A 144,179-nucleotide genomic window follows, 5' to 3' on the forward strand; every position below is an offset into this window, starting at 1 on the left:
AATCTAGCGCACAAGAACTTACCTAATGATTATGACTCTCATGAGCAACCCCCGAAGGAGTACGGAGGCAGCGGAAGGAGAATATATACGATATCCCCAGAAGCTACAACGGCCAACCCACAGAACCGGTGTGATAAAAGTGTTAAGAGGAAGTAGACGAGGAGAAGAAGGAAGACCAGGCTGGACAAGCTACGCCCCTGGAACAGACCTCAGCTTCGTAGGGCCCTGGACAGGGTATGACGACGCCTCCGACATTCCGGCACGAGTTTAAGATTGTGTTCCTAGAGTGAGACCCCGCGGCAACGCACCGTCGGCGTCTCGGCCCTGCCGAATGGGCTGCCGGGCTGGAATGCTGGAAGGCTGGAAGGCTGGAATGCCGGGCTAGAGGGATAATAGACGCTAACAAACTTACCGCCAGGTCAATGGCAAGGGTGGCTTGTCAAGAGTGGCTTGTCAAGAATGGCAAGGGTGGCTTGTCAAGACATCTACCGAGATACCAAGAATTGTATTATTTGCGAAAGGAAGTGGGTGAGTATGGAATCCCTTTATTTTTAAAAAGAACCCGTCTTTGTATGTGGTCCTAAAGCTGACTAAGAAAGTGATTTGTTATAATTTTTCAGGAAGCAAAACATATGACTACCTTTCCGAAATCTAGCTTGTTCGCGGGATTTGAATGAGAGATTCCATGCCACGCCTAAAACATTCACCGATTTTTCAAGGTTGTCAGACCCTCCTCATTAGTTGTATGAGTGGTGTTTTTTTCTGGCGTTAAAGTTTTCGGAAAGCTTTGTTTGTAATAGCATCATCATCCGGTAAAAACAATGTGTGGAGGTTCTGCAACTGGGACACAAAGTTCAGGGTCATAATGCTTTTTGTAGATAGAGAGTGCCGCCTCTAAGGAAATGTTGAGATATTTGTCTTCTAAGAGCGGTGTTCGCGTGGAAAGAAAGTCCTCGCACCATTTACAGGGCTGCGTTTTCGTTCTCGTTTAGAGTTGTCAAACCGAGATCTTGAGAAGATGCCAGGTTTAATTACACCGCTTTGCTCTGATTGTCAGGTCTCCGAATCTTGAATACATCTTGGGTTAAGCCAAAAGCACAAAATAGAGCTAAGCCTCTATTTTCTCACACGTTTTGCTTCATTCTTCGAGAGAAACGCTTCGGGAGTACTGTTTCTTCTGTCTGGAGAATCTGCCAATTTCGCGGTTGAGAGTAACCTCACTGCGTTAAAACTATCTCTCATTTAGCTATTTCTCTTCCCGCCACGTTTGTAGAATATCGTTATGGGTTTTGACTTTGTCTCCTGTATTTATTATGTCTGGAATGCGTATCTGTACGCCCTGTTCGATTAATATTCTTCATTCATCCGAGCGTTCACTTCTGTACTGAGTTTTCGTTTCTCACAAATCCGTAAACATTTCCAATAAGCTATTTGTTTGCTATGAACGACTCTCGACTAACTTTTATTCTAGCGTCGACTCCAAGAGGAAATGAAACCAACAAAAGCTCCGTCGGCCTGCGTGAGGCTCAAAGAACACTGTTCCCTTGTGCGAGCACTGCTCCATCGTGACCAAAAATATTTCTCGGATTTTACGGAATCTTCGCTTACTTGTTACCCGGGTGACTTCTGGCGGAGCGCAAAAAATACGCACATGCAAGACCCGAGAGCGCAATATCCCGCACGACAGCGACAACATCGCCTCTGACCCAGACAGGATATGCGAAACTTATAAAAATCCATTCTCGTCTGCGTGTTCTTCGTCAAGTGACAGCGGCTGCACACTTGGATTCGCACCTCTAGATGATGTTTAAACACGCCCACAGTAACTGCTGAGGATGTTGCGACCGCTATCCGCAGTTTGCCTTTACAGAAATCTTCCGATCACAATAATAACCCACGCTATATTGTAAATTGTTAATGTGATCTTCAGTCACGGGTGCTCTGCGAGGTGTTTTGTCTTTCGCTTGAAGAGCGGTACTTTCGGACTGGTTAAAGCTGGCGCGGTTTTTTCACTCCATAAGCCCGGAAACGCGTCGGTGCTTCGTAACTATCGACAAATTTCTCTCCTATCGTATTTCTCGGAACTTTCGGAAAGAGCAGCAGACCGTCCTCTCTTGACCAAAATCTGTCCTTTGATTCACTGTAATCAGAACGGGTTTATGCCTGCCTGGTCGGTCAAGTCGACACTTGCATGCTTGCTGATTGATGCCAACAAATGCGTAATTTCACGCCTTCAAATGGGCGTCCTCTACTTCGACTGCAGTAAGAACTTCGAACCCACAACCATGCTATGCTCCTTCGGAAGCTGTCTCCTCATGGTCTGTCTCTTGCTTTCTGCGAGTGGTGCTCTACCTACCTCGAATAGAGAGCAGACTGCCTTGAGTACGCAGGCACTAATTAGGTATTGCAGCTTCACAGTGGCATCCGGGGTTCCCCTTGGCTCAATGCTCGGCTCTTTAGAGTTGTTCTTGTTTGTGAATGATATGCAGTGCCTAATGACGAGCGGAGCATTAGATGGAACTTTTTTGGGTAGATGCTCTTTAATACGCCCACAGCAGTACTCCACTCCAGAAAGAGTAGCAGTAGAAGTAATGTAGCGAGTTGTGCAGTGAGTACCAGTGCACCTTCAAATATGCAGACCTTAAAGAGAAAAAAATGCAGAAAAAGCAGAACGGATGATGGCTGGGCGCATAGGGCAGTTTGAGGCACCGGCCTGCCTTTCTGCGCGTGTCATCTGCTTTAATACTGTTTCTGCTTCAAAGACAAGGTCGAGGGGTGCAGATTCTTGCCCAAGGAATAAGTGCGAATTTTAATAGTTTTTCCAGACATATCTGTTGTTATCTGTATCAGTAAAAAACAGAACTTCCCCACTGTACTGTCCTCAAAAACTGACCAAGGAACTCACTTCCTTCAATTTCATGACATATCTGGTTGTGATAGCATGGCACAAAAAGTATAGAGCAATATTCATGTTTTCGTGCTTTTTTAACTTATTCGGTTTTACATACTTTTTGAGTAATATGTTAAAACAACGCGATTCGCCTTTTATTTTTTGTTGTTTTATGTGTAAAAATTATTTTTGAAAAACTGGCGCATTTGGTGCCCCTGGTGGTCTTCATTTGGTCTTCTCTGGCGCATTTGGTCTTCTCTGAAGCGCAGCTTATGTTGCCGAAAGCAGCTTGTGCTACTTTAACCAGCTGGTGATATTGAAGTGGATCGAAATTTCGATACACGGACGTTCTCCATTTCCGTCTACTTCAGAAAAACGGTCCTGGCGAAGGGAGATCGAGGCCACATGTGGTCAGCAGCAAATGGCTTAGCCACTGAGCAGCTCCTGTGGTCACACTTGTCAAGTATTAACAATTTGCAGGTGTCGGACCTTCTCAACAAACTATAAAATGCAAAAACTGTGCACAAATCGGGTGTGAGCTTCCGCTGTTGCCCAGTGGAGCACTCCTGCAGCCTGCATTGCTTCAAAAAAAGTCGCAGCTAGGCAAGCTTAAAGTTGTTTTATATCCCCTGCAAGCTGCCAAGAATGACATTTTGTTGGGAAAGCTTCCACTACGCTCGCGCTCGATGAAGAGAGCAGGCTGGAAGAGAGCAGGATGGTTGAAGAAATCTTACCCAACAGTGAATCCCATTCACCTCGTTATTCAGTTATAGTAAAATCCGCAGATTGTATTAGCCTGAGTACGTGAGATTTACCAAAAATGAATCGTCCATATAGCGCATAGATTATATTACAGATAGGTCTATTCTACATTCCAAGGACGTTGCTGGCAGGGGCATGTATTCTAAAATCTATGTTTTTTAGAAAATATACTATTGCCGCGAACCATGTATGTGTTTGCTTATTTATTGTTTCTTTACTGCCGGGCCACGCCCGGCTGTGTTATCGCGTTTCAAGCAAAGCGCGTCTTCCATTCTTTATTTTTATGCCGCACGGGCTATCACATTCAGATAAGCAAACTGTTTCGCCCTAACGTCGCTAGCCCTGAATAATCGTCTGTGATCTACAATGTTCTGGATGTCAATCGACGGTTCCAGAAACACTCCTGCCAAAAGATAAAAAGCCTGCAGAGCAGACGCCTCGGCATTCGATTATTCGACGCTCGCCAACTCAACTCACTTTGTTGACCGCTGCTTCGCCGCCTCTGTATTCTTTTGAGTTGTTAGGGGAGCACAAGTTCGCTCCAATAAACTTGTTTCTCCTTCAAGACAACTGCGTCGTCCTTGGCTTCGTGACATCTGGTAGAGGTGTTTGGTACGCGCCCTTTATGCTCTCTACGACATCTGGAAGCCGCCAAGCCAGCCAGCCCAACCAGAGAAAGCCGCCGACTGCAAGGATTGCTACCCGAGTTCGGTCTCATGCCAGAAGGGCCCAAGAGAAGGAACGCTGCAACCAACACCATGGTGCAAGAAACAACGTCGCCAATCGTGCTGCAGCAGCCCCGGGAACCGCCACCCTTCCGGGGAGGCCCCGCTGAAGACCCCGAAGAATGGTTGGAGAAGCTGGAGCGCGTCTGCATCTTCAACAGGTGGGACGACGAAGAAACTTTCCGGCATGTCTTCTTTTACTTAGAAGAAGCTGCTCCAACTTGGTTCGAGAACCATGAGAGTTCTTTGACGGACTGAACTCAATTCAAAAGGGAGTTCCTTAAGACCTTCACTACCGTTGTGAGAAAAGAGCGAGCTGCGCTTTTGCTTGAAACTCGAACGCAGCACCCCAACGAAGGTGCCTTGATCTTCGTTGAGGAGATGAAGCGACTTTTTCGCCGTGCGGACCCCGAAATGACCGAAGAAAAGAAGCTAAGGTTTCTAATGCGAGGAGTAAAGCAAGAGCTCTTTGCTTGTCTAGTCCGTAACCCGCCGAAGACGGTGGCTGAATTCGCGACTGAGGCGGCGGTGATGGAGAAGACGCTAGAAGTTCGAACGAGGCACTACGGCCGCCCTGTCAACGCGCTGTTCTCGGAGAACATCGGTGCCGCAACTGGATGTTCCGATACATTGCGCGAGACCATTCGAGCAGTAGTCAAGGAGGAGCTTCAGAAGCTTTTTCCAACAACGCCGCAACCTCAAGTGGATTCTCTGAGTGACGTCATCCCTGAAGAGGTTCAACAGGCGCTGGGAACTTCTACGCCTTCAGAAGCACCCCGTCAGCCCCAAGCGATGACCCACTCCGCAGCTCTTCGTCAACCCCGCCCTGCTCCAACCCGTCGTCAAGAGGCCCAGCCATACCGCCGTCCAATGCCGCCCGCCCGACGCCCTGTAGACCAATACCAGACGCCAAGGAAGACCGACGTGTGGAGAACGCCCGATAATCGCCCGCTGTGCTACAACTGCGGAGAGGCCGACCACATCTACCGTCGCTGCCCTTACGAGAGGCTCGGTCTGCGAGGATTCTCCGTCGACGCACCACGCCCCGACCCGGCAGCGCCCTACTGAGATCGGCGAATACCTGTCCAACATGAACCGAGGACCTGCCCGCTTCAACCGTTCGCCGTCGCCCTACCGGTACCAGTCGCCAAACCGCCATAACACCGCTGACTTCTCAAGTTGGAGGTCCCCCAGCCCACGCGGGGGAAACTAAAAGCAGCAACTTCTGGAGGTGAAGTTCCAGAACGGCGAAAAACCGAAAACCCTCCAACGACGCATGGCCGCACCGAACACCGTACCTGCAGCCCAACGACTCGATATAACACGGACGTGACTCCCGAACCCGACGACGACACGACGCGACGCGTACCCCAAACGACAGAGCCTGCCGATGAGAAGATGACGAGAATGATGACGCATGGTTCCCGACGGTCAACACGCACAAGCCGAGATACAACGCCCCGACACAGCAGAAACTCGAGGAAAGCGGCGTCCGACGCCCAGTTGTCCATCGACGGCTTTGACGTAGTCGCCCTCATCGACACGGGAGCCGACTACTCGGTAATGAGCGGCTCATTCGCGTCGAAGTTGAAGAAAGTTACGACAACATGGGACGGCCCACATATACGCACAGCAGGAGGCCATCTCGTAACGCCAAGTGGAACGTGCACATCACGCGTCACCATAGGCGGCACCACGTACCATGCATGGTTTGTTATTTTGCCTAACTGCTCCCGCGACCTGATTCTCGGAATGGACTTTTTAACGGACAACCACGCAATAATTGATCTGCAGACCAGGTCGATAACTTTTTCCTCCGATCACTCCACGACGCCGCAGCCGAACCCCGATCACCCTGCTGCTGTCAGGATCGCCGACGATCACATCACCCTGCCACCCCGCGCAAGCTTGATGATCGCCGTCTACTGTGAGGATGCTGCTTCTGACATCGACGCTATCGTAGGGAGTGATCGAAGGTTGCTTCTCGACCACGGTGTCTCCGTCGCAAGAGGCATTGCGCACGTTAACAACGCCAATCTCACGTTTTGGTCACTAATTTCACCGAAGAGTACCAGCATATAAACAAGGGAGCTGGAATTGCGTTCCTCAAAGAAACGCAAGAAGCAAGTGACGTGATCGCGGTCGCCGACTTTGAACGCACACCCGATGACACCTTCAAGCTTCCGCAGCCCTTCGACGTGAATCCGGCGCTACCGCAAGAACAACGGGACAAATTATTGGCTTTGCTGCGTCGCTACAGCGAGTGTTTTTCGGCAAACTCAAAATTACGTCAGACACCCCTAGCGAAGCACCGTATTATAACTGAACATGGAGCCCGACCTACCCTACAGTCACCATACCGCGTCTCTTCCCACGAACGGGAAGCCATACGGACTCAAGTAGACGACATGCTCAGCGACGACATTATACAGCCATCGAAAAGCCCCTGGGCTGCGCCGCTAGTACTCGTAAAGAAAAAAGACGGCACATTAAGGTTCTGCGTTGAATACCGGCGACTAAACAAAATAACAAAAAAGGACGTGTATCCCCTGCCACGAATTCACTACGCCCTTGACCACCTCTGCCATGCCAAGTACTTCTCATCGATGGATTTGAATACCGGCTACTGGCAAATAAAAGAGGACGAGAGAGACCGAAAGAAGACTGCGTTTATAACCCCGGACGGCCTATACGAGTTCAAGGTGATGCCTTTTGGGCGGTGCACGGCGCCAGCAACGTATCAAAGAGTCATGGACACTGTGCTAGCTGGCCTGAAGTGCCACACTTCCCCCGTATACCTCGACGACGTCGTGGTATTCGCCCTGAATTTCGACGAACACCTTGCAAGGTTGGAGTCTGTACTCGAGGCCATTCGTACATCGGGGTTAACGCTGAAGCTTGAAAAGTGTCGATACGCGAATGAGGAGCTGAAGTTCTTTGGCCACGTCGTCAACGCCGCGAGAGTCCTGCCTGACCCGGCAAAAACTTCGGACATTGCGAACTTCCCAAGGCCGAAAGACAAGAAGGGAGTGCGAAGATTTCTCGGACTGTGCGCATACTACGGGCGCTTCGTTGCAAACTTCGCCCGCATTGCAGAGCCGCTTACACGGTTGACGAAAGATAGCACGCCTTTTAAATGGGAAAACGAAAAAGAAAAGGCATTCTGCGAGCTTCAAAAACGCCTGCAAGCCCTCCCGTGCACGCTCATTTCGACGAAAACACCGAAACAGAAATGCACACCGACGCCAGCGATGTAGGCTTGGGTGCCGTTCTCGTCCAAAAGCAAAGCGGTAGCGAAAAAGTAATCGCCTTTGCAGCCGTGGTCTGTCGAAGGAGGAGAAAAATTACTCAGCCTCTGAAAAACAGTGCCTCGCAATTATATAGGCCATTTCAAAATTTCGCCCATACGTATATGGTAGACCATTCAAGGTTGTCACAGACCACCATGCGCTGTGTTGGCTCGCCAATTTGAAGGACCCCTCTGGCCGTCTTGGGCGGTGGATCTTGCGCCTGCAAGAGTTCGACGTTACAATCGTCTACAAATCCGGCAGGAAACACTCCGACACCGACTGCCTGTCCCGCGCCCCCGTCGACCCAACACCACTAGACTCCAATGAAGACAGCTCGTTCTTCGGAATCGCTACGGAGAGCGACCTAGCCGCCCAGCAGCGTGCCGACCCCGACTTGCGCGTCATGATCGACTACCTCGAAGGACGAAATGTCACCGTGCCTAGGGCGTTCAAGCGGAACTTGCCAGCATTCAGCCTCAAAAACTCCGTCCTCGTGAAGATGAATTTCAGCCACGGAACGAGAACGCATTACCTACTTGTCGTCCCTACGGAGCTCTGTGACGAAACTTTGGAAGCGTGCCACGACGACCCGTCTTTCGGACATCTCGGCACAGCTCGCACCATTGTAAAAATCAAGCGGAAGTACTTGTGGCCCCACCTTACTTCCGACGTCACCCACTACGTTTGGAGTTGCCGTGACTGCCAGCAACGAAAAACGCCACCGACAAGACCCGCCGGCTTTCTTCAACCGATCGCCGTCCCGTCGAGGCCCTTTCAACAGATTGGAATGGACCTCCTAGGCCCGTTCCCTATGTCACAATCACAGAACAAGTGGATTGTCGTGGCGACAGACTACATGACGCGCTACGCAGAGACCGCCGCTCTTCCGAGGGGCACTGCACAGGTAGTCGCAAAGTTCTTCATAAGCCAAGTTGTGCTGCGACATGGAGCCCCGGAAGTCCTAATCACGGACCGTGGAACGGCCTTTACTGCGGAGCTGATGCAAGAAATATTACGCCACAGCAACACGGATCACAGAAGAACGACGGCGTACCACCACCAAAGAAACGGACTAAAAGAACGTCTGAACAAGACAATAGCAGATATGCTGTCAATGTTCGTTGATGATGAACATAAGACTTGGGACGAAGTGCTCCCGTATGTCACGTTTGCTTACAACACTGCTATCCAGGAGACGACGCAGCGGACGCCGTTCGAGCTTGTCTACGGAAGACGGCCAACTACGATGCTCGACGCCATGCTTCCGCACGTAGAAGACGACGACCTCAACACCGACGTCCAAGGACACCTTCAGCGTGCGGAGGAGGCCCGCCAGCTGGCTCGAGTTCGTACAACACGCCAGCAGCTCGTGGATGCCGGGCGCTACAACCTCCGACGCAGAGACGCCGAGTACCACCCAAGGGACCGTGTTTGGGTTTGGACTCCCATCCGATGACGGGGACTCAGTGAGAAGCTTCTGCGACGATATTTCAGACCCTACAAATTCTACGACGCGTCGGCCAACTTACCTACGAGGTGATCCCAGATGGTGATTCCGGAACATCACGAAGACGCACGCGGCCCGAAGTCGTCCACGTGGTTCGCTTGAAACCTACTATGCAAGATGACGGACTTTTTTTGTTGTTGTTGTTTGTTTGGACTGTCTTGTATTTTAGCATCGGGTCGATGCACTCTTATAGGGGGCGTGGTAATGCCGCGAACCATGTATGTGTTTGCTTATTTATTGTTTGTTTTACTGCCGGGCCACGCCCGGCTGTGTTATCGCGTTTCAAGCAAAGCGCGTCTTCCCTTCTTTATTTTTATGCCGCACGGGCTATCACATTCAGATAAGCAAACTGTTTCGCCCTAACGTCGCTAGCCCAGAATAATCTTCTGTGATCTACAATGTTCTGGATGTCAATCGACGGTTCCAGAAACACTCGCGCCGAAAGATAAAAAGCCTGCAGACCAGGCGCCTCGGCATTCGATTCTGCGACGCTCGCCGACGAAAGTCACTTTGTTGACCGCTGCTTCGCCGCCTCTGTATTCTTTTGAGTTGTTAGGGGAGCACAAGTTCGCTCCACTAAACTTGTTTCTCCTTCAAGACAACTGCGTCGTCCTTGGCTTCGCGACACTATATTCTCACATTAGGAAGTCTCCCATTTTGATTCCATCGCAACATTTTGAAATCCACACCACGTCAGTTTTAGTGCCAGTGATTTCACAAGGTGACACTGGCAGCAACGTGCTTAAATCAATTTCCAAGTGGTGTGCTGCTGTGTTAAGCTGTAAGCAAGAACCCGGTGGTAAGCAAAAACCCATGCTAGGTTTCTTACCTTTCTCTACTTTCCTTCTCTCTCTTTTTATAACCACCCTTTCACCAAACCATTAAATGATTACTGCTCCTAATCTTCCCTAGCACTTCCAAGTCCTGCACTATGTCTCAGTTCTCACTTATTATAAATGAGTTTCGGTTTTTGTTGTTCCACCGGTGTTTTCACATGTAGAGTTTTAATTTTTTTTTTGTTCGTAAAAAATGTATTCTTGCAGCCTATTTATATTTTTTCCGTCAATGCAACCCGATTATCACCTCAGGACGGCCTATCGTACGACTCCTACTGGCTTTCCACCCTTTAGGCTCGGACATATTATTTGGTTAGTCTTATATAAATGTCACAATATGTTCTTCGCGTCTTCGTTGCTTTTGTAACATTTACGTACAATCTGCTTGCGGCTTCACCTATATTTCTGCCTGTTGGTGCTGAGGCATGTACTATCTGTAACCTGTATCACCTTTGAGCTTTACTACTACTGGGATTATTTCGTAATGCGTAGGATTTTCTGCACGTTCATTGCTATTTCTCTGTGAATTAAGTTGATGTAATGAGAGAAAACTACCGCAGGTTCTTTTCCAGGTAATCAGTGGCGCCTGGGACTAGCCACGATGCAAGTATTCAAATGAGGCGCTTGGACACAAAAAAAATGTATTTTCAAGAAACCAAGGCACACATCAAAATTGAAACGATTACACCCGAAAGCACCTCACAACTCAAAATTAACTGACACATACATAATCCTATGGCATACAAAACCTAAAGAAAGTACAAAGAGAAGCCTCCACCAAAGATTCAACGCGATGAGGCATTGTCCTTTGGGCGTCGCGGGTGCTGGTAACGACGTGAGCTTGGCCTCGCGGGTCTACCATTACGGCATCGCGAACACCGCAACGTCGACGAAAAACACGCTGCATTGCCCTCGTAGACAACGGTACGCTCGGCACCCATGACGCACTCAGGACAACGACTCATCGCATTCAACCTTTGGTGGGGACTTCTCTTTGACTTTTAATAAGTGTTGGTAGTCCGTAGGGCTTTGTATGTGTCAGTAAAGTCTGAGTTTGATGTGCTTTCGCGTGTAATCGTTTGCGTTGTCATGTGGGTCATGTTTTCTTAAGATTTTATGTTTGTTCCGTCTCCAAGCGCCCTCGCCGTGGCCTTCACCCCCAGAAAAGTTTTTTGTTCTAAAAACCTGCACATGGAAGTGTTCACAGTGCACAGCACAGTCACACACGTTGCGCACAATACGCACACTCACGGAACACCATACAGCGTCACGCAGAAGGCGTATCCGTGAGTACCCCCAAAAAAAGCACCGCCCCAGTCACTGAGTCAATGTACAAACACTCAAGGTCAGAAAGTGTGCAAAACACCTGGTCAGTACGCAACACTACACATACACTCACAGTGTGTTTTAATCTGGCAGACTATGGCCAACAAAATACATGAAGACAGCCTGAGCTCCTAACGTTTCAAAACCGCATGGGGCCGTAACACGCAGAGTGTTTCCCGCTTCTACTGTCTCTGAACCTTTCATCTACTTTGAGGCTGGTTATTTCGAACTCCCCAGAGATCTCTGATGGCAGAGATCCGCGCCTTTACCGCCTACTTGGTCGCAGGTTTTTTCGAAAGGTCGCTTTTCGACTTTTCCTTTCGGGTGTGTCATTCCGCAAGTTCGGCACGAACGGACGTACCCACGCACAAGGAGTTGCATTCCCGGCCGGTAAAAAGGTTCCAACACCCGACGCATGGTCTTTTTCACACCTAGGAATCCACTTGTCGGAGTCTCGTGTGCTCGCCCAGTTTTTGATAGCGGAACTTTTGTGCTACGACCTGTTAATACAGGTCTCGAGGCGTTTCGTATTGCATCCAGAGGAGTCCGTTCTTTACAAAGAACATGTGCACGCCAAATCGCTTGCCGACTAGTCCTTTGCCAACTTTCTGCCAATACATCCGCAAACTTTGGTCCTTTTAACTCACGGCGAGGTTCGTGCGGGGTCACCTGGATGATTTTCGAGTTGATTGTTGGACTTGTCCGCGTGTCGTAGGTCATTTAGTTCTTGTGATAACTTGGGCAGTCGGATTGGCAACCAGGCAATGACTTGTTTCGGCCGGCTGCAATAACCTGCTGCATTTTCTCTCCGCTTGACGGGGATCTGCGGCATCTCTTGCTCCGGAAATATTGCCCACGATGATATGATTGATCGCGGGGTCCATGCACATGGCGATTGCCTTCCCCGACAAATGAAATTTTACCAATGCCCGTAGGACCTGGATATCCCGCTCATTAGCGAGAAGCAGCGTAGATCTAGTAGTTCTTTCTGCCGAATCGGCAACCAGAGCAGGACGGACCAACAGAGTGTTACTAGCGGTGCGCCACAATAAAAGCTCTTTCCGAAGAGCTCCCCTTCCAAAGCTGGAAGCTGGGCAGAGTGGAGTTCTCCTTTTGTACCGCACGGGTAGCCCTTTTCCCTCGCCCCCTGTCTGAAGAGGAAGAATCACCAGGCGGCTTTTGGCGCTGTCTTTTGAAGAGACAAATTTGCAGTTCGTCAGTGACATGCAGCAATAAGTGGTTTCCTTGTTAAGCCCGTGTAAAACACAATTTTACGTCGTGATCCACTCGGCAACACCCACAACCGTATGGTTGCTTCGTTCTGAAGCGGAATTCTGGGACTTTTTGCCGTGTTTTGTCACACAGGAAGCAGCGTGATATTCTAACTTTGCTATGTTCCGCTCTTTGCCCACCCCATTTCTAATGTCCTCGAAACCGCAGCAGGTGGTCTTGACGCTAGGTTCCGTGGAAATGACCTGTCGCCTCTGTTACCTCCGAGAGTTAAATCGCTTTCAAGAAAGAACACTGCTAACGTTCTGGGACCATTAGAAAGACATTTCTACTCAGCGGTCGAAAAAACTCCCTATATGCGTAGCAAGTTCCCTCGCCGTTTCACCGTCTTGCGTCTTGCTTGGCGGAACTTGTCCCGGTATCCTTCTGCGGTGAAACGAAAACACTCAGGAAGAGCCAATTTGGCCCTATCATGGTGAGTGGAATCATTGGGAGACAGCCACCAAATAACGTAAGGGCTTCCCTACGAGACGCAAGCTGAGAGCCATGACCTATTTCTCCTTTGGCCAGCGATATACTTCAGGTAAGCATCCATGCCATCACGAGCTTCATCGAAGACCAAGATGAAGTTAGGGGGGATTTAAGTGAAACTCTGCGCTTTTCGTGGATGGTGCGTCAGTAGCCATCGCGCCAGAGTCTCTTTGCTCACCTACTTCCCCAAACCTGAGTCTTAGCAGCACATTCTTTAGTTTTCTTTCCTCTAGCTGGAGTTGCACTCATGCAGCCTTGCGCTCTGAAGCTCTCCCATCTTGCGCCTTCGGGAGAGCATCGTCCACCCATGTGCAACTCATGGTCACTTAAAGGGACACTGAAGTGAATTTGTCAAGCTTCTGTTTTTTCTTGCACTATGTAGACTGGCTCAAATTAGCACACCTTTAATTGTTTATCCGGTTGACAAATCGGAAATTATTTTACAAAGCGCGAAAGAAGAAAAACTACAATGCGCGGTTTGCGGCGGCCGCACCAACTAAGCTGTGACGTTGCGAGGAGGGGGCACCGTGATTGGACGATGCCCAAGGTTAGCAATCAAACAAGTTTTGGTTTTGGTTTCGGTTTTGTAAAACAACATGTTTGACATCCAATGGCGTCGTTTGATGGGAATTCTCAATATCCCAGTAATCGTAGTACCGCGCTTCTGCCATGTGGTCGGCTGTAAAATGCATAAGATAAGCCTCAAAGGACGGCTTGGAATCGTAGCATTCACTAGCCGAGGCCTACGCTTTGCACGAACGCCCTCCGCGTCCCCGTAGACGCGCAAATGCATGCGCTTTTGCCCCATATTTGGAGCTTGCCTCACTCATGCCTGTATCGTAAAAAGCGTGTTCGCACCAGGCCAAGGGCCTCTTGATTCTGGCCTGTGCCCACTGCCCGCAAGCAGTCGGTGCCTATGGCAACAGCACGCCAACGAGAACTCGCTAGCGCGCCAGTGGGACGCTGCGCGAGTTCTGCGGACTAGTTCGTGGAGCAGTGAACGTTGTGGACCAAAAAAAGGTGAGCTCAGAACAGAAAACATCGGCGAAAAACGAAAAAGTTACCTTATATAAAAAAAGCTTGCACCCGCGGGGATTCGAACTTAAGACGGGCAGAACACCTGCTTTGAGACACCTAGCGCTCCAGACCACACGGCTACGGGCGAGACCGCTGTCGACAATAGAAATATAAGGTATATAATGTATAACCAGTTTACACCTTTATTTAGTTTTAGTATTTCAAGCAGCTTAGGTGACCATTTGTTGTATGGCGCTCGTTCAGTAAGCGTCCCCCGAGTTTCCACAATAGCTCACGTCTAGCAATTGCATTTCTTAGACGGAAAAGCGTTCGCAGATGCGTAGTCGTGGTGCTGACCGCTGTGCTTGTTCGCCCAGCGCAAAAACGTGCTTCCCGCACCCTAATTTACGCTGTACGGTAAAAATATCAGTTGATTTAATTTCCTTAGTACATATATTGACTTCGCTGAGTCCTCTACCCCTTCAAGAGGCCTTATATTTTCCTACTGGCGTACCAGTCAGCGAAGCGTCACATGTGCGCTTGTGCAGCGCTTGTGTGAAGCGACCTTGACTTGAAGCTAGATACAGAGTACAAACTAACGAAGTAAAGAAAGGCAGTATCTTGCATTCGCAAACGTGTTGTGGCTTAGTTTCAACTGATCGAGCGAATTACCATGACCCGTCAGCGGCCGGCGGACTGAACGTTGGGCCGACTGACTCGGTCGCGGAAGGTCGGCGAGCCGTGCAGTAGCGCAGCCAATTGCCAGCTCCTCTCCTTCAGACGTAACACGAAAACGCCAAAAAGAAAATTGGCGACAGTACAGAGAGGAGGACAGCATTTTTGAATTGATTTTTCTACTAAATAAATTCGCGTAAACGCGCTCAGAGAGGTCGAAACAGGGCCTAGGGACTCCGGACTACAATTGGCGCTCGTAATCCCGCATTGTTTACAAATAACATCAGTGTCCCTTTAACCCGAGACTCTTCCCGAGGCACTTCCTGGCCACTTAACCCGAGACTCTTCCCGAGACACTTCCTGGCCACTTAACCCGAGACACTCTCCTGCCCACTCATCGTACCCTGAATGCTGTGCCGGTACATTTGAATGTGCAAATGCCCTCGTCCTGCCGGGGACCTTAATATATGAGGCGAAAACCCTGCAAAGGTTCTTCGGGCGATTGGGCCTTGCCACAGTGCCAATAATTACCTGAGAGTGCTTGTCAACGGCAGAACGAAACACCGAGTCCTAAAAAATTACAATACACATCAAACCTCCACGTATTACAGTCGGAAGCAAATCACACCCCAAATTTCCTTCAAATATACATACAAGGGTTAAATAAGAGTTCTCAAGAAAACATCCTAAGAAAGTCCCCACCGAAGGTTCTGGGCGATGGCGCGGTTTCCGCAGGGCATCGTGGGATCTGGTGACGATGCGGAGCGAGGGCTCGCGGGGCCACGATGAAGTGGTCGCGCATGCCGGAACGTCGACCAGCAAGACCCACCGTGGTCCTTGTATACAATGATCAGGTCGACACCCACTTACGATCGGGCGCCCTGTAGCAGCGGGCAGTAGAAAACCGGCCATGGCCGGGCGGCAACGGGCCGCAGACGCTGGGTTGTGCAGGGGCTTAGAACACCAACTTGGCGCCTTCACATGATTCAGGAGCCACGCTTCGGCTGCAGGAGGCCAAAGCGCTAGCGAGACCCCTCTCGAGCTCGGGTCCCGGAAATCTGACGAGCCCCGAATCTTCCACCCGGATTTTGCGCTCCCGAACCAGCTCCGTCCTTTCCTGCCGGTGTTTTCTTACGTTCTAGGCTGGCTTACCAAGCTCTTTGGTTGCCGCCGCCTCTTACTGGACCACTTCAGGCACTCGTGCGGCTTGCCACTTCCTCTTTATAGGTAAGGACGGATGAGGGAATACCCTTCCTGTCATGTTCCCGCTCTTGCGTCACCATAGTCTTCAAAATTAGCGCGTCACTTCACAGGGGACGACCCCACGCTGTTTTGGTTTTTCAGGTGCCAGACGGCCCAGAATATGCACGCTAGTCAGCTCTACGGAGACTCGTCCTATTTTTGTAACTTCGCATACCCTTTTATTAGAAGCCACGCATCTCTTGATCTGAGGCATGTCTCTCCTGCGTCGGCGTCGGCGGCGTCCTCACCTCACCTGCGCATGTGCGACTCTCCGCCGCTCTTCTCTCGGACAGCTGTGCGCAACACTCTCACTCCGTCTCATTATCATAAACAATAGCTGCGTGCGCGCGCTTTGCTCGCTTCGCTCCCCCCACCCCCCGTCGCGCAAGTGCGCGCATTCGCGACTCTCATCCGCTGCCTCCTCTCCTTCAAGCGCTGTGAATATAACGCTGGTAGCGTGCTGCGACGGTTCAGCCAGCGCTCGCTCTCGTTCGACTCCGCGTGACTTCGATTGATGACTTCGTGCTTGGCTTGATTCTTCCGATGAAGACGTGATGGAAGCGACAGTCCCTTCAGCGAGTGGACTGACGCAATCCAATACCAGCGTCAGTCCAAACGCTCCCCGCCGATGCGTCGCATCACATCCGGGTTCCATCGCGAGAAGATGGTCGTAATTTTGTTATCCCCTTTTATGTCCCACAGCTCGTGCAATCGTACTGCTAGCTTCCCCTGGTAGACATGGTTCACGTGCTTAAATTCCTCAAGTTCAAGTTACAAACGGAATTTGCATGAACCAAAAAACGTTGACTGAAATTGGTTTTATATGAATTACCTTGAGGATTAGTCCGGTGCGCCTTCTGCGGTGGCGCCTTACGTTCGATCGCGGAACATATGATTTGCCCACTGACTGTACCCTGGTGAACACCGTATAATGCCTTTATTTGAACTGTAGAGGCTACGATGCCCTTTTTATTTTCACGAGAATGCACGCTTAGAAACAAGCACCTGGGGTCAATTGAATGTGCCGCACCAATGGGCTGTACTCACTAAAGATAGAGGTGTTGCAAGCGCTTTGTGTAGGCCCGTATCAATTAAATACAAAGACGCACCCTGAAATTAGGATCCATCAATGGCTGCGGACAAGCCTAGCAAACTCTATACGGAAACTTATAAGGAGGCTTGACCTTTTAATGATAACGATTGTACGTTAAGAACAACTATAAAAATAGGGCTCCCTTCGCGAGCCCTAGTCACAATAGGAATAATCTAACAAAACTTCGCCAACAGAGCTGTTTCGGCCAACACGAATCCGTCGGGCATATGCAGACAACTTCTAGCACACTTGAGCGCCTACCTTGCGTCGGCCTCCCGGCGTTTCGCGGCCCGAGGCGCCTGGCAGGGACTTCATAAATTGGCTTTAACAGAAAAAAATCCAACTGCACGTGAGCGCGCGCCACACGGCTACCGCTGGGAGTCTTCTAGGCTTGCGTATGGGCTTAGGCGACATGAGGAACGCCTTACGTGGTCCTCGCCATGTACAGACAGGTGCCCCACTGGTTCGCCGCACGAAATATGGCAACAATTCTCTCTAGCGATCCCTTCGGAATGCATGCGTGGAGACAGCCTTTCTTCTGGCTGACAAGGAAATGGATTTCTTCCGAGGAGAGGGCGTGCTTAAAGAAGATTTTCCCTTCGACGCTGTGCTGTCAGGACAGAACGACGAATTGGATGACGAAGATTGCGACCTAATCAAATATTGTGCAGACTTTGTCTTTGCATTACAGCGCCGTCCAAAACGAGTTTGCACAGCTGCGGTCTGGCTGCGGCGTCTCTCATGGGATCCGCTGTCGGTTTAGACATTCGAGGTAGACCGCAGCTCTGCTGGTTCTTTAGCCTTGCACCACTTGTGGAAGCTGGGGCAATTTTTCTGGCTTCACTATTTTTTTGATCAAATTTAATTTCAGTTTCAAAGAGCAATACGTAAAGGATTTTTTTAAGTGTTTAATGAAATGTCGAAAACATAGTGCGAGGATTTCTTCTGTTAGTGTAGACAAACCAAACTAAAGATCATTTTGCGAAAGAAACCTTGAGGCATATATAAAATCCCTGCTGCGAGGTGCTTTAGTAGTATTCGTGGTGACATTGATTGATTCACACCATTGTTCTTGCTCACGTAAATCTGCCAGAGAAGAAACAAATTCGTTACAATTTGTAATATTCACTGTATAATTCAACACATACACGGAGACACTCCTACGTAATATTAAATTCAGGCTAAAGCACAATAGCTTACAATTTTTTGTTCTTAGACAGCGAAAAGTTTGGAAACAAAAGCATTGTGTTATGTATTTATTTACATCATAGTAAACGCTTCTAATTCCAGGTTGAGAACCATCCGGAAGACGAGTTTTCGTCCTTGCGGCACTTCTGACAGATTGTTCATGCAGGAATGACGAATAGCCCCAACATTCAATGTACCAAACTATTCAGCATATATTTATATATATAGATAAAATCAAGGGTCCGACGATAAGAATGCCATAATAACCAAAAGGAAAAAGCGGTTATTCTTTATTCTTTTTGAAGATAGAAGAAAATAGGTAAAGAACATGACCGCTTCGTAAGATCCGAACCCACGACTGTCCGAATATCCATTCATGGGTATTCGGAATCGCACTCCTTTCCCATTTTGAAAGGAATGGCACAAGAGGTCATATCTACCCGAAATTGTTCACAGCACGTCTAGATAGTGTAGTCACAGAGTTAGACATGGAAAACATTTATATGCGGGTAAATAGGAATTATCCAATCATTTGAGGTCCGCATTCTCCCCGTTGCTTTCCCAGACGTTTGTGACTGCAATTCTTTACATCTGGCTTAATTCAACGAGTCCCTCATTTCCCATTCTGATTCGCTACCTGCATAGGGAGGACATCTGTTCTGGCAGTCTTGGCGCCATAGGTACTTATGAGAATCCAACGCTCTTCGACCACGCTCGACATGTCGTAGACAATCGAGTCACGGTCCGGGGATTCGAACGAAGGTTCCCTTAATCCGAGGAAACTCAGTGACGCTGGCTACCACCCGCAAGAGCAGGAAACAAATATTACCTTTATATAAATACCCCAGAAAGGGGAGGAGAAACATCCCAGCCGGTAGAGTAGTGTTCATTGCACCATACGCGTATCATGGAGGTAGTGGGCTCGTAACCCACCCCGTGGGCATTTTTTCTCCGCTTTCTTTCTGTGTTTCCAATTTCCTCATCTGTTTCGATGAGTTACCGCGTCCACCCCTTTGCTTGCCGAGGCATTTCAAGTAACAACCATTATTTCTGTTTTAATTCAACGAGCCCGTCATTTCATATTCTGATTCGCTACATGCATAGGGAGGGCTTCTGTTCTGGCAGTCTTGGGGCCGTAGGAAACTTTACAGGGTTCAACACTGGTCGAAAACTCTTGACAAGTCGTAGACACTGGAATCACGTCCCGGGGAATAAAAAGAAGGTCCCCTTATCCCCGAGTAGTCCGAGCGGTGCTGTCTACCACCCCCCAAATGCAGGAAACAAAATACCTTACGATGAATACCCGAGAAAGGGGAGAGGAAACAACAGCGCCAGTAGCGTAGTGGTAATCGCACCACATGCGTATTCTGGAGGTCGTGGGTTGGGATCCCACCCGGCGGGAATTATTCGTGCTCTTTTTTCGTGTCCAAAAATGTTTCATCAGTTTCAATGACCTATCGCATTCCCCCTTTGCTTACTGGGAATTTCTTGACTGCCAACCATTATTTCTGTCCAAATACAATGAACCCCTCAATTCCCATTCTGATTCAGTATATATATATATATATATATATATACACATATATAATTATATATATATATTTATTTATATATATATATATATATATGTGTGTGTGTGTGTGTGTGTGTGTGTGTGTGTGTGTGTGTGTGTGTGGGCGCGAGAGAGTGGGAGTATTTGTGTGTGTAAAGCAGTGATGGAGGCAAGGCCATTGTAGAAATGGGTGGTCGTTTGAGGGAACTTGAGATACGCTATTAACCCCAACCATGCTCCAGTAGAGGAAAAGTCAATAAAGTTCATGCAGAGAGGAACTTCAGTGACTCGGTGTCCGCGGCGTTTGCTTTCTACGTACTTATCTGTCGTCCTCTCGATAACAAAAACCCTTCAAATAGAAAACTGTATGATTAAAGTGGACTGCGTAGGTTAGTTACATCTAAGCAACACCCTTTCCGCAGCCAATCTGTATTGCGGGTCTAGCATGCCAAATTGGAACGAAAAACTTCTAATCGCTTAAAAACGAATTATTGGAAACGAAGAGGTCACAGTTTGTTTTTTAAAAGCACAAGTAAACAAAGAAAAACAATGTTTGGGGATAGTGCTGCTTCCTTAAGAAGGCACCAAACATAGTCCACATAAAACGCAGAACAAAAGCAGTGGGAAATTTCAAATCCGGTGGAGCAAGGTTTCAGGCAAACTCCGACGACCACTTCCGGCCGCTGCGTCGTCGTCAGGTGCCGCATTCATCGGTGGGGAAAACATGGAAAGATGTTCCGAAGTAGCTTATTCGAGAAGGATCTCTCTAAGGCCGTGCTAACAGACTGAGATTTAACCGAAACGAGATCACCTGGGTGATTCTTGGCGTCTTAGAACCGAAAGTTGTAGCGTATTACATTCACGACCTTCTGTTCTGTTGTACATGCTGTTGAACCTCTCCGGATCATTGGGGGTACCTTTGGGAGTGTTCTGTTAGGTCATCGTCCACTACGAGTGGCTGCAAATGGCCCAACGGCATACACGGTGTATTTTATAAACACGAATGATGGTGCCATCTGCGTGACAGCAGGATAAGTCTCTTGTAATGGAATGTCGCAGAACTAATGATTTCGCCTCATGTTTTACAATCAACATTGACACACCGATACAGCAACCTTTTTATCCTCCTATACAGGCATCAGGAGACGCGTTGAGAGCGGCCAGACGGATCAGGAAAAGTAAAACTGACGAATCGCCTAAACCGGTACCAAAGAGGCGAAAACGCGAAGTGCGTGAACCGGTGGCCAAAACACGTTCTGCTTTCATTGCTGTCGTTTGGCGGTTTATTGCGAGTGCCCCGGAAAAGCAGTCCACTTATGCAAGCTTTTTTTTGAAGATTTTTAAATGATGCTGCTTTCGAACATCTGCAGGCGAAGGGTGCTTTGCCAAAATGGAATAAAGGCAATTGAAATTTGCGAGGGAACTGTGCGCATGATCGTGTCATATTACTTTAAATGGCCTTCCGTACACAGATTTGAAAAAAATTATAAGGACTCGTAATAACGTCGCGTGCAATATGTTTTAATCAGCGTAATCCCCTTTTCGAGGTGTGTACCGGGCTCTGTACTGGGAACAACCTACGAGGAGGGATACATGCCGTGCTCCGAGGTCAGCCGCTTTGTGCGAACACGACGACATAATAGCGTGCCCCGTGCACTGGTGCTGGATTCGGCCAGCGATTTCTCCTGAGATCTGACAAGCTATCTCACCCTGGCGTTGTACACCACGCCTAATAAATCAGTGCAACTAACTATGGCCGATTTTTTCTGTGTTTATCGGGGACGCAAGACTGGAGGAGAAGTCGGGTTCCGACGTTCCTAATCCCCAAAACACAGTCGAGCACAAATGCAGAAATACCTCGGCCCATCGACACCATCGCGCCTCGAAACAGTCACGCATGCTCAGATTGTCCCAAGCACCCTCGGGCCTCCGTGGCAATGCGCCCCGTGTCAACCTCTGGTGTCAACAGCTCAAGCTCATAAACGTACGGTGATGGGTGTGATGGAACGTACCCGCGAAGGGGACTGACGCCGTATTCTACGCGAGAAAGACGAAGTGCAAGGCCAAGCGCCTGCTGAGGAGTTGGAAGAAGAGGTGAACGAGGCACGGGCGCAGAGAGCGAGACGCCAGCCAGGGAACGAGGCGGACTGAACGGGGCACGGCTCTGTGCGACCTCAGGGCGAGACGTCTGCTCTACGTGCCACAGTGAGGCAAGGCCGTCGCCAGTCTCCGCTACGGTTCCGGGCGTCGCCGCAAAGGTCCGGGACACCATCGCCAGCACGGGCCACCGTCGACCGGGCTCCGGCGTTCCGAACGGCGCGTGACCGGGCTCGAGGCGGGAGCAAGGCCGTCAGCGGACCCGGCGGAAAGTCTTCTGGCTACGGAACCTGGGCAGCCAACCTCAACGACGCGGACACCGCTACGAGGGCGACGTCGGCACCCGCGTCCCATACAACCGATGTGAGCGTTTCCTGCCCCGGGACGTTTACGCGGGGACGGTGCGCGGACTTTGTAGTTGCGGGCGCTGGGGCGGGCCGCGTGGGCTGTTTTATTATCTGAGTTTCCCCATAACGCTTTGTGAATTCCCTTTGTCATTGCTTCAACCCTCTGTGCTGTCCAGTCTGTAAATACAATGTCACTTCCTCATCCGCACTAAGAGCGTTCCCTCCGTTTCGTGTGATCCGGCCCATTTCATTACAAAAAGTGGCGAGCCTGCCAGGATCCTATCATTAACATCTGCGGAAATTGGTTGAACGCTGTGTGCGGACGAGTGATCTGACAGTTTGAAGATGGATTTGGAAAAGTTAATGGCAATAGGGTCACAGTTAGGCTTGACGGGACCCGAACTTCGGGAGTGGATTGAAAGCAAGCGTGCGGAGGAGAGGGCTCAGAGGGCAGCTGAGAGAGAAGCCCTTAGAGAAGCAGCGGAAAGGAAAAAGGAAGCTGACGAAAGAGAGTTGGCACTCCTCCAACTTAGGCTGCGCATCCAGGAAGGGGCGCAAAACACTCCAGCAGTTACTGGAGAGAGTAGCGCTGGCCCCAACACGCTTGTTATCAACCCACAGAAGTTGCTACCCTTGTTCGATGAGAGGCGAGACGATTTGCACGCCTATCTGCAAAGGTTCGAGCGCGTAGCAACGGGTCAGGGTTGGCCCCAAGACAAATGGGCTGTTGCCATTAGTATGTGCTTGTCTGGGGAGGCCCTTTCAGTTATCGGCCGGATGACTGCAACAGAGTCGTTGGACTATGCGAAAGTCAAGAACGCTCTGCTGCAACGGTTTAAGTTTACTGCACAAGGCTATCAGGACAAGTTTCGCAAAGCACGAGCTGAGGATGGCGAAACAGGGCGGCAGCTAGCAGCTAGGATATCCGGTTATTTCGATCATTGGATTGAAATGACCGGGATATCAAAAACATTTGAGGGTCTCCGCGATCACGTTATTGCGGAGCAGTTCCTCCGCTGTTGCCATCCGAAGCTCGTAGTCTTTTTAAAAGAGCGCCAGTGCAAAGCTCTGGATAACTTGGCAGATTACACCGACCGGTTTCTGGAGGCGCAAAACCTCCGAAATCTTGGGGAAGGCCCAGATGACGCAGATCAACCGCAGAAGGATGCGCAAGACGCGCAGAAGAAGCAAGCTCCCAAGTGCTTCTTGTGCAACCGGCCGGGCCACCGCGCTTCCGACTGCCGCAGCACCGCAAGGGATCCACCGAAGTGCAGCGCCTGTGTACGTGTCGGACACAAAACAGAGGACTGCCAACCTGGGTCAGACGGTGAAGAGCAGTTTGCTGCTTGCGCACTGACCATGGCCTCTCCAAATCATCCGGTGTGTAGCCAGCGGAGTGCTTCCGGAGCAAAAGGTTATCCTTTCGGCCACGACCGCGGTCAAGTCACTGGAAAGGACGCGTTTTGCGGGAATGGCATGCCTGTCGTGGAAGGCCGTGTTCAAGGGAAGCCTGCTACAGTGCTTCGGGATACTGGAAGCAATACCGCCATCGTTCGGAGAGATTTGGTTGAAGACGGTTGCTTAACCGGAAGAACAACCCGTGTATCACTTATAGACGCCTCCATGAAGCAATTAGCCCAGGCGAGGATCCATGTCGACACTCCGTACTTCGTAGGTGAACTCACCGTATCGTGTATGGAGCGGCCGATCTACGATCTCGTCCTCGGGAACCTTCCAGGTGTCAGAGCGGTGGGCAACCCGGATCCTCACTGGAAAGGTCCAGGCGGGCGTTCACTCAATCTAGTGAAGGGTATCACCAAGGAGCTTGTCTATCCGAGCAAGAACGTTTTGGTGTCGGCCGTCGCACAGGTGACCTCATCAAACATCAAGGCCTGGAAAGCGCTTGTGATTCCGACCACGGACACAGAAAGAGAACAGCTCGCCCGGGAGCAGCAAAGCGATCCTTCGCTCAGAAGCTGCTTCCGCAAGGTAGGACAAACGGTCTCATCAGGGAAAGGCGGGAGCTACCGTTTCGTCAAGACCAGCGACGTCTTACATCGTCACTTCCACCTTTCAACGGGTAGAAGATGCACACAGGTCGTTGTGCCCAAGTCCAAAAGGGAACCTATCCTTCGATTTGCACACGAAGGCTTCGGCGCAATTCATCAGGGCTTACGAAAAACCGTCTACCGCATCTTGGACGAGTTTTACTGGCCGGGTCTGCGCGGAGACGTCAAACGCTTCGTCAGGTCATGCGACGGTTGCATGAAAACATGTACGGACAGGGTGAATGTGTCCAAGCAAGGAAAGTGTGACTTCATAGAAACGAATGGGTCTTCCCTAAACCACGGTATAAAGGGCTCGAACCTACCTCGTCCACAGACCTTAAGGAAGATCGTGAACTTTGAAAGACCTACAACGAAACGGGGCCTCCAGTATTTTCTCAACTTGACTTGGCGCTACCGGAAGTACATTCCGAATTACGCTGCAATCGCCAAACCCCTCACTGACCTGATGGACACAACAGAGAGAAACGGGGTTGCTTGGGACCAGTCTCAGGAGGCGGCGTTCAGCATACTGAAGCAAAAGCTTTCGTCGCACTTTTGCTCTGACGACAATCCTTTGCAACCTGTCTCCCAGACTCTTACCAAAACAAAAGAGCGGGAATAACCTATTTTTGACAATTCCTACAATCGGCTAAGCATGTCCACAGTTTTGCACTGTCGCTTTCCATTGTACGAGAATATTTTGTGTTAATCCTGCCAAGAACTCTTTTACTGTATGAGCTTACCGTTCTATTTGACGTGCCTTAGCAACTTGAATGCTTCCGTAGGACACAATTTTTGTGAGGACAATGTTTTTGTGTATGTTGGACTTTTTGGGACTCTGCTTTGGACTGTAGAATAGTTGTTCCCCGAACAACTTTCTTAAGCGGGGGGTAATGTGATGGAACATACCCGCGAAGGGGACTGACGCCGTATTCTACGCGAGAAAGACGAAGTGCAAGGCCAAGCGCCTGCTGAGGAGTTGGAAGAAGAGGTGAACGAGGCACGGGCGCAGAGAGCGAGACCCCAGCCAGGGAACGAGGCGGACTGAACGGGGCACGGCTCTGTGCGACCTCAGGGCGAGACGTCTGCTCTACGTGCCACAGTGAGGCAAGGCTGTCGCCAGTCTCCGCTACGGTTCCGGGCGTCGCCGCAAAGGTCCGGGACACCATCGCCAGCACGGGCCACTGTCGACCGGGCTCCGGCGTTCCGAACGGCGCGTGACCGGGCTCGAGGCGGGAGCAAGGCCGTCAGCGGACCCGGCGGAAAGTCTTCTGGCTACGGAACCTGGGCAGCCAACCTCAACGACGCGGACACCGCTACGAGGGCGACGTCGGCACCCGCGTCCCATACAACCGATGTGAGCGTTTCCTGCCCCGGGACGTTTACGCGGGGACGGTGCGCGGACTTTGTAGTTGCGGGCGCTGGGGCGGGCCGCGTGGGCTGTTTTATTATCTGAGTTTCCCCATAACGCTTTGTGAATTCCCTTTGTCATTGCTTCAACCCTCTGTGCTGTCCAGTCTGTAAATACAATGTCACTTCCTCATCCGCACTAAGAGCGTTCCCTCCGTTTCGTGTGATCCGGCCCATTTCATTACAATGGGCATATCCTGGGTAATATACTCCCAGACGCGCATCCCGAATAGGTTGCAAGCGGATGTGTTCGAAGATGTTGAAGACTGAATGAGGTACATCAAGGGTGTGGCTGATTTCAATAAATGTTAATTTTGCGAGACCTGTGGGTAGTTTTATTGTCTTTAGACGATGGTGTTCGCACATTGAACAAGAATCACAAGAGTAGCCTCACGAGGTGAAACAACTTCAGCAGGTACAGGAGACCTTTTAGAGCACCGACCAACGAGACCACGAACTGTGTTTGCTGCACTTGCAGGTTGAAAATCGAAGCGAGCCTGTCGCACATTTGATAGAGCATTGCTCGCCTGTACCACCGCACTGATCCAGCAATATCTAAGCCAAAAAAAACCGGCTACGTAATGCATGGAGTCAAGGACTACCTGTTTTCCGGCCTTGTTAAAAACCCACCACGCACGGAGCAGAATTTTATCAAGGAAGCCACGGCTATCGAGCAGGCGGCGTAGTAGTGTAACTGCCAATACTACCGGATCACGACAGGAGGTGCCGGCATTGTTGCTAGTTTGACGAGTGGCAACTGCTCCTTGCTGAACCTAATACTGTCAGTTCTGCTTGAAGGAATAAGTAATCTAGGTACTTCGCTGCAACAGTCGGCTCCTTCTCTGGCCAGGAGGGTCCGCGAGGAGATATACAAAGTATTTTTACTACCCGATTCACCGACGCAACAATGACCTACAAACTACGCCCAGGGTATTTGTCAGCAAGCTCCAACATTGCCGATTGCACCATGCTGTCTGCCACCCCCACCGGGAAATGCTTTGCCCGCAGAGGAACATGGTATACGCCCCCAATTAGAAAGATGGACTTGTCGTGCATGGCGGACGGGTGGCTATTCTGCTACCACTGTGTTGAACATGGCAACCTACACAGAAGGTGCCTCTGCCACTACAATATTCTTCCCAGATTCTCCTACCGCTCCTCACCCCGGGTTCGGAGAAATGCCGGCTGATATCGCGTATTATCTGTAAGCAAAAAACGCCATGTCGCCAAATAGTAGTTGATGACGCTCGCATTCTCGCGCAGCCGACTTCTCACCGAACCTTCGTAACCGTCAGGGGAGCTTTCCAGTAAAGGGTGGGAAAAGTTGGGGGAGGAACTTCCGAAGGCAAGGTGGCCGACGACCGAAACTGCGACCTTTAAGCAACGCAGACTACCACTCAAGATATGGCGACGAAGACCCTACGGAGTACCAACATAATATCACTACAATGTTTCCTGGCGACGACGACGACACTAAATGCCGACACAGTCTTGAATTCCGACCTCCCTATTACTATGCAAGGTCATGGTGACCGCATTTCTGGACACCGGCGCAGATTATTCAATCATCGACCTTGAACTTGCCTACCATTTGCAGGAGGTAATGACTCTGGGAGACGGGCCGCAGTTTCGATCATCGGGGGGGCACCTCATGATGGCAGTCGGGAAGTGTACAGCATTAATTAATTTGAGAAGCGATGAGTTTTTTGATACAATCGACGCTCTTAGGCGGTGCTCGAATGATGTTATCATGGGTATGAATTTTCTGCGCCAGTACAACACCGTCCTGGAAACTGAATTGCGCCTGGTGATATTATCAGCAAACCTGCCTCAGGAACGTCTTTTCGACCAGAAGCAATTGCCACTGTGTATCACCGACGACGACATACGCGTGCTTAAGTGATCCTCCGTATTTGTTAGAATAGTGTGCGAGGATTCCTTCACCGTTAAGAGGTTGACGACAGCATACGGTGCTCCTTTTCGACCACGGCTATGCCATCGCAACCGGCCTCGAGCCCCTCTACGACGGCTCTTTGACACATTTTTCAAACGGGTACCGGCACATCACGACCGAGACTACAGCGGGCTTTCCCGAAGTTATCGACGAAACAGACAGCTGTCCTCTGCATGAAAATGGCCCAATCACAACGGCGAACGTTAAACTAAACTCGCCGTCGACGCGAATTCTAACATGGCCTCGGAATACCACCGAGTGCTTGATTACCTCCCGTGTGTCGCCCACGACCGATGTCTGCCGGACGCATTTGACAAAACATCGAAGTATTACCGAGGAAACGACGACGCCCATCCGTCAGAAACATTACCGTGAGCTCGCATGGTGCATGACGCCATACGGCGGCAAATATCAACTAATGGTTGAAGACGATTGCATCACTCGTCGAATGCCGCCTGGGCATCACAAATAATTTTATCAAAAAGAAAAACGGAAAACTACGGTTTTCTGTGGATTATTGAAGCAGTCCCATGCGACCAAAAGACGTTTACCTGTCGCCTCGGATTAACGACTAGATAGACACATCGCGAGATATTCGCTATTTTTCATCTATGGACCTCCAAACCGGGTATTGCCACATAGAGGTCGACAAAAGGGACAGCGAAACGCGGCTTTGGTGATTCAGGGTGGCCTTTACGTATTCATGTTTTGCTCTTTGCATTGTGCTTAATCCAGGCTTCTTTTCCGAGAAGTACGGACACCGTGCTGTCGCGCCTAAAGGAGCAAATTTATTGGTATACCTGGACGACGTGATCGTATTTTCCACCAAGTTCGAAGAACACCTCGATAATCTCCCGCCGGTCGTTGAGGCATAGAGATATGCGGACTTAAATTGGAACCTGACAAATCCCACTTTAAATACGAGAAACTATTGTTACTTGGGTATCATCACCAGTGCCACAGGTCGGCTCCATTCTAAAAAGATTGCAGCTGCCACCCAGCTCTTCACGACAGTCAAAAAGAAATTCGTCAGGGGACTGTAGGCCTGTAGTCTTACTACTGGTGATTTTTAAGACTTTCGCACGCATTCCAGCCCCTGCGTCTAGTCTTAGGCGAGATGTTATTTCATTCCTGTGTAGTGACAGAGACCGTTCGACGAAGTGTTGTAAGGGCTCCAAAGACCACCGGTCCTGGGCCATTTAACGAAAGCGCCGTAGCACGCACCTGACCAATGCCAGTAACAGTGGCCTCGGGGCTGGCCCGCAATGGCAAGACGGTGCCGAGTTAATTGTAGCGTTTGCAAGCACAACACTGTGACTCACAGACGCCACCTACTCAGTAATTGAAAAGGAGGGCCTGGTTGTCTTCTGGGCGGTGCTTAAATTTCATTCATACCAACATGGTCGCCTCTCAAGAAACGTCAGCCATCGCCCTCTCTTTCTGGTTATTGACCTTAAAAGACCCGTCGGGATGACTGTACCGCTCTTGTATTAGGCTTAAAAAATTCGATGTGAGTGTCTTCTTGAAGTCCAGGCAACAACAAGCCGATGCCGACTTCGTTTTCCAAGCACCAGTTATTCCAGCGCCGGCAAATGACTGCGGTGATAACGACGCGTTTCTTGGCGTGACGGACGCATCGTCTTTGTCAGAACAGCCACACGCAGATAGAGGGGTTTGGCCACTCATTTATTTCTTGGAAAGACGAGCCCCCCTCACCCCTCCCCCCCCACCCCCCACCCCCCCCCTCTCCCCCCCCAGTGCAGAATCAATTTTCAGGAGGATTGTCATCCTTCGGGGTCCGCTATGCCAATCCTAACAGGACATACTTCTCCCAACGTGGCAGAAGCTACCGTCTTGCTGTCCCCGCGGGACTCAGAAACGATGTTCGTAGGCTTGACATGGCGACCCGATAGCGCGTCACCTCTTGTACACCCCTTACGAATCCAGCAATCTATTACTGGCCCAAAGTGGCAGCGACCGCGCGACGTTGCGTACGGGCGTGTCAGGAGTTTGAAAGTAGTGGAGCAACGCAACTCCGAGCTACTGCACCCTGTTCAAATACCTACGAACCATTTCGGGCTTGTCCGGATGGTACGTTTTGCGTTGATAGCAAGTGGAATATAATTGCCACCGAATACACCACTAGGTGCGCGGAAACGGACGACTTCAAGTGGGGTACGGCTCTATAGGTCATCCGGTTTTTTTAAATATGAAGACTGTTCTTCGATGTGGTCCTCCTGCTATCATTATTACCGAACGAGGAAAGGCATAATCCCCTGCCCTCGTCATGGAAATCATGCGCCTAAGCAGTGCCTCTGTGCAAAGTCCACCGGTATCACCCAGGAAAAAACTGCCGTGCTGAACACCTATGCAAGACAAGAGCGTACATGATGAGCATATAATATGACGTGGAGGTACGCCCACGAGACGCTGTGTAGCCAGTCGTGACTTTCGCCTTCTACACTGCTCAGCGAGACCATATCAAGTGCTAAGCATGGTTATAGATGTAACGTACTAGTTCGTTGACGACGAACCCGTCTCTCGACGCCGTCGCAGCCGCTGCCCTGACGTAGTTTATGCAGGGCGCATGAAGCCCTGCATTGATCGTTTACTTACTCAGTTAAGTATTACCGTAAGTGCATCTATTTTCGAGAACTCTGAGTGCATCGGGACGCTACTGTTTTGACTTGGCTGATGGGGGGGGGGTTGAAATGTTGCGTGGAATGGGGCAAGCGTAGTAATCCCGTGTTGATGGTGTGTACCGGTTCAAGGGGCTTGATCCAATCTCTGGAAAAAATTACCTATCGTGTTCCTTCGCACGCCGGGAAGCACGACTACAGCAATACAAACGTGTTCCCTGGACCCATGTACTTGCTCCGCAAGCCATTTTTGCTTAGGTCTAACCTGCAGGCCTCGGCACTCCTTTTTAAGCTCTGCACCTAATAACTGGGAGCAACACCATATGGCGGATGTTGGCTCCGTATACCGGTGTAAAAATATACAGGCGCAACATATATTGTTGCCCGAAGAGTTTGTCTCCTTTGCTTGATCGTGGTTACCGTAAACAGTTAATTTTTAAAGGCGTTCTGTTTTTCGCAGAGGACAGCTTCTAACCTGCGTCGATGGTGTCTTTGTGCCATATTTCTCGCCCTACTCACCGATATTAAAATTCGGCCACTGTATGCAGTTTTCAAGCCCTTAGAAAAAGATCTCATGCACTTTATCAGGCTGCAGCTGATCTCTGTCTGGTTGAGTGCGTGAAGTCATAGCAATTGTGGGAAGTTTTGGAGAGCCGCACGTAGCGTGGGCCGAGGGCGAAACATCTTCACATGGTATTCTTGTTCTTCGGCCTCGGAAGGTTGTCTACTGCGAATGTTTTACTGTCCCATGCATGCACCCTTCGGCCATCGAAAAGCAGCATTGTATAGCCTTCATAGTGAACCCTGATTTTCAGATTGTTTTGAGTTCCGACGTAGGACCTTCGAATGGGGCTTTCTATTTATGGATGACGTTGAAAACATTGCCAAATTACACAAAGCTACGCAACCAAACCCCGGCAAGCAGATCCCCCATGACTTTTTGAACGTTCGTCGTGTCATGGACAGCCGAAAGAGCATACCCTTGGACTGAATTGATGTCAGCAAATGTCATCAAAGTGGGCAGGTTCGTGGATGATTTTTGGTTCTCCTTCGTAGGGGTGCGTCTAGCTTTGAGAATTATGTTCGGTTAACACTGGCAGTGTCCGAAAATTGCTGAAACTACTTCAGATAACTCACAAAGTACCGGAAGGTAACGCTCTGAAGTTCTTGGACATGAGCCTGATGTTTTCGGACAACCAGGTTTGCTAGAGTTACGCACCCCGCAGCCCGAAGCCCCGCTTGCTATTAAGCTCTGCACACACCAAACTGGTGAAACGCTCAGTAGCAGCGATGTTCTTGAGCAATGCTCTCAAGAAATCCACTGTCCATCAAATGCCGAGCACTGTGGAGGCGCAAGTGTCTCGGCTGAGACGTTCAGGGCATCCTCAACACGTTATTGTAGCAGTCTTCGAGGATTTCTGCAGGGGTGAGAAAACGTCAATAAAAGCATCTTAAACAAGTGCGCAAGACTGCAACGAGCGCCGTAAGACGGTAGTTATACCGTATTTGCACGGTATCGCACATCGGCTAAAGAAAATAGGTCACAGGGCTGGCGTTCGCGTTGTAATGTCTGCACCAATCAAGCTCGAGAGGTTCGGCAGAAGTACATGTCCTGTACAAAAAGAATATACTGGTTGTAGCACTGGACCCCAAAACAAGTACGCGAAATGCGATAGAGGGGTTGTGTACAGTGTGGCGTTAGGCTGCGGAAGATATAATGTAGGGCACACGGCATGGTGCGTCAGCTCCAGGTTGCGCGAACATCAAAAGAACGTACTCAAAAGAAAGGATGAGATCCTGTCTACTCACTGTGGTGAATGCCCCAAGTATAAGCCCTACTTCGGAAATTCTGTGATATTGTTTCACGACTTTGATTAGCACACGAGTGACATAGTGGAGGCAGCTGAAGTGTAACTAGGTAATTTCGAGTGTCAGAACGACATCGATAGCCTTGTCCGATAAGTGGGCAGCGTTCTTAAAACACAACTGGTCGTGGTAGTGACTGACACGTGTGGGGCAGTGCCAACCTATTCTGTTATTTTATCTCGTAATAGTCGTAACCTTTTCTGTATCTCTTGTATTTTTTTCTATATATCTCATTATGATTCAATAAAATTCAGTTAGATGTAGCGATTGTCCTCGTCTTCTTTGTTCATGTGTTTTTCCGAGCTTAAGATGAATGTTATAGTGTAACAACTATCCCGAACGCAAACCATTCTTGTAGCACTGCGTTGTGCGCATGTCAAGGGTATTCTTAGTCATGGTATCCCCCTAAAAGAATTTGTGAATGCTTGTCGGTGGGCTGCCGGGGCGGTTATTGAAACTTTGTTATTCTACACAAGTCATTATATCGAAGTTGGTTTTCCTTGGGTTTTTTTATGGATAAGTGTGGCCAAGTGTTTTTGCCTTCAAAACAAGTTGCCACACCTCCATTGAGCTATTCCCTAAAAACGTACAGCCTACATCGGTGTGTTTATTTTGTACAAAGAAAAGTCTGGCACAATTTGTACTAAAAAATCCTGTGTACTAAGGAGCACCTAATGTCGACGTGGAAATTTTGATCAGTACATGCACATGAGAAAACCAATGCTAGGGTTTCCACGTCGTCGAAGTTGTTTCAAGTCCAGATGTCGTCCAGCTTCTCCAACATTTCTTCCGGGTCTTTACTAAGCTCCCTGGAACAATGGTTGGTCTAAGAAATACTGCTGAAGAACAGGCGAAACTGCTGGCTGCATCTTGGCGTTGCTGGTAGAAGTATTCGTGCTCTTTTTTTGCGGCAGTAGGAAAACTGTTGTGCTAAAGTTGGAAGTCTACGGAATATTTACCCTGGGCTGGCCAAACGACATCCTGAATGCTTAGGTCACATCAAAAGTACTTCCCGTGCACTTGTTCGAGATGTAAAGCAGTAAAAAAAAGTGAGGCTCTAGTAGAATAAAAGCCTATTGGGGGAAATTTGTCCATCGCATTCACCTTTGACAATATGCTAAAGGATACTAAGCTATAAACAAAGCGGAGTCCACGAACGAACGTAGCCAATTCATCTGCGCCGCAGTATTTACGTGTTGTGGTGGGGTAGGTGAAAACGTTAACTTAGGTCTAGGATATTTTTCACTGAACCTAAACAGTCCAGGATAGCGACAGTTTAGGCACAAATATGTCCTATCACAACAACATTATCGTTGAAGCAATTACAAGCCAAGCATGGCAACGTGCATGAAACCAAAGCAAGTAGACAACTTCAAATAATGAGAGCATTCTACTACGATGGTTGCTACCTTACTTCTTGTAAAACACTGCGCTAAATTTAAAATAACCAAGGCAAAAGATGGCAGAACTCATACTTTTGTAAGTGTGCATCTTGTGGTCCATCGTCTCTCGTATTTCATAGGTTCAATTTAGCGCAGTGTTTTACAAGAACTTCAAACGAGCTTTGTGGCACAAGACATATAAATATATATATATATATATATATATATATATATATATGGAATCTGAACCTGGCAACGTTTAACGTGCGAACCTTATCTAGCGAAGCGAGTCTAGAGGTGTTGTTTGAGGAATTAGAAGGCATTAAATGGAATGTAATAGGGCTTAGCGAGGTTAGGAGGGCAGGCGAAGCCTTTACGGTGCTGAAAAATGGACACGTCCTATGTTACCCTGGTCTAGAGGAGAGAAGAGAACTGGGAGTGGGATTTCTAGTCAATAAAAGCATAGCTGGCAACATAGACGAATACTACAGCATTAACGAAAGGGCAGCAGGTCTTGTAATTAGGCTCAACGAGAGGTACAAGCTCAAGGTGGTGCAGGGCTACGCGCCCACATCCAGCCACGACGACCAAGTAGTGGAACGCTTCTATGAAGATGTGGAATCGGCAATGGCTAATGTGAAAACGCAGTATACTGTAGTTATGGGGGACTTCAATGCTAAAGTAGGCAAGAATCAGGCTGGAGACAAGGCAGTTGAGAACTATGGTCTGGGCTGTAGAAATAGCAGGGGGGACCTACTAGTCGAGTTTGCAGAACGGAATAACCAATGAATACCTTCTTCTGTAAACGGGAGAGTCGGAAGTGGACCTGGAGGAGCCCGAATGGGGAGCACAAAAATGAAATAGACTTCATAATATGCGATAACCCTGGCGTCGTGCAGGATGTGGAAGTGCTCGGAAGGGTAAGGTGTAGTGACCACCGTATGGTAAGATCTCGAATTAGGCTAGAGTTGAGGAGGGACCGCAACAAGGTAGTACGAAATAAGCCGATAAATGAGCAAACAGTAAGACGTAAAGTAGAAGAATTCAGGATCGCGCTGCAGAACTGATATTCCGCCCTTAACGAGGAAGCCGAGCTTACGACACAGGAAGCCAGCGACAACCTTACACGCATTCTCACGGAGTGTGCAGTAGACGTCGGGGGCACTATGGCTAGACAGGATACTGGTAAACTTTCACAGGAGACGAAAGATCTAATCAGGAAACGGCAAACCATGAGAATCTCTACCGCAGCTGACAGAATAGAACTAGCAGAACTCTCGAAGTTAATCAATAAGCGCAAGACAGCTGACATACGGAAGTATATTATGGAGAGGATCGAATACGCCGTAAAGAATGGAGGTAGCCTTAAAGCAGTAAAGAGACGTCTTGGCGTGGGGAAAAATCAGATGTATGCACTTAAGGATAAGCAAGGCAATGTCATCACAAATAGGGATAAATAGTCACAGTGGCCAAGGAGTTCTATAGGGATCTGTACAGTAGCCGGGACATACAGGATAATGCCGAACGAGACAGTAGTTCAGAGGAGATAGACATCCCACCAGTAAAGACCGAAGAAGTAAGGAAGGCTTTGAAAGAAATGAAAGGGGGCAAAGCACCTGGTGAGGATCAGATAACAGCAGACCTCTTGAAGGATGGCGGAGAAATTGTACTTGAAAAACTGGCAAACCTGTATACGCAATGCCTAATGACCGCAATGGTACCGGAATCTTGGAAGCACGTGAACATCATCCTAATCCATAAGAAAGGCGACATGAAGGACTTGAAAAATTACAGGCCGATCAGCTTACTGTCAGTCGTCTACAAGGTATTTACAAAGGTAATCGCTAACCGAATCTCTGCAACCTTAGATTTCAGTCAACCTAAAGAACAAGCAGGGTTCCGTAAAGGTTATTCAACAATGGACCATATTCACACAATCAATCAGGTGATAGAGAAGTGCGCTGAGTATACTGAACCCCTATATATAGCCTTCAAAGACTTTGAGAATGCATTTGACTCGGTCGAAACCCTAGCAGTCATTCAGCCATTACGGAACCACGGGGTAGATGAGCATTATGTAAGAATACTAGAGGATATCTATAATGGGTCTACAGCTATCATCATCCTTCATAAGGAGAGCAGTAAAATACCTATAAGGAAAGGTGCCAGACAAGGAGACACAATATCTCCAATGTTATTCACAGCATGCTTACAAGAAGTATTCAGAACGTTGTATTGGGAACAGGTGGGAGTAAGGGTTAATGGAGAATACCTCAGTAACCTCAGATTTGCTGATGACGTTGCCTTGCTAAGTAACTCGGGGGACGAATTGCAGAGCATGATTTCCGTACTGGGCGAACCGAGTAAAACCGTGGGCCTGAAAATTAATATGCTGAAAACTAAAGTAACGATCAATAACCTCGGGACAGCACAGCAGTTTGAGATAGATGGCGAGGCAGTGGAAGTGGTAAGCGAATATATATACTTAGGCCAAGTTGTGACCCCAGATCCCAACCATGAGGCAGAGATAATTAGAAGGATCAGAATGGGGTGGGTTGCATATCGCAGACATTCTCAGATAATGAAGAGCAGCCTACCGTTGTCGTTGAAGAAGAAAGTGTATGACAGCTGCATCTTACCGGTACTCACCTAAGGGGCAGAAACTTGGAGGCTCTCTAAGAGGGTTCAACTTAAATTGAGAACGACTCATCGGGCAATGGAGCGGAAAATGATAGGTGTGACATTAAGGGACAAGAAGAGAGCGGAGTGGGTCAGGGAGCAAACTGCTGTTAAAGACATATTAGTAGAAATTAAGAAGAAATGGACGTGGGCAGGGCATGTAATGCGAAGGCGAGATAACCGCTGGTCATTAAGGGTAACAGAGTGGATCCCTAGAGAAGGCAGGCGCTGCAGGGGGCGGCAGAAAGTTAGATGGGCAGATGAGATCAAGAAGTTTGCGGGGATAAATTGGTCACAGTCGGCACAGGACCGAGGTAATTGGAGAATAATGGGAGAGGCCTTTGCCCTGCAGTGGGCGTAGACAGGCTGGTCATGATCATGATATATATATATATATATATATATATATATATATATATATATATATATATATATATATATATATATATATATATATATATGACAGAAATAAGAATTAGCACTCAAGAAAACCTCGGAAAGCAAAGGGGAGGATGTAGTTGGTCAACATAAAGAATTTGGAAAATAAGCAAGTGGTGAAAAAATGCCCGCCATGTGGGATCCGAACCTAGATGTGATGTGATGTTTTGATGTGACCTAGACGCCTCGGATCGGAGCATAATGACGACACGGCATTTCTTGTTGCCATCGCCGCCACAACTTTGTCCGATTTGTCCGGTCAGCTAAGGGAAGACGTTGAGCTGGAACCACTTCTACATTTTCTAAAACACCAAACTACGCACAGGCCAAAGCTGTTCATACGTGGACTCCAGCTTTTCTTTATTTAAAACAACGTCCTCTACAAGCGAAAGTTCGCCCCGAATGGAAGAGGCTTTCTTCTCTTTGTTCTCACAAGTCTTAGACAGTGAATACCACTTGAAACTCACGATGACCCAACCTATGTTCATCTCCTTTATGCACGCACGATGACCCGAAATAAACAGAACTACTACTGCCGCCAACTTCATTCGAAGTGAAGCAATACATGCGAACCTGCCGTGACTGCCAGTGGCGTAAAACACCGCCGGGACACGCAGCCGGTTTTTTTTTTAACCTGTCCAAATACCCGAAACCCCGTTTGAACAATCGGCATGCACTTCTTGGGCCCCTTTCCCACGTCTCATGCCAGCAACAAGTGAATACTTGTCACCACCGACTATCTTACACGATACGCCGAAATAAAGGCCTGCCGCATTGCACAGCCTCCTACCTGGCCCACTTTTTCATTCAAAACATTGTTTTGTGCCACGGCGCTCCGTCAATTGTAATTACGGACAGGGGTACCGCATTTACGTACAATTAAGTGCGCGCCATCATTAACCTCACCGGTCTTCCCACCCAAAATCGACAACTTACCATCGGCGGATTAACGAACTCTTTCTCCTCCTTTCATTCAAAACCTCAAAAGAAGAAAGAAGACTGAACGAAAGGTTCAACAAAACACTTGCAGACATGCTAAGCATGTACGTCGACGAGCAACACGAGTTGGGAGCAAATTCTACCATACTTGACTTTTGCTTACGATACAGCCAGGCAAGAAAGCACGCGTATGACCCCATTCGCTGTGGTTTACAGTGGCAAGGCAACCTTAATGTTTGATGTCATGCTCTCACGATGGGGGGGGGGGTGACGACACGACTGCGAAGGAGTTCGTCAGCGCGCGGAAAAGGCGCGTCAGCTCACAAGATATCGAATGAGGCACCAACAGCTGCATGGTACTGCTGCTTACAATGATCGCCATTGGCACTCCGCTTTCCAGCCTGGTGACAACGTGTGGGTATGGAGCCCTATGAGACAAAGAGGGCCATGCGAGAAGCTCATGAAGCACCACTTCGGGCACTACAGAGTAACAAATCAACTTTGCGATCTCACGTATGGAGTTACTCCGGCGGTCAGTGTTTTCACAATGCGCCATCATTGCGGGCTCGAGGTGATTACATAGTCCACATGAAACTATTCTTCGCGCGGACGTGACGGGTTGAACACGAAGTTTCGCTCCTTTCCCCCTCAGCATCGGGACAATGCTTCCTTTGCAGAAGGGGCTAACTGTCACTTATGCAAAAGCATGTGAACGAACTTTTAATTTGTGACATCGCAGCCAAGACGGCGACGATGAAGAACGAGTGCTATTCCGAACGCCTCATCGTCAATCTTTTTCTCTGGCAGCACGAGTGCTTCTCTATTAAGACCGTTCTTCTAAGCCACTTCTTCTAAGGGAAGCTCACCAACACCCCCACACGCGCATTTGCTGTACGCGTCTATATATATATATACAGTTTCAAGTAAACAGTCGGATACACAGCAAGAACAATAACAAAGAACGTTTACTTACTTAGCGGCAAAGGGACTTGCCTTCATCAGAGTTCAGTTACATGATTTTGCTGTCACAAACATTTGGAGCGCATTTCTTGTATAGAGTTGCAGAAAACTGTGAGAGGGATCGGAAGATGTTTCGAAAACGGAGAGTATGCATGCAGTCGGGCTAAGTGTATGTTACAGCAACAACAACAAAAAAGAGAGTAAGGAGAGAGGAAGTGAGGTAGGAAGGGGTCGTATTTACAAGGCAGCGGTCAAGTATGCTCCACGATGGGGCAACGTACCTGGCATGGGCTGCAAGTGCGGAAGACTAGGCAGTCGCGGTTTCAAAAGGAAGGGACAAGTATACAATAATGTATTCAGTGGGTTGGGAGACTGGTTCGGGTGGATCCATACAGGAATGAACGAAGAATGTGTTTTGCGTGTGCTCCCAGCGGAAGAACCGAATAGACACAGTACACAAAAGAGCATTGCACAAGAGATAGCAACTGAACAGGAAATAGGTAGGGTCCATAGATCGCGAAGGGTTGAACGTTTCTAAGTGGTGGGGGGAAGGGGCCTTCTTCCCAAGGACAAATCACATTGTTGAGTCGCATTAGTTTAAAAATGCCGCTGTATTTGGGGAGTTTCTGCGAATTCTGATGGGAAACTCAAGGGTAGGGTTAATGAAGAATGCAATAAAAATTACGAAGTCGCCAATTTTATTCGAGGGATAAGCACGTCAGTTTTCCGTAACTTTAATTAATACTAAGCGTCGCTGACCCAACGTTATAAGCGAGATAAGATCAGATAAGATTCCCGAACCTCGCGGTCGCGGTGGGTTTCCGAACCACGACCACGAGCCAGCCTCATAAGGGCTGGCCCTTCGGTGTCCGATTATGATGATAGGGGCGCGAGTGCTAGCGCGCCATCTACTTGGTACAGGGAACCCTCCTGTGCAGGAGGGTAAAATCTTGGGGCTTATGCGCAAGCCGCCAACGCGCAAGCCAACCACCACGGTTTTGCAAACGTTGCCACCACGTTAATGCGATGTGGTCTGTCCGAGTCGCGAAAGAGGCACAGTATAGACACACGTACATTTTTTCAGCGCCAACACGATTGCTAGGGAATCACGTTCTGTGGAGTGATTGCGTTCTGCCACGGTAAGTGTATGGCTAATAAATGCGAGCGGACGGACACTGCCATCCAAATCGTGCTTCTGCCTTTCGTCCAGTCTATCACACTAGCATGGGTCCTCAAGACAACGGGCCCGTCATGGTCTGGTATCCTTAACGCCGCTGTTTCCACTTGCGCCCAACAGTGCTTCGAAAGCTTGCTGTGCAGCCACTTGCCATCGCCACTTCACGCCTGTACCAACAAGTCGGTTAAGCTGACATGAGAGCTTGCGCGCAATAAGGAATAAAGCTACGGTAGAAGGCTATCATGCCCAAGAAACGCTGCAAGTTCTTATTAAGGGGGCTACGGATACTCTATGATCCAACGTGGCGTGCTTCTTTATGTTTTCTCCAGCTAGTGTTGTGGTTGTTGTCGGACGTGGATTTTTGTTTCTGTCACATCCAGCAAACATTTAGGCATTCGCTGCGGCTGCGCCCACATTCACCGCCCCACCGCTCGAGCACTCTCACGACTGCCATATCGACGCGCATGTGAAGAGAGACCTGGTGATTTACAGGGCTTGAGGACCCCTTGGCTTGAGGACCTATTTCCGGCATCCGGCACCACGTGCCTACTCCAGCCCTCCGCTCTTCTTTTCCCTCGAATGTGTTCCCTTGGCAGGCGTTATGTATGCCTTGAACCGGAGTTTTCGGTGGTGCTTTCGGCAACCCTCCGGCGTGCTTCTGTCTGGCCTGGTGGCCGTACCTCTTCACACCAAGGACACGGCCTCATCTGCTAAAGGAGTTTCTCTAGCAACTCCTGCCATCCAGAGGCGTCTAGGGCTGTAGCTGGGCCTTGCACACCCACAGACGAGAACATATTAAAGTTTCTACATGGGTTATTACAGCGGTAAGACGGGGCAAGATGAGACCATACAGGACTTGCGCTAGCCTCTTCGAACCTGCTCGAACGAACTATTCCACAGTTATGCGTCCTCAAGTTTCCACATTCCTGTAAGACAGCTATTCTGTTGAGTACGGAATCGTCTTGGGGCCCTGGTGAGAATGCCTTGGAGTTCCTCTTGGTACATTCTCAGTTAACTCAAATACTGCCGTGCAACTGTTTTTTCGGAGGGGGTAGGAGAGCGGGGTAATCAGGCAATGCGAAGTGGTCACTCTCACGGTATGGGTACGTGCAGGTGAAGATGTGGCGCGGGACACGCGGAAGATTAAAACTTGGCGGACAGTGGTGGACGATTTGTGGGCGGTACCATTTCTGCTAAGGAGCAGACCTTGGAGGAACGGGACTTACAGTAAAGGTGTAATTTTCCCGATACTCAGAGTGTTTCGTGCGAACAGCGGTTGGGTGCAAGACCCTGTTACTACAAAGAATAAATAGTGACTGCCTAAACGTGTTTAAATTTTAGTTGCGGTCGCCTGGCAGACGTGCATATGACTTACGTCACAATGTTTTTTTGAACTGGCCCTGTTTGATAATAACTTGGAGTTTACCTAAATTATAACTTTGTAACAACACGTAAGAAATGCAACCTCATGTTAATACCAAAAATATGTTTAAAAATTATTTAAAAATACAATCAAGAAAGGTTTTTTTGAACTTACACTTGTTGCAGCACGTCATGCACATCTTACAGCTGCTAAACGCGTTCTTTATTGTGCCATTTCGAAGGTCCTTACAGTTTGTGGTATGATTGTAATATACAAAACACAATGAGGCCGACCTCTCGCAGTACCATGTTTCTGGTTGGCAAATCTGGAGTATTTCTTTAAGCTCTCGACCTAAACGAAAAGAGTATTTGATAAATCTCACAAATATTATCCAGCCCAGTCTTATTGCGAAAGCCCTCGAGGCACTACGATATTTGGTGTGTGTTACCACCCCCCTAAGCCAGATTACGATTTCTCCACCCATCTTAACGATGCCCTTGACCTCCTACAGAAAAAATTTCCAAAAGGTAGCTTCATTCTCGTAGGGGATGCAAACATTAATTGGCGAGATAACTGCACCACCTATCCACATTCAGAACGTAATGAATTTCTAAACTGCTTTTAAAACTATCAGTTAACTCAAGTGATCACACAGGCTACGAGAGAAACAGCAACCACATCCGACATTCTGGACCTAATACTGTTGTCGGACCCAAGCAGCCTGCAATCGGTCTTATACCTGCAGGAATTAATTGACCACAAAGGTATTCTAGCAACATTTACAACGGACCTTATAGTTGAGAAATCCCGAAACAAACGAATCTAACTCTACGATCGGAGGAACTATGAAGCTATTAACACGGCACTGGAAGAGTTCTACCACTCTTTCAAAGAAGGATTCGATGACCGATATGTACAGGAGAACTGGCATCGTCTTTCATCTAAAATAACCGAACTCAGTGAAACATTCATACCAACAATAACAATGAAAGAAAAACCGTCAGCCCCTTGGTTCACTAAGACAATTAAAAAATCATAGGCAAGAAAAAACGCCTGTTTAAAACTGCAAGGAAGAAAAACCAGAAGTCAGCATGGGAATCCTACCACAAGGCGGAAATAGAACTAAAAAAAGCCATTAGCACTGCCAAATATCAGTTTTTTCGCGTCAGCTTACCTAACATGCTCAAGACTAATCCCAAGCAGTTTTGGCGAACCATGATTCCGTCCACTTATTCAATAATTTTATCCGGCAACTCAGACGAAACGCTAGGCGATAAAGATTGCGCCAACGTACTTAATGACGTATTCTGTTCCGTGTTTACGAAAGAGCGCACCACTACCTTCCCAGCAGACCACACTATCATTCTGAATAATATGCCCCCCCTTACAATTGACACCAACGGAATCACCTACCTAGTCAAAAGCTTGAAGAATTCTTCAGCTGCGGGACCCGATAACACCGTATCAAAAATACTTAAAAACACAATGGATGTGACAAGCGCATTATTGACAATGATATTCTCCCAATCACTATCATCTGGCCATATACTTTGGGAATGGAAACTCGAAAAAATTGTCCCAATCTTTAAAAGTGGTAACAAATCATCGCCACGTAACTATCGTCCAATATCGCTAACCAGCATTCCCTCAAAGATTATGGAACATATCATTTTTACAAATGTGATAAATCACCTTGAAAACAATAATTTAATACATCAGTCACAGCACGGCTTCCAGAAAGGATTGTCGTGTGAAACACAGCTCGCTACATTCCTTCATGATTTGCATACAAAATCGTCGTTTGATGCATAAATTAAAACTGCTGAACATTGATTCATTTGTATTAGCCTGGATATGTAACTTTCTTACTAATAGAAAAGAATATGTAGTCGTAAACAACAATGCTTCCAATACTACCAAAGTGCACTCTGGAGTGCCATAAGGCACTGTACTCGGGCCACTTCTGTTGCTTATATATATCAATGACCTTCCTTCCCGAGTAACTAATACAATTCGGCTTCTTGCGGACGACTGTGTGATATATACCAGAATGAATAGCCGCGACGATCAATTAACCTTACAAGGAGACATTTTAGCTATTGAAAATTGGTTTAGGGAGTGGCAAATGTCGCTAAATGTTCTGAAACGCGAAACCATATCTTTCCATAGACGCGCAAACCCACTTAATTACAATTACTCCCTCCACGGTTCGGTACTCCAACCTACTAACTCGTACAAATAGCTAGGTGTACATCTAACAACTGATCTGACCTGGTACGTTCATGCTGAATATGTCGTTTCTGCAGCATCCAAAACACTCGGTATTCTGCAACGCAATTTAAAACTGGCCCCTCCAGAACTAAAAATACTAGCCTACAGAACCCTAGTACGCCCAAAATTAGAATATGCAGCCGCTATCTGGGATCCCCACCAAAAGTACCTTGTTCAGGCATTGGAAGCAGTGCAAAATCGTACCGTCATGTTTGCAGTTTCAGATTATTCATCTTTTACGTGCGTTACCGAGCTAAAACAGCGTGCTTCTCTTCCACTTCTAAGTCACCGCCGAAAGCTTACCCGACTAGCAGTCTTTCATAAATATTATTACACACTGTCACCTAACGAAAACGTCATACGTCGCGCATGTTTTTCTAGCCGAAGCAAAAACACTTTCCAAGTATCGTATACGCGGCCAAAAACCGTTACATTTGCACACTCTGTTTTCATTCGCACAGCAAAAGACTGGAACGATCTCCCGCAGGAACTGGCGCAGATTAGAGATACAGTACAGTTCAGGCAATCGCTGTTAAAAATGCCAGCCGATTGACTTCGCTTAGTTTGCGTGCATTTCTTTCTCCCCGATAGCACGTTTTCGATTATCTGCATGCCCTTAAAAATTGCTTTGATCCTTCTTATGGAATCTTCAACTTCTTCTTAATTGCTTTTGCTCTTTATTTTTCCACTTGTGACCCGCCTCCCTGGTGTATTTTCTATGTAACCGCGCCCTGTTCCGCCGCCTGGCTTTTAGCCGTTGTCATTCCAGCCTCCGTGACCACTAACTCGCGGCCCCTCTTCCTTGTCATAGTCGCTATCATTCTCGCTGGATCGGTTGCGCGGTCAATCTTTCAAGTGGCCATCCATCAGATCACCCTACGTTAAGAAAGGTGTTAGGAGAACAACTATTCTACCAAGCACTAGTTAGGAATCAAAAAAGGTCGCGGGTCACAGGTCAGCTACTGACAGAATGAGCGGTTAAAAATACCATACGTTGAACTCGTTGACCGACGCTTTGGTGCCGTTGAGGGACACACGCGCACGCACAACATGACACTGCTGGACGCCTGTTCAATTGCTTGCATCCTTCTACAGTCGGCTCTGTGGGTAGGAGCGGGGGCGGGGGGGGGGGGGGGGGGTTGATGTATGCCCGCAAAAGGATGGTTGTGTGTCCAGATGTGGAAGTCCGGCTCGGGTATCATGTCTTCATGCATCACCCCCTTGGGCCTCGGGAAGCTGATTACGTTTCTGTCGTGGTACCCGGGTGCTGCAAGCATGTCGGGGTACAATAAGCGTTGAGCAAAAATGCCGCATTACCTTACGCTTCATGCGTTGTCAGTTTGCAGACGTTGCATGAATACACGAAACACGTCACATCTCTTCCCAAATCGGGCCAGTACCATTATTCTCAACTTCTATAAGCCGTCTACCAGATGCACGCATGTCGAGGCATGACGCGCTCGTGTGATTCTCGGAAGACTGTCTGACTGAGAGTGTCGAGCCTCACTATGCGCTTGAACGTGTTTTCTATTGAAAGGTGACATACCCGATACAAGATGTGCTTACTTTCGAGGAAACTGTAGTTATAGAAACTGTTATAGAGCGAGAGTCCCTCCCAGCTTTTTTGTAAATACACCTCAAAGTGTGGTCTTCTCTCTGTTTGTGAACTAGATTTGCCCGGGTAAGGTTACAGTGCATGCGCAGTGGCGCCTTTGCGTGAATGCCTTGCGGAGCTTGAGTACTTTCCCCTGCGGAAATCATGCTGCGAGATTCCAAAGGCAACGTTCCTACTATGGTGCTGATACTCGTTTCAGGTGCGCCGACGCCCTCATATGTCCAGTAATGGTCGCAGCCCTCAATGCCCACATGAAAACAACTAGATGTGTGGTATTATCAGATGTAAAAAAGAGATTACGCTCACAGCATCAATAACATGTTCTGGGGCATCGTCAATGTTAATAATGTCGATAAAATATGGCGCACTCAAAGTTGGATTGCCTAAGAAGACGACCAATCTTATCGCACCGCTATCTAACCTAACCCCGAATAACACCAAGTATCAAATGCGCCTTAAAGAATCCTTGAAAGCACCCCGTGCGTGTACAAATTACAGAATTCAAATGCTCGCGCGCACGTTTCAATCTCAACTGAATTCATAAGTTGTGTAACTTCAGCTCCTGCTTCATTTTTTTCTTTGTACTTGTGTTCGTGTGTCTGCCTTTCACCTCAATACACTTTTTTCACGGTTAATGTGCAACAACATGCAAGACCGTAAAAAGGACTAAAGGTTCTCAATTACTTTGTTGTATACATTTTGGCTGCTCTTTGGAATTGCTGTTTTAAGTTGATTTTCTTTCTTTGGTACTCTTTTCTCTGTCCTTTATTATTACCACTGTATGATGATGTACCACTGTACCCGCTGCTGCATGGTGAACTTTGGTGACTATATAGGATTGTAAGTTTCCTGAGAGGGTGAGCACCCTGTCAAGTCGAACATGTGAAGACTTTTTGTCCGTTCTCCAAAGATCGCAGAGAACGATATTGAATAAACATGATTAGATTTCATTTGATACTTTGGGTCATGTTGTCGCGTGGATACTGTTGGTGAGACCTAAACATGCACTCTCCTGCATCAAACCGCCGTTGCTAAGCTGTTAGCGCATGGGCTGATCCTACTCTAAATATCTTCTTTCTAACTCCACCTAACAACAAATTACCGTACGTTCCCATGATTTTTACGCGGAATGTATTCGTAGGTTTCGCGTTAGATGCGTATCTATTCGCAAGTCTCTTTCCTTCAGCGAATTGATGGAAATTGTCGTGGCGACATTTTATACAAAGACAAGGATGCGTTGCAACTAAATAAGAAATGTTGACAGCATTGCTCTCCGTCATATGTTTACAATGTAAAACCAGAAGTTGGCGTCATATTTGATGTACCAACGGCGACGGGGTAAGAAACGACGCATACTATACCAAGCGCTACAACTGTTCGTAACAACAATCGCGCGGTATGTTACAGACGGATTCGCTAGGTGTGTTCGCAAGTACCTCAGCGGTGCATTTTCTGTTTTCGGGTAACTTGATCAGCCGTGGTAACCAACGAGTGACCCAACGGTGCGTCGCAAGTAAGTCACGGTATCCCCCTGAGCCTTATCGAATAGTACAACGTGTCCAACAATTTGCTATGTGTAACCATGAAGACACTCTTAGTATGCCCCGTACGTACCGTGTATGAGAGTATTGGCGAACATTGTGGCGTGATCGGCAAGTTGCTCACAGAATAGCTACGAGTGAGACACCATCCGCTACTGGGCTACAAATGGCTCAGAAGCCCTTACTCATAAGTCGCAACTGGACCAGTTGCCTAACCGGTGACTGAGCAGATAGAAGAAGAGACCTGTACAAATATGATTTCCAAGTGAAATATATATAATAGGGGAAATTGGGTACAAACAGACGCATAAGGATTAGGAATAAAAATTGTGAACAAACAGACGAGCAAGGATTAGGAATAAAGAAAGATACTCGGGGAGGGATAACCCGACAGCGCAGAATGGGAAAGAAATTTTTACGAGATAGTGGAGGAGGGGTAAGAATGAGGAATGGGAGAAACAGAAATACACGAATTCAACTGACGAAGTCAGAAAATGGCATATGCACAGGTGGAGAAAGTATGAAAAATGAAGACAAGGCAGTGGGTAAGGACTATGGGAAACAGCCAAATAGGAACAGCATTTGCTATCAACGGTTACAGAAACATTTGATCTTAGGTGTTGGTTCTAGTGAACCGCACATTTACGTCAGCACATTTTCCCCCGACATCTGGTATATTTTGTTGTTCTGAAAGTTTGCTGCATAAACTTTCTGCACGGCATCGAAAAACTATTTTTTTTAATTTCTTAACTGGACTTAGCACAGAGATCAGCGCGGTAACACGCCAGAGAGTGCACACATCAACTTATTGAAGTAACATATCTTCAGAAATGGTGCATTCAAAAGTTATAAGAATTTAACTATGGAATCATAAAGCTTTCAACACGAATGGAGGAAAAATCTATTATTTCAAACCAATTTTAATAGCAAACCATAAAGTTTCACAACTTACAAGAACATCTCGTACCTTACGCAGATTAAATTTTTAATTGGTGTTTGCTCTTACCTTCACTCAAACGTTTCCCAGAACCTAGTAGAAATATAGAAGGTAGTCTTGTATACAGATAGATAATTTGTAATTTCCAAACAAGTGTATTTCGGTGAATGATCGTTTAAAACGATAATACATAAAACTGTCTTGTGTGGTATATCAGCAGCGGTAACAAACGCACGCAGACGCACAGTACGCACTGCATCAACTGCACACACACACACACACACACACACAAACGCACGCACGCACGCACGCACACACACACACACACACACACACACACACACACACACACACACACACGCACACACACCTAGCGCCTTGTGTCATGTTTTTACGGTATGGACCGGAATTTGGTTTCTGGTGCTATTGCCAAGACTTTCTTTGTTGAGGTGAAATTTTTCTAGCTTCACTTATGCAATTTTCGTATTCATGTGTGTCAATGGTGGCCATGCTGCGTTTTGATATGATTGTCTACGTGGTTTAGTGTGTTCCGATATTACATGCAGCGGGGGAAACATTTACGTGAATCAGACGATTAACTACAAGTGGCGCTTGCATAAGCAACTACTTTAGGAAAAGGAAACCTCTCTTGAAAATTACACCCGTCTACCTTGATACAGAACGCGCTGCCCTAGTGGCTGAGCGTTGTGTATTGGAATTTCTGCATTTTTACTGCAAATGCTTCTCTACTTGATTTTGGTTAAAATATTACTGTTCGCTCCTATTGATTCTCGTTTGCAAACTTTCAGTATAAATATCATGCGCATGGTCGCAAGGGTAAATCTGCCTAATATTCCGAACAATTCTCCCTGAAATTCGCAATCTCACTGAACCAATTTTTCAGAATTGCACACAAATGGGTAGTAATATAACTTCTAAAAACCTTTTTACGAAGCGTCTTTTTGAATTTGTTGAGTACATTTTCTTTGCATACTCAATATAGAAAACCTTATGAGGTGAGTGTTACTGTCGTTTTATTTCATGTGGAATAAAATGTCTTAGCACAGTCTTCAATTTTACTGCATTGACTTCTCACTTTCCGGCTTCTTTCTTCCGCAATACTACTTTAGGCTCGTAATCGAAAACTTTCGCTACATTCATGTGGGATTCATTGTTGTACAGAAATTCTGGGGCTTTCTAGAGTTACAAACTTTAGAACACGACGGTACGAATAACTATTATAACAAAAGGATGGCCCTAAGCAGCAATGGGAGTGGGGATACTCTAATAATGCTCAGGCGGAAGACACGCTCGGCCATTGAGGCCGCCAAGATGAAGGTCCACAGTGCTGTCCTGCAACCCCCAGGCGGCAAGTTGAGCGAAATAAGAAAAATGAAGGACCAAAACTAGAATATGCGATCGTAAGTATGTACAATAACTGCCGACGCAAACCATACGATCACAAGGATACGAAATTTCCGGGAAACGTAACTCCATTTCTTCTGTGCAGACTACTATGCCAATACATGTAACTTGAGATATGAACCCACGACCGAATACCTTCACTCAGTAGTGAGGGTCAAGATGATTTTAACTGACATTTTTCAATATCATCTCTGAACAACGACTGCCTGTTGTGACACCACGTTCGTTTCTTAGTTCCTTTAACCTCTGCCTTCTAACTATGCATGATTTTATTCTTTGCCTGAAATAGCGGGTATGTTACCGTTTATTCAGCTAATATTCTTCACAAATGTTCAGTAGAGCAATCGCTCCCCCCTTGAAAACTACATGCACATGGTTACCACTTCTGCTTGCAACCCAACTATAATGCATTTCTTGCAAACGTAAGGGTGATATCACCCACCCAAGATTTGTACCTTATCAAAGACACTTGTTTACACCCCAGATATTTTTATATCTTCGGTTGGTATGTGGCATGTTGGACAGACATTATGTTTCTTTATTGTTTTTATAAAAGCTATTTTAGGCTGCATACGCAGACACTTGGCGGCCGTCATTAACTTATATCGGTAAAGTAATTAAGGATTTCATACGTTTCCCACTGACCGAACAACCACTACATTTTTCTGCAGAGTTATACTTGGGGCGGGGCGGCCAAAAGCAAAGGCATGAGACCAATCATACACTTCTTTGTGTTGGTCACTGTACACGCTTTACGGTGCGCTTTCAGCAGTTCTATTTAGGATTACCCGAATGGTAATAATTTGTATTGTTACCGTAGTACCAAGCTTCACTTTTGAATGTCCTGAGCCCTCCGCTAGGTTCATTGTTGTCAAAGATACTCTGAAATCCTTTCACAGAGTACACCAGAGGAAAAAAAGTAACTAAAACATCCGGAATAATGTTTGTGCGTGCATCAAAAACTCAAAAATACACCAGGGAGCAGGCCGGATGTCCCAGTAGTGTTAAGGGGTTCGACAAGCTCGTAAGGCTTCCGAAGGATGAGCATCCACCGCTACAGCTTTGTAAGCTGCAAAAATGCATACGAATGATCACATGACATGTAGCCTATGTGGCGTGGGCGAACTCCAGCTTTGGTGCGACAGGCCGCCGCGGGTACTAAAGACGGTCAGTTTCGTGATGAGCTGTGACACGAACGCGCCATGCTTAGAAGACGTCCCATGGGGCACTGTCGGCAGCCATGAGCCCAACTGTGGCTGGCCGCAAGCCATTTACGCTGCATAAGTTGCAAGCAGGCACTTGTATCAGCAGGAACATTCGGGGACGGTAACCTGTCGCATACTATTTTAATAGATCAGATACTGAGAAGTCTACTCAGTTAAAGTGGTACTGAAGTGAGTTGTAAACATTGCGGGATATTAGCGGAAAGGGTAATGTAGAGTGTACAGGTCATGCTTCCACCAGTACCCCTGCCGTTACGTGGCTTTATTAAGTATTATAATCAGCGAAAATGCTTTGCTCCTGTCTAAACCCTCCTGGGCGATTCCCTATGGTATTTCGTATTACGTCAAAACCAGGTGACTTGACTTGACTACCTACTGCACGGTTCATCGATCCCCGACTGAAATCGTCGGCTCAGCGTTGAGTAGGCTGGGATCTGGCTGGTCGTCGCGATTCGTTCACTTAACCATGACACGTTTGGGCCTTAAAAATGTGCCATTGGTTTGTTACTTTGTAGACTGTATCAAGCCCGAAGTCCAGGTCGCTTCCCGCAAGCGCAAAAGCGACGCTTCGCTGACTGATACGCTACTAGAAAAAATTTAAGGCCAAGTGAATGCCTGACAAGATACTGCGAGGTTAATATTTTTTTTTTATTTATTGGTACTGCAGGCCAATATTTAGGCCCAGGCAGGAGTGGCAACAATACAAAAATACTAAGCAAAACAGCTCTAGCATCGTCACAGACAATGTAGGAGGTACATAAAATACATAAAAAAACTTCATACAATACAAGAACAGACAGCAATCACTTCATAACTCAGTGCAGCCCTAAGCAAACAAGAAAAGACGCTCCAGTTCTTCTAAAAATTTGCCGGATTCAAACACACCTGGCGGCAATGAGTTCCACTCTGACACTGTGCGCGGGAAAAAGCTGTTTTTAAAAGCAGTTGTGCGAGCGAAAATTGGTGTTAGAGCGCCCTTATGACTGTGTCTTGTGGTCCTGGTAGTCAGGGGTTTCACAATTTGGGGGAGAGCTATTTTCAATTTGCCAGTAATACAATTATGTAAGAATGATAGTCGACTAATTTTCCTGCGTGCTTCTAATGTTGGAATGTTGTTAAGTTTCATCAAATATATGTTCTTAGGAAATAAAATCACTTGCAACATTTACCGTACATGGTAAAACCATGGTGTCGGAAGAAGCTTTTGCGCAGGGCAAACCAGAAATATGGTCTGCACCATGACCACACATCGGCGAATGCTATACCCCCTTATTAATGCAGTCGCTGCAGATGAGGTATATGTGGAACATTGGGTGACGCTTCCTGGACGACAGCTATTCTACAAATAGTCATCTAAGCTGCTTGAAGCGCTTAAAATAAATGAAATTGTAAATCTGCTATATATAATCAATGCCCCATATTTCCATTCGCAGTAGCGCTTGCGTATGGCCAAGTTGTCTGGAGCTCTAGGCATAGTTATGCAATTTGTAAGTTCAAGCCCTCATAGCACATGTTCTTTAAGTACATTTATTTGTCCTTGGACAATACTTTCTGTACAGAATTCACCATTTCTGCTCGTACATTTGTTGCTTTATGAGCGAGTTAACGGAACGCGTGCAGACTGACACTGGCGCCCTCACGAGTTGCCGTAGGCGGGGAGTGTCCATACGCCCCTACGGCTTAAGGCACAGTTCTGAACCAGCTGACCCTGGGTCTGGTGTGAACACGCCTGATACGGTACAGGCCGAAGCCAGTGAATCTCTAAATGTCGGGGAAATCTCGTCGCACTTTAGGATCTCCGGTCGCGTGAACGGCGTTCATCAACTGTGTACGCCTGGGCCAGTGACTGTTAATATTCACAGTCGTGTTGGTAGGCCTATCTCAGGCACTTTAAAGCTGACAAAATGGCAGAAGCGCTGTATGCGGATTACTCAGATTTCGACAATGCCCAGCCAACAGTATCGTCGGAAGCCAAGCATGTTGGTCCACAGAATCAAAACCGAAAATGACTTGAATCGTAATCTTAAACCTGATACAGTCACCTAGCACCGTGCATTGACGCCAAAGCTAGTGGTGCTGCCGCCGCAGACCGGGCGCAGTTGTTTTTCTTCTTTCGGGCTTTATAACAATTAACCGTTTAGAGAAGGGATAAGCAATGAACGTGTGTTTACTTGAGCTAGTCTACGGTGTGGAAACAAAAACAGGAGCTTGACAAATCCAAATCAAAGACCGAATGTAGTGGTTAAATACGACCATTTGACTGCACACAATAGCGTCGGAAGGCCCGCGGCCCCAGGGAGTCGAGACAACATCGTGAAAACTTTCATCTTCAGAGGGCAATTACAGACAGGAGCATGGGATGACCCTGACTCTGATTATCTAGTCCAGGGCAGCTCCAAAATGTGCATACTCTCCTCTTTTACAAAAAGAGAGGCTCGTATTGCAGTATTCTGAACACATGCAGTATTTGAACTCCACTAGTTTTGCCGGTGATACTCATTTTTCTCTCCGTATTCCTGGTATAGGGTATTTTTCAAAACATTTGCTATCTAGAATATATTCTGCAAGCATTTATTTTTATTCTTCGCGTATTTTTAAATAAAAACCAAAAAAACGTTCTTGTCTGCCTGCACAGTCGCTCTTCTTTTCGTAATTATTCCGTCTCGAGGATAGCAGTGCTTGATAGCAGAAATCTCTTCGTAGTCGCCTGACCTCGCCCGCTGTTTTACCTGACAGAAGTGTTAAAATTGTAGTCATCACAGCTCGTAGTTGCTTTACGGCAAGCAAGGACGTAATCATTTTATATTCATTGCCCTGATAGGAATGGCTTTGCTCACTTTGCCAACACCGATTTCTTCCACTTTGCTTTATGTCTAAACCTAAAACCATTTGCCCTCCCACATCCATATACTTCATAGAACAAACAATGGCCTTATTGGAAACACAAAAAACCTTTTCGTTTTGACGTCGCTAAATGTGTGACACCCTAATTAACGCACTGTAGGAGTCATTATAACGAACACCCCTTAGCTACCATTTCCACGCATAATGACGCTAAAAAAATTCCCGGGGCGACCTATCAGAAGCGCATTTGCAACGTCTTCAGATGCATCGCTGCTCTGATAGTTTGATTGGTCAGGTGCTGCGCAGCTGGTGGGAAGTGATGCCTCGATTTACTTGACCATTCCATAAGAGTTCCGGAATAATGATAGAGCCAAAGATTCAATTTTATGTAAGGGTGAAGAAGTGCCTACACCTTAAACCATCGTTTTATGATGTTCCTCTCCAGAGTGAGCTCCGTAGCCCTCTAGACCACGTATGAAGCAGTAAACAGTTTCTCGTATCCACAAAATTCTAGTAATGCTGAGTACGTAATGGGTGTGAGTCAGTCTTAGACAAAATATACCGAGAAAACGTCGAACATTTCATTTGTTGCAATGGCGAAGAAAATTTAAAGAGCCCTTTTGATCTTTCGCATTGATCCTTGTAAAAAGAAGGTAAGTGTTATGCGGCGTGCATAATGGGATGAACAAAATTTAAGACATAGACAACGTTTGTTGCATTTCAGCATTGAGCGAAAACCCCGGCTAAAAACGCGAGCGCCTATTACCGCATAAATAGCATTCAGTGGAGTCCCGCTGCATGGGCACTGTAGTTGATAAGTCATGTTCAGTACTCCTGTTAAGGTGGTCATATTTATCTGCAATGAATTCAGATGGGAAGGCATGGCTGCCGCTCCGTTATAAGATCAACCCGTGTACTATAAGTATTCCGTAATTATGCGGTTTTCTGTGAATCAGGCGTCCGCGAACCTGCAAGTTCCAAATAAAAAAATTAAAATATGCGACCAAGAAAGCTCGAACGTAACGTGAATGGCTGTGAGAGGCGGCATGACCATGCCTGTTACGTACCATGGTATTAAGTGGCTGAATAGCTCAAATTGCAAGAAAGATGATCTGAAGAGAGCGCCTACGGTGCGGGCGAGCCAAATGTCGTTTTGTTTCTTGGCGCTTGTGATATGGGTAGGCTTCTTTGGCTAGTCAGCGCAGCAGCCTGTCGCGTCCTTATGCATTTGGTGCCTATCGCCCTTGAGAATTCTAGTGCCGCCAACTGAGACCGTTTCTCGGCTACACCGATCAAAATTCCCTGGATCATGACGTCACTTACTGTGTATGGAACATCGGTACCGTCCTTAATATCATACAATCAGTTGCGTACAGGATCCGGACTGTCATCGTTAATTTTATTGGGCAGGCAAGAACGTCTACAACATAATTGGCATAAATCTTCCGTTGCTTCATGATGCAGGCGACTAACAGACCTGCTGTCTATTGTAAGCTGTTTGCCAATATGAATTTGCTGCACTTGCCTTCTGCTATCACTACGTTTAGAATTGCTGGTGGCTGTGTTTGCCATGAAGCTTTTGTAGTTTGGGGGAATGTGTAAATGAATACCAGGCCTTCGAAGAACGACCGTACTAAGGGTTCCAACAAAAAACTATATTTTATAAATACCCCTGCTTTTAAAAATAAACAAAAATCATGCAGATGCGCTCTCTAACGTAATTCTGTAAAGAAAATTCATGTAAATCTGCAAAAGCAACAGACGTATACCAATGACAAATTGGGAACGGTTGAGAAAAATTGGCGTCATATGATAAATGTGCAGTGGTCAAAGTCGCACGAGGGGTAATTGCAGTTGAAAGTAAGAAAACTCCCTGCATACGTAGTCGTTCTTCGAAAATTGATGATTTAGCAAGGCGGGATAACTCCATTTCTTTATAATTTTACTAATGACCACACGGAGACGTGGGCTAACACTCTGAAAACATGGGCGCAGCTTCCACGAGTGTTGCAAGGATAGCAGAGCTGGTGGCCTTCTCACTTCGTCCGAGACCCGGCTGTACCACCTAACATTTATTTCCGGACTTCCCGCTAGTACTTGTCCTATACTGGGCGACCCGTATGGTTTCGTCCGCGAGCCTTCGTGTCCCGCACAAACTGGACTGAGTCATCACGCGTTAGAAGCCGCACCGAAGTCCAAAGCTTACTCCACGCTACGAACGAAACGGGTACACTTACCCGACAAATTTTTTCGGACTGCATTTACCAAGCGCCGGTAATGGGATGGTAGCTCAATAGGATAGCCGCCGGTCATGACACGAGGGACCTAGGCTCGATTCTGACCACGAGACGTGCGTTGGTTTTCAATTGGCGGCACATGTGGTTGTTCCCCGCCGCTGATAGCCCCATGTTCCTAGGGCCTTTGGGGCTGCCCAGTGAGTAGGTTGCCGGTGCACGGCAAAGAGGTATCTGGTTACATATTCAGGAACTGCTTTGCCGCAATGTTTTCTTCAGGACCGCAGTCACAACGCCTCTTCGTGGGCTCCTGGCCTCCCAGCCACTTTCCCTCACACTGATGTTTTTTGATGGAATGGAAGGACATCACTCGACCTGAAAAGCTTCAGTGTTAAAAAGTGTAGAGGACCTAATTTCTCAGCGGTGAAGACTAGGATCCAGCCATATCCGCTGCCTGCGGACTACGGAATGTTTGACGAATAACTAGGTCTGAGAAGAACAAATTTATATAACTGTAAAACGAGCAGCAAGATTTGTTTTTTTAAAATTTCGACTGAAAGCGGCAGGTATCACTGCTAGCAAAGACTTGTCAGTATCACCACAATCTGCGCACAAGTACCATGTAGGAATACAAAAAGCGATCGGCGAACAGTTTCCTGTGCTCTTTAAAAAACTCATAGTCAAAAAGAATGCCTCGAATGCACCACCGCCAGTACTAACAGTGTTTGTAATATTGAGTCTGGAAATGACGCTAATATAGAATAGACCCACGACTTCAAGGTTTTGTGGACACCTATATGGATCATTTTCCTCTGAAAGCGTATGATAGCCCAGGGCTTGTCTTTAACTATAATTGAACAATTGAAAAAAATGCATATGTTTCTCAGTGGTTCGTTGTAAAAAACAAGGGGTTGGCGTTTTCAATGCTTGAAGCGTACTTCTGAGTGAAAAACGCGTCTATTTCGGCACAATAAAAAACAGATTATATTTCATAAACGAAGCGTATATTAGCGGGCTGCCTCACTGCTTAAAAATGAGTTAAAGAAGCTCGGCGCATTTATTCGCAAAGTTCTCACACATCTTTTAATTGGAAAAAGTTATAAAAATTAAACAGTTGTCAGGGTCTTGACTTTAACATCATATCATTAGCAGATATATAATTTTCTTTTTGCGCGTGAAGACTGGTGTTTCATCTTTAGTGTTTCGTTTGTAAATCATGTTCAAATACACTGTTCTACGGAATATTTTACCCTAAACGTTAGAATGAGTTCCTCAGAGACGGAACCCATTCTTATTAAAATTATGGTGTCGGGAGACTCAATTGTTAATATCAAAAATTTGTCTTCAAGAGGAAAGGGTAGAGTTTATACAATGTTTTTGAATGATACTGAAGTGCACTTCTGTGATTATATCAACCTTTTTTCTCAGACTCTTTTTCCTTGTTCTTCACGCCAAAAAAATTGAAAGCCCTCGACGTGGTTTCGATTTTTCCGTGAATCTATATTTTACGTAAGAACATAACGGGTTCGAGAAAGGCCAATCAAATTGTGTTAGCACTACTATTAAACTGATTACCACAAGTAAAACTAGCGACATTCCTACACACAATGCCGCAAATAGTACGGTGTATAAGAGCAACAAAAGGAAGCTAGCTGGCGGCAAAAAGGGTATGAACGGCCTCAGAGACGAGCAGAGAAACATTACACACAGTACGGTAGAGAGAATTATTGTATACTAGCTATTCTGCACAAGAATTTACTCCAGCGACGTTAGACTGTGCAAAAGTATTCAGGTTAGATTGTGATAGCTCACTAGGAAGCAAAGAGAAGTTAAAAAATTTCTGGAGTGCTTGAAATGAGAAAAAACTACAAATGAGGATTTCCTAACCATATATTTGTCCTACAAAGTAGGAAATGTAATAATGAAAGATTCTGATGCTTTACTTTCAGAATGCCTCAGGACACTAAAGCTGCCAAGATCCTATGAAAATGCACAGCCTAATTCTGAATCAAGAAATGTACACATAAACCTTAAAAATTACCGAACCATCAAGTGTATCCGAACTGTCTAAGAAAGAAATAGTTGCGCTAGTCTGAGCCTATATTTACCTCAATGCGGAGATCCGTGTCGGTGTAGGGAACGATACCCACCAGTGCACCACATAGATATTGTCAATCGAGCAAAACAAAAATTTGTCATATTTATAGGCCCTTTTAAATTTCAATAATGGGCTAAGAAAAAGCATTTGATTTATTAAACAGTGCCGCTTTGCTTGAATAACTGAAAAACTAGGAAATAACAGAGATGTATGCAAAGAATGTACACGTAGAATCATCCTTCATAAAATAGAAAAAAACTCTCCCAATCAAAAAGACTGTGTCACAGGAACATACAATCTTTCCAAAACTGTTCACCGCCTTAATGAGCATATGTTACAAAAGCTTGACTTGGACGATTGAATGTTACAAATTCACTGAGAATACCTCACTGATTTAAGGATTGGACACGACACAGTCTTGCTCAATAAACGTCAAAGCAGCTGCGAAAAATTTGCTTTTGAAACAACTATCCGAAAGTTTGGCCATGGGGCAATAATAAATATGAAGAAATCTAACACATAAACAAATCAATATGCCGGAAGCGACTTTCCATGTTAGGAAATACCAGATGGAGTGTAAGTAGAAACTTATAATTACATTGGATGAGTAGCCGGTTCGGACTGAAACAACGTGAAAGAATTACATTTAAGAATGGGCATGGCCTTGGGCGCTCTGGGCAAGGACCTAAATATCACTCAAACGAATAATATACAACCCATGCATCATGCTGGGAGCAACAACGTGGTGAATTACGGCAGAATTAGAGACGAAACCTAGGTTGTTTCAATGGGTAAAGTACGGGGAATGATAGAAGTATCAATAATTCGAGGAAAGGAAACGTCCTGTTACGGGGAACAATCTCGAGTGGAATAGTTTCAAAGCTGAAATAAAGAAAAGGAAACGGGCTTTGGCTAATCATGTAGTTAAACAAAATTGAAATTTACGCACCACCAGGTTAGCATAGTGTATTACTAGTGATGGCAATAGAAAAAACGGAAGGCCATATATCTATGCAGAGATGAACGAACGATATTGGGGGGTAAAGAATGGATTCGAACCGCGACAATGGGAAAGGTCAATGGGAAAGGCCTTTGACTGACGGTGGACCTGACTGGCTGCTTATCAACATATTTTTAGTCGTACCAAACGAAGTGTGCAAATGAAAAGAGCCGGGTTTCATAAAAGCAGTGACTTACCGAACACACGCTGAAAAGACGAAAGCCTAATAGGTTTTTTTGAGAAGATAACACCATTTGGGTATAACATCTACTCTAGAATTATGTTTGGCTTCTTTCATTATCGGAATCCCCGTCATCATTATCGATGACGAGGATACCGATAAATCGATCATTATCGATGATCGGGTGCAAAGCTTATGCTTTGTTTTCACAGCGTGGGCGTTGGATTTGGTGTTGGCGACGTGTTTCAGCTGTGCTAACGCGGTCCTGATTTGGAGGGATGCTAAAATCTGTGGACGAAACAATCTGCCACTGCCTCTCGCGGAGAACTTTAAGGGGCCATCTCGAAAATAAGTGTTAGATACAAGCACTGGGCCTAGAACGAAGGGAGAAGGGCAGTCAGCTCTGATGTTAACTCCGGCTTTGCGCATCTCGGGCGCGCTTGTAAAACTGTTTTTCTTTCCCCGATTTTATTATCCACCGTTGTTCGTTTCCCCTTGAAACTATGTGTGTTTATTTTGCGCCGTTTTCTATTTGCTCCACTCCCTTGAGTCATACATTCGGGATGTTACCTAAACCATATAAAAAAAATGAAATGAAGTAAAAAATATACAATTGAAATGGCTTGCGCAGCACAACTAACTGCGCAACACCTGGCTACCTAATAAACAACAATTTTTAAAAGTTAATATAAAATACCTTGTGATGACGAGGAAAAGCAATGAGTATAAAAACCATCTAATTTAAGGAATATCTGGAAGGTAGCTATTACCCACTTTATTTCAAAGCAAAACAAACCAAACGAGCCCCGAAAGGTAAACCGGCGAGAGATAAAATTCGAAACAATCTCCGGCTTTACAATGTACATTCCTAAAGTCTTAAACAAATTAAAGTGTGGATAGAATTGTTAGGTGAATGTACAGAAAATATTGTTCTTCAATTTCCAGCCCCTACAGTACAATGATGATGTCTTTTTGAAAACATTGATACTTTCATTTATACGAGAACGCTGTGGTGATGTAGGGGAGTAAGCTGACCGTATTTGTGTTCTAAAACACCAACTTGCCTCAAGTGAAAAACAGGTAATCAAACATGATTTACGAAATTTTCTAAAAAAGAGGGATGAATAAATATTTTTTGTCATGTGTTCTTTGAGCAAACAGCAATGTACGTATTCTAGTTTGATGATAAGCGAAGTGGAAATATTCATGAAAATGCAACATCGAAGTAGGCGGTGCTGGAGCAATGTTTAAAGCATACCCATCGTGCTGCTCTATGTTCTTACTTCTCATCGTGACTTATCGGTGGAGTACTTTGAAACTGCAACGGCCAGCATTTGAAAACAGGTATACGTATCATACTCTTGCTGGAACAACTATTGCCTAATTGTAGACGCTGGGTATTAAGGGCATAATGGCGTCAACAGATTCAGTAGCGTTGAGACAAAGTCGTGGTATTGTGTAAATATTGCTGAAAAGTTCTAAGCATTTAGATCCACTATATTGTCAAATAAAATAAAGCCCCTGACATTTCGTCTTTATGAGACAGTTTGCTCTAAATACATTTCCCTTTATTTAGATTTTTTGGTGCCCGACTTGGGAGACTACAATGCAACGCACAATTCTCGCTGTTGTTGCGCAGTAGGACAGGTATAGAGTTCTAACTTTGAAACGCGTTCTTTTTTCTCCCTCTGGGTGGTTCGACAGTACAGTTCTGTCACATACATACGTGTTACGTTTATTTCTACTACTGTATATTAACCTGCCCAAAAATAAACGTTTTATATTGAAAGCCCCCAAAACAACAAGCAAAATGCAAAAGTTTTGTTTACGTCCTAGATTGTACAAAAATACTAGTATATTGTCCCATTCTTCGCATATAGCAGAAAAAATATTTCGGGTCTCTCCGGAGAGTGTAATTTTTGTATTAGAGTGATGTAAAAAATTCTTCCGTAATGCCCACCTAATGCCACAACCCAGCCGAAAGATAAAAGGGCCGAAACCTTCACGCATTTACACGGCAGTCTGCAGCGTAAAAAGTGGATTACATCAAAATCAAAATAACTGATTTGCATCAAAATCCAGCATAAATTGTTATGCTTACCTCCAGTGCCGGTACCATAGGAGTTCTCCGTACTGCCGTTTAGCAAGGTCCCAGTGAAAGCTAAAACATATTTAGGTATCAATGTGTGTTATTGTAGATAACATCTTGCTTCAGATGTCTCTTTATGATTTAAAATCATAATAAAAAATTTAATAATATTAACTAACCTCAGGCAGTTCTTGAAACGGTTGTGGCAAAAAAATACAAAGCCATTGTAACAGCTTGCATAAACGGTCATTTTTTTAACCCGAGAAGTATTTTATCGCTCAGTGTTTTAACGCCCTCTGAAGAGCTACTAATTTGCCTCTGAATTCGTGAAGTCGCCAAAGGGCAGCCGACCCTATTACGATAGAGTTCTCTTATACCTGGTCGTTTGTTCAAAGTGCTGCCTCAAGGCGCGCTTGGAATTGCTGTGGCTGCTATAGCTTCAAGGGTGCGGTCGGGCTCTGAGCATACGATCTACAAAGCAAGCTACGCAAAATAGGTGGATAAGAAAAAAATCCGACGAATGGCTGGTGCTTCCTGGCCGTCTTCTTGTTTCTTTGTTTATACCATTAGTGTTTCTGCACCTGTTGCTTTCTGTCCTGTAAAATGTTTTTTTAGCATTATACTTTGTGATATTATTAACCCGTCACTTCTATTTATATCTTGTTGTGGTCTCGTTTTTTTACGTACTTTTTGTGGCAGTTATTTACCGACTAGTCGGAGTTTCTATAAGGCAAATAAAAGCGTATGTAAAAAAAACTGCGAAAGGATTAGTGTTGTGCTATGGAGTGTATAGGCACCGTGTTTTCCCTTCGACTATTTGGTACACTTTCCGGGTCATGAGAATGTTTTCAGAAATATTCCCTGCATTTGACAGATTGATGTAATTTTATTGATTTCCGTATATCACAAATAATCTCACTGGAGTAATATTGCCACGTGAGAATCTGTTAGGCAAGTTTCCGTCCAAGTTGCTTTGGCTGTTTTTATTATAGTGCGAAAGCTATTAGGTTTTGGAACAAATGCTGTAAGGACTGTGCATTCTGCGTTATTATTACACACGGGTGTTAGATATCCCGCGCTAATTAGCCGCAATTAAAGCGACAGAGCGAACAACGCCTGAATATTATCTCTTTCGCACAGAAATATTGTAGAGAGGCTCAGAGCGCGGAATTCAGAAAAACAGCACGCAAATTCAACCACTTGTAAAACCAAACGCGGCATGACACATTGATACAAATGCGTGGCTCAAAAAGGAACTAGATTACTATTAAAGAATAAAAAATGGCATGCATTCAAAAGATAAGAAACAAAATATACGTGCAGACAATACCCTTTCAGATCTGTCCTATGTTTACTTCTTTGGACATATATTTCCGGCTTTTACGAGACACAATCCGAAGAACTGTGCTCTGCCCAGTGAGCCCAATAGCCAATCGAGAAACAACTTTGTTGGTCGGCTGTTAAGAGACGCTGAATTTGTGTAACCAAAATTTTTTTCTATTCGCTTCTTCAGGGGGCGCTTTTCAAATGAATGTAGGCACCATCAACGCACAAATATGAAACTTCCTTCTCAACCAGTAGGGATTTACCCAAACACTAGCATACAACACCTCGCATAAAAAGTGCGCTATCGAGAAGCTCAAAATGAAGCAGCTATTCGTAAGCGCAAGCATAATGTTTGTTTTACGGGCTTTGGATAAATTGGTTGGATTGCGTGTGAACATCATTGAGAGGGCTCAGTCAGACGTTCTCTGCCCCCTGTTAAGGAACTAATTACTACAAATACTGCTTATGCTAGAACCTGTATGACTACCTCTAACAACAATCTCGTTGAAGAAAATTGTACCATCGGCGCTCTTCCACTGGTGTTTTTTACGATGCCGCCGTAGCTTGAGTGTGAGCTATAAACACAAACTTTTGGTGTGCAAAAGATAACAAGCACCTTCTCAGGCGAATCACCAGCTTCAGAAAGCGCAGAAAATTACACAGGGAGATAAGCAACGTTCTCGCGAACATGGGGGGTCTAAGGAGAAAATTGTGTGCAATGGGCATTTTAGAATGTAGGAGAGTGGGACTGCGTTATTGCATAATGGCTGCATATTTGTACACGTCATCGGATGACGGCGTTTGCTTCTAGCAGGAGCACCGCTTGTTCTTTTACTCCAAGACAGGTGTTTTTAGTGCTAACCATTTAGGTGTTACCTAGTGAAACAAGTGTAGTTATGTATACTGCCGAACTACATTGCATACTTTGTGCATTGTGTGTGTTTAACACTGCCGCATAAAAAATAGCCTGTCAGATAAAAAAATAAATTTCCGTGTCCAAGGGGGCGGCGCTGCAATCGCCGCGGTGAACAGTCGTGTTTACATCGGCTCCGGTTTTAAATAATGTTCTCGCTCAGTTAATTACGTCGCGTCGCCGGATTCTTTCGCCGTTACATCCGTGAAGTCGACGAGCATCGACAGACACCGAGATTACAGGTGTGTGACCGGTTTTATGAACATTACCGGGACTTTTGTGCCAGCAACGTGCAGCCGTTGGCTAAGCCTCGCCAACCACAGCAGGAGGTAAGCCTATCGAACGCAACAGCAGCGTTCCGCCGACGGACGGGCGCAGCCAGCTGCCCTTTACGAAGGCTCCCTGCGGAGCGAAGATCTTCTAGCAATGACCATGAACGTCGAGGTGATGGGTTGTTCCTCAGAATTCAACGTTTTGGTACTGTGGACAAGAAGAAGCCCGAAAAATTTAGGGAGAGACTTAAAACTGTCCACGTTGCGAATTACCCAGCAATGTGTACAATTTCCTGGTGTGTCACCGCAAGCGCTTAATAACCGTGTTTTTTTAAAGGATGCCACCTGCTATTCCGGCTTGGTATTTGTCACGAGATTTATAGGATGACTTTGGCCATCACCACAGTTCCTTAATTTTGTCCCTGTTCTCTCTTTACGGGATCTGTTGCTCCTTAATCATACAGGTAGTCTGTCAAATCTACCTCTTTATCCCTGAATATGCCCTATTCACGTAAAAGTAATTTTCTGTTATTATTGAAGCTCACATCAAAAATAATAAACATCATGATTATGTTGAGTGCGATCATCCATTATAATTTGCATTTAACTTGCTTTCTCGTGTTTTCTTTTCCTGTATTGCATTACAATAACTGTGGGAGCTAACGGATTACAACTGTTTCTTTTTGAGTTCCTTTTTTCTTTACCTTATGTAAGCCGCACGTACTGTTGGTTCGCGTAAACCTGTTTTCGATAATGTACATGGTTTATGCTTAAAATAGTACTGTAGGCCTCAGTACAAGTATAAATGACAATTCTAAGACGAAGACAAGGGCTCATTCACAAGGAGCGCCAATGTTTGAGCTATTATGAAAGCAATACAATCTTGCCTCCATGCAAGTTTTCTTTACAATTTGGTAAACCGAGGTGAGAATCTCACGTCAGCCTTTTTTTATGTTTGTGGTATTGCGAGGTATGGAAACATATTGGCTACAATGCAACGCCCAAGTGAGTGTTTCCGAGTACTGAGGAAAGTAGTTCTTCCACAATATTATCAAATGTGGCCGAAAAAATTTTTCCGGCATGTTTAGAGTTGCACTTACCCAATATAGCGATCAGGTAGGATCCAAACAGGGCGTCCATGTTGTGACAAATATGTTTATCTGTGGGGTGAGATGGTACGCACAGAGCTCGTTACACAGAACCACTAACTGATTGAAATATATATATATATATATATATATATATATATATATATGCCCTGAGGAAAGCAAGTTCTCTTTGCTGAAACGTAGGCCACAATCGTGCTTTTACCTTGTTCGAAGTTTTCTTCTCTTGTGTGTGTGTATATATATATATATATATATAGGTTTGGAAATCCTTCCTCATTTCCACACTTCATTATCGTGCGAAAGCTTAGAGAGGGCCTCGGTTCTGGCAGCCTTGATGCCAAGGTATCATAAGAGGGTTTCTCGCCAGTTACCCGCCTATGACAGGCTTTAGACGTTCGCGTCACGCCCCGGGGGTTGGAAAGAAGGTCCCCTTCTCCCCGTGTTGTCTCAGTGGCGCTTACTACCACCCTCAAGCGTCAGATACAGTTGTAATAAATATAAATACCCCAGAAAGTGAAGGAGACCACAGTCGCCCAGATAGCCGAATTGGTAAGGCATTCAGATCTAATCGAAAGGCGTGGGTTCGGTCCCCACTCTGGGCGCGTGTTTTTCTTTCTTTCTTTCTTCCTCGAGTAATAATTAAAAAAAATGTAACGTCACTAACAGTAACACAAATGGTCTAACCATTCCCCTATGCCTTCTTTGGCGTTGTAGACTGCCGGCATCTCTTTCTATATATATATATATATATATATATATATATATATATATATATATATATATATATATATATATATATATACACAAAGTACAAGTACGCTCTTCGGAGACTTTATTTCCAACGTTTCGACCTGAGGAAGACCTGTCTCAGGTCGAAACGTTGGAAATAAAGTCTCCGAAGAGCGTACTTGTACTTTGTGCGTATTCCTGCAGCAACTAAGGACTCCACTTCACGACTTTTTCTATATATATATATATATATATATATATATAAATATATATATATATATATATATATATATGTATATATATATATACATATATATATATATACATATATATATACATATATATATATATATATATATAAATATATATATATATATATATATATATATATGTATATACATATATATATATATATATATATATTTATACATATATATAGCGAATAAGAATAGGAAATGAGGGGCTCGTTGAAATTAAGACAGAAATACCAATTGGCAGCCAAGAAGACCTCGGAAAGCAAAGGGAAGGATGTAGTAGATCAAGATAAAGAATTTGGAAAATCAGAAAGTGGAGAAGGAATCCCACCTGGCGGGCATTTTTTCTCCACTTTATTTTCCAAATTCTTTATCTTGAGCTACTACATCCTCCCCTTTGCTTTCCGAGGTCTTCTTGACTGCCAATTGTTATTTCTGTCATATATATATATATATATATACATATAAATATATATATATAGTAAGGAAATGACGGGCTCGTTGAGGAAATACAGAAAGATAGGTGAGCAGTCTAAAACGCCAAAGGAGGCATAGGGTTGTGGTTAGGCTCTTTTCTTTTTCACTACGGTCAATTAAGTAAACTTTTTTTTAAAATATACAGAAGAAAGAAAGAAAGAAAAACACGCGCCCAGAGTGGGGACCGAACAGGCGTGGTTTCGGTCCCCACTCTGGGCGCGTGTTTCTCTTTCTTTCTTTCTTCTGTATATTTAAAAAAAAATGTTTACTTAATTAACCGTAGCGTAGGCGTTGTACACTGCTGACCTATCTTTCTGTGTGTGTATATATATATATTATATATATATATATATATATATATATATATATATATATATATATATATATATATATATATATATATATATATATATATATATAAGAAAGAGGTGAAAAAATGCCCCCCACGACGGCCAGAATACCGGTCTGATGTGATAACCACTACGCTACCGGTGGGGCGGTTTTCCCAGCACTGTCTCGGGTATTTATGTTAAGGTATTTTTGTTCAATGCCCTTGGGGGTGGTAGCCTGCGCTACTCGGACTACTCGGGGTGAAGGGGACCTTCTATTTAACCCCCCTGCCGTGACTCGAGTGTCTACGACATGTCGAGAGTGGTCGACCACCGTTGAACCCTCTTTAGCTCCCTTTGCAACCAGGACTGCGAGAACAGAGGCCCTCGCTAAGCATGTAGCGAATTAGAAAATGGGAAATGAGGGGCTCCGTGAAATAAGACAAAAAATAAGGGTTGGCAGTCAAGAAAACCTCGGAAAGGAAAGGGGAGGTTGTGGTGGGTCATAGAAAGAGATGAAAAATTTTTGAGTACAAAAGAAAGTGGTGAAAAAATTCCTGCCGGATGGGATCCGATCCCACGACCTCCAGAATACCGGTCTGGTGCGATAACCCCTACGCTACTGGCGGGGCTGTTTTCCCAGCACTTTCTCGGGTATATATTTTAAGGTATTTTTGTTTCCTGCACTTGGGGGCGGTAACCAGCGCCACTTGGACTACTCGGGGTGAAGGGGACCTTCTATTTAACCGCCGGGCCGTGACTGGAGTGTCTCCGACATGACGAGAGTGGTCGACTAGAGTTGAACCCTCTTAAACTCAGTTTAGCACCAAGACTGCCAGAACAGAGGCCCTCGCTAAGCATGTAGCGAATCAAAAACTGTGAAATGAGGGGCTCCGTGAAATACGACAGAAATTAAGGGTTGGCAGACAAGAAAATTTCGGAAAGCAAAGGGGATGTTGTGGTGGGTCATAGAAAGAGATGAAGAGTTTTTTCAGTGGAAAAGAAAGTGGTGAAAAAATGCCCACCGGTTTGGATCCGTACCCACGACTGCCAGAATACCGGTCTGGTGCGATAACCACTACGCTACCGGCGGGGCAGTTTCCCCAGCACTTTCTCGGGTATTTATGTTAAGGTATTTTTTGTTTCCTTCCTTGTGGGTGGTAGCCAGCGCCACTCGGATTACTCATGGTGTGGGGGACCGTCTTTTTAACCCCCGGGCCGTGACTCGAGTGTCTATGACATGTCGAGAGTGGTCGAGCAGCGTTGAACCCTCTTAAGCTCCCTTTGGCACCAAGACAGCCAGACCATAGGCCCTCGCTAAGCATGTAGCGAATCAGAAAATGGGAAATGAGGGGCTCCGTGAAATAAGACAGAAAATAAGGGTTGGCAGTCAAGAAAACATCGGAAAGCAAAGGGGAGGTTGTGGTGGAAGAGATTAAGAATTTTTGAGTACAAAACAAAGTAGTGAAAAAATGCCCGCCTGTGGGGATCCGAACCTACGACGGCCAGAATACTGGTCTGGTGCGATAACCACTACGCTGCCGGCGGGGCTGTTTCCCCAGCACTTTTTAGGGTATGTATGTTAAGGTATTTTTGTTTCTTCCACTTGGGGGTGGTAGCCAGCGCCATTCGGACTACTCGGTGTGAAGGGGACCTTCTTTTTAACCCCCGGGCCATGACTCCAGTGTTTACGACATGTCGAGAGTGGTCGACCAGCCTTGAACATTCTTAATCTCCCTTTGGCACCAAGACGGCCAGAACAGAGGCCCTCGCTAAGTATGTAGTGAATCAGAAAATGAGAAATAAGGCGCACCGTGAAATAGGACAGAAAATAAGGGTTTGTTAGTCAAGAAAACCTCGGAAAACAAAGTGGAGGTTGTGGTGGGTCATAAAAAGAGATGAAGAATTTTTTGTGTCGAAAAGATAGTCACGAGACTAATCTTTTAGCCATGTCAAACATGTGTGTGGGCATATCTTGTTTCGACCCCTCTTTCACCCCCGTTGCCAAGGGGGAGGGGAAAATTACCTTGTTATTATTTTTTATTTATTTATTTATTTTTTGTCTCTCTGTGTTTGGTTCGTCTCGCTCTCTTTTTTCCATATGTTCGTACTACGTGACTGTGTGTTCTTATTATTCTTTTAATAATTTATTTTCCCGCTCTCTCTCCATTCTTTTGCTACCCACCAACCATGATCCATTTGTCAAAGTCTCCCTCCTCTTACCTTGCCCTCGCCCTTGCAACATTTTCTGTATATATATAACTCTGAAACGAACTTATTTTGTACTCTGAAGAAAGGGAGTCCTCTCCCTGAAACGTCAGTAAACTTTTTTCTTTTTTTTACGTCTTTCTCGTTTGTCTCGGTCTCTACTAACCTATATATATATACAATACACACACACACACACATATATATATATATATATATATATATATATATATATATATATAGTCAGACGCGGCTATAACGAACCCGGATAGAGTGAATTATGCTATATATCGAACAAAAATAATTCAGCTACGAAAATACATAGGAAACATATTCCTGATAACGAAGTTCCCATCCGATATATCACACTCTGGGCGCCTAGAATGGCCGCCGAAATGCATGATCTCGAGCGGCGATTGAGATGTGGATTGGCCGCGACCACGGAGCAAGAGCCGCGACCGAGACATCGCCCCTCGCACGGAGCGACGTGACGCCCAATACTTTCCGTAAGTGTTTCCGATCCGCGGGACTCGCGACGAAACCCGCCAGTCAGCGAGTCCGGACCAAGACAGCAGCATCGGTGAACGGTGGGAAGAACTCGCCAACGTTCCCGATGATGTCGCGAGTGAAAGCTGTCCGACGCTTATAATGAAGCGCTTTCGGCAGTCAATGTGCTCCGCCAATGCTTCTTAGATTTTGGACGCCGAAGACTCGAACTGGTGCAAATAATGTTTCGCGTAGAGAATGCTATGCTAGTTGAAGCCGCCAAAACGAAAGGCAAAACAAAAATCACCGCTTTTTTTGCAAATTAGGTAGTTCAGGCGGAAAGTAGCTTTATTACTTGCAATAAATGAATTATTTGGGTATGGTAACGGCTACTTTACTGTGTTCGTTTCTGCATGCGGCGATGGTGGAGTTCTGGAGGGGAAGGGGGGCTCCCGCGGATTGCGAACTTGTAACGATAAGTTCGTTATAGGCGGGTTCGGCTATATCGAACTATTGGATATATCGAACTTAATCGCGGTGCATATTGCAATTCGCTATAAACGGGTTTGACTGTATATGTATGTATGTTTAACTTCTGTCGGCGGAACAAAGCGCACGCCGAATTGCTTGACTTTGAACGAGCGGTACTCGTTTCTTGAAGATCAGAAGAACGCTACCAGGAATTTCTTAAATGTTTTAACCTGAATTAAAACCTTAGGCTTAAACAGAAACAAAAACTGGGACTGTGCTTCTCAGCAGCGCTTGCACGGCGTTATTGCCATATCACATGGGCCGAACTTGTCAATAAGAAGACAGCCTTGTCATCTCCCAATAAATTTTCAAAGCATATTGCCCCCCCCCCTCGAAATAAACCCAAAAACGTTCGGCCCATACAACGTGTGAAGGAGGTTGACCAGCGCAAATAAAAGCGGGCGGCCTCAGCGAACATCTTAAGCTTGGTCACAGGGCCATGAGAAACTCCTTCTCGATTGTGTTACGCAGCTGTGTGGGACAGTGAGTACACCCATCTCCTGGTAACGGAATACACGATGTGTTGGACTTATTCTTAACAAAGAGTTTACACAAATGCTGCCAATGCTGCTTCGCGACCGCAACATCATCGAATGGGCTTCAGGTTCAACCCGAAGCTGGTGCTTTGATAGCTGCCGATGGTGGGTTGGCAGCCATTGGTCTCCTTGGCGCGATTTAGTTGTTAGCGATGTTGCCTTTCCCTAGGCTTTCTTTAACTTCTCACCTCCAACCTCATCGGAAGCTTCGCTACGTCTCACCAACACTGTAAAGGCGGAGATGTTTCCTTTACTCCTGCTTCCTTATATATGGTAAATGTTCCCGCAAAGTAGATGCAGCGAGAGTGTATGTACGTCAGTACCCCGTGATACGCCGAGGGGAAATACCCCAACATTCCTGCTCATCTGGGTTCTACCTCGTTTTCAACTCGCTTTTTCTCACTGGCGCAATTGTTTTGCTGAGGGACCTCCTTTATACAGACAGATACATAGGCAATGTATGTACGCTCCCATTGTAAAAAACCAACTAACGGAAAACGTGTATCACACACAAGAAAAATCCTATGTAAATGCTCTAAAACGTTACCGCTATCGTATACGACAACTCGCGGTTCATGTACGATGCCTAAGAAAACACTCAAACAGCATAGAAGAAATTGGCGACAATAGATTTTGCACCACTAAAGCGACTGCCTGTGTTGCGGGTCACGTAAGGCTAGATTGAGAGTTCGTGGAGCTGAAAATGCAGCTATCGGAGGTGTAAAAATAGTTTGTCAGAGAAAATACTGCAGCAGCCCTGATTCCAAACCAACAAAGCAACACAGAAATAGTAGGATTGCAGAAATAGTAGGATTTGACTTGCGCAGATTCTTGCCATGGGCATTTTAAATTTGATGAACGGTCAAGCTGTCTACTCTACAATTTTCTTTTGTGGAAAATTCTCCCTGTTTGTCCTTTTTTCTGGACTGCCCTTTTTCGTAAATCTTCAAATATTCACCAAAAAATGCTTCTCACAATCGCCGCACAATATTGGTTTTGACTAATTTCTGTTTCTACCAAGCCGAAGTGCGACAGTTTGTATTTTGTATTCAACATGTATGTCGGTACATAACCTACAACTCCACAAACAAAATTAGAAGGAAGAATGGGAAAACATTCAAGCTTTTTTTTTTCTCGTTGCGGCTTTGTTTGCCCTGTGGTCCTGTATGAACTTATAAGAACTCGCCCCACTCGCAGCTTCACTCATGTGTATGTAGATAGGGCGATGTGTTTTGAAACTAGAAAGGACAATAAAAATTTTAACTGTGCTTTCAAAGAAAACATACAAGACAGCGGAGCACCGTCATCTGCACCTGCCAAACAAGTTACCAGCTCCCACAGTGCGGTGAAGGGAGTCATGTTTTTTTTAACATGGTCTGCCTAGAAACAGAGCAGGTATTTTAGACTTTACTCTTAGGGAGTCACCGTGGTTAGGGTACAATTGTTAGTGGCTTCTCAAACATGTCTCAGCACTTCTCAATACATTTCATTTTGGTGCTAATAACAAACCTATAAAGGAGTGAGTATATGCCAAATAGGGGCGCATGTCTATAGTAATAATATACACAGAAGGTGTTGGCTTAAACGCACTAATGTGTGTTATCACATACGTACCAATGTTGAAAAACAATATAGGGCAATGATGATTCTGCCGTGTACTTGCGAATTCGCTAAAACACATCCCTGATTCGTAAACTCCTCTTGCCTAGAATACCAACCATGTCTATGCAGAGTATTACTCAAGGCGACAGTTCACAGGCTGTATGACATCATGGCATGGGCATCTTTGTTCAAAGCATTGTCGGTATGTGGAAATATTCAAGGTTAATAGCATTAAAAAAGGATTACAGAAAATGTTTTAGGGCAATGCAGGGGGTAATGGCTGAGTAGTAAAAGTTTTAAATCGTGCCTTGAAAATAGGCGTTGGGGATAAAGCTTAGCAAATATTCAGACTTAACAGCAAAACAATGGATGTATTACATTTGAGGTGGCCCAGACCATAACGAAAGAAAACTGACGTCAAAGGCAAACAGAAATCCGGTCATATTCAAGCTTCCCATATGCCAATATCGGTATTGAGTTTAACCGGATCTTAGTAAAAGCATAGGAGAGGCTACATTACTAAGCGATTTCTATTCTAATAAATGGCTGAATAGGCCATGATGGGGATATTCTAACTGAAATCACTGAAAAGAAATAGTTGATGGACTGGTCACGTAATCCACATGAGGGGGAACAGGTGGACCATCCGTTTGACAGCCTGGCTGCCAATAGACCAAAAACGCACTAGGACTCGGTCGAGAACTCGCTGGCGAGATGAGCTAATAAAATTAGGGCGAGAAAGATTAACTCCGCTGGGACTCGACAAGGGTGGCTGGAAATCTTTGAGAGAGGCTTTCGTCCTGCAGTGAACACAAACAGGCTTATGATGCTGATAATGATAAAATGGCCGAATGCTGAACTCCCATAATTTGTAGGTCAGGTAGTCATGGTTTTCATATTCTCGGCAGCTGAAGAGCATAGTTCACAAATTACTACCGAGTGTGTTGGGTAACTAAGGGTACCCCTATTTCAAAGTGTCGTTATAAGTAAATATGTTTAATTTACAGCCGTTTGTGGTTTTCTTTGGTTTTCAGAGAAGACGCTATCCTTTTAGGCATAACGTAAAAACATATGTTGTTTGTGCTTATCCAAAACGGTCGGGTTGGCAGGCATCTCAAACTAATGCCATTTTCATTGTGTATTGTTGGCCGGTGTTTCCCTTCGTTCAATAATTAATGAATGTCATTGACATGCCCTCTGTGCCATCCTGCGCACCAAGCCATTCTGATCCGATAGACGCCATTGAGACACGCAGATATCTATGGCGATGCGACGAATATAATGCTTTTTTGGGGAATAAGTCCGCCAGCCTAATCGGCGTGGGTCAGTGGGCTTACAGCAATCGTAGACCGATGACTGTTTTCTTTTGAATGGTCGTTCTATTTCAGCCATGATGGTTCTCAGGTCTCTTTGTGTTTACGTCCTTTTTAGAATTTGTCATGTGGAAAAACAAAGGCCCGGTATGGTGCAATTGTCCTCCTGCATTGTTTCCCCTGTGGATTGCTTCCGCTCGACCTCACATGTGTGGTAGTAGGCATCGAGCTTAGCTGCATGATTGGTTTAGAAACATTCTCTGTCTTAAAATCAGTCATAAATGTTCGCGTCCTCTGAATGCAATCCAGATAGTACACAACGCATTGCTGTGAACGGGTATGATGCGTGCAGCACCTCCCAAACTGGCACTTTTTATACGGCTTCTAGTGTAAAGCAGGTACACCGTTATGATGTTGCTTTAGTCATTTTCCGGTGTATTGAGTAGAGCGCTTCCCTTTATTTTGTTGCACCTACTTACAATTTTGATTTCTGACGCCTCAACAACTAGTATTGAAGTGTCAAGAATTTATGGTTTGTAAGTCTGTATATACCCAATGGCGGAATTTGTACAATACGTTGAACGTATCACCCTCTTTCATCAGCCGGAAATTTGCGCTTAGACCATAAACAATTGCCTCAAAGTAACAGCCAACCACAAGGAAGTGAATTTTATTTAAGGAAACTGTGAAATGCTCTGGATTTCTTGTTTTGTACTTCAATGGTGGGAAAAATACATTGCCGTCAAATAACACAAGTGTCCTTCCTACGTCGTAAACTATGTATTGCCAAAACATTCCACTTCTTCATGACAAAAATTGCGTGTTTTTATTGGAGTAGCATAGACGAATGATTCCTTGTATCCATTAAACCAAAACGTTGTTTCGCGGTCCCTACAAATTTCAAAGTCCTGGTAATATTGATTTTTAAAGTGTCCAAGAAGTAGTTCTCCGAAGCAAATTTTGGTGTGCCTGTTTATGTGTCACTATCGGCAGTGCTGGTTGCACAGTTTATTCTGTGAAGTAATTTTGTTTACGCTCTATATTTATATGGTTTATTAGAATCTTGTCTGGTGCTTGTACGCATTTTGATTGTTCTCAAGCTGAGCCTCCAGAGCCAGAGCTAGGACACTATTGTGGGTACATTGACTTGTCGTGTTAGTAGGTCCACCATACAATTTCACGTTCTTCCCACAAACAGCGTTTTGTTCTGGATTGTGCCCAGATTTGGGCGATGCTTTTTACGAATGCGTCGTTTTTCCACTTTGCAAAACTGCCACTATATTGTTAAACCAGTGAAAGTTGAGTTATTGTTAGCTGGTCAACATGATGTTTGTTTTTGCTTTGACGTCTTTGTCTCTAACCTACTACGCTGAGAATCGGTGCTAATTGAGCCTCTTTTAGTGCTTCACTGCCCAATCAGCATAGTTTTCTTCATGTCGTCGTTCCTAATGTGCTGGTGTAAAGTACGGCTTATTTTCTAGTGTTCTGCACGCGAACACGTGATGTGTTTGTGACGGTCTTTCTTCACTTTGGTGTAGCATCTGGGTAGAATTTCTACCTTTTAATTTCTTCTGGTAGTAGGAAATCACTGAGTACTACTCGTAAATTTATTAAGGTAGAGAAACCTTTTCTGGTTGTACAGAAAAGGCTGGAAACTGTGTGACCAAATGAAGTACTTTACATATGCCTGCAGGTGTTCTTATTTCGTCAATTACCTTAATATTATTCTTGATACTCATTTCCAGGGAAACGAAACGTGCCGTGTCGTGGCGGCGTCTTATACCAAGCATGCGAAATTGGTGTGTTCATCCTAACTTGGTATTTTGTGTACCAAGTATATTTTCTTATTATGAAACTTTTACAACCTACCAAGAAAAGTAAAAATTGGTTGCCCATGTTTCACTACGATGTAGATTGACTGGTGAATCCATTCGTTTTAATTCGTCCGTGGTTACTTCAATGGCAAAGGGGACGCACACATTAGTACCTGATAATCCGCATTCTCACCTTTGGTTGGAATGAACGTTGTAAAATCCCTTCGTACGATGGATAACATCAATACTTTGTCAGGCACTCAAATATTTCTAGGCAAACAGACCCTCACAAAAATTAAAACTAATTCGCAACCCTAGAAACTCTATATATCCCATCCATGAGCTCCTTTTTCATAGCTTCACATATGTCATGAGGAAGTTCTGGCTAAGTATTTTTTGATATTATGGCTGCTTAGGTTGCCTAATATCATCCTCTCAGCATATAATTTGAGACCCTAGTCCTAATTGTACCACAGGAGGTCTCTATTATTGAGTGTTTTATTACTGGAAATGTTTCCAGTCATAACTTTTGAAATTTCGTGACCTCTTCGGGGATGATATTGTTTTGTATCTCTAAATAATTACATTCAGCAGCATTTCTCAAGGACGTCCTTAATTTAGTTGCGAATGCAATCTTTATCAATTGAAGCTCCACCATCGTGCACGATCCCAAACTTGTTAACCAGCCATTCCGTAGCATTCATGGGCACGTAGCAGAAGCAGATGAATGAATCTTCGCGGCTTGTGCTTCCGCTAATTTTCTTGTTAAAATCTTCACTAAACGTTCCATGCTTAAATCCGCCTTTTTTTCAGCACACCTTTATTCTACATATGTGGGCTTTGTGGTTGGTCAGGTGAAATGGACGCGTGTCGCACATGTTGTACAGCGTTGCGTTTTTGTTTTTGTTGACGCTGAAATATAGAACGTCTCTAATAGGTCGGTTTATGGCAAAGGTGTCATGGCCTCCGCAAAATAGGCTTTACAATTTAATGTGAAATAACTGCTTTATGGTATCTCGATTGCGTTCTTGAATTTCCATGGCAAGATCCAGTTCGGTTTAGCACGTATGATTAAATGCTGTCAAAAAAATAAAGGTAACAGACAAGCACCTTCTGTCTTTTGGTTCTGCCCACCCAATTTGTTTCCCGGGCCAGCTTTGCGTGTCCAGTGTGTTTTGTTAAAAGAGTTTCAAGTGAGGCTCTCCTGAGACCATGCATGTGATTATCCTCTTCAACTGTGATTTGACTGATTCATAGCCACCACTGTTAATGAATGGTGATTTAAGTGAGAATGTCAACTTGTAAAATTAACATTTCCTTTGAAGTTGTTTCGCATTTCCCAATGATTACTGTTGTTGACGACCTCCTTTAGGCCTTATAATAATCTGTACAGATTTTTGTTTTTTTAGTAGTGCCTTCTTGGTAACTGTGCAGAGAGATTGCGGACCTTTCCAGAAAAAGACACTAAACACTGTATTGCACCAGTTGTAATTGGGAAATTAGGTAAAACAGTTCGAAGACCCCTCTATCTCGCTAGACTGGATGAGGCGTGACGCTCTCTTACGTGCAATTCAAATGACCAATTTCCAAAGATAAAGGAAGAACTTTATTGGTGGAATCGGTGAGGGCAGAACATAGCCGTTAGGTTGAATTAAAGTCCGCTTTGAAGAAATTTTGGTAATTCAATCTAAGAGAAGATATTATATTACACCCGTTCCCACTTTATTTCAGGGTCGCTGACCGGTGCATGAGATCTAGTTTTCCGAACAGCATCAATCAGACCAACGAACCTAACTTTAGAGTTGCATCTGTGTGGTTTGGATCTGAATGCCGCAATGAGATGGTTTGCACCAAACGTTCGGCGATTTGGCACATCGAGGTCACAGTTGTTTGAACGGCATTGCAAGGAACCGCGTTCCTGGAACTAGGTACTTTTTGGAAGATCGGAGGAACGCCACCATTCCTTTAAGGGTTGGTTTACCTGTAGCGGTAAGTAGTTAGATTTTTGAACGGCGTTCCCCTGTAAACGTTACAATGATACGATTTGGCTGTTTTTGATGCCAAGACTTGAGTTTAACAATCCATAGTTGGCTTCTTTGAGTTTCTTCGTACACGCTGGCCCTTCAGCGGAACATGCTTCCTCGAAAGTGTAAGGAGGAAGGATAACCCCGCAGCGGGCCGCAGCTTGGGCTTACTTTCAAGCCGGTTGAGCTTACGCGGCGTGCGACAGGTGAATATGGTAGCCGCGAAAATACTTTTCAACTTTCATTGTTTGCCTGAAGAAGAGGTCGGCGGAATCACTCATGAGTCCACTCACTCATACTCATTTGGACTCAAACTCACAAGTAAGTTTGAGTTTGAGTGTGCGCGAGGCTAGTGGAGCATGGTGAGTTTGAGCTTGGGTGAGTTTGAGACCGATTGAGTTTGAGTACGCCTTAGACCGAGTAAGTTGTGAGACCATTTCCAGCTTTGAGTGCATTTTGAGCTTGACTAAATTTTGAGTTTTAAATACAGTTTGAGTGCTCAGTACATTTTGAGTTTTGAGTACATTTTGAGTATGGTGTACCTTTTGAGTTTGAATACATTTTGAGTATTGAGTACATTTTAGGTTTTAGTACATTTTGAGCTTGAGTACAATTTGAGTACTGAGTACTTTTTGAGTTTGAGTACATTTTGAGTTTTGATACATTTTTAGTACTGAGTACATTTTGAGTTTTAGTACCTTTTTAGTACTGAGTACATTTTGAGTTTGAGTACATTTTGAGTTTTGAGTACATTGAGACTTTGAGTACATTTTAAGTACTAAGTACATTTTGAGTTTGATACATTTTCAGTTTTGAGTACACTTTGAGTTTGAGTAAATTTTGAGTTCTGAGTACATATAAGTAGTCTAGGAGGCAGGTATGGTTGGCGGTTAGTTACATGTGCTGCTTTGGGCTCGCATTTCAGGTTAGCTGCGGGTACGGCAGCATTCGCGATGCGCATGATTGGTGGGTGGGAAGGAGGAGGGCTGTCTGATTTAGCGGCGGGGCGTGTGAGTAATAATCGACTGGTGAGGTCAAAAAAAGGGTTATGGCACCTTTTCCTCTTGATGGATCCTCTAAGAAGGTGGCAGAGGGTGGGAGAGGGCGTCGCTTTCTTGCTGGTTTTTAGCATTGTTCTGTCACCGTTTGACTTGCTAGGGTCAAAAAGGAAGGCGTGATCAGCGGGTGAAAAGGGCGGTGGCTGCCCCTCTGCTGTTTCAAATGAGTTGTCAACTGAGCTGACTGTGCGATTCGTGTTTAGATAGAATAGTGACCGCATTTTGAGATAGATTGTGTAAAAATTTAAACAGATGACGCAAAGTCTTGGAAAGTATTCAGTTAAAGGTCCCGAATAACGGAATTGCTCGAGGTAAATTACAAAATTGCTTCCTGTATATATTCATCAGCCGGTCATTATAAGTCATTGATTGGGTTAAAATTCAAAATGGTGCCACGAGGGCGTGTAGGGAATCATATTAAGGTCTATATGAGGGGAATCACGTGGGCCCAAAATGCGTTATGGTTATCTTATGACCTAGTCATAGCTACTCATAAATACGGTAAAAATTCACATTCTTAGCCCGAGGGTGTGTGGTGTATGAAAGTAGCGTCTCAATGAGGGGAATCACGTCGGAGAAATGTAGAAATGCTTCCTGATAAATATCATAGGAAAGTTACAATACGTCATAAATTGAGTTAAAATTCAAAATGATGCCCCTAGGGTGTGCGGGGCATCAATGTGAAGGTTGCAGTGAAAAAAATTACATGGGATAAAAATGTAGTACAGCTACATTTTGAGATAGTCATGGTTAGTCATTGTTTGGGTTAACATCCAAATTCATGCCACTAGGATTTGTTGGGTATCAAATTCATGGTCTTGGTTAGGGGAATCTCGTGGGACAATTAAAGAATGCGTTCTGGTTATAGCTTTGAGATACTCATGGTGAGTATAAAATTGGGTTAAAATTCGAAGTTACCCTGTACGGGTATGTAGGTATCAACTTTGCGATCTTGTTGAGGGAAATAAAGTGGGACAAAATAGGCTTCGTGGTAATAGTAACCAGGTAGTCATGCCGAGTATTATATAGGGTTAAAATTCGAAGTGACCTCCAGCTCAAACGTGTAGGGTATAAAATTTACGATCTCAATGAGGGGAATCACGTAGGACAAATACAAAAATGCTCTCTGGTTATAGTCTTCAGATAGTCTTGGCGAGTCTTATATTGGTTAAAATTCGAAGAGACCCCGCTCGGGCGTGTAGGGTATCAAATTTGCAATCTTGATGAGGATAATAACATGAGAAAAATCAAAAACAGCGTAATGGTTCTAATATTGAGATAGCCATTGTGAGTCATTGATTGGGCTTCAATTCAAGGTTAGACCACTAAAGCAAGTGGGGTATAAAATTCAAGGTTTCAATTAGGGGAATCACGTGGGATATATAAATAATGCACCCTGTTTAGGTCATCAGGGTCATGGTTAGTCAGGCTTAATTACAACTCCAAATGATCCTGTTAGGGTGTGTGGGGTATCAAATTAAATGTCTTTTTGAGGGGAATAACATGGTACAAATTTAAAAATGCTTTCTGCTTATATTTATGAGATTGCTATGGTGACTCATAGATTGAGCGAAATTTAAAGTGACGCCAATAGGGTTTGTTGGGTATCAAGTTAAAGGTCTCGATGAGGGGAATCGCCTGGAATAAAGAAATGCATCATCATGATATCACCATGATATAGTCATGGCTAGTCAATGAATGATTGGGTTAAAATTCAAAGTGATGCCGATAGGGCGTGTAGGGAATAAAAATACTGTCTCGGTGAAGGAAGGTAGATCGAATGCAGCCATGGGAAATCATGGCACTGAATAATGACCAGTTAAGTAAAAAAGTTTTACTCAGTGCCCGATTGATATAATTGTACTCAATATTTGTTGGCCTGCTGTCTAGGAAGCGTGGTTGGTTCGACACATTGCAGCACTCAACATCAGTCAACAAGCCTGCATTCCAATAAAAGAGCTAAGGAACTATTGGGCTGATATGCCTCCTACGTATACGCTAAGAAGTAAGTGGGTTGGCGCAATCAGCAATATCTTCGATCCCGCGCGCGATGGAGCACATTTCTAAGCATGGCTTGCTGCTGTCGGTGGGCGAACGTCCTGACAATCATAACGCGCTCCCATACCTCATTCTGAGTTCTTTGTTAAACAAGGCCATAAAATACTCATTTACGGCATATGTCGTAAACGTGCATGCTCATAAAGTGAAATATTTTCCGCCTCATACCATTATTTAAAGTTGCAAACATGGGAAACTTTTTCGATACAGGAGGATTTCACGGTCGTTTGCTTTCTTAGAAGAACTTGAGCGTTTCAGCGGCGGGTGGGAACCACGAACAGCTATTTTTAGACATGAACGGGAGTTCTGCGTCATTTCGATACTTTTATTTCGCTTTAGGCCAAACTTTTTTGCATACCCAAGGTGCTGCATAGCTGTCCGGATGATTTGTGTAGTCTTCCCGTCGATGAGATGAACAGAACATACCTCCAGAGAACAAAAACGTGCGATAGTGATTGAACATGAAGGTGAAAAAACAGCGATTCCAGAATCAGCATACGACCGTACCTATTCTGGCAAATTTACCTCGTTCAAAGTTTTCCTATTGAGCACGGCGACAAATTTGCGGAGGCATTTAAGGGGCGCAGGAAATTCTTGCAGCGAATAGTTCCAAACAGGCAGACACTTCTTTGGTGGTGGTGCACTTCACACGTTGAGTTGCACGAGCCCTTTGCCCTAACGCTGATTGTTGGTGCAGCCAACAAAGGCGTAATCACACCCGAACGAGTAGCTCGGGCACCTTGCCAAGTAAAGGCAATGATGGCAGCCTGTCCCCAATTAGGGAACTAAACATCAATTGTAGATGAAAAGTCGGGCGTCCTGCTTGCACGGGTAAACGTAGCCTGATTAGCCATCCCCATCAAGACAAAGCGCTTGTGCGGTGACCCGCCGCCTTAGCGGGTTGGGGACCGAATTTATGGGCAAATCTGACAGCTGTTGCACGCTTTGAAAGTTCTCCTTAAAGCTCTGCTAATCTTGGCGCTGCTGACGTACGGAATAAATGACACTAACCTAATTTCATTGCCGCCTGGACGTCTGATATTCACGCGCGGCACGGAGCAACATCATGTGACGGCGACGCCGTCTGCTCCCCCCTCAGTCCCGAATAAATACCTGCCAGGTGGTGCCTCGATAGGTAGAAATTAGCCGACTGGCGAAAAGTTTAGTCTATACAAGTTAGGGAAGCGGCGTACAGTGAGCAATGGTTGACGGCGGATGTTCACCCTTCGCGATATTAAAAAACATTTCCCCAATTTCCATTTCCATCTTCCCCCTGTCGCTGTTCTCTAGCGTTGTTTTGCTGGCTACACGGGATTTTTTCCACACAATGAGAGCCGCGGGGTGTCGACCAAGCCAAGCTTTAAAGATGGCTGGTCAAATGCCGCAAGCATGATTGATCCGCCTGAAGCAGCAGATGAGGGTTTTTGAATTCTAAAGCCCTTTTGTACTTGGGGAAGTAGGACGTTTATTCTACGACACAGCCTTCTCCGAACAACAGTTGAAGATCCAACGAAGACGAGAGTCAGTCCAGAAGAGGACAAAGTTTTCCTCGAAGTGTTGGATAATGGGGAGAATGTGGAAGTGAAATAAATAAATTTTCACGCTTCGGAGCATCGCGCCTTCAATGTTGCCGTCTTTCAAAATTGAAGTTGGCATTACTAAGTAACATGTGTTCTTTTTAGCTACACGCTAATCCAGACATGGAAACCAACAATTGTACAGCATCCATGATATTATAACACAACTCTAAATTTTTACTTTTAAAGTGAGTTCACATAGTGCCCTTACGATGCGGTCATTGCCCGGTTTTAATTGTCTCCCTCAAACCCTTTCCTTTGACAGCACAATTCCTTTTGTGCTGCCGTTCTAGCATCTACGATACATTTGCATGGTTTACTGCTAACTTCAGGGTTTCCCGCTTATTATAATCCAAACGCCAGTGAATATATGCCCAGCGTAAGTAAATATAATCCAGGCGCCAACCAATATAATGCAGACGCCAACCAATATAATCCAGGGCCCAAGCAGTGCACAACACAAGACAGCGCTTTGTAATTTAGTTCGCAACAAATACCATCCGGGCGCAGTGTATTTTCATCCAAGTTACATGAACTAGGTTACGTGACCAGTTTAACCAGACGGCCTAAGAACTGCGCAAGAAAGCAGTCACGTGACTATTCAGCACTCTCGCCTAAAAACTACAGTGAATACGAGGATCGTGTCATGGGTATGAATTATCGCATTTAAATTGCTCGCTTACTCGAAATTTTAGGGGAAACTGCCACAATGCCTAACTCTCGAAACCTAATACGGGCACGAACCTAGGACAGACAGGTGGCGCTGCTGGCACCGTTCGACAGTGCCACCCGCGGAAGAAAATCGCAAAAATGGTCGGGACAGGCCCTGGAGTGTAGGTGTGGAGAACACGTGTTTCCGTGTTGTTTAAAGGCGCAAACTCTTGGTACCGTGATGATGTTAGTCATACGAAACTCACTTTTTTTGTCAGAAATTAGGTCCGGGCGACACGCGTTCTGTTAAATTAATTACCTAATTTAGGTACTTCATTGATTATTCTTTAGTCATTGATTTGGATAAAAGTCAAATTGATTTAACCAGGGTTACAAGGTACCAAATAATTGTTCTCCATAAGGGGAATCAAGTGGGAGAAACTAAATATTGCTTCCTACTTATAGTCATGAGATAGTCACGTGAGTCGTAGATTGGGTTAAATGTCAGAGTAATGCCACAAGGGCTTGTGAGGTATGAAATTAAAGGTCTCGGTAACTGGTATCACGTGAGACAAATAAAAAATAGCTTCCTGGTTGTAGTCATGAGACGGTCACGTGAGGCCTGGATTGGGTTAAAACTCAAAGTGATGGCACTAGGGCTTGTGAGGTATCAAATCAAAGGTCTAGATGAGAGGAATCCCGTGAGAAAATTAAAAACTCTTTCCTAGATAAAGACATGATAATAGTCATGTGATTGATAGGTTGGGTTAAAAGTCAAATATATGTAACTATGGCTTATGAGGTATCAAATTAAAGAGCCCGATGAGTGCAATCACGTAGTACAAATTAGAAATTTCTTCCTGGTTATAGTCATGCGAAAGGTACGTGACTCACAAATTGGTTAGAAATCAATGTGACGTCTTAAGGCTTGTGAGGTCCCAAAATAAAGTTCTCGATGAGGGGAAACACTTGGGACAATTTTAAAAATTCTTCCAAGTTATAGTCATGATAACATTCACGTGATTCACAAAATGGGTTAATAGTCAAAGTGATGCCACTGAGGCTTGTGAGGAATCAAATTAAAGGTCTCGATGAGGGGAATCAAGTAGTACATATTAAAAATCCCGTCCTGGTTATAGTCTTGAGTTAGTCACGTGAGTCATGGATTACATTTAAAGTCAATGTGAGGCCACTAGGGCTTGCGTGGTATCAAATTAAAGGTCTCGATGAAGGGAATCACGGGGGATAAATTAAAAATTGCTTCCTGTTATAGTCATGACATAGTCACGTGAGTCATATATTGGGTTAAAAGTCAACTTGATGCTGCTAGGGCTAGTGAGGTATGAAATTAAATATCTCGATGAGGAGAATTGCGTAGGACAATTTAAAAATTCATTCCTGGATATAGTCATGAGATGGCCACGTCAGTCATAGATTAGGTTAAAATCAATGTGAGGCCTCTAGAGCTTGTGGGGTATCAAAATAAAGGTCTCGATGAGGGTAATCACGTGGCACAAATTAGAAATTGCCTCCTGCTTGTAGTCATGAGATAGTTACGTGAGTCATAAATTGGGGTAAATGTCGATGGTACACGGTTAGGGCTTGTGAGGTATCAAATTAAATGTTTTGCAGATGGGAGTGACATGGTACACAATAAAAATTGCTTCCTGGTTATATTCATGATATAGTCATGTGAGTCACAGATTGAGTTAAAAGTAAATTTGATGCCGCTAGTGGTGTGTGGTATCAAATAAAGGTCTCGATGAGGCGAATCGCCTGGTACAATTGAAAAATTGTTTTCTGGTTATAGTAATGAGGGTGTCACGTGAGTCATAAGTACGTTAAAAGTCAATATGAGGGAACTAGGGCTTGTGGGGTATCAAAAAAAAGGTCTCGAAGAGGGGAATCAAGTGGCACAAATTAAAAATTGCTTTATGGTTATAGTCATGAGAAAGTTACACGAGTCAGATTTTGTTAAAAGTCAACTAGATGTCGCTAGGGCTTGTGAGGTATCAAATAAAAGGTCTCGATTAGGACAATCGCATGGGACAATTAAAGAATTGCTTCCTGTGTATAGTCATGATATGGTCATGTGAATCATAAATTACGTTAAAAGTCAATATGTGGCCACTGGGCTTGTGGGGTATCAAAATAAGGGTCACAATGAGGGGAGTCACCTGGGACAAAATAAAAATTGCTTCCTGGTTATAGTCTTGAGATAGTCGCGTGAGACATAGATTACGTTAAAAGTCAATATAATGCTACTAGGGCTTGTGAGGTATCAGAATTATGGTCTCGATGAGGGCAATCGCACGGGTCAAATTAAAAATTGCTTCCTCGTTATAGCCATGAGATAGTCACGTGAGTCATAGAATATGTTAAAACTCATTGTGATGCCACTAGGGCTTGTGACGTATCAACTTAAAGGTCTCGAGAGGGAAATCGCGTAGTACATATTAAAAATCCCGTCCAGGCTATAGTCTTGAGTTATTCACGTGAGTCATAGAATACATTTAAAGTCAATGTGATGCCAGTAGGGCCTGCGTGGTATCTAATTAAAAGTCTCGATGAAGGGAGTACTGAGGATAAATTAAAAATTGCTTCCTGGTATAGTCATGAGATAGTCACGTGAGTCGTATATTGGGTTAATAGTCAACTTGATGCCGCTAGGGCTTGTGAGGTATGAAATTAAATGTATCGATGAGGAGAATTGCGTGGGACAAATTAAAAATTCCTTCTTAGATATAGTCATGAGATGGCCACGTGAGTCATAGATTACGTTAAAATCAATGTGAGGCCTGTAGGGCTTGTGGGGTATCAACATAAACGTCTCGATGAGGGTAATCGCATGGCACAAATTAGAAATTGCCTCTTGCTTGTTTTCATGAGATAGTTACGTGAGTCATAAATTGGGGTAAATGTCCATGGGACACCACTAGGGCTTTGGAGGTATCAAATTAAATGTCTTGCAGAGGGGAGTCACATGGTACAAAATAAAAATTGCTTTCTGGGTATATTCATGATATAGTCACGTGAGTCACAGATTGAGTTAAAAGTCAACTTGATGCCGCTAGGGCTTGTGCGGTATCAAATAAAGGTATCGATGAGGCGAATCGCGTGGGACAATTTAAAAATTGCTGCCTGGTTATAGTCATGAGGTGGTCACGTGAGTCATATCTATGTTAAAAGGCAATATGAGGCAACTAGGGCTTGTGGGGTATCAAAAAAAATCTCGATGAGGGGAATCACGTGGCACAAATTAAAAATTGCTTTATGGTTATAGTCATGAGAAAGTTACACGAGTCAGATTTTGTTAAAAGTCAACTAGATGTGTCTAGGGCTTGTGAGGTATCAAATAAAAGGTCTCGATGAGGAGAATCGCATGGGACAATTTAAGAATTGCTTCGTGGGTATAGTCATGATATGGTTATGAAAATCATAAATTATGTTAAAAGTCATTATGTGGCCACTGGGCTTGTGGGGTATCAAAATAAAGGTCTCAATGAGGGGAGTCGCCTGGGACAAATTAAAAATTGCTTCATGGTTATAGTCATGAGATAGTCGCGTGAGTCATAGTTTACGTTAAAAGTCAATATATTGCTGCTAGGGCTTCTGAGGTATCAAAATTACGGTCTCGATGAGAGCAATCGCACGAGACAAATTAAAAATTTCTTCCTCGTTATAGCCATGAGATTGTCACGTGAGTCATGGAATATGTTAAAAGTAAATGAGATGCACTAGGGCTTGTGACGTATTAAAAAAAGGTATCGATAGGGAAATCATGTGGGGCAATTTAAAAATTGTTTCCTGGTTATAGTCACGATATGATCACGTGAGTCACAAATGTGGTTAAAATTCTAAAAATGTATTCCCAAAGATGTCGCCATGATTTCCATGCGTCATAATATATTCACGTGACTCACTATGAGGTTAATTACATCACGAGTATTGGCATCATGGGTAATGAAAAGAACACAGTTGAATTGCTTGTTTACGTGACGCAAGAAAACTTCTTGTCATAGGGAACATGTCTCCTTTTCATGGCGCATGACTCCTTTAAATGATGAATTGCTCACGTGAGTTAGTATGAGGTTTATTACACGACGACTATTGGCATCATTGGTGTCAAACAAACGCTGTTTTATTCCTTTTATTTGAGATGTGTACGAGAATTATGTCATAGTGAATATGATTTCTTATGATGAAGCCCGACTCCAATAGATCATTATTTAGTCACATGACCTACTTTGAGGTGTATTACATCACCAATACTGGCATATTAGGTGTCCAATAACCACTGTTGAATTGCTTGCTTTCGTGATGTGCAGAAAAAGCCTGTTATTGTGAACATGTTACCTTAGAACTCCAAGAGGCAAATACACCAACCAAGGGCGTTTATTCAAAGCGGTCATTATCCCTCATTATCCCATTAAGCGGAAACATTATCCCTCATTCTTCGCAAGGAAGGCATTGTCATCTCACACAAGCCAATGTCAACTCTTGGACGGCTCATAGCTCGACCTAAAGAGCGGCCGCCAAAAGAAAAATCCCAGGCGGTCATCTACAAAATTGCTTGTGCACAATGCCCCGCTAATTTTGTTTACAAGACCACCCACTTCCCGGAAAACATCCGCCAAAACAAAACCGACGTACGCAAGTCGGACACTCTGCGCTGTGCATTGGCCGAGCACTGCGTAAAAGCTGACCACACGATTAACTTTGACGGCAGGGAGGTGATTGGCAACGAAACCAATTACTCACAAAGATTACTCCTTCAGTCCTTAAACATACAAGAAAACCGGCAAGGCCTAAAAAGATCCCTCGGAGCCTGTCCCGCCATCTACGCTCACAGCCTCCGACACGCAAGGGCAAGATTCCAGTAAGAAAAAAGAATAAGAAGACACCTATATTACCCCTGCTTTATGTCGTACACAGGCACCCTTGATGAAGGCGCCGAGTTGGCTACGGTACGTTGGGACCGCTTAGAATAAACGGCCTCTGTTGGTGTACTTGCCTCTTTAAGTTTAACCCAACCAGACAGAGTTCTGTCAAAGGTGTTCACATTCATACCTTAGAACTCGTATCACACCTATTGATAATAAATTATTTATATGTGTTGTATGGTTTATCATATCATCAGTAATCACATCAGGGGAATGAAATAAATGCAGCTGAATTGCTGCTTACGTGATGTCAAAAATTTTTTTCTTGTGGTGGTTCTGATTATGGAATATACGGCATGGTTCCTAATTATAATAATTATGTAATGTGACATACCATGAGGCTTATGAAGTCACGCGTACTGTCACCGTATATATCCAAGAAAACGCCATTGAATCGTTTCTTCACGTGGTTTGTAAATACACGCTTTTTTGCTAGAGTGCGGGATTGCTGTCACATCGGTATGATAGCACATATAGGGGCCTGGTTTCGGGAATGCTGAAAACACATCGGTGTAGTACTCGGCATGACCAACTGTCATAAAGAGTACAACACCGATGTGTGTATATATATAAATATATATATATATTTCACAGAAATAAGCGTTGGTAGTCAACAAAACCTCGGAAAGCAAAGGGGAGGACGTGGCAGGTCATTAAAACAGATAAAAAAATTTGAAAGAAAGCAAGTGCAGAAAAAATCCCCGCCAGGTGCCATTCGAACCGCCGACCTCCAGAATGCCGGTCTGGTGCGATACCCACTACGCTACCGGCGGGGCGATTTTTCCCTCCACTTTCTGGGGTATTTATGTTTAGGTATTTTGTTTCCTGTGTTTGGGGATGGTAGCCAGCGCCACTCGGACTACTCGGTGTGAAGGGGATCTTTTTTTTGATCCCGTTCCGTGACTCGAGTGTCTAAGACATGTCATGAGTGGTCGACCAGCGTTGAACACCCTTAAGCTTCCTATGGCACCAAGACTGCCAGAACAGAGGCCCTCGCTATGCATGTAGCGAACCAGAATTGGAAATGAGGGGCTAGTTGAAAATGAGACACAAATAAGGGTTGGCAGTCAAGAAAACCTCGGAAAGCGAAGGGGAGGATTTGGCAGGTCATTGAAACAGATAAAGAATTTGGAAAGAGAAAAGAAAGCGGAGAAAAAATGCCCGCCAGGTGGGATCGGAGCCCACGAACTCCAGAATACCCGTTTGGTGCGATAACCAATACGCTACCGGCGGGGCGATTTTCCTCTTCAATTTCTGGGGTATTTATGTTTAGGTATTTTGTTTCCTGTGCGTGGAGTGGTAGCCAGCGCAACTCGGACTCAATCACGTGCACATGAAGAAAAGAAAATTTGACATCACGTAAGCAGGTATTCAACAGCATTTATTTTTTACCTATGATGTGATTACGCGGGGTATATTAAACGTTACAACTCGCATAAATATTTCATGATCAATAGGTGTGATGCGAGTTCTAACAGAACAAGTTCAGAAAAACAGGCTTTTTTCCGCACATCACGAAAGCAATCAATTCAACAGCGCCTGACACCCATTACGCGCAGTGCTAGTGATGTAATAACCTTATAGAAAGTAACGGGACTAATTCATGATATATTGGAGTCATGTGTCATCATAAATAATCCTATTCACTATGTCAAGATGCCCGTACATATCTCGAATAAGAGGAAAAACACAGCGTTTACTTGAAACCCATGATGCCAATACTTGTAGTGCAATAAACCTCATAGAAAGTCACATGACCATTTCATCTTTTATAGGAGTCATGCGCCATCAAAAAGAGACATCTTCACCATGACAAGAGTTTTTTGCGTATCAAGTAAACAAGCAATTCAACAGGGTTCTTTTTATACCCATGATGCCAATACTCCCGATGTAATTAACCTCATGCTCAGTCACGTGACTAAATCATGACTCATGAAAATTATGCGACATCTTTGGGAACAATGGTTGCACAGACAAATTTTTTTTCACATACCGCCAACAAGCAAATGAATGGCTATAATTTGATACCTATGATGCTTTTACTCGTGAAAAATACACATCATGGCAAGTCAACTGACTGATTAATCATCCTTAGGAGTCACACGGCATCATTAGAAATGCAAATTAACAGTTTTTCCACACACCATCAGCCTCTTTTTCGCATATTTTCCTTTCTTTTTGCATTAGGCCGGGTGATAACAACTCCAAGGCATCACTTTGACTTCTAACCCTATCTATATCTCACGATACTATCTGATGCCTATAAAGAGGAAGCAATATTCAGGTTGTTCTACGTAATTCTTTCATTGAGACATTTATTTTATACCTCACAAGCCCTACCGGCATGATTTTGACATTTACCCAATTCATGACTCGCGTAACTTTATCACGACCATAACTAGGAAGCAATTTTTAATGTGCTTTAAGTCTTTCCCCTCATCGCAACCCTCAATTTGATACCTAAAAAGCCGTAGTAGGATCACTTTAAATTTTTACCCAATTTGTGACACACATGACCATCTCAAGAATATACCCAGGAAGCAATTTTTAAATTGTCTCACGTGATTACCCTTATCGAGAGCTTTAATTTGATGCGTCACAAGCCTTAGTGGCATCTCATTGACTGTTCACATAATTTCTGACTCACGTGACTATAACGGGGAATCAATTTTGAAATTGTACCGCGCGATTCCCCTTATCGAGACATTTACTTTGATACCTCACAAGACCTAGTGGCATCTTATTGACTTTTACCGTAATCTATGACTTACGCAACTATCTCATGACTATAAACAAGAAGCAATTTTTATTTTGCCCAATGGGACTCCCCTCATTCTGACCTTTATTCTGATACGCCACAAGCCCTAGCGGCCACATATTGACTTTGAACGTAATTTATTACTCAAGTGACCATCTCATGACTATAACCAGGAAGCAATTTTCAAATTCTCCCACGTTATTCTCCTCATTGAGGCCCTTAATTTGATACCTCACAAGCCCTAGTGACCTCAAGTTGACATTTAACCCTATCTGAATCACGTAACTATCTCATGACTGTAACCAGGGAGAAATTTTTAATTTGTGCCATGGGACTCCTGGCGTCGAGACCTTTAATTTGATACCTCACAAGCCCTAGCGGCGTCACATTGTCATTTAAACCAATTTATGACTCACGTGTCTACCTCACGACTACAACCAGGAAGCAATTTCTAGTTTGCGCCACGTGATTCCCCTCATCGATCTCTTTATTTTGATACCCAACGAGCCCTAGTGGCCTCACATTGACATTTAACATAATCTATGATTCACGTGACCATCTCACGACTATAACCAGGAATTAATTTTTAAACTGTTCCATGTGACTCCCTTCATCGAGACCATTACTTGATACCTCACAAGACCCAGTGGCGTCAAGTTGACTTATAAACCGATCTATGACTCACATGACTACTTTATGACTATAACCAGGACGCGAATTTAATTTGTACTACGTGATTACCCTCATCGAGACCTTTAATTTCATTCGTCACAAGCCCTAGTGGAGTCACTTTGACTTTTTACCTACTTTTTGAACCACGTGACTATTATCATGACTATAACTAGGCAGAATTTTTTTAAATATTCCCACGTGATTCCCCTCATCGAGACCTTTAATTTCGTACCTCACAAACCCTAGTGACGTCTTATTGACTCTAACCCAATTTGTGAATCATGTGACTATCTCATGACTTTAACCAGGAAGCAATTTGTAATTTGTACTACGTGATTTCGCTCATCGAGCCCTTTAATTTGATACCTCATAAGTCATAGTGACATATCTTTGACTTTTAACCCAATCATTACTCACGTCACATTATTATGACTTTAACCAGCAAGGAATTTTTAATTTTCTCACAGGATTCCTCTCATTGACACCTTTGATTTGATACCTCACAAGCCCTAGTGCCATCAATTTGACTATCTAGGGTTCACGTGGCTCTCTCGTGACTACAACCGGGAAGCTATTTTTTATTTATCTCACGTGATACCACTTATCGAGACGTTTAATTTCGTACCTCACAAGACCTTGCGGCATTACTCTCACTTTTAACCCAATCTACGACTCACGTGACTATCTCATGACTATAAGTAGGAAGCAATTTTTAGTTTCTCCCACGTGATTCCCCTCATCGAGAGCAATTATTTGGTACCTTGTAAGCCCTGGTTAAATCAATTTGACTTTTATCCAAATCAATGACTAAAGAATAACCAATGAAGTGTGTATATTAGGTAATTAATTTAACCGAACGCGTGCCGCCCGGACCTAATTTCTGACAAAAAAAGTGAGTTTCGTATGAATAACATTATCACGGTAACGAGAGGTTGCGCCTTTATACAACACGGAAACACGTGTTCTCCACACCTGCACTCCAGGGCCTGTCCCGACCATTTTTGCGATTTTCTTCCGCGGGTGGCGCTGTTGAACGGCGCCAGCAACGCCACCTGTCTGTCCTTGCTGCGTGCCCGTATTAGGTTTTGAGAGTTAGGCATTGTGGCAGTTTCCCCTAAAACTTCGAGTAAGCGTGCAATTAAATGCGATAATTCATACCCATGACACCTTCCTCGTATTCACTGTAGTAATTAGGCGAGAGTGCTGGATAGTCGCGTGACTGTTTTATTGCGGAGTTCTTAGGTCGTCTGGTTAAACTGGTCACGTAACCTACTTCATCTAACTTGTAATAAAATACACTGCGCCCGGATGGTATTGGTTGCCTACTAAATTACAAAGCCCTGTGATGTGTTTTGCACTGTGTGGGTCCTGGATTATATTGGTTGCCGCCTGTATTTTAATGGTTTGCGCCTGCAATATATTCACTGGCGCTGGGAATATATTCACTGGCGTTTGGATTATATTGAGAGCGAAATCCTGTAGTATTGATCAGCGGGATGCCCTTTTTATCTGATTTGATTATTCGTAACCTTTAATTTCATAGCCCGCACACATCCGGAATATATTTATATTTTAACCTTTTTTAATAATAATCATGACTATAGCATGAGGATAACGAGGAGCATATCTTATTTGTCCCAAGTGATTTCCCTCATGAAGACTTTCAATTTGATACCCCACAATTTGCGGCCGCAACACTTTGATATGTAACCCAATCGATGACTAACCATGACTATGTCATGATTGTGACTAGAAGAAAGGTTTATAAATGCGACGCTGAGAGCATCTCTTGTCGGCGGCACTGTCCTTCCTGCGTGCGTCCGTTGTTGTCCGCGTGGATTCGTTGTTGTTATCTGCAGTACTCTCCCCCTCTCCTCTACGATAGCGAACGCTCTCTCGCGAGGGGCATTGGATTAGCTTCTATTGGATCGGCTTGGCTTGGCTTGGCTTCGCTTGACTTAAATTGCATTGGATTGGATTTGGATTGAATTGGATTAAAGTGGATTGTGTTGCATTGTGTTGCGTCATAGCCGCGGCACTCTCTCACTCCGCGGTCTCCTCTCCTTCGGGCGCGCTGCGCATATAACCGGTGTGCCGCTCTCCGGCGGCCTTTCGGTCGACGGTTGCTCTGCGCATGCGCTTGAACCCCCCTCAGTGACGCATCACACCAGGGTTCCCGCGAGAGAGGTGGGCGTAATTTTTTGTCTCACGTGATTTTCTTCTTTGAGACCTTCAATCTCAGACCCCACACGCCCTAGCGCACATACCTTTGAATGTTAACCATATTTATGACTCACCATGATGGTGTCACGATTATAACCAGGAGGCATTTCTTTGTCCCGCACAGATTGCCTCACAGAGATCTTCAATACGGTGCGCGGGGACATACTAGAGACATTCTAAAAAATTTTGTCATTGATTGGTTCACCGTGACTATATCAATATGACTACCAGGATTTATTTCTTATTTGTTCAACGTTATTTCCCTAATCGAAACATTTAATTTGAGTCCCGGTACGGTTACGGGTTATAATTACGAAGTTTAACATTTATTATGACTTGCAATAAGTAAGTCATCATTATGACCACGAAGCATTTTTGTTTGTCCTGCGAGATTTCCCTCCTCGAAACATTCATTTTGATACCCCACTGCCCTAGTGGCAGGACACTTTGAGGTTTAATTCAATCGGTGGCTATCGATGACTGCCGTGTTACATGGTCCACCAATCTCGATATTTTTTTCTTAATATATTTTTAAAATTTTTAAAAGTTTGTTTGATGAATTATCTACATTTACACTGTTATAATGATGAAAGGTTGAACTTCCGTGATATCTGCATTTTTGTGGAAATGCAGGGCGTCACACAATCCTGGACGGGGGAGGGAGAGGGGTACTCAGCGAAGAATTCTACGCATTAAAAAAGCAAAGGCATATCCACATACCCCTCGCGCTTCAGAGATTCGCGGGGACAGTTCGCTTTGACATAAGGGTTTTTTTGAGGATGCAGAGCAAGAATGCATGGAACCGTAACCCTAAACAGCTTCGGCGTAAAGGAACTGACCAGTTAGCACACGTCCCCTCGTAAATCTTGTTTGTTTAGCTCTGGGGCCCAGCACACCATCGAGTCTGGACCGCCTCTGTCAAGAGCACGAACACGCAGCCCACATGAAGAGTTTGGTAACCATTATATACGTACAATTGCTTGCCACCAGCGGCAATCGTGATGTCCAGCAGGTATACCTGTATTAAATCTGCAACGGAATTTTTTTCAAACCTCACAGGATTTACAATATCGTGTCGTACCGAATGCGAGAGATCGAGCTTACGAATTTGTACCCGTAATATTTTTACCGAGCATGAGTTTTTAAACTCTGAATGTAATGAAATCAGAGTTCATCTGAACCTGACTAAATTTGTAGCACGAGGGAGTTGTGGGTCCATTTGAGTTCTGAATTCATTTTGAGTTTTCCGTCCATTTTGAGTTCCGAGTTCATTTTGAGTTTCAGTACATTTTGACTTTGAGTACATATTTTGTTTTGAGTACACTTTGAGTTGGAGTAAAGTTTGAGTACTCGATATTTTTTCCTATTTTTTTTAGATTTTTAAAATTTTGTTTGAGGACTTATCTACATTTACACTGTTATTTTAATTAAAGGTTGAACTTCCGTGATATCTGCATTTTTGTGGAAATGCACGGCGTCACAAAAATCTGGACGGGGGAGGGAGAGGGGTGTAATGGATGGGCCAAGGATTGGCGTGGAAGTCACGAGTCAGTGGCCAGTGCCTGCACGAGTAAACGTTGCTTTATGCATGACACGAAAGAAGCAGAAGTTAGGGCACGAAAGCAAGTACGCGAGACGAAAGATATCAGCGTTCAAAAAAGCAAGAGGCTAACGGAAATGTCCGCAATAAAGAGAGCAAACGTCCTACGGGGTTTTGTCGCAGCCCCCCAAGGTGTTGAAGTCCCGATGCGTGCGGAGCCCACGAGGACGTCACGGCGAGGCTGGCTCGATGACCGGCTCTAGGCACCGTCGTACCCAGGAGATGGACGTCGGGCAGGTATCGTCGACCTTTCCGAAGAGTCACGGCTCGAGGGCGTAGCAGCGTGTGTGAGAAGAGGGTTCCACGTCCAGGAGAATCCGGACCCGCGCTCTCTCGCCTAGCGCGTCCCCAGGTCCAGGCACGGCCAGCCCACGGGTGTCAGGATCAGCGGCGGACGGCTCTCGGGAACAGCAGCGGTTGCGCTCCTTGACTTCACCGAAAAGATCACAGGGCCGCGCTCTCAAGCCCAGCGCGTCACAGGCGTCCCCTGATCACCGGCCTGGTTCGATTTTTCTGCACGCACTCGTTGCAGCTGCGCGCTCGGCCTCCTCTTCTTCCTCGTCCACCGGCACTACATCACAATGACACCGGGTCTAACAAAGTTGTTGGGGAACCACAACTATTCTAAGAATTAAAGGCACGGTGGAGTTGGGAGAAGTTCGCTGTACCGACGGAAACGTTTTTGCGCACAGTCCACAGAGCACAGTCAATCCTATCGGCACACTTCACCGCTCAGAACACGCGCGAAGGGTATAGGAAAATACACTAAAGCAAAGGTAGTTCCACAATTACGCGTTACACACAACTGTGGACCACACGATATGTACAAAAGAGATGGTGACAGGCGAGGATTAAACTCCACTCGTGTAGTCAGCCCCCGGATTGTCGATGCTCTTGTATTCGCCAAAGGTTTCGTGAGGGCGACCATCTGACTGGCTATCGATTACTCTGCTGCAGCCGATCGCTTCATCATCGCGCCGACGGTGTCGTTTATGGGCGGGTCACTGCACTTGAGGCGATGAGGCATTGGGTTCTGCTGGGACAGTCTTGCCTTCTCCTTTGACTGCTCTGCGGAACTTCGGTTTTCGGGCTACATTTACGTGTTTCAGGCTCGTCGACCGGTAGCCGGGCAAGCTTTTATGAAACGGTTTTTTATGAAACATGCTGTGTTTAACGTGGGTTGGCATCCTGGTCGTTGATCCTTCGACTTGCTGCTAAGTGCCGCGTTGCACATGCGCGATGGCGTTTCGCTCTCGAACGCTTCTGGGTCTGGAAAGTCTTTGTCTTGGGTACAGCAAGTTGACATGCCTCCTGCTAGTGCCCAAGATCCTGTCTCTATTTTCGGCACATTATGCCGAAAGGTTCCGCACGTTTTGACAAAATGTCGCACGTCTCGACGCAGGTCTGGCCAGAAATACTCCTGCAAAACGCGATCGGTCTTCTTTCGTACACCTTGATGCCCCGCCATGACGCTCTCATGGGCCACTCGAAGGATCTGCTCCCGCAGCTTCTTGGGAACAACGACTTGTTTAAACGCTCTGCCCATTGAAAGCTTGTAATTACGGTACAAGACGTCATTTGATTTGACGAAAGAATATTTCTGTCCTTTTCTGGAAACGAAATCCTTTCGTAACTTGTGAAAACAACGTCGGAGAGTTGGGTTCATTTGTTGTTCCCTGGCCAGCGTTTCGGATACCTTTAAAGGTGAAGCCTTCGCCGAACTGGACTTTGTGACAGCAGACACCAACACGTCTGCGTGTATCTCTTTGGCATTTGTGGTGAGGTTTGCGTTCGGGGTATCGCTGTTTTTGGGCTGCCAGTCGGGATCTGGCATGTGGGGTTCCCTCACACCAGGAATGTTTCCGAGCACGAGATCATAGATCAGTTGATCCACGGAAGCGGCGATAACCTTGCCCACAAAGTATGGGGTTTGCATGCAGATTTTGGCTTCGGGGAACTTCTTGACTGTTCCGTCCAAGAACAATACTTGGGTAGCTCTTCCCGTTAGCTGGTTTTCTGCAACCAAGTCTCGCCGGTTATTAACGGTATTGCTCCCAGTGTCTCTCAAAATGGTGACGGGCTTTCCGAATAGTCTTCCTTTGACTACCGGCATTCCTTTCCCCAGGCAAGAATGCTGTTTTACAATGCCACAAGAATACTTGAAACTAGAATTATCCTCGCACTTGTCGAGGTCGATGCTCTGTTGTTGAGCTTCCCGGAGTTCAGTGAGGGCACAAGCAGCAACCTGATTTGTTTCACTCCCTCTTTTCCTGCAGTGCTCAGTGTTATGCCCGAGGCGACGACAGGTAGCGCATCCCTCCGGTTCTTTCAAAGAGTTGCGGCATTCTTGTGCATGGTGGCCCGGGAGATTGCACACAAAGCATTTCGATGGCGCTTGCTTCTGTGAGTCGGTTGCGACGTTATCTGTATCGCGGTCGTCTTCAGACACCTTCCCAAGGTTCGAGAGGTTTTTCGCCTCTAGGAAACGGTCTGTAACCTCGGCCAGGTCATTCAGAGTTTTACACTCTCGCTCCTTCAGGAAGATGACGAGCTTGGGATGGCAGCAGCGGATGAATTGTTCTCCGATCACTTGATCACGAAGGGCCTCGAATGTTTTTTGCACATTCGCCATCTCGATCCAGTGATCAAAATAACCCGTAAGCCTTGTCGCTAGTGGTTTCCCGGTTTCTCTATCCTCAGCCCTCGCCTTGCTGAACTTTTCTTGGTAACCTTCGGCTGTAAACCGAAACCGCAGAAGCAACGCCCGTTAGACCTTGGCATAATCAAGGGACTCTTCGGTGGTCATACGGCCTATGATGGTAAGAGCCTCCCCGCTTAAGCACATGATTACAGCTAGGGCTCATTTGTCCTGAGGCCACTGCTGTCCGGTTGCGACGCGCTCAAACCTTTGCAGGTACGCGTGCAGGTCGTCGCGTTTCTCATCGAATAGAGGAAGAAGTTTGTGCGGGTTAATCGCAGGCGGAGTCGCAACAACTTCCTCTCCTGCGGCGACATTTGGTTGGCTGTAACCACCACTCTCTTGGAGTCGGATCTTACGCAGTAGCAACTCCTTCTCCCTTTCTGCAGCATTCTTCGCTGTTTCAGTGGTTTCTCGGCTGGCTTCCCTCTCGGCGGCTCTAGCGGCGCGTTGTTCAGCCCGTTCACTCTCTATCCACGCCCTAAGCAATGTCCTGAGAGTCCCAGCTGAGTCCCCTTTGCCATTAGCTTCTCAAGATCCATGCTGTTGCTGCTAACGTTACAAGCACACGCGTGGCTCAGTGACTCCTTTCAGCGGATGTTAAGGAATCCTGGCAGGCTCGCCACTTTTTGTAATGAATGGGCCAAGGATTGGCGTGAAAGTCACGAGTCAGTGGCCAGTGCGTGCGCGAGTAAACGTTGCTTTATGGCAAGTTAGGGCACGAAAGCAAGTACGCGAGACGAAAGATATCAGCGGTAAAAAAGGCAAGAGGCTAACGGAAATGTCCGCAATAAAGAAAGCAAACGTCCTACGGGGTTTTGTCGCAGCCCCTCGAGGTGTTGAAGTCTCAATGCGTGCGGAGTTGACGAGGACGTCACGGCGAGGCTGGCTCGATGACCGGCTCTAGGCCACGTCGTAACCAGGCGCGGGACGTCGGGCAGGCATCGTCGACCTTTCCGATAAGTCACGGCTCGAGGGCGTAGCAGCGGGTATGACCGGAGGGTTCTACCTCCAGGTGAATCCGGACCCGCGCTCTCTCGCCCAGCGCGTCACCAGCTCCAGGCACGGCCAGCCCACGGGTTGTCGGGATCAGCGGCGGACGGCTCTCGGGAACAGCAGCGGTTGCGCTCCGAGTCTTCCCCGAAACGATCACAGGACCGCGCTCTCAAGACCAGCGCGTCACAGGCGTCCCCTGATCACCGGCCTGGTTCGATTTTTCTGCACGCACTCGTTGCAGCTGCGCGCTCGGTCTCCTCTTCTTCCTCGTACACCTGCACTACATCACAAGGGGTTCAACTTTGAATGTAATTTTGAGTTTGAGTACGTTTTGAGTACTGAGTACATTTTGAGTTTCAGTACATTCTGTTTTTGAGTACATTTTGAATTCTCAGTACATATTGAGTTCGAGTACATTTTGATTTCTGTGTACATTTTGTGTTTTAGTACATTTTGAGTTTTGAGTACATTTTGAATTTGAGTACATTTTGAGCACTGAAAACATTTTGAGTTCTGAGTCCGAGTGAGTTCTGAGTTTTGAGTCCGAGTGAGTTCTGAGTTTTGCGCTCACTGTGAGTTTGAGTGAGTGGTCCATCGGAAAAAAAATGTGTCAGTAAGTTTGATTGATCTTCGCCAACTTTGCCGAGGTGTGGTCTGGAGAGGCGAGGATGCGCGACTGGGTGACTGAGTGACAGATTTCTTTCTTCCGGGGCGGCGCTGCAGGTCCCTTGTGAAACCGCCATATCTGAATATTGTCACCCCATTATTGCGCGCGAGGCGCGGGTGCGTTGCTGTCTTGGGAGTTCCACTCGTGGTGAGGCCATTCCAAAGGTTACCGGCTATCAACAGGGCTGGGCGCGCATTAGTACCTTGGTATGCTGGACTGCTCGAAGTTACAGAGTACGCACGCAGTTCGTCACGGCGTGGCCTGTCAGCAATCTTGCGGAAATGGGTCGACGGGAGTGCCAGGTGTTTTTGTATTGCATGTGTCGTGTTGACAAAGGACAGGAATTTTGCAATTGTTTTGCATAATTCCGTCGCGTGCCGTATGAACAATACTCAGTGAGGCCACCCGAACATGGATGGCCAGAATTCAGAGTAACTTTATTGCGTGGATTTCAACCTGTGCTTTCATTTTTATAGTTTAAATATTCTTTACACACGTTATTAGGCTCCGCGTTATTTATTTTGCTTTTCCTTTTGGCGTATTTCTAACCGCAGCAACAGATATAATCGCCGCGTACACATATTTGACTATCTGTGGTGGTTTCCTTTATCTACTACCCTGATTGTGTTCCGTATACTTTGTAATTCTTGCGGGTAGATTTCCTGTTTGACTAGGCTTTTGACTTTTTTTTTTTCTTGTTTTCGTCTTCCCAGTTAAACTCATACTGCGAACCTCGTAGTCATTACGTGTTCTGCTATGTTTTGTTACTCGAAAATTTGTACTGTATGAGCCAAAAAACTTCACTTTTGTAACTCCCTTACTCAAGTCCCTGCAAAGGGCCTATAAAGTGTTTTAAATAAACTTCAATATTGAAATATGCTTCATTAAACGCCTATGTATCGTTTCTTTCGACCCATTTTTCTTAAGCAAGAAATATAACGATGTTCGGCATGGGAGAAGCTTTCTATCTGCACATCTGAAGCACACTAACCTGACTGCGCATTTGTAAGACCGTAGTAGAAAGTGTCATATGTGTTGCACCCACAATAGACGAGCACCAAAATCACAGTCAGATATACCTGGAGTTTGCCCGGTGCTCGCTGAAAAAATTTGTCTGGGAGCGTTTCTGTGGGTTCGGTTTATCTCCAGGTAATCTGCTGCCAGCGGTGTTCCTAATCGTATAATATCAATAGGTAGTCCGGTGTGAGTTTTAAATTTCTTACTTTATTTCGGCTCACGATTATCCGATACCATATTTGAATGTGTAACAACACGTTTTAATGTTCCAAGTGGAACTGGAACGAGTTCCTTTAGCAATAAAGGAACTTGTAATGGGAACTCGTTTCCAAATTTCAAAGGAACAAAGAGCGGGCTTTCGTTCCTACTTTAGAGGAACGTGTACAACACTGATCGAGATGCTGCATCGACAGGGCTCGTCCTGTGTGGTTTCACTGGTGTATTTCGTCCTACAGCGCTGTTTATTCATAACATTCGATGGTCGCCCAGACCTCAAGCCATTATAACGTCGTCCGTTTCATAATAAAAATGACCCAGGTTGGATTCCTACCTCAGGAAGCACTATTTTTGATGCATTTGTGTAAGTTGGCTGTGCTGTTGCCTTTTTTACCGTGAACAGTATGCCCTCACCGATGGATATAAAAGTAAACCTTCAATTTTTGGATTTCCCTTCTCTATTCAAGTTAGTTATGTCATCGATTCTTAACTTTAACCAGATAGAAAACGTATTTGTTATAACGTATTTTCATAGAAGTATAACAGTTTCGCTTTACCCACGCGAAAATCTTAATGTTATTTCTTCATGCTATATAAACCTACTCTATCTCAATTTGTTTAACGTGCGTCGGTGATTGACTCTTTTTTGCTGACTGCACAATGGCGTTATGTCGGGATTCATTCTGATTGTTATATTTTCCGTGTAAACATAAACGTTATGGGTTATTTGAAACAAATTGTCCGTTGCGTTGGCTTTGTTAGCCAGTATTGTTTGCCCTTTCGTTCCTTCAGTGTTACTTGGAAATAGCTAATAATAATAATAATTACTTATAAATTATACCACAACCGTTTAACTGCAGTGCTGGTTAGGCCAAGCTCTGGCCGTCCCGCACGCCAAAAATTCTCTTTGCCTGGAGAAAAAAACGTGTTAGGGGGCTTAAGAGTATTTGCGGGTACGCCAGCCAAAATGCTGCCAGAATGTTTCCACCACCCAGTTATCCAAAGAATCCGTGAAATTCGCCGCCAGAACAATTTCTTTTTTGCCTCCTTTTTCTAAGAAAAGAAAGAGCTTTAACCTTCTGGAGTGAAAATAGTGCATTTGTATTTCTTGGACAAGCAGACACTGAACTCGGGTCTGTGCAAAGCGCGGGAATGGGTTAAGGACAATATTTCATGCACCGCTGGAATGTTGTACACATCTGTATTTGTAATCTAGAAAAAGAAGTGCTGTAAAATCGCAGTTTTCACTCTTTTTGTTCCTGTCGGATTAAGGCAGACTGACAAAAAAGGCGAAACAACGATGTGATTAATTTTATCTTTAGCACATCTGAAATGAAAGGTCTAATTTCACATGGTTTCTCTACAAAATGTTTTAGAGAAATTAACTGGAATGTCTGAACAGTTTAAAAATATATTAAAGGCCGGGTACTGTAAATACACATTTAAAAGGAAGTTTAGTCATCGGTAAAACTTGAACGCACGGAAACGGTAAAAGTATTTTCTCTGCTGCTCTAGGCAGCATTTTTTTTTCATGAAACAAAAAGGTGGTTGAATAGATTCGCATGGAAAGAGATATTGGCCTAACAAAACTCCGTGAGCAGTAGTTGCCTGAGCGGTATCACTGCTGCAATTTTTCGGCGACCGTAAAGACCAATCGGTTGTCGTATGGCTACCGCAACAGGCAATCAAAAATACGTACCTGGAGCTTCCTGCCTGCACTGAAATACTGGTGTGCGAAGACTTTAGAGCATGTTGGAAGGTGCCGTATAACATGTAAATTGTTCTATGGCGCCTATTTGCAAGTTGTTTGATTGGAGAAATATATGGGAGTTTTCAGGCAACTGCTATATTTTCAACCTTTTGTGTACTATAATGGAATTGAGACACGTTTTATCAAGGATGTCAAAGCAACTGAGTGGGCTGTTTACCAGCGCTCCCTGCAATGCTGCCATCATGACGAGTGACGAGAGCCTTCGCGAGAATTCATCAAGTAGTGTAGTGGTTGCTCCAAGAACTAGGTGAGCTTGGAATTGTAACTCCGCAGACGGTGGCCTATCATGCCAGAATTGTGCGAGAGCGTCTGCCCGAAGCATTTTGTCCTCATCACACACCCGCGCAAGGAATCTCTATCAGCATCGCAGCAGTAACGCGTCAGCACCCATCTTCTCCGGTGACTCGCCAATCCTGTCAATAAACCGACATCTGTGCAGTAGTGGCATTTGTCAGAAGAAGCACAAACGGGTACCCCGGTTCTGAAGGCGGATTATTAGATGCGACGCTGAGATGAGCATCTCTTGCCGGCGGCCCTGTCCTGTGTCCGTCGTCGTCGTTGTCCGCGTCCGCACAGCTGCGTCTCTGCTCCGCTCACCTCCTCTCTCTCCTCTCTCCGATAGCGAACACTCTCGCCCAACATCTGCGGGCGCGTGGCGCAGCGCACTCTCACTCAGCTGGTGGGCGGCGCTTCACGCTGTGCGCATGTGCACTACTCTCGCTCTCCGCTGTCTCCTCTCCTTCGGGGGCGATACGCCCGCATCCCCTCGCGTGGAACCCAACGATGTGATTGAAACGCAACTCACGTTCACTACGCGTTTCACGCAATTCGACTAATCGACCCAGCGGAAACACCCAACGGAACCCCCTTCAGCGTCGCATCACACCAGGGTTCCCGCGAGGGGAGGTGGGCGTAATTTTTTGGGAGCAGCTAAACGGCTAGCACTTTGCTATTACTGCGGTGAATCTGGCCACATGTACAGAAAATCCCCATACTGCGACATTTGGCTCCGTGGCTTCTGTCTCGCTGGTCCTACTGCGAAACTTGGCCATCGTCCTACAGACATCGCCCACAATCTCACTGAATGAGACACCACGTCCCCTTATTGTCCATCGCGATCACTTTCCCAGCACTGCAGTTCTGACCCTCCAGATGGCCCCTATGTCTGGTTTCCCAGCCGGTGGTGAAGGAACTAGACCAGGCAACCTCGGCAGCCAAGTTTGCTGCTTGAATAAGTATAAAACACCTTTCACCGCCGCCAACGCGCACCAACGTATTTGAGAGGAGGGCTCTATGAGAACATAGTACCGAGTAGAGATATACATATAAATATATATAGAAATGTATATATATATATATATATATATATATATATATATATATATATATATATATATATATATATATATATATATATATATATATATTAACTACATTCATATACAATCTTAGCTGAGTAATAGGGGTAAACATCTCTGGCCCTTAACAGAAATTAGAACACGCAACCCAGAAGATCCAGAACGCCGAGAGAGAGCCACAGAAAAAATGGTATGCCATTTTATAATAGGGTCGTTCAAGTTCAAAATTACCATTTCTTTAGAAAAGGATGTTGCCGAAGTGATGCCTCCAGAGTGGACAGCGACCCCACGCCTTCTGAACACTTAATCTTTCTTACCAATTCAGCTGCGTTATCCTTTATTCTATGAGGTATTTATGCTTTACGATATTTTCTATACATTTGCTTACCAACTTTACCATCACGAAAGTTAGTGCGCAAATTTATAGATCACTTTCGTTCCCTGTTCAAGGGGCACCCTTGCAGTCTTTCTGCCATATAGAAGCGTGGGTGATTCTACGTTGTACCATACTCCAATGAAGATTTGCTCTCCAGTCAAAACGCCAGTAAACTTTTTTTTCAATATTTTTCTGTAGTGTCTCGGTCTTTACTTACCTTATAGGTGTATATATATATATATATATATATATATATATACACATATGTGTAGTACAAATGGGTATAGGTTCTAACAAAACTGTTTATTGGTCGACGTTTAGATCGGATGCCGATCTTTCTCAAGACAAATCTTCGTATTTCTGTGCACGTATTTATAAGCTCGTCGTCCAACGATGCCGAAAAAAGAGACAGGGGAATTTCGGGAGAAAAGCAGCAACAAAAGCACACTCCCTGCGAGGTGAGGGGAAGGTTTGCAAAAAAAGAGAGAGAGAGAGAGAAGAGAAAAAAATAAAGAGCAAACGAAAGAAAACACAAAACTAAAACAATCCTAAACATGCAGAAAACAGAGAGGAGTACACAACTCTTTCAAAACGCTGTCCTCCATTGTTCGTCAGCTTGTAGAAAGAGTGACAGGCAGCGACCACTTCAGAGGAAGCCGCTCTGCTCAAGAAGCAAAAGCGCAATGCAATAACAGGGATGCTCTCCCACCATCACTGGGGGGCACAGAATTTCAATGGTCACTGACATTACGGGAAGAGTTGACAGGAAGCGGTCGCAGCCGCACACATGTGTCAGTGACGCCAACCTTACAAACAAACAGGAAGGCTCGTTAAGAGTGTAGGTACGATCTCCGCACTGTTGCTCAAAGGATGCAGGATTCCGCCTACCGGAAGGACGGGCGAGCGCCATTCATCATTCTTAGCTCTATTCTTGTGCCCTGTCCGGGCAGCCGACATGGTCGTCCCTGACCATGAACCAGGGAAAAGGAGCTTTACTAATCCTCTAACCGCACGCGGGTCCTTTGTTGGAGTAAACGGCGGCGGGCGCCTCGATGTTGTTTGTGGCATATGCCGCCTGTGCGGAAACCCCAGGAAGGGAATAAATAAAATAAGAATAGCTTGATTACTTGTTTAAACAATACAGATACTTACAATTTCGATAGGGAATTATTCTGCAGCCAGATTATCAACAGCATGTATAGACGACATGATGCCCGGGCTAACATTCATTCCTGCTTTTACTGTATTGAGTTTGTAAATAATGTAAGGTTCACGTTGTTTGCGTTCTCTTGTAGTAGAAAATTCACTCTGTAAAAGTGTGACCTGTGACCTTGATGGAGCCGAACGGGTGCTTTTCGGAGTTAATATGTCGTGATAATGGTAGATCCGGGAGTGAACGAACATGTGCGCGATGGTTGTTGAAGCGCATGCGGAATGCCGTGTCCATCTGGCCAATGTATTGGATTCCACAAACCCCGCACTCCTGAAGGTACACCACATTAGAGGAGTCGCAGTCGAGTGTCGCGTGAATGAGATGCTTGAAATGGGAGTTGGTGCTTTCTGCCACCGTGGTTGTCTGCATGTGTTTACATACGCGGCACCGTGCCTTCCCGCATGGTGGACACCCACCCTTGGGTGTCCTCTGAATTTTGGCGTGTACAAGGTAATCTTTAATGTTTTTGGGGTGCCTGTATACGACCCGACGAGGGGTGGGAAAGATTTTTGAAAGCCATTCACTCTGTTGTAGCATGTTGAAGTGCTTTTTCAAGATTTTGTTTATGTTTGTGGAATTGGCCCCGAACGTCAAAACTAGGTTGCCTCTCCCTTTCTGGTTTAGTTTATTTTCATGGGGCAGCAACTCTTGGCGAACAAGGTTAACCGCTTTGCAAATAGCGTCGTTGACTATGGGTGGTGGGTATTGTTGCTTCGCGAGTGCATTGCGCAAGTTTTCTGCGTTTGCCTCGAAGTCCTCAGTGCGGGAACAAATTCTCCTAAATCGGTGGGCCTGCGAGTATAGGATACTCGTTTTGCAGTTGCGCGGATGACAACTGTCGAAGTGCAGATACTGCTGCCTATCGGTAGGTATTTTGTACACGGTAGTGATCAGTTCTCCTTTGTTAGTATTTATATGCACGTCAAGGAAATTGATTTCCGTGGTTGAATAGGTATAAGTGAATGCGATGCTTGGATGGGCCATGTTTAAACATTCGATGAAGTCGATTAAGTCTTCCTCCGTACTGGTCCTAATAAGGAATACATCGTCCAGAAAGCGTTCGTAAAAAAATGGCTTAATTTCACGGGTTGATACGAATTTTGTTTCGAGATCGCTCATGAATATATTAGCGTAGTTGGGTGCCAGTCGAGTGCCCATCGCAGTGCCGTTTATTTGTAGGTAATACTGATTGTGGAATTCAAAGCTATTTATTTCCAGCACTAGCTTGGTCAAAGTTTCAATGACTTGTGGGCTTGGCGACTCGTGATCCCGATGTATGCTCTAGGATTCAACCAGGGCTTCAATCCCATCTCGGTGAGGTATATTACTGTACATTGAAGTTACATCTAGAGTTACAAGGAAGGCGCCATCAATGATTTTTATGTTGTCGATTTTCTGTAGGAAGTGGTCAGTATCACGAAGATATGCCGAATGGGTAGCGGGTATTTTCTTAATCAGGGAGTCTATGTAGCTTGATATTGGTTCGGTGAGAGTGCCTCTTCGCGAAATTATTGGTCTACCAGGGTTCCCTTCTTTATGAACTTTAGGCAGCATGTAAAACCTTCCTGGCGTTGCGTGTGCTTCTGTAAGGGCTTTACAGAGGCGTGGCTCTATTTCCCCAAATTTGACAAGATTATTTAGTGTTGTTGTTATTATTTCCTGATGTTCAACAGTTGGATCTGCGTCAAGTTTTTGGTAGAAAAATTCATTATTTAACTGACGGTGGCCTTCTTGAATGTAGTCTGGTTTACTAAGTGTTACAATACCTCCACCTTTATCGGCCGGTTTTATGACAATGTCTGTTCGATCACCCAGTGCCTTAAGTGCCTCGCGCTCCTCTTTAGAAAGGTTCTGGGCCCCTGGTTGGCGAGCGTTATAAGCACGCAGGGCGTCTCTTTGAACGGCCTCAATTTACGAGTCCAAGTGTTTTCCAGCTCTGATTTCGGTGTCCACAGCCGCCCTACATTGACGGAGGTTGGTGCAGTGCGCTCTTTGTCCGGCTTATCGAAGAAATGTTCTTCGAGGCGCAAATTCCGTGAAAAATTGTCCAGATATTTCAACAAGCTAAACTCATTGTATCGGCCGGTACTTGGACAAAATGTCAGCCCGCGCGAGATTAACGACCGCTCATGAATAGTAAGCTGTACCCCGGAGAGGTTAATTATGTTTTCATCTATGTTCTTGTGAGTTTTTGACATTTCTTTCGACTTGCAGGGTCGGATTGGGGGTGTAATTTTAGGATTTTAAATGTCCGTGTGGTGCGGAGCTGAATTGATTGGAGAAAACTCGTTTGAGTATGAAACTTTATCCCTTGACAATTTTTTTAATTTTGATTCTCATTATTTCATCTGTCTTCTTTTTCTCGAAAAGTTCCAGTTCGCTGGCCTCCAGCGCAGAAAGGAAAATATTATTCCTAGCACGACGCTCCTCCGCCCTCAGAGACGCGAGTGTATTATCACAATGATCCACTACAATGTTCCAATTTTGTGTTTCATGTTTGTTAAACGTATGCATCGATGGTGTTAATGATAGAAAAAGGCCCCAGGGGGCGATTCCAGCCTTCAGGTATATTTTGAGTGTACGCACATGTAGGTCATGGCGCACCCGCTTGTCAATTCTTTTCCTCATTTAAAAAAAAATATGCGTCAGCAGCTGATCATTCGTGTCATCTGAGCGAGAGGAGGTCGGAACATTTGCGCGGCCAGGATGTCAGTTCATGCAAATGCGACGTGCAGAGCCACAGTGTTTTTCGGAGATTGTACCTTTTGACGGCGGGGGTGGCAGGGCTTTTCTCGTTTTCTGGACTGGATTCCAGAATCCCGCAGTCTCTCGCGCTCGGCTGGGGGTCAGAAGGTTGTGGGCTCGTTGCAGTCCGTGGGTTCAGTTCTGATTTCGCGGGCTTGGGCTCGATCGTCTGCAGGTTTTTCGAAGGAGATGCGCTCGTGGCTGAGAGTCCTGGGTCCGAGCCTTGGTATATTCAGGTGCGCTCTTCGATCCGGCGACGGGTTTGGATGGTTGCGGTGGTTTACAAGGCTTTTGGGGTTTTTTGTTGATAGCCCCAGAAAGAACGCTGCAAGGTGTTTAGCTGGGTTTCCACGTGGAGTCCGCAGACCCTGCGTCACCTTTCTGGCGCGTTACAGTTGTACGCGCACTCCCAGCTGTAAGCCTTCGGTGGACGTTCGGACGAGCAAGCGGGCTGGCCGCCGGTTCTCTACTGCTGCTAGCAGAGGGACTGTTCGAGCTGACCACCTGGGCAACGGATGGTATCCCTGACTGCAGCTGGCTAGTTGCACTGTGGCGTGTGGGGTAGGCCGTATCGTCCATTTGAAGGCTGTTCATGCAGGGGACGTTCGGGCTCGTCGGCGGTGGTTGGCTGGTGGCACGGGGGAGGGCGTGGTCTCTCCAATCTCCGATTTGGGGTTTCCGGGTTCGCAGCAGCAGGTTGTACAAGTTCCAGGACAGTAGTGATACTCCCGTGAAGTTCGGGTGCAAGCCTTCCTGTTTGTTTGTAGAGTTGGCGTCACTGACTCATGTGTGCGGCTGCGACCGCTTCCTGTCAACTCTTCCCGTAATTTCAGTGACCATTGGAATTCTGTGCCCCCCAGTGATGGTGGGGAAGCGTCCCTGTTACTGCTTTGCGCTTTCGCTTCTTGAGCAGAGCGGACCCCTCTGAAGTGGGCGCTACCTGTCACTCTCTCTACTAGCTTACGAACGATGGAGGACAGTGTTTTGAAAGAGTTGTGTACTCCTCTCTGTTTTCTGCATGTTTAGGTTTGTTTTGGTTTTGTGTTTTCTTTCGTTTGCTTTTTATTTTTTTTTCTCTTCTCCCTCTCTCTTTTTTTGCAAACCTTCACCTCACCTCGCCGGGAGTGTGCGTTTGTTGCTGTTTTTCTCCCCAAATCCCACCTCTCAATTTTTTCGGCGTCGTTGGACGACGAGCTTTTAAATACGCGCACAGAAATACGAAATGTTGTCTTGAGAAAGTTCGGCAGCCGATCAAAACGTCGACCAATAAACAGTTTTGTTAGAAGCTATACCCATTTTTTTACTATTTGCTACGGTAACCAAAGACAGCCCTTCTCCAAAGTATATATATATATATATATATATAGGGAGTAGTAGAACTTTGAAGATGGTAGAGAACACAAGAGAAGAAAAACTTCGAACAAGGTAAAAGCACGATTGTGGCCTACGTTTCAGCAAAGAGAACTTGCTTTCCTCAGGGCCCTGAGGAAAGCAAGTTCTCTTTGCTGAAACGTAGGCCACAATCGTGCTTTTACCTTGTTCGAAGTTTTTCTTCTCTTATATATATATATATATATATATATATATATATATATATATATATATATATATATATATACACATGCACGATGATGATGGTGCAGGGTTAACAACGAATATTTTTAATGCACATCACTGATGCTTACACTTTTACCCCCGCGGCTGAAAGCGCGCGCCTGTCCGCAGAAGGTGACGTTTGGCGACGTTTGAACGGTTTCAAGCGGGAGACGTGCAGTTATTTCTGACCCACGGCACCGATGGTCTCTTGAAGGATTAAGTGGTGACAGGCAATAACTCACTTTAAATGTCTTGTCGATGACGACGTAAGGAAAAATGTACCACTGCAAGAACTTTGGGTAGAGTCCTGGAGTTCGAATAATTGTGCAAAGCAGCACCTCGTCGCGTTTCGAAACTTAACGGCGTGGTGGATGTCGCCATATCTGGACATTCGATCTTGGTGGCTGGCATCTGTGCTATGTCTCGCATTACTGTGAAATTTGGAGATCCGATCAGCGAACTCCTTAAGTGGGGAAGTAGCGGAGACTTGGGCAGAGGAGGAATGCCTTTATTATCAGAGGGGGCATGAATGCCCTGTTGGGGAAGCAAAGGGACATGAAGGAAGGGAGGGAATAATCGAAAAAAAGAACAATGTTCAAGGTTCAATCACCTTAAACGGTGGATAGCATTGTAAAGTCCGTGAACATATAGTTCGCAGAAACCGTGAAGAAATAGGTGCGACGATTTTTAGAGTGGTCGGTCCAGGTTATTACACCAGCTTGTAAAGACCACTGGTTAGTGCGTATTCAATAACTTTCTCAAGTACTGAGGGGTCCTCTCGAACGCGTTGCAGGTGCGCTTCTTCATCTCCGGGTGGGGAACCGAGGTCCAATAGTGGCTCGTGATCGGTCTTGAAGTGCTCACAGTGCCATATCAAATGGTACAGGTTAGGGATACACTTCTCCTCACAATACGGGCAGCGTTGGATGTGCGAGCTGGCTCCGTGGGTCCATTTATGTAGTACATAAGGGGTTAGGGCCGTGTTAGCGTAAATCATATTAGCTACCACCTCGCCCGAGCGTGTGAGCGTCTTGAGCGGGCCCAGCACACCCACCGGGGTGGTATCTTGAAGCCTCTTGTGACTCTCTGCCTTGAATTTCCGCAGATGAAGTTGCCAGTCTGGTCGTGGTAGGTGCTGCAATGGGGCACTGGAAACCACTGGAGGTGTGTCAAGTCTCTCCCGGGCGGCGGTGTGAGCCGCGTGGTTGCCATGTGCCCCCGGCGTGTGTCCCGGGGACCAGACGATGCGTGTGGTGATGCCTTCCGGTTGAAGGTCTCGGATTACATTGGCAGAGAAAAAAACGGTGCCGAGGGTAAAAGAAGGAAGGGGGCCGAAAACGAGACAGAAGAGAGAATGGCCGGTTGTTGGCTAAAAAGCGGTATTATAAGCAAATGTAACAAGGGAAGGATGACGTCCGAATGTCGGTGGTCCGGGGCCGACGTATATTGGGTATTATATGGTAGCGTTTGGTGGAACCGTTAGGTGAGTCCATTCGTCTCCGGGTGGCAGCTAGAACAATTCGTTTGTATTTTTGGCAGCGCGAGAATTTCTCCAAAAATTTGTGAAAGAAACGTATTCCTGGTGTCACTGTGCAGAACCCGAGGCGCTCCATGTCGCAGAAGTATGTTGCGCAGGAAGAAATCGGCGAATTCATGACCACACCCAGACCGTGTAAAGGGTTGAGGTCTCTGCTTACCTAGTCAAGTGATGAACATCAGTGACGATCCAGCGGCACCCAGTCGATGTTAAAGTTAACGGCCCGTGCAGTTCAATGCTTACTGTGTCACATTGAGGAGAGGGGCAAAGAGCGGGCTACGGCAAACCGGCAGGACGTGATGTGCATCGCTGTGCTGTTTACAGAACGAGCAAAAGGGGATGATGATTGGCGCGGTGTAGCACGCCCTCCATATTCCGGAAGTTGTTCAATTTGCGGCGGAACCGGCTATTTGTTGGTCGCGCCAAGCCACTGAGGCGGTTCAATAAAGTTAAGCGGTAATTATCGATCCACTGAAGAGAAGGCAGCTCGGTGGCCGGTTCTACTAGAGCAAGGTTCGAGGGAGCAATGCGAAAACGGGGCAGAAGTGACAGCGGAGACGCAGTTTGTGATGGGTAGGATAATGGGCATCAGAAAGGGAATCCGCGTCCGAATGCTTTTTCCATGACTTGAATGCAACGTGAAGTCAAACTGCTGCAAACGCAGTATCCATTGACCGAGGCGCCCAGATCAGTTTTTCGTTGCGGGTAGCCAACAGAGGTCGTTAATATGTGTAACGATGGTGAAATAAACACCGTAAAGGTATGGGCGAAACTTTTGTATAGGCCAGATGACAGCTAGACATTCCTGTTTCGTGATGGTGTGGTTCTTAGCGGTCCTCAGTGAGCGACTAGCACACGCTATAACCCTTTCGCGAAGCTGAGCATTGCACACGACAACAACTGAACCAATGCCACACCCTCTGGCATCAGTGTGCTACATGGTAAGTGCTGAGTAGTCACAATGAACGGGGTCAGAGGCAAGTGTGTTTATGACAGCTTCAATTGCATCTTGGAAATCGTTCATCCATGTAACAGGCTCGTTGTCGTGTAAGAGCAGATGCAGGGGTGAACTTGCCAGCACACCGATAGAAGGTACAGGTTCAAGAAGTAATCCGCAATCTAAGGCATTGTCTATACTGGGCACTGGATAAACGTATTTCTGGTGATTTTTATTGAGGGCCCGGTGGTCGACGCAGAACCGTACTGGGCTGTCTTTCTTTCCGGCGAGTACCGGCGCGGAAGACAAAGGAGCTCTCCGACAGTCCAAAAATATGGCGCTTGAGCGTGTCATTAAAAATATATTTTACAAGGTCATTATCCAACCCTCCCTACGGGGATCTTTAGTAACATGCGAAAGATCAATTCGCAAATACAAAGTGAGGAGAGGCCTGAGCGCAATGTCATTACAAATAGTGATGAAATAGTGAGAGTAGCCGAGGAGGCCTGTAGAGATAAAAACACTACCCTCTACATCCAGCGTTATGCCGAACGAGAAAGTAGTACAGAGGAGGTACAGATCCCACCAGTAGCGGTAGAAGTAGGCAAACGCTTTTAAAGAAATGAAAGGGGACAAAGCACGTGGGGAAGTTTAGATAAGAGCAGACCTCTTGAAGGATGGGAGGCGAATTGAACTTGTAAAGCTGGCAAACCTGTACACGCAATGCCCAATGACCACGAGATTACCAGAATCTTGAAAGGACGCGAACATCTTCATACTGCATACGAAAGGGGACATGGAGGACTTGCAACATTACAGGCCGATCTACTTATTGCCATGCGTATACAACTTACTTACCAAAGCAATCGCTAACACAACTTATGCCACCTTAGATTTCAGTCACACTTACAATCAGGGTTCCAAAAAGAATATTCAACATTGGACCAAGCTCACACGATCATTCAGATGATACAGAATTGTCTTGAGAATACTGAAACGCTATCTATAGCTTCATAGGTTTTGAGAAAGCATTTTACTCGGTCGAAACCTCAGCAGTAATTCAGGAATTACGGAACCGGATCCTGCATATGCATTTTGTAAGAATACTAAAGAATATTTACAATGGGTCCACAGCTACGATCATACTCAATAAGGAGAGCAGTAAAATGCCCATAAGAAAGGTCGTCAGTCAAGGAGACACAATGTATCCAATGTTATTGAACGCTGTTTACAAGCAGTATTAAGAACATTCCTTTGGGAAAAGGTGGGAGAAAGAATGAACGCAGAGTACCTTGGTTACCTCAGTTTGGCTGATGACGTTGCCTCGCTAACTAACTCGGGGAACAAATTGCGAAGAATGCTTACAGCACTGGACAGAGTAGAACTGTTGGCCTGAAAATGCATAAGCAGAAAACTAAAGTAACGAAAAATAACCTCTGGACAGCAACAGCGGTTTCAGCCGGCATCAGCGATATGGAAAAGTTGTCCAATCTACCCGTGAGCGTATGCCCTCACGCCGCTGTCAGCGGAAGAAGAAGCACAGCAGAATACGCTTTTGCTCGTGATATCGGCCATCGTCTAGACGCTCATGTCTAGGCTCACTTCACCTTTCGCCAATAAATAAATCCCCTAAACCATCCACGTGAGCCTCGACTATCTGCCTTACAAGTGGTGGAGGAAAGGGCTTCTATTCCACCCCGGAGCTTGTCAACTGGACGCTGCCCAGGATGTCACACGAGCCACGTAATTGTGCTGCAGCGGTTCAGGGCGCACCCGTTATCTGCTAGGGCTCGTTGCGACAGCGGGACCCCGCCAGGTTCAGCTGCCTGGACGACAGTAATATCGGGGACTGTTTGTTATTCTAAAAACGCGTGAGGACGAAAAATCACTGGGACGTTCAAACCAAACTTTTTAACGTCGGCTTCAACCTTAACGAGCTAGCAAAGCTGTGGTATCGCAAAAACGCCCCGAGCATTACTACCTGATCTGCCTTCCACACGCGCATGGCTCGAACATTCGGGCGCCCTGCTGTACGCAAGCTCCACGGGGAGCAAGCACGGCGAGTGAGAGGACACAAAGCTGGTGAAACGTTTAATAGCTGTATTGAAGACGTGATTGATTTCTGTAAGCGCGCCGACCCTTCAATGATGAAAGCCGACTAGATCAAGCACATACTAAAAGAAGTAGGTGATGACACCTTTCAACTGCTTCTGGCCAAGGACCCACAGACAATTTGAGACGTCGTGAATATGTGCCACATCATTGACGAGTTCCGAAGGCAGCGGGATCTTACGAGAGAACCTGGCGATCAGGCCAAACCTCTGTCAAGTTTGGCAGCGGCTTGTGTAGACGACCGGGCGCTGTTCGCCGAAATAAAAGCTTTCATTCAGGAAGAAGTGGCTAGCCAAGCCTCCCTCCTGGTGTGTTGCCCGGTGCCGTCGCTACTCTGGACCCAGGGCTCAGACACGTTATACAGGAAGAGGTAGCTGAGGCACTTCCATTACCTCAGAATCATTGGCCGGTTGCTGCCCCAATCACGGTGGCCAGAGCCGTGAGAAGGTTGTCTCTACAACCTGCTCTACTGTTGCACCGGACCATGCCACAGCAGCCAGAATTCTCACCTCGGCTTGTCGTACCCGCTCTGCCCCCGCCACGCCCTCTGAATGCTGTGCCCAGACAACATCCTGCATTTAATATGGGTAGCCTTTACCCTGTCGGTTCATGGCATAGGCTGGTCAACCGATCAATGTGTTTTGCCTGCCAAATTCCCGAATAAGTTCCCGCTATTGCCGCGTTTTCAAGTCTCTCCGGGAGAGCGCCGAACACGCTCCCTATTACAGTCGTGCTTCTGCCCCGTCGTATGTGCCGCAAACTATGTACCAAGTCCCATCTCAACGGGAATTTACACCGTCGACTTCCGATCATTGTTAAATTTTCAACGGCTGCCACTCATCTTCCCCTCGTCGTAGCTCTATGTGTCCTATGCGCCGTGGTCCTACCAATACCTAGGAGGAGAAGTAGCGCCCGCAGTTCCAGAGGCAAGAACTGCGTCGACCTCGAACTCTCCAAGTCCTTGTTTTTCTCCCGAAAGTGTTATCAAGATAGTTGTAGAAGTTGTACCCACTCATGCACCGAGGACGACGTGCGCTGCTGCTTCTGTAAATTATTCCGACCATTGGCGTTCAATTTGAAAAGTTATGATGCCAATTGCAGCACTTTCGTTTCGAACCATGGATACACAACACATTAGGCCAATAGCTGCTTGCCGAGCTCGTGTCGTGACACAGATGAGTGTAAACAGTTGAATTCGTCGTGTTGCCATTTTGTTCCCACGATGTCCTTTTGGGCTGGGACATTCTGTCACGGCATGAGGCTATCATATGCTACGTTCCCGCTGAATTAGAGGTTTAATTGCTGCCACAAGTTTCTCAATATGTTCCCGCCACGAAGTTAGTCGTCACTGAATACACCGACGTTCCACCACGCTCCTCCCGTGTTGTTTCCCTGTGGTGCACATCCGTGCCTGATGAAACTGTACTCTCTACGCCATCCGACGTCTTTCTCAAACGCAGGTGTCTGCTACTACTCCCCGACCTTCTAACTGTCCGCGATGGTGCAAGGGCCATGATGGTACAGAATTCAGCAACAATACCATGCACCCTCCTGTACAGCGAAGCCCTTCGCTTCGTCCAGTTGTCGATCCTCGTTTCGAAACAAAAGTACCGGATGGTTATCCCACCTTCAGGACGAAGAACTTAGTGTTTGTTTATGCGAGCCAGCTGAATTTTCGTTGAGATATTTTCCGGTGCTCCGTCGGCAGTAATTTATACCCGACCCAGCAAGCATTATTACGAGGCTTGTTCTAATCTTCTTACGACTGCGCAGAACGTTCGCTGGCCCGGACGTCTGTTGTCACACACTCCTTTGAAACTGGCTCTATTGCCTTCCTTCACCAACGACCATATCCTGTTGCGCCTGCGGAGCGTCGCGCCATTGACGTCTACATCCCTGACATGCGACAGCGCGGTGTGAGTCGCCCCTCCAAGAGCCCATGGGCGTCACCTGCGGTCCTTCTAAGAAAGAAGGATGGATCCATGCGGGTATGAGTTGGCTATTGCTGTTTGAACTTTATAACGCGCAAGCACGTCTATCCTCTCCCGCAAATCGATGACGCCCTTGCTTGCCTACAGAGAGCAGAATTTTTCTCATCCCTTGCTTTGTGTACCGGGTACTGGCAGGTTCCAATAGAAGAGCGTGACTGGGAAAAAACGGCGTTCGTTAAACCGGGCGGCAATTATGAATTTATTGTTACGCCGCTCGGCCTTTTCAACGCCCCTGCCCACTTAAACGCATGATGGACAATATTTTGAAGGGAATGAAGTGGAAGAGGTGTGTTTGCTATCTCGATGATGTCGTCTTCTCGTCGGATTTCTAGTCAGAACTTGCTCGTTTAGGGCAAGTTTTGACCGGCCTTACCAACGCCATACTACAGCTCAACAAAAAACTGCCATTTCGCGGCACGCCAGCTCATCTTGGTCCACATCGTATCTGAGGACGGGGCTCTTCTGGATTCAACCAAGCTTCGAGTGGTTGCTGAGTTTCCGAGCCATACCACTTTCAACGCACTTACAAGCGTTATCGTCGTGTGCTCCTACTTCCGACGCTTTCTTCGCAACTTCTTTGTCACCATCATTTCACCTTTAAAAAGCTCCGGAGAAGGTACAGAGATCTTTCTGTGTGGTCACCGTCGTGCGACGAGGCGTTTGCGACCCTGCGTCGGCTTCTTACATCCCCGCCTAAATTGCGACATCTCGACCCGTCTTCGCCAACAGAGATCCACACGGATGGTAATGGGATTTGTCTCCGCGCTGTTCCTACCCAACCGAAGTCTTGTTTTGACGAGCACATCGTTGCGTACGCAAGCCCGAGACCTAAAAGCCGAGTCGACCTATTCAGTTACTGAAAAGGAGTACTTGGCCATCATCTGTGCTCTTGAAAAATTCCGCTTGTACTTGTACGGCTGCCTGTCTGATGTTCTCACTGATCATCACGCAATCTGTTAGATCCATGTGTTCATCTTGGTCGGTGGGCTCTTCGACTGCAAGAGTATCACATCCCTGGTATTTGCCGTTCCAGCCGCAAGCAACCTGATGCTGACGACCTCACCCGCTCACCTCTGTCTGCTGACGTTTCCTGCCTTGCCACCACTGTTACCGACCCATTTTCGTCGTCCCTTGTCGTCACTAACATGGCGGCTGAGCAACTCAAGGTCCTAGGGTTACTTGTATGATTCGGATATTGTCCATTAAAGATGCGTCACTTCGGAGAGGATCGCAAGCTCTGCGGAGCCAATTATCACACTTAGATCTCGCATCGCAGCCACCTCTCTGACGAGAGGAAGTGGTAGATAGTGGTTGCGGTGGTGGAGGTGGGAGGAAGTGGTTGTGGGAGGAAGTGGAGAGGAGCCTGTACTCCACTACGCGATGGAATACCCCGGCGTCTGCTCTACAGGCTTTTTATCTTTCGGCGCGCGTAGATCTCGAACCGTCGATTCACATCTAGAACATTGTAGATCGAACAAGATTATTCTGGCTGTTCACGTTAGACTAGAATGCTCCCACTATCAGAACAGATAACACATGCGGCACAGAAAGAAAGAATGGAACACGAGCTTCCCTTGACACAGAGATAACACAAACCTGCGCAGCAGGGCGGTAAAAGCAAAAACACAAATAAACCCAAGGCATGATTCGCGGCATTTTACCCCTCTAAGAGTGCATCCACCCGATGCTAACCTAAGCGACAGTTCGAACAAAAAAAATAAAAGTTCGTGATCGTCCGTAGAAAGGTTTTAAGCGAACCACGTGGATCACTTCGGGCGCGTGTGTCGTCTTGACGTGCCGGAGTCACCATCGGGGATCACTACATAGGTAAGTTGGCCAACACGTCGTAGAATCTTGTAGGTTCGGAAGCATAATCGCGGAAGTTTCTCACTCAGTCCGCGTCGTCGGATTGGAGTCCAAACACACACACAATCCCCAGGGTGGTACTCGGTGGCTCGGCGTCGGAGGTTGTAGCGGCCGGCATCCACCAGCTGCTGGTCCGTTATACGAACTAGAGCCAGCTGGCGGGCCTCCTCCGCACGCTGAAGGTATCTTTGGACGTCGGTGTTCAGGTCGTCGTCTTCCAAGTGCGGCAGCATGGCGTCAAGCATTGTAGTCTGCAGTCTTCCGTAGACAAGCTCGAACGGTGTCATCTGCGTGGTTTCCTGGATAGCCGTGTTGAACGCAAACGTGACATACGGGAGCACTTCGTCCCAGGTCTTATGTTCAAAGTCGACGTACATTGACAGCATATCCGCAATCGTCGTGTTCAAACGTTCCGTTAGTCCGTTAGTTTGGGGGTGGTACGCCGTCGTTCTTCGGTGACCCGTGTTGCTTTAGCGTAAGATTCTTAGCATGAGCTCCGCAGTAAATGCCGTTCCGTGGCCCGTGATGGGGACTTAAGGGGCTCCATGTCGCAGCACAACTTGTCTTATGAAAAACTTGGCGACTTCTTGTGCAGTCCCCCTGGGAAGAGCGGCAGTCTCCGCGTAGCGCGCCGTGTAGTCTGTTGCTACGACAATCCTCTTGTTCTCTGATCGTGACGTAGGGAACGGGCCCAGAAGGTCCATTTCAATCTGTTGGAAGGGCCTTGATGAAACAGCGATCGTTTGCAGAAGTCCGGTGGGTCTCGTCGGTGGCGTCTTTCGTTGCTGGCAGTCATGGTAGCTCCGGACGTAGTGGGTGACGTCAGAGGTAAGGCCGGGCCAGTACTACCTCCCCTTGATGTTTCCAATAGTGCGGACTGTGCCGAGATGTCCGGAAGACGGGTCGTCGTGGCACGCTTCCAAAATTTCGTAACGAAGGTGCGCGGGGATGACAAGAAGGTAATTCGTTCTCTTTCCAGGGCTGACATTTTTCTTCACGAGGACAGAGTTGCTCAGGCTGAATGCTGGTAAGTTGCGTTTGAATGTCCTAGTAACGGCGGAGCTGCATCCCTCGAGGTTGTGGATTATGACGCGTAACTCGGGGTCGGCACGCTGCTGGGTGGCTAGGTCGCTCTCCGTCACGATTCCGAAGAACGCGCTGTCTTAATGAGAGGCTTGTGGTGGCGGGTTTGACGGGCGATTGCGACAGGCAGTTGGCGTCGGCGTGTTTCCTCTCGGATTTATAGACTACTGTAACGTCGAATTCTTGCAGGCGCAAGTTCCACCTACCAAACGGCCAGAGGGGTTCTTCAAATTGGCGAGCCAGCACAGCGCATGGAGGTTAGTCACAACCTTAAACGGTCTTCCATACACGTACGGGAGGAATTTTGAAATGGCCCATATAATCGCAAGGCATTCTTCTCAGAGGCTGAGTACTTTTTTTTTCTCCTTTGACAGACCACGGCTGGCATAGGCGATTACTTTTTCGCAACCGATTTGTTTTTGGACGAGGACGGCACCCAAGGGGTGCTACCTTTCGTCAAGCGCGTGAGTGGCTGTGCAACGGGTGAAGTTTGCGACGAAGCGTCGGTAGTATGGGCACAGCCCGACAAATATGCGCACGCCCTTCTTATCTTTTGGCCTTGGGATGTTCGCTCTGGCTGAAGTTTTCGCCGGATCAGGCAGGACTCCCACGGCGTTGATGGCATGGCCGAAAAACGTGAGTTCCTCGTAGGCGAAGCGGCACTTTTCAGGCTTCAGCGTTAACCCCGACGTACGGATGGCCTCGAGTACAGACTGCGACCTTGAAAGGGGTTTTTCGAAAGTCCGGAAGAATACCACAACGTCGTCCAGGTATACGAGGCAGGTGTGCCACTTCAGGCCAGCTAGCACAGTGTCCATGACTCTTTGGAAAGTTGATGGTGCCGTGCAAAGCCCAAACGGCATCACCTTGAACTCTTATAGGCTGTCAGGTGTTACGAATGCGGTGTACTCTCGATCTCTCTCGTCTACTTCAATTTGCTAGTAGCCTGTGTTCAGGTCCATCGATGAAAAGTACTTCGCATGGCAGAGGTGGTTGAGGGCGTCGGCGATTCGTGGCAGGGGGTACACGTCCTTATTGGTTATCTTGTTCAATCGCCGGTAGTAAACGCAGAACCTCTGTGTGCCGTCTTTTTAATTCACGAGTGCGATTGGTGCAGGCAACGGACTTTTCGATGCCTGTGTAATGTCGTCATTGAGCATGTCGTCGACTTGAGCCCGGATAGCTTCACGCTCGTGTGAAGACACGCGGTACGGTGACTGTCGGGTAGGTCGGGCTCCGTCTTCCGATGGCAAAGACGACGCAATGGTCTTGAAGAAAAACAAGTTTATTGGAGCGTACTTGTGCTCCCCTAACAACTCAAACAATACACAGGCTTTAACTATCAGAACAGATACCACATTCAGCACAGAAAGAAAGAATGGAACACGTTCTTCCCTTGGCACAGAGATAACACAGACCGGCAGCCGGGCGGTAGAAGCTAAAACATAAATAAAGCCAATGCATGGTTGCATGGTTCGCGCCAATATATATATATATATATATATATATATATATATATATATATATATATATATATATATATATCTTAGGATTCTCTTGCCTCAACAAATACACATGTCCAAAAACTCACCCGACGCCGGTACTGCTCGGAACGAATATTGGGCACGCTGCAAATAGAAGCTGCAACGTAGAAACGTAGAATGGATACCCGTGTCAACAACATCTACAGCCAAGCAGAATGATTGGCAATGCGTCTCTGCGACTGCTGCCGCTAAAGTTCATGTTGCTAAAAAGATTCGTGATGAAGCGGGTGGACGACATCAAATTTCGTCTGCCGGTGGGATTATTAAATGTCGCTGCTCCTTATGATCGCACACAACGCGGCTTTTATATGTAAAAAGACTTATATCTTGTTGACTACTGCTAAGCACTGTTTTCCAAACAATCTAGCATTGGAACTTGTAGGAAATTAGTTATAGGTACATGAAGTAATATCGCAGTATGCTTGTTGATAGCAGCCCATTAGTTTGTAATGTGCCACGTCGGAGTAGATAACCCCTATAAAGTACCCCTCTGGTGCTCATACTGAATGACCAAAATCGTTTCCACGTTTCTGTTGGCGTTTCATTATATGTTAAAAAAGTGTCTACAGCTTGCAAATACACTTTCACCAGTAAAGCCTGTGCCATTCACCGTACTTTCAGCCTATTGCGGAGTAATCGTATTTAGCACCATACCCGGAACCAGTACTAAAAACAAGCTTACGAAACATGTTTCAGCTACCTATTTATCATCGCCCATAAAAATTGCCATCAAAGTGCAACTTTGTTTAGACAAACCTTCAACTTTGTTTAGACAAACCTTCAACTTTGTTTAGACAAACCTTGTTTAGACAAACGTCAAGCTGGCCTTGCTTAGTAAGAACATCATTCATATATGTAGGTATGACCTTGGAGGATAATTTCCAGTACTACGCTCTCGCCCACGTTTTTTACTGACTGAACAGATGCCTTTAATTTTTGCTGTATTGGAGAACGAGGGACTTTGTTGGTTTTGTCGTGATGTTTTTCTGACAAAAAAGAATATTTCTCTAAACAAACCAAACATTGCAAGCTATTCGAGCGAGCTAGATCTCTCTGTGAGGATTAGCTGGGATTGCGCCAATAAAAAATTGGATGCCTTTGCTTAAAAATGTTATATAGAGCTGCCTTAACGCTACGTCTTCATAGCTTAATGGTTTGGTAAAAATCCAACCCTTTGGAAACGTATGTGACATGACTATATACAGTGCGCAGGGAAATACGTACACGTAAACCGATAATACACCTGTTTACCTCGCAGTTTTCACTGCACAAGGACGTAACCAAGTGGAAATGTTTATTGCGGTTCATGTCTTTTTATTTGGATCGCAAATCTGAGCTATCCATATGTGCCTAATTTGCTCAGCGGGGCTTGAGTGGCAACAGTCTTTCCTCGTTTGTTTCCTTCACGTTCTATGCAGCAATCACCGGTCTGGCCACTTGTCTTACGTTATCGTTTTCAGTACACAACAACGTCGATGCTCATCTGCAAAACATTTTGTGAAAGTAATTTAAAAGTGTAGAGAGATTTGTGACGTCTACTTTTGTGGTGGCAAGGTGGAAATAGTGATTTCCATATCCAGCTTGGGTGAGCTTCCAAAAGGAGCAGTCCTCGGCTGTCAGCTAACTTTACAAAGAATGAGCATCGTAATCAATAAATATTCGTGGTCGAGCATGGTTTGTCAAAACAAAAACATTCCGCATAAGCTGACTGCCCGTTTGTAGTGAAAAGTGCTTTCCATGACATTCACTGTAAAGATCCCCCTTTGTAAGAGTAATGCGCAGAAAGCAGATATTCAGCCTGCATTTTCCGTGCCAGCGGACATGCTACAGTTGTTCCGTGATGCGACCCTGATATTTTTAGATGTTCATCCTCTTGTTTATTGTGAAGTGTCAAATAGAAGTTATGGTGGGGGAAAAATGACGCATCTGTTTTATCGATTGCAATCGATCTCAGGTAGTTGTCCTGGCAGTGTCAGTGTGCATGGAGGAGGCGGTGTTTTCGGCATCGAGAATAGCGAATGAACAAATGGTAGACGGCGAGTGCACACAGGCCAAAAGCTCGTGAGCTTAACACCAGTTTGTATCGCATGATTAGGGGAGTTTATCCGCGAGAATCTCCGTAATAATTTTTTCACCGAAAGATATGGTACGACTTTACCCTATGTTTTCGATTAAATATGGTGAATAATTTTACCTGCTAGATGGTTTTACCACCCCCCTCTTTGCAAGTGACGACTACTTACCGCAGCAACATTATTATAACTTGGAGTGCCGATAACTAGCACCACAGTCGAGAGAAACATGGGCAAAGGATGCGTCCTAATAGCTGCAACTGATTTATTTACGTAAATACTCGGCGCAGGGGTCAGTGCACATTTTATCCGCGTCCAGATAAAGCACCGCTCTCTTGGTTGTGGCTGTAGCGTTAGAAGTGCACTCAAATTCAAGTCACTTAGTTTCATGATTTAAAAAATTCGAAACCAATCTATACATGAACGTGATAAATTCATTTCAAGGGACCTCGCAAAACATAAAGATCTTCGCACGATGTGTCTGTTTTTCTAAGGCATAGCGTCACCATCAAGTTCCTTTATAAGTTGTGCAGCTTTATGAGGTTTGCACAACTATATTCCGAAGATATAAAAAGCAGGCTATGACGCAGCCCGAAAAAGCGACGTCTGTGAAAGTTGCAGGATATGCTTCTCCTTTCCTGTCCATGCGTGTTCATTTCACTCGGTGTATATTTTCCCTGAGCGGGTAATGTTGTCGCAGCGCAGCATTTCTTCATGACTTTTTTCTTAGTGATGGACGGCAAATTAATTATGTGATATTAAGTGTCCCGGTGAACCGACCCCTATACTTCAGTAAGCAAGTTGCGAAAGGCAATAAAATATATATTTATGTACTTTTTCACACGTTCTAAGGAACCCCAAGATTATTCCATGGCGCAGGGTCTACAGAATTTAACATGCACCACATACGAGAAAAGATGGAACAGGCAGGCACAGAAGAACCCCCACATCATGTAATAAAAAGTCAGGGCAATATTACGCTAATTTTAACATGGCTATCTCACACTGACATTTCCCCGAACTCTGAAACTCGGAAATGGAAAGCAAAAACCCCTTAAAGATAAGAATTCAAGAAAATAATTTTCTAAAACATCCTAAAACGTAGCAATCTACAAACAGTATAGGCATAATTGCTTACATTCAAACACTGCATAACTCGTTGTTTAAAATGAGCATGGGCTTTCTGAAAGGAGATTCCATTATTTTCACAACTTTTCTACTCATCTCCATTTATTTATCCTATAGCTCATCTGTGGATTTGGTATATGCTATCATCGCAGCAAAATTTGTGGTTTACCAAGTAGGCCTTAGAGGTTTTAAATTTTCCCCGAAGGCTTAGCAGAATACCCTCGAAACGCAATGATTGCGCACCTAGGAAAGCAAAACTGGCCCTGCTGAGATCATCACGACGCACATCATCACGACGCAAGCGGACCGAAGGCGTCCACGTCGTTTGCCTAAACACTTTCTACGAACGATGACGGACTTGTATTTTTAATTTGTTCTGACTGCAGACTGTGTGAGCATCGGGTCGAGGCACTCTTAAAGGGGGTTAATGCCCTGAGCCATGCATTGGGTTTGTTTATTATTGTTTTGCTTTTTCTGCCCGGCTGCGCCGGCCTGGTTATCGCTGTTGTCTGTGTGCCATGGGAGGTGCGTGTTCCGTTCTTGCCTTCTGTGCCGCATGTGTTATCACTTCTGATAGGGAGAGTGTTCCGAACGATTGTGAAGAGCCTACAATATTCTTCGTTGATCTACAGTGTTCTGGATACAATTCGACTATTCAAGAAACCCTAGCGCCGAGTGATAAATTCCCGCTGAGCAGATGCTGGGGCATTCTAATCGGCGACACCAATCTACGCACGTCATTTTGTTGACTGCTGTTACGCCACCTGTGTATTATTTGAGTTTTTAGGGGAGCACAAGTTCGCTCCAATAAACTTGTTTTTTTTTTCAAGCTAGCTGCGTCGTCTTTGTCTACGTGACAATAGGTCGTATGTTTGCAAAGAGTTTCTTTCTGATCAACGCACTGGCGTAATGATCGCAGCCCTTAACTATGTTGTGCAAGTTCGACTTTTTTTTATTTCCCCGGCGATGAACGCACTCTGAACAAGCCGCTGCAGTATGTCGTATGTGTACACATAAATTCCGTGTTTTGAACATGGCGTCTTTTCGAGTTTGCTGAGAGGTGAGACCAGTTCGACCAATATCTGCCTGGCACTGTTGCATTGGGGAACATCAAAACAGACATGGCGGCCGAATAAGCAACCTGAGCGCGTTTTTTCTTTGTCAAGTTAATATAATAACTGCATTTAGTGAGAGTTTCTTCATCATCAATATTGAAAGCATCCATGCCGATATCCCTAATATCGGCAAGTCTGCGGCAATAACGTATCCATGTCTCAAAAAGGTTGGAAACAGAGGTACGCACTACTATTTTCAGCTAGACTTTGCACAAATACGACATACTGCAGCGGCTAGTTCAGTGTGCTTTCCTTGGGCTGGGAATGAAATAATGTCGAACTTGGACAACATACTTAAGGGCTGCGATCATTACGCGTGTAAAGAAGGTGTACGCACACACACACAAATAGATGTTTAGATATGTACACAAAAACACACACATGCACACACATACACACACACAAATGCATATATATATATATATATATATATATATATATATATATATATATAATAATGACCCGCCGCGGTGGCTCAGTGGCTAAGGCGTTGCGCTGCTGAGCACGAGGTCGCGGGTTCGATTCCCGGCCGCGGTGGCCGCTTTTCTGATGGAGGCGAAAAGCAAAAACGCCCGTGTGTACGAGATTTCGACGCACGTTAAAGATCCCCAGGTGGTCAAAATTATTCCGGAGCCCTCCACTACGGCGCGCCTCATCGCCCGCGTTGCGTCGGCGCGTTAAACCCTACAATCAATCAATCATATATATATAATGTCACGAAGCCACACACGACGCAGTTGTCTTCAAGCAAAACACGTTTATTGGAGCGAACGTGTGCTCCCTTAACAACTCAAACAATACACTGGCGGCCAAGCAGCAGTCAACAAAGTTACGTGTGCGGGCGGGCGCCGACGAACGGAATGCCGCGGCGTCTTCTCTGCGGGCTTTTTATCGTTCGGCTCACGTTTTTCTGGAACCGTCGGTTCACATCCCGAACATTGTAGATCACAGAAGATTATTCTGGGCTAGTGACGTTATGGCCAGCCATTCTGCTTATCTGACTGTGATAGCCCGTGCGGCATAAAAGTAAAGAGTGGAAGACGCGATTCGCTTCGAAAAGAGATAAGACATCCGGGCGTAGCCCGGCAGTAAGAACAAACAATAAATAATCAAACCCATACATGGTTCGTAGATTATATACATAAAACAATATATATATATATATATATATATATAAATATATATATATATATATATATATATATATATATATATATATATATATATATATATATATATATATATATATATATATATAGATAGAGAGAGAGAGAAAGAGAGTGAGAGAGAGAGAGAGAGAGAGAGAGAGAGAGAGAGAGAGAGAGAGAGAGAGAGAGAGATTCAAAGGAAGCTATACCTGCTGCCTCATTTGGGGTGATTCTGCCGCACAATGCGAAATCACATGATGAATATGATGGCGTAAAATATTAATAAGTGACTGAGGGCAGTGCCTGAAGTAGAGGATTACCGGTTATGTACACAAGCTCGCCCTTGTGACTGGAATGCATCCTCACACTAGTTTGTCTTTCTAGTATAGTGCGCATAGTGCGTATCTCTCGTTTTGGTTGTTTTGAAACGTGCACTTGGATCTGTTTCCTTGGGTTCTTGGGGATTTTCGCAGCTTACTATCCTAACGGGGTTAAAGCGAAGCATATACTTTTCCTTCTGTACGCCTTTAAAAAATTATGCCTGATTGCTAAAAGTGCAGATTGAGATAAATAACCTCGTGAGCTGTTGCTTGACAGAAAATATTCTCAATCTCATGAGCGTTCCAAGAAACGAAAGCGCTCTATATAAATAACTGCAGAGCAAACTGCGTAGCATTTGATGCGCTGACAATCTCCAGCGTGCGTCAGTTTGTTGACTTTTCATACTTCAAAGTTCAGCATGAAGCGTATGTTTGCTACCCTAAGTATCACTCCATGGAGGAACATGCGTCTTCTATGTCTGCCTGAATAAATGTTGTCCGGTAAATCATGGCGTTCCCAAAGTGATTGCCTATAGTTTAAATTTCTCATTTGTTTAGCGTTTTGTTCTCGTAATCAAATATGCATAACTGCTCCAGTTGAAAGCACACAGAGGGAAAGCATTTTATTATGCTCACTAAAAATGACAGGGGATGTGATATGCAGAAATCTTAACGTCAGGATGGTGTGGCAATGCACGATCACTTGAAAACTGTTGTAGCTTTTTTCAAACCTGGAATTAGAAAAAAAAGCTTCTCACTAAAACCATAACGATTGTTATGGCCTGCTTCAATGTGAGTAGGTAACATGTACAAAACAGGGTCTCCAGAATATCGTCACGCTCGAAACTGTACAGCGCTAGACTAGTCGCGACCAATCCCCAATCGGGGTATGCGTCAAGGGGTGGAGCAGAAGAAGAAGTGGAGGACGAACCGCACTCGTACTGACCGCAGGATCGGTGACCGCCTCCTTCAACGCTCTTATTCCTATTCACGGATTTAATTAAACCCTTTGCACCGTAACAGTTTGTGGTGGAGGTGCGGGGTAACCGTGGAAGGAAGACGGAGCCACTGGAACTTCACCGAAGCCGCCGAATCGCCGGTCCCTCCCCGCTGCGTGTATCTCTGACTGGGGCTACAAAAACAGTCCAAGCCATGCCGATGGCCAACTGGCAGCCGTACAGAGCCACGTACGTTCTCTGGGAATGAAGGGGACGACATCGACGAATGGCTCGTGCATTACGACCGGGTGAGCAAGTTTAACCACTGGGATGAGGCCGCCAAGCGGACAAACATCGAGGTATTCTTGACGGGCACCGCGCTGACGTGGTTTAAAAACCACGAGGCGAAGCTAACCACTTGGGACCGGCTAGTAGAGGATATGAAGAAGCGCTTTGAGGATTCGTTGGCAAAAAAGAAGCTAGCAGAGCAGACGCTACATCAGCGAGCACAAATGGCTGGGGAGTCTTGCATGACCTACATCGAAGAAGTATTGAAATTGTGCCGGATTGTGAATCCCGCAATGTCCGAGGAAGACGAGGTTGCCACATTCTTAAGGGTATTGCTGAAGACGTGTATGCTTTCCTCATCAGTAAGGAGAGCCTGCACACAGTAGAAGACGTCGTGCGACATTGTCAGGCATTCGCAGCCCTGCAGACCCGTCGCATAGCACCAAAGTTTGGTCGCTTGCCAAACGTCACCACTATAGCCAGCGTAGAGGACGCCCAGGCCATGGACTTGTCATCGACGATAAGGCAAATAGTTCGGGAAGAACTGCACCGGCATGACGAATCGGTGCATCGCATCAACACCACTTGCGACTGCCATCCGCCATACGTTGCCCTGATGCGACGTGCACCGGTCGGCTACTACACTCCGCGAGATGACGCTCCCCGACGTTCATGGGCCCATACAGAGCTTCATTGGTCCGTGAACACTGCTAGCTTTGACGGTCACCGTGTCCACCCATCACGGAACTCTGATAACTGCGACAACCATCGTTACTCATTTCAGCCAGCTGAAACGAATACCTGGTCCTCACCACTCGGTGTGTACTCACGCCGTGATGACGAATATTACGGTGAAGATCGACGGGCCTACAGACCTCAGACACAGTCCACTACGCATCATGCAGCCCGACAGGATTCGCCACCCGCAGCCTGCCTGCTACTGGTGTGGGATTCCGGACCACATTGCAAGGTTTTGCCGTCGTCGTCGTGAAGAGCAAGCACAGAATTCCCGGTATGCTGCTTCAGGACCCAATCACACTGTCGAAAGTCACTGGTATCAGCTCCCGCTTTCCGCTAACAATTTTCGGACCAGTCCGCAGCGCAATGCTTCTCCGGCCACCTCCGATCGCAGCATAACACCACCCGCTGGACGAACGCGCCGATCCCCATCGCCTGGTCGCCGCGCTGCAGCCCCTTCGCCGAGAAACTAGCCGGTGCGACCGAAGGAGGTGAGGTCGCCGGACAGCCTTCGATAGATAAACAACCTCTGCCAGTATTTATGATGACAAACAAAGTTAAAGTGCTCGTGTGCGGTGTTTCTACAGTGGCTTTAGTTGACACTGGTGCAACGGTTTCAATTATGAGCAATGCGTTTAAAGATCGTCTGGGACTTAAAGTGATGTTCAAATGGGACAAGGGAACCTCGTTTCGTGGAGTCGGTGGGGAGCCGCTGCACCCTCTTGGTGTGTGTACAGTCAATGTTTGTATCGGAGGACGGACGTTCAAAGCGGAATTCGCAATTCTTGCCAAGTCAACCCATGATGTAATTTTGGGCGTCAACTTTTTGAGGGATTGCGGTGCCAATGCAGATTGCGCGACGGGCGAACTTCCTGTTAGCAGCTTATGGTTCTCTGCACTCGATGATGAGCCGCATATCAATGAAAATACTGATACTCTGCGTGCTTCTGAGAACACAGTTATGCCTGCGTGGTCCCTGGAGATTCTACCAGTGAGTGCTATAAGTGACGCCGGCATATTTGACGCTGTAGTGGAGCCACTCTCCCCGAACTGCGCAAAGAAAGACCTTTTGGTGCCCCGTTGTGTTGTATCTGTTGAACGAGGGCGTAGCTATGTGTGCGCTCTCAACTGTTCTTCGCAGAGCGTGGTGTTACCGCAGGATATGAAACTGGCCGAGTACAAGACAAACGACCACATTTCAGTCGCCGCTTTGTGTGCTGGTGAGGCTGCCCCTGCTGACATTATTTTCCCGAACTCGAAGCTTCTCAGCATGGTTAATAAGTCGCTCTCCTCGGATGAACGAAACGCGTTGGTCGACATCCTTTCTCGACATGCCTCTGTCTTCGACTTCGCTGCGGATGTCTCTCAGGCAGAACTTCCAGCCTCCCCCACTCGTCACACTATAGATACCGGGTCGGCGCACGCCATTCGACATTAACCTTACAGGGTGGCACCATCTGAACGAAAGATAATCTCTGAGCAAGTCACAGAGATGTTACAAAAAGGTGTCATACGTGAGTCGGCCAGCCCATGGACAGCGCCTGTGATCCTCGTACAAAAGAAAGATGGTACATGGAGGTTTTGTGTGGACTACCGACGTTTGAACGCCATCACCGAAAGACGTCTATCCGCTGCCCAGAATTGATGATGTCATAGATTGCCTGCACTCTGCATCGTATTTTTCGTCAATAGATTTAAAATCCGGCTATTGGCAGATCCCCATGGACTCAAACCACAGAGAAAATAAGTTGCTGAATCGCGCGGTTTTGAGAGCCACTTTAAACATCCCCCTCGCGAGGGGCACGATCAAATGCAGACCATTTCCGCGGGGGGCGCGTGCAAGTCGTATGGATTACGTATTGGTTGTTGTTGTTGTTGTAATTGTCTTCCAGCGTAGACATTGTCGATGAAGTCGTTGGTGAAACGTGAAACGTGCTGTGAACCCCCTGCCGCGGGTATGACGCAACGTGGAGCGGCTATGACGCAACACAATCCAACACAATCTACTTTAATCCAATCCAAATTCAAACCAATCCAAGCCAAGCCAAGCCAATCCAAGCCAATCTAATCGAATCCAATCCAATGCCCCTCGCGAGAGAGTGTTATAGCGCCGAAATCGCGCCACCGCACGAACGCGTGATGTTGACGTCACGATCACGCCACAGATGTTAGCGACCGGAGAGCGCACGAACGACATATGTGGTTTAAGCGTGAACCGACCGCAGCGAGAGAGCGCGATGCGAGCGCCCCCACCTGTTCTTGCGCTCGAACCGAACCAGGCGAGAGAGGGTGTTGCGAGCGCAGAGAAGGCGAGGAGGACGCGGGGGAGAGGGCGCACCTGTGGCCGACGGTTGAATGAGCAAAGATATAAGCCGCGTTCGTAACCTTCTATCCTGTGTCGGCTTTGTGGCGCAGTGGTTAGAGCGACGTGCACCTTGCGTTCCGCCCGCAGAGTCGTGGGATCGAAACCTGGCGCCGGTAAGTATTATTTTTTTATATAGTGTAGGGGGAGCGATGCGGACTACGGACGCCAACGCGGGTGACATCGTGAGTTGCTCAAATGCTCTGCATTTAAAACAGCCTTCGTCACTCCGGACGGTCTTTTTGAATTTAACGTGATGCCATTCGGTCTCTGCAATGCGCCAGCGACATTCGAACGGTTCATGGACACAATTCTGCGCGGCCTGAAATGGGACATGTCTCTGCTACCTCGACGACATAGTAGTCTTGGGACGAACTTTTCACGAGCACAACGCACGACTCGAGACAGTGCTCAGCTGCTTAAAAGGCGCCGCATTGGTGTTGAACTCCAAGAAATGTCATTTTGGTGAGCGCCAAACGCTGATTTTGGGACACCTTGTTGACAAGGATGGCGTGATACCGGACCCTCAAAAGATCGCCGCTGTTGAGAGATTTAAGCCACCCCAATCAGTGCGAGAGCTCCGTAGCTTCTTGGGGCTTTGTTCATACTTCCGTCAATTTGTGCCCCGCTTTGCAGATTTGGTGTCTCCCCTCACTAGCCTCTTGCACAAAGATACTGCCTTTACCTGGACCGCCGAATGTGAAGCTTCGTTCTCCCACCTTAAATACCTCCTCACCTCGGGCCCTATCCTTCGCAACTTTGACCCTGGCGCTCCCACTGAAATACATGCGGACGCTAGTGGTGTTGGACTTGGTGCAGTGCTCATCCAGCGGCATAGCAGTGCTGAGCATCTGATCGCTTAGGCCAGTCGTTGCCTCAGCAAAGCTGAGCTCAATTACACAGTCACCGAGCAAGAATACTTGGCTGTGATCGTCGCGATCAGCAAATTTCGTTCTTACGTGTACGGCCGTCCCTTTACAGTCATCACTGACCACCACGCTCTGTGCTGGTTGACCGGCCTCCGTGACCCTAACGGCCGACTAGCAAGGTGGGCTTAAAGCTCCAAGAGTACGACTTTGTTATTGCCTACAAGAGTGGTCGTCGGCACGGAGACGCTGATTGTCTTTCCCAGATGCCAAATGCGTGCACTGATCGGGAAGAAGACCATTTCGACGACTGTTTGGCAGCTGTAGACACAGAATTCCCCGATGTTGCTACCTTCCGTTCAGAACAGCAGAAAGACCCAAGCATCCAGCACCTCTTCGCTGCTGCTGCTGCTCCTACGGCTCGCCGGCACTACTTGCTGCATAATGGGCTACTCTACAAGATTAACTACATGCCTAGGGGAGCGCGTTTTCTTCTTGTCGTGCCAAAACCTTTGCGTGCTACAGTTCTACGCACCATGCATGACGATGTTACAGCCGGTTACATGGGTTACGTAAGAACTTTACACCGTACCCAAGAAAGATTCTTCTGGCCGAAAATGCGCCGTGAAGTTCAACAATATGTCTCGAGTTGCCTCCGATGTCAGCACTACAAGCGCCCTACGATCATTCCATCTGAGCTACTCCAACCTATAACACCTTCTTGTTTCCCCTTTCACCAAGTCGGCATTAATTTAATCGGACCGTTTCCACGCTCTTCGACTGGTAATCGCAACATCATTGTCTGCGTCGACCACCTGACGCGGTACGCAGAACCTGTGGCTGTCGCAGCTGCGAAGGCAGACATCGTTTCGACATTCCTGCTCCGGTTCGTCATCCTTAGGCATGGTGCTCCCCGTGTGAGTATCAGCGACCGTAGACGTCAGTTCGTCGCTGATGTTGTGGAAGACTTGCTGCGTCTTTGTTCAACTCACCTTCGTCACTCGACACCCTATCATCCCCAGACAAACGGCATGACCGAGCGTACCAACAGGACTCTCACCAACATGATTGCGATGTATGTTGACTCTCGCCACAAAAACTGGGATGAGATTTTGCCGTTCATCACATACGCTTAAAACACGGCCCAACATGAGACCACTGGCTACAGCCCGTTCAATTTGCTCTACGCCCGTATACCTCCTAACACCCTGGATACAGTATTGCCCTTCTCTTTAGGTCACGACCCATCCGTTTCGCGCACCCTCTGTCTTGCTGAAGAAGCTCGTCGCCTCGCTCGTTTACGTACCCTGGCCTCCCAGGGCCGCTCAAAACGCCTTTACGACAGTCGGCACCGTGCGGTTTCGTACTCTAAAGGCGACATGGTATTGGTGTGGACGCCTGTACGCAAACGGGGCCTGTACAGCAAGTTCTTGTCGCATTGCACGGGACCATACGTTGTCGTCAATTGGTTGAGTGATGTCACGTACGTTATCTCGCGCGTAACGGCCCCTGGACGGAGAAGCTGCAAGACTGAACTCGCCCACGTCGCCCGGTTGAAGAAATTCCACCCTCGCGTGTGACCTCCTCATGCCTCGCCCGATGGGCTTCGTCGGCGAAGGGGGAAATGTCACGCTCGAAACTGTACGGCGCCAGACTAGTCGCGACCAATCCCCAAGCGGGGTATGCCTCAAGGGGTGGAGCAGAAGAAGAAGTGGAGGACGAACCGCACTCGTACTGACCGCAGGATCGGTGACCGCGTCCTTCAACGCTCTTATTCCTATTCACAGCTTTAATTAAACCCTTTGCACCGTAACAATATGTTAGTAAATACATTTATTGAAAAATATTTTGGCAGTGATAGTATTTCAACAAAAAGTCTTTCTTAAAAGAAGCCGCCAACAACTGATGGTGACAAACGCACATCCGCATGCAGTGTTCCTCTATTTTCGCTCGGAAGGTAGGGAACGCCCTTATTTTTGTGAACGTCAATAATACGAAGAAGTCCGGAATTGAATAAAACTATTGGTGGTAGTGATGACAAGGTTAAAATTTCCACCAAATGAACTAACCCTACACGTGGCTTTGTGGTTAACCACGTGTAAACATACCTGGTCCGCTGGCGTAATTTCTGGCATTAGACTATTATTCCTTCCGTATAGCAGATGAAGGCGATTCTCAAAAAGCGGTTTTAGGCGTGCACGTTCAGACGCCCTGAGGCTTCTTGCAGAAGAGCAGTCCACCTCTTACGTCCGCTTCCTAGAAGCGGCTGGATGTCGGCACCTTCGGGCACGTACATGTGCCTTTCAAACACACAATGCACCTTCTACACACGTTTTGTTTTAAGGGACGGCCGTATAAGTTGTAATGCGCCCCTTTAGTTTAAGTTGGACAAACAATTTAAAACATCCTAATTCATGTAATATTGGCTCAAGCGGACGATATAAACAACTCGAGTCACCCCTTTCGTTGTAATATAGCCTAGTCACATCCAAGTACCTCCTCGGTGAACTGGAAAACACTGTGTTAAACATTGATATTGTCCAATGATTGAATTACCCGAGCAAGGGCTGCCTATACCGCTTACCTTGCATGGATCTGGTATTCCTGGAACTCGACCTGGAACGCGAACGGCGTCCTCTTCTCTGGGACGGAGCTCTGGGGGTGCAAGAGGGCTTCTCTTTGGTGCTGTGGCTACAGGTTGGCCCTAGAATTCTGCTCCAATAATAGGCACTTCCCGGACACTCGTCACTTCAGCACTAATAGTAGCCTGAAGTGTTTCGGACAGGCTTTGGGAGCCATCAGGAGGGAGACTTAACAGATGACGCAGTGGGGTTGACAGTTCTGTTCTGTCATTCTGCTGATCCCGTAAGCCACAGCTGTGGCAAGCATCTACAGTGTTTTTGTTCAGAGAGCACAGGTATTCGGCTAGAAAAAGGGTGATATAATGTGAAAAATTGTACCTGATGAACACCAGGTTAGACTGACCGAATCTTTTGTATGCGTCGATTTCGTGTTTAGATTGGTCTATGTTTTGCAAGAGTCTAGCATTTGAGAAACGTAGCGCCACTCTTTGGATGAGCCCAATGGCCGTGTATAAGGGGCGAGGCTGCAAACTTGTACAGGGTAGCTGGTGTTGCCCAACTCAGTTTGTTTCACTTGGCTGAGAGCCGTTTCTGCGTCCTCGAATGGAGAGCTAATTGGTGCAATGTTGTGCGTGCCGTTAACACGAACTCTTAGGTTTGTGTGGTTGTTAGTGAAAAAGGCGTTAGGAATTTCTAGCTAGCATACATTTTGGATTTCGATGCCACCCCGGGGATTTTAAACTAGCTTATAATACTCCCTATAAAAATGACCTGCTCGGGCGTGGATCTGCATAGAGGCGGGTGTTATGGCGCTGCTGGGAGGGTCGTTAAAGTTACCTCGGTTCCCGTTTTCAGCTGGTGTCGTCGCTGGGCCCTGTCGACGACATTCACAAACGTTAAATATGTGTGGAGTACGATGCATGATATCTCCCTTTTTAGTACAGGTCATTGCACTATCTTCAGATTCACTTACGTTCAGGCTATCTGAATGTGGTCCCTGCCGGCAACAGATGACTCCAACATTGGAAGCGCTCGAGCAGGTAAGACAGCGCTTGAAGTTTGCTTTCCACACCCGGCCGAAAAAAAAGAGTCCAACATTCGGCGAAGAGAACCGGGGAGGTTGTCGCGGCGCACAGTGAGTAGTAGCAAATAGCACTGGTGTTGAAATCGGTCTTCGAGTTCAATTTAAACCAATGTTGCTGAAAACCTGCAGTGACCTAGCAGAGTGCGCCCGCTGCCTTAGTCTTCATTTTTTCGGAGGAAATCCGTCCGGTGCCAAACAAGCGAAATAATCCATGAACAAATTGTCTCCAATCCAGTCGTGAAGGTGTATGGAAAAATGTATGGAAAGCAGAGCTTTAAACGACCACCTCAAGAATTGCCCAGCGACGCCACTTGAATTCACACACGTGACTCTACAAAGAGCCAAACCAGAGATTCTGCCATTCGTTACCTGTAATTCGTGGGGGCAGCGTCCCAAGCGCAGAAGCGTCGGGCACGGCCGGGCCAGAGCGGCAGACGCCGCCGCTCTAGCCCGGACGTGCGCTGGCGGAAATAAAAGGGACAGGACTGTCTTTCGAAGGGTTAGCCAGTGGTACCTAGCCAACCTGAAGTGCTAGCTCGGGACTACACGACCGCGTGGCACAAGCGTTGACACCGAAACAATTTGGCATGTGAGCTTAAAGATTGCTATTCATACTGATTTAAACTAATCAGGTTAGTAATTTTGAGAATTTCGAGAATGTTTGGGAACTTTTATTATCACTATTTATGAGATCAAGTTTCTCCTTGCCGATTTTTTAATTCCTGTTAAAGCACAACCGAATCGGTATTGACCAATTTGAACAACGGAGTCCCATTCGCGGCAAGCAGTGCGCGAAGGTATCGTTTGTCTGTCACCCAGATGCCCGTATGTGGTGTCTACATTTGGTTTTCCTTCCCTGCAAACCAGTCATTAATGTATCTCTGCCATACGCTCACTTAATTCTGTCGGGTCCAACTTTTACAGCAGGTGCCATTCAAAAGTTATTCAAGCCATGCAAAGAAAGCGAGCGGTGGAGGTAAAGCAGTGCTAAAGCAGGCCCAAAACAACTGTGCTAAAGCTGACGGCAAAGCCGTCCAGTCGACGCACCTGCCGGTCCTACAGCCACCTGCATGCGGAAACTCTGGGTAATAACGCCATATTGATTGATTGAATGTAGGGTTTAACGCGCCGACGCAACGCAGGCGATGAGGCGCGCCGTAGTGGAGGGCTCCGGATTAATTTTGACCGCCTGGGGATCTTTATCGTGCGCCGAAATCTCGTATACACGGGCGTTTTTGCTTTTCGCCTCCATCAGAAAAGCGACCGCCGCGGCCGGGAATCGAACCCGCGACCTCGTCCTCAGCAGCGCGACGCCTTAGCTACTGAGCCACCGCGGCGGGTAATAACGCCATATTGCCGCGCCATCTACACTCTGCTGCGTGAGTGAAAAGCGCCCTACACATCCCCAGCGGCGTTGGGATGCCCATTTCCCCTTTCCCACGTGCAGGATAGCAAACTAGGCTCTAGCCAGATTAACTTTCCTGCCTTTCTTCTACATTCTTCCTTCCTTCTTGCCCCGCACGCCACAAAAGAACCGTTAGCAGGTCAAGGAAGAAAACAAAGCTATATTTTAAAATACCGCTGTAGCGCCCATAAATTATGAGAAATATTTTAACGGTTCTGTTGTGATCAGTCTCAGGCAACACCTTTTGAAAGAAGCCTGTCTAGAGTCTGTGCCTTACCAAGCGTTCGCCGGAACCATATTTTAGCGAAAGGAACTTTGAGAGCATTAGTATGCTGAGCTAGTCGCAAAAATTGTGTATACTTAACGTGAATTAAAATAATATATGCGATAACAAGCTACCCCGCTTTAATTTTTAAACTGTCCTCGTCACAATTCAAATGGCTCCGCAAAGATGGTACCAAAAATATAATTGATATTTAATTACCGGCTGCTGATACATAGCTCAAAAGCAACGTATAATGCAGCATTGGGAGACGTCTACTTCTCAGCATACATTGTTTTCAGCTGCACATCATTGCGGCTTTGGGCTCACTTCTTTTATTTGCTTCATTCAGCCCATTCTTTTTCTATGCATATATGCATGTATGTATGTACTCTCGGTAACAAAATAAACCGGACACAGGGAGCGGTGCGCCATAACTTACCTGTGTGACGCCTTTTGCCCAAGCGCCTACTATCCTCATAGGTGAGGGTGCATGCCTATTGTAGTACAGTCATACATGCCAGTTTTCTCTATCTCGGCGGGAGCGCGTTGTTTCTCTTGAATGAGGCAGCCGGCTGCGCCGTAAGCAGTGCTTCGAGAGAGCGGAACGATTTTTCGCCGTGGCCGATAGCGTGTGGTATCCACTTTCCTACATAACGTCGCCGTACGTCTTTACGATAAGTTGTCGGGCGCTGCGGTTATTGCCGTCTCACTGACTACAGAAAACTGTCGTTTAAGCAAGTCTGTGATAAAAAACGACTGCAAGCTATTATGTTACAAACGTGCGGTTGATATCAAGCAACAAAAACAACTGGGATGGTTTATTGGCTTCATAAATAGCCAATGAGGCCAATTGTTTACTACAAGCCGATTATGTGGGTGCTCACTTGCCGTTGTAAAATAATGCCTCGCGAATGTGGGGGGGAGAAGCGATTCGTACGTAGACGTTATAATTTGCGGACGGGTGCCAAGGCGTTCCCATTGCTCTGAAATTGCATTCCACAGCTCGTTAGCCGGGCTGTTAGTCATTTATATGAGCACGGTACATTTTCAATTATTCCCATGCATTTTCGATGGGGTTCATGTCTGCCCCGCAGAGAGGCTACCGCAGCTTAAGCCACGCCTGGTTCACCTTATGAGCGCTCACTGCTCGTGCTGTGTGGCCAGTGCTTCGGCCTTGTTGAATAAGGAAGCACCCGTCCACGAATCTGCCATCCAGGACGTCGGGCAGAATAGTCGCAGTAATGACACCGCGCTACTTCGGAGTGTTGAATCTTTATTGCAGACTTGTTTGAAAACTAGTTTTCTGTTCAGCCGATAAGATGGCAGTAAAAGGAATGCACAACAGCATTGGTTGATTGTAGAGTTTAACGTGCAAACGCAACGCAGGCGATGAGACGAGCAGTAGTGGAGGACTCCGGATTAATTTTGACCCCCTGGGGATCTTTAACGTTCGCCCAAATTTCCTCCACACGTGCGTTTTTGCTTTTCGCCTCCTCCAGAAAAGCGGCCGCCGCAACCAGGAAATGAACCCGCGACCTCCTGACCTCCTGCTCAGCAGCGCAACGCGTTAGCCCCTCAGCCACCGCCGCGGGTTGCACAACAACATATCACAAAGATGACCGGTGCCGTTGTGCGAGCAAGCGCATTGCACTCTCTATCGGCCGCTGGCAAAACTCTTGACCATCGCTCAGAGCACTGGGCACCACGCCGGGGGTGCCACAATAAATAGAGCGAGAGACAGACATAGATCGAGAAAATCGAGTTTTATTGAGCCCATTACAATGGTTATAGCACGTAGCCACCAGACGGGGTAAAACCTTCGCGGGCCCCATATGCGTCCAGCAGCTCCTGGCCCCTGGGAGCCAGCGTTGTCTGGGTCGTCAGGTTGGGGCCGGACAACAAGGTCTCTCATCGCTCTAGGGGGTTGGAGTTGGGGAAGTTGGGGCAAAGGATGGTGGGGGGATTTCTCGAGGTGAATGCACTCAGCTGGACGTATGCCAGGGTGCCTTCCTCGCACTTGCTGAACGGACACTTGATTATCGTGCTTCTCCGGGTAAATTCTTTGCAAGAGGACGGGATGCTCTAGCGACCCCACGTGTACCCTGCGTACGCTTGTCTGTTGGTTCCTGTAGAGTTGCCGACGAGGTAAGGGGAACCTACACCTGCCTTCTTGTATAGCTCGGTAATGTCTCTGTAGCCCGTGCTGGGGCACAATAGTCTTGGCTCGTGCTCGGCCCGGCTGTCAGTTCACAGGGGCAGGGGTTGGCGAGTTCATTGCCTTCCACCTGGAAGTGAGCGAGAACTCGCTCGAGCTCTATAGCTCATCCCGCGGAATCCGTCTGGACAGAAGAGCTAGTGCCACGTAAGAGAACCTCCCCTTAAGATAGCTGGCCTCGGCCATCTTGGAGTCAGTGACCATGCTCTTCGCTGCCTGCTGTGCGTGGACGAGGGCCACGGCCAGTTCTTAAGCTTTGGACGGCTTTGTCGTTCTGATTGACGCGCTTTTGACCAGTGTGTCGATGGTTTTCACGACCGCGTGGCTTTGGTTCCGTGTTTGGGGAGCCAGAATCCCGCGTAGAGAACCTTCGAGTCATTTTGCAGCTTTCCGGCTAGTGTTCTCGCCCTCGAGCAGCCTCTCTCATCGTTTCCCCTGGCTGCATATTCCTGAAGAGCGATTTGTTCTTAATCGCGTCCCTTCGTTCCTGGGATAGCGTTTCCGTCGTCGGTTGCCATTCGATTTGGCATCCGACCTTGCGCAGGGCGGCCCGGCCATGGTCCACACGGCTCACCCGTACTCTTTGTTACGGCTAAGCCGTAAGAAAGGCAGCCAATCCCCCATGACTACATTTACAAACTGTCCTACCCTTGCGTAATATTACAGCTGCATGACCTGCTACATTTTGCCACTTTCATAAGCACTATTACAATTAAATTTCTTTAACATTAACTTCATTGCATTAATTCTTTATCAGTAACAGTGCCACTGAGGAACACATTGACATTTTTTTAACAGCAACGGAAGGTGTGAATCGTTCTTGAAAGGGTGATACGTTGATAAGAAAGACAGCAGCTCAAACGTACACGTTTTACACTCGGTCATGAATGCTGCATAATTTGCACTGCTAGTCATAACAATTTAGGAAAACAATATCAAAAATTTATACCAACCAAGGGCTAAGTAATAGTTGGATTCTACAGCTTCTGAAGTACTCGAGGAGTTTGATATATGTCTTCTGTACAGGGCTATTGACCACAGTCTCTTCCCTGAAGCCATCAGGGCGCAGTTTGATATCAGTAGTCATGCGTGCTACCCCTCACACTGTTGCCAATGTCGATTAGTTATTTTTAACAATTTGTGCTTCATGCACACACAAATTGTGCTGCATAAGATACGCTATTTATAAATAAACAGCTCCAACAGGTTCGGAATGGCGCTGATGCCTTCCCCCCCCCCCCCTGTAGTCGGGAAGGCACACCAAATCGTTACCACTTATTTGGCTCTGTCCATTATTCGGCCGCAATCGCCACCAGCTTTTAAAGGTACGTCCTCTCTTGCGGCCCAGCGCGCGCGCAGCGTCGCGCGCTCAGAAACGCCGCCGCTTTTTGGAGGCCACACTACTGGGAGCGCGCGCGCGCAAAGGCGGCGGTGGCGGCGGCGGCTCAAACCGGTCATCGCCCTCTCCGACGGTGTAGCAGGGAAGAACGTTATGCGCGCTCGCCGGCTGGCCGCGCCGGCCCAGCTCCCCGAGGACAGCACTGACCTCGCTGACGTTTCCCTGGCGCTGATTGGCTCGTTGACTTTAGTGCAAATTGCCCTGCCGCAAGAATGGGTCCAAGCGCTATCCGTGCGCGGTAGAGGAATCTTGCCGCGAAAGGATGTTTTGCGGCGCGCATTTTTGCGCGCGCGGCGCCGCAAGTGAGGACGTACCTTAAAGTGGTCCTGAAATACCTTCCGCCGATGCATGGATGTACATGTAGCCAAATAAAGCAATGTATTAGCAATCTCCTCCCGCAAGAAGTTTGTTAAAGCGATGAGTATTAGCTGAAAAATCGTAAATCAAAAACCGCGCATTATCGTTGCGCCGCGTTTCTCCTCCTTTCCACTTACTCTCCCCTGTTGACGACACGCGAGCCTTCCCTCCCATGATGTTGCGCTCCTCAGAGGTAACGTACTTCCGCTATTACGCTGCTCGGACTGTCGTCTGCTACGGGCAAGCTTTGTTGACACGATGAATCCGGCACTCTGCTCAAGGCTGGAAAAGCGAACGAAAAGTCTTGCCGCATGTGTGCGGCGGCCTGGCTTTGCCCTTTCGCGGTGTACGCTGCAGTTGCTATCGGCGGCACGTGACTTTTTATCGGCGGCGAACTCGCAGCCGCACGGGGAGTATCGTGTGCTCGTTCTCTTTGATTCACCGCGCACTGTTTATCCAAAAAGCGCCGTATCAGATGTGGCCCCGCTGGTTCCGGGTCTTATTTTGCGGCGGTGGTAATTCCTGCCGGCGGCATTTCAAAAAGACATTTTAAACCGATACCGAACTTGTGCACAAAACTCTTCAATCATGTGACCAGTTCAGCTTTGGGCGATGCGTGGTGGAGAGCGGCAACGTTGGCAAAACATTCTCCGCCGTGGCTCTGAGCTTTCTAGCGCTGGAGCCAGCGCCATTTCTTTGACAATCTCAAACATCGGTTGCCTTGGCAAAAAGGCACAAACCGCTTAGAAGTCAGTTACGGTTCCGTGATCGCGGTTCAGCTCGGGGCCCCACCTCGCGACATGTGGGCACTGCAGGCGTATCACTCACTCCATTGGGAAGTGCGAGATGCATTTGGCATTAGAGGAGGCGATGGTGTGTGTGTTGTGGACGCCTTTGTTTCGCGATGAAATGTGACGCTGTGCTTCTGCGGGTGCATAGGGCTTCCCATGGTCTGGATTATCTTTCTCGAGCGACGTACGACTCAACCTCGCATGGGGTATGTGCAGTGTGCGTGGCTAAAAGCCATCTCGGCTTGTGCGCCATAGTTGACTCGCTGTTCGTCCCCGCAAACCGCGCACGAGGTGAGTGCCGAATTTACCAAGGGCAGGAGGAGGTAACCCATCGTCTGTCAATCGCCGTTCAGACTTGCAACGCATGTTGTGGCGTTGTGTTCGTTCGAAACACATCTCTGAATTGTTTTGAAGTCGAATCACAAGGTGTGCGTCAAATCCGGGGATTCGGCCCACGGCGTTCTCTGCGATTGCACGAAAGAAGTGCCACGGGGCTTCAACGCTTTATTTATGGAACATAGTCAGGTAAGAGAATATCTATGTCGTGTTATGGCCGTGTTGCATTCAATACAAACGGTTAAGCGTTTGTTTACACTTGTTTCGTTTGTCGTAAAATGTCCAAGCACTCCGGCAATACGCTGGCAGATGAGACGGCGAGCCGACGCTGAGCAGACGACTCATTTCTTTGCCGCCAGTGCGTAAAAACGTCGCCCAATAGCAGGATATCTAGCTCATGACGAACACCTGGGAATCGATGACGTAGACATGTGGAGATGGCGGCGTCCAAAAACACGAAGTGAAGGGTGACAAAAAAGCTTCATACTTTGCAACAAAAGTGTAAGCTTTCCGCTGCACGTAAAATAGTAATACTTGGCACAGATAACGTTGACGACCCAGTCTAACGACTGCGCTAGTTCATTTACTGTGCTCAAAACGCCTTTCAGGGCCCCTTTACTCTAGGTCCCGCCCACACAACTGAAAAGGAACATGTTAGTCGGGTCTGTGACGATCCCACCGCACCAGAAGCAATTACCGAGTACTCCCTTGAAAACGGACTCTACAAATTGGTGAAGCAGCCTGGCCGACTTCCCCGTTCAGTCTACAATGTGAACTGTCGGCAGCGTGCATTATTTTCAGTGTGAACCGCATTGTCTACAGTGTGAACTGTACATTTAAGTGTGAACATTGCGTTTTGCTACCACTGACTGACTTGAATGTGTTCCTTTTGCTATTAGGACACAAGGACTGCAACTGTGTTCATTGTGCAAGTTGTGACTTTCCCTTTTTCCGCTCATCCTTGCTGCCCCCAGCGTCCCGTGCCCTCTCATATAATGAAGTGTTGTACTCACTCAGATACGTATATTCTTTTCGCTGGGACTAATGAGTAGTGGCGCATGAGCTTGAAGTCACGGCAGTCGCAGCAAATATAAAACTAAGTAAAAAAAGTTATCTCCTTGGTGCACTATTTTTGCGATAGTGATCTATGAGTCCAAATAGCGGCAAAAAAATGTGACTTTTCGAGATCCACTTATGGGTATAGATGGGCATTTTGTGTCTGTTTCTTGCGACGAATTTTTAGCTACCACATATATAGATTTCTCTAGTGTCTGGCCTTTTAATCGCGCGCATTGCGTCACAGCTCGCGCCTCAACTGTAAGCCACACACACGCAAAAATGTGTAAAAATGTATAAACAAGAAATGGCAAGAATAAAAATATAAATAGTAGAACACAAGTTGCAAAACGCCGCCTCGCCTACTACAACGCTTCGTATCGATAAACATACCTTTGGCTTCGTTTCTGGACCTTTTGGACAATGCAGGTTGTGTTGGTGCACCCGCCCTACGTGTCCATGAAGGTGTTGACTGCTACTTCCTCAGGCAGGCTCGCGCGGAACACAGACTCATAATTTTTTGACGCGAGGTCATCTCTGACGGCCTCGAGCTGCTCGTGCTTATCCATGAAGCAGAAGTTATAAGCTTCGCGACCATCACGTGAATGCGCGGGGACGCGCGTGGCGCACACAATTATGAGAACGGACCTTTTGATGGGCAGTTCTGCGCGATTGCGAGGCACAGACGAGTATGGCAAATAACACGCTCGCTGATGTTCGCAGCAGACGAGTGTCCGACGTAAGCGTGTGCTTTCGACCGAATGAGAACAAACGTTCTGCGCTTCGGTAGGCAGTCCAAAGGACCACCCAAGACAAAAAAAAAACATTTTGCCTTCACTTTATTGGGAGTGCTTGCTTTCCAGAACGTAAACAATCACTACAAATGTACGTGCAAAAGCACCCATCCGCGCGCGCACTTTGAGCTACGCGCCGAATGCTAGCTTAACTAGGAACAGCATGGGAGACGAGCGACTGACGGCGCGCAAGAGAGCGCGGAGAGCGAGCTTCAACTTCCTAGCGCGTACGCCATGCTTGCGCTTGGAGCGAAACCATCGGCCGCCGTGAAGCAGCGCGATCACAAAAGATCAAAACAAATTTTTTCTTCATTTTTATTAGTGTTTGCTTTCCAGACCGTGTATAATTGCCACATGTACATGAAAGCGTCCATCCGCGCGCGCGCACTTCGAGCACCGAGCTGAGCGCTTATCAAAAAACACGATCGGAAGTCAGCGTCAACTTGTAAGCGCGCATGAAGAGCGCGGAGAGATGAAGGGCTCTGGTAGAAAATGTTAACATTTATCAAATGTGCGTTAGCTTCCCTAGCCCCGCAGGTCAGCCCCGCCCACGGAGCGAAACCATCGGCCGCCCGCAAAGCAGCCGAAACGAGGGGAGGGGAAAAAAAATCCACCACGCATGAAGTCCCGAACAAAGAGGGAGTGATGTCACGGTGCTGCGTCCAAGGAGGTTAAAAAATGGCAATTTTTTTAACCTCTTTGGCTGCGCCGCTGCTTAGGGGGTGTGGTCGGCCTGGGCCCGTACGGTATATGGTTCGGGAATACGCATACCGGTAGTCTGGGACTGCCGTGCGACCGCTGTAACACAATCACGTCGGCTTCTGGTCGAGGGCGTGAAAGTGTAGTCGAAGTTCGGCACCTTGTTGCAAAGGTTCCTGCATTTTCATTGGTAAACTAATGTTGTCTCCCCCACGTGATCTCTTTTTTAAGGTTTCTGCTCATCTTCGTCCGAAGTCGGGACCGCGCCAGTTCGCGACCGTCTGCATGATTTTACCCGCGCAACCCTTTTTTAAAGCCGCAAACCGGCTCATTACGGTCATTGCCGCCATCTTGGCGGATTCCCGAACGTTCTTGATTCACATGTCCTTCACCACCGTTTTTTATAGCTTGCAG

At 46.3% G+C, this 144,179-nt stretch overlaps 1 long non-coding RNA gene and 1 other non-coding gene across 2 annotated transcripts; both read right to left on the reverse strand.

Annotated features, from left to right (window-relative positions):
- Positions 1-18,039: 18,039 nt before the first annotated feature.
- Positions 18,040-119,986, reverse strand: LOC144148695 (uncharacterized). Its single transcript, XR_013318028.1, has 5 exons — positions 119,855-119,986; positions 64,233-64,292; positions 60,634-60,693; positions 41,338-41,514; positions 18,040-18,210 (listed from the first exon to the last, which is right to left on the reverse strand). It is a non-coding gene; the product is annotated as an uncharacterized LOC144148695 (long non-coding RNA).
- Positions 111,546-111,670, reverse strand: LOC144150354 (U5 spliceosomal RNA). The gene has a single exon (XR_013318508.1). It is a non-coding gene; the product is annotated as a U5 spliceosomal RNA (small nuclear RNA).
- Positions 119,987-144,179: the final 24,193 nt, after the last annotated feature.

The sequence above is a fragment of the Haemaphysalis longicornis genome, unplaced genomic scaffold, assembly GCF_048455015.1.
Source record: "Haemaphysalis longicornis isolate Haplotype H1 unplaced genomic scaffold, Haemaphysalis longicornis Haplotype H1 scaffold_8, whole genome shotgun sequence".
Classification (NCBI taxonomy): domain Eukaryota; kingdom Metazoa; phylum Arthropoda; class Arachnida; order Ixodida; family Ixodidae; genus Haemaphysalis; species Haemaphysalis longicornis.